This window comes from Palaemon carinicauda, chromosome 33, assembly GCF_036898095.1.
Source record: "Palaemon carinicauda isolate YSFRI2023 chromosome 33, ASM3689809v2, whole genome shotgun sequence".
Lineage (NCBI taxonomy): Eukaryota > Metazoa > Arthropoda > Malacostraca > Decapoda > Palaemonidae > Palaemon > Palaemon carinicauda.
In genome coordinates this window covers 12461833-12606011 of record NC_090757.1, presented here as the reverse complement: position 1 = coordinate 12606011, position 144179 = coordinate 12461833, and the positions used below count along the sequence as shown (strand labels likewise).

At 43.3% G+C, this 144179-nt stretch overlaps 1 protein-coding gene across 1 annotated transcript; it reads right to left on the bottom strand.

Annotated features, from left to right (window-relative positions):
* Positions 1-38968: 38968 nt before the first annotated feature.
* Sras (Ras converting CAAX endopeptidase Sras) lies at positions 38969-135620 on the bottom strand. The gene is made up of 7 exons (XM_068356753.1): positions 135487-135620; positions 105843-105948; positions 100017-100167; positions 97541-97708; positions 77830-77898; positions 77607-77669; positions 38969-53779 (listed from the first exon to the last, which is right to left on the bottom strand). Exons 1-7 carry the CDS (start codon positions 135579-135581, stop codon positions 53580-53582), a joined length of 852 nt encoding a protein of 283 aa, XP_068212854.1. The 5' UTR covers positions 135582-135620; the 3' UTR covers positions 38969-53579.
* Positions 135621-144179: the final 8559 nt, after the last annotated feature.

The following is a 144179-nucleotide window of genomic DNA, read 5'->3' as shown; positions in this document are numbered from 1 at the left end:
AGAATTATTTATTGTTAATTTGTTCTCATGATTTGTTTATTTCCTTATTTCCTTTCCTCACTGGGATATTTTTCCCTATTGGAACCCTTTGGCTCTAGAATCTTGCTTTTCCAACTAGGGTTGTAGCTTGGCTAATAATAATAATAATAATAATAATAATATGGCTACTGATGATTCATTAGCCTAGATAGATATAGGCTCCCCAAAACCCACCATCCTTAGCTCACAAGGATGGTAAGGTTGCAGACACTACAAGAAAGTACCGAACTTGAGCGGGACTCGAACTCCGGTCCGGCAAATCGCCACAGGGATGTTTCCCATAGGCCAACACGCTTTACATCCCACCTAATATAGTAGTGGCAATATATGAAGGATTAGAGTTTGCTTGCTTGAGGGTACACTCGGGCACACTATTCTATCTTCTTTCTCTTCCTCTTGTTATTTTGAAGTTTTTATAGTTTAGATATGAAAGATTTAATTTAATATTGTTATTGTTCTTAAACTTCTCTTCTAGTTTGTTTCCTTATTTCCTTTCCTCACTGAGCTATTTACCCTGTTGGGGCCCGTGGGCTTATAACATCCTGTTTTTCCAACTAGGGTTGTAACTTGACAAATAATAATAATAATAATAATAATGATAATAATAATAATAGTGATAATAATAATAATGATAATAATAATAGACCTAATCTGTCTTTTAGAATTTTTCCAGTATGATTTTCTCTCTCTCTCTCTCTCTCTCTCTCTCTCTCTCTCTCTCTCTCTCTCTCTCTCTCTCTCTCTCTCTCTCTCTCTCTCAAAAAGTTTCAAAGCGCATGTTGAGAAACTCAGGGCAGAAAATACTTTCTTATGTTTCAATTTTCATATTGATGTTTTCAAGATGTAGGTATTGTAAACCGATTTAGAGAGTATACAGAGCATCATATATATATATATATATATATATATATATATATATATATATATATATATATATATTTATATATATATATATATATATATATATATATATATATATATATATATATATATATATATATAATCATCAGCCATTGTTAGTCCACTGCAGAACAAAGGCCTCAGACACGTCCTTCCACTCGTTTATGTGTTTACGGTCTTTCAATGCCAGTATATAGGCTACCCACAAATTGTCTTAGCTCTTCATTCCATTTGTCTTCCATTGCAATCTCTAAGGGCCCATTCTGTTCTTAATGTTCATCTATCTGTCATTCTCATTCTATGTCTTGCCCATGTCCATTTCTTTTCCTTACATGTTGTTAGAATATCCTCTACTTCAGTGTGCTCTCGTGTCCATGTTATTCATTTTACATCTCTTAGTATTATCACCATCATCATTCTTCCACAGTTCTGCAAGTTGTAACTATTGTAACTTGTGTTCTAATGCTTTAGTAAAGCTCCAAGTTTCTGGTACTCAAGTTAATGGTAGGACCATCTGATTAAGTATTTTACTTTTTAGAGAAATGGGCCTTTTAGTTTTCATATATGTATATATATATATATATATATATATATATATATATATATATATATATATATATATATATATGTTATATTTTTTCTCTGCAACATGGTAAAATCCTTAGAACTTATCTTTTAAGACAGGTCCATTCTTTATTTTTTTAGGGAAATTATTTATGAATGGTATAGAGGAATTAAGCTCTATCAGTGTGGTGAAATGGTTGTTATTTATTCATAGAATAACTATTATAGGCCTAGTTTTACCGGATGAGGTAACTTTAAAAAATACGTGAATGGAAGATGTGGATATATTGCAGAAGTACGAAGCTTCTTTTTTGTTGAAATCATTGCTTTTAAGGCCGATTCACACGACCCGTTTTATTTTCGACAGGCTGGCCGTCGGTTAACCGGCGTCTAGCTTTCTTACGTGTATTCAAATGCAACTGTTCACACGACCTGTCAGGCTGACGGCAGCCCTCGGACGTAAGCCGTCCGAGTCGGCTCGGCTTTCTTTCCAAGAAACCTGGTCTAGTCCAGTTTGACGGCCGTCAGCCACCCGTCCTAAGTCCCAACTCCCAACCAACGGGTGGATGATGTTTTGTGTTAACGAGGACCTGTATCGTACCCGTTCGTTTCGTGGCCTACAACCCTGACTTTTCCTCATAGTACAGTGTTGCCAAACGTAGGGACATTTAACTAATTTTTCTTGCCGTAGGGACGTAGGGACGCCCTTGCAAAATTTCTGAAAACGCAGGGACTTTTAAACATTTTTATGAAAATATATATTTTCGTCTAACTGCCCTTTACCTTCAGTGCTGCACAACTATAAAATCTATATGATAAACTACCATACCCACTTTTTTTTAATCTCATTTTCCGATACTGCAAACGTTCAGAATGAACATGTCTTGCACATGTAAATAATAACCGTTACCAGGTGGTATGTAGTCTCGATGTGTCACTGACAGTGTGGTGGTGGTAGTAGGCTCATGTAAGACCTGCATAAGGTTTTTGTGAAGACGGTTTTCTAGCTTATGACTAATTGACTGACTGGATACTCTTAGATCATGGATAAAGCTGGACCGAGCACACCGAAGAAAGTAAAACAGAGGAGAGGAGAACTCCCGAAAAATGAAAAATCCCCTCCCAGAAAGCAGCGATTTAGACAAGAATGATTTCAGGTATGATTATGAAAGACAGAGTGTTATTATTATTATTATTATTGAATGCTAAGCTACAACCCTAGTTGGAAAAGCAGGATGCTATAAGCCCAGGGGCCCCAACAGGGAAAATAGCCCAGTGAGGAAAGGAAATAAAGAAAAATAACATATTCTAAAAATACGTAGTCTTGGTCACGTTCTCTTGTTCGTATTCCATAAGTTTCTCTTTTAGCTCAACAATTTCTTGACGCATATCAGTGTATTGAGCAGTTATCATATCCATAAAACCAGACATCTGTTGTTGTACATTTGCCTTCATCTCTTCTTCTCTACAATTCAACACAATATTAAAATTGCTAGGTGAGACTGTATAATAGGTTAGATCGAGATAATTTCGAATAGGCCCTTTGGTGTGGCAATAGTCCATTCATTTATGATCATACAAGAAACATGATAAACTAGGCATAAGTTAGGGCAGGTAGGTATACGTAGGCTCTTTGGTTAGGCCTAACTTACAAAGATATATTGATTTCTGTTACTAGGCTATTTGCACTAGGCATTAATTGTTTTCATGGGAAGGGGCACAGTAACCGAATTCAGTTTACTTTCCTTTTGGAAATACACACACACACACACACGATATTTGTAGGCACCCCCCACTCACCCGTGATAAGCCCATAGCTTGTGAAGGAATTAAGCAAAGTCTTACTCATTTATTTAAATTTTTCATTTACTCTTTCTTTTTGTATTTTGTAGGAATATAGAATTGTTCGTTCCGCTGACATATAAATGAGAAATAGCTCTATTTTCCTTGTATAAAAAGCCAATATCGAGTTTACATTATATCATCCATGATTGTATATGGCTCTGGTTTCAGAAAGATGAATTTCGTGGATGGTTAACTGAAGTCAAGGATGACCCTTTTCATACCCTCTGCAAAGCGTGCAATAGTAAACTTGTAGCAGGACAGTGAGTTGGTAAAACACAGTAACAGGGAATCGCACAAGAGATCAGTTAAAGTAATTGCACATCAACCATCTGCAGGTTCATTTTTTCAGAGAGGTAAATCTAGTAAAGGAACTGGAAGTACACAGGAAGCTAGAAATAATACTAAGTGGGGTATTTGCTGAACACAACATATTTATGAACACTATTGATCACTTTATTGATGCTTTAAAATTGGTATACCTAACTGTGATGTCATCCAAGGTGTTTCTATGCACAGAACAAAATGCTCTTACATTATTAAAAATGTTATTGCAAAAGCTGACAAGATAAAATTGATTGAGACTCTAAAAGAGAAATAGTTCTCCATTTTAGTAGATGAAGGTACAGATATATCCAGAGTAAAGATTATTGCAGTGCTAGTTAGATATTTTGATGATGAGGGTAAAGGTCGAGTTGTCACACAGCTGTTAGAAGCAATTTCACACGATGCCAGAAATAGTGATGCCGAGACTCTTAGTAAAGTCATGTTTTGTAGAGAAAGGTATTCCCTTGACCAACATAATCGCCATGGCAGCAGACAATGCAAGTGTATTAGTGGGAAAAAACAACTCCCTTATGACCAAATTACAAAGAGATGCAGATGAAAGCTTCTTTACTTTAAAATGTGTATGTCATTCGCTCCATATAGTGGCTAGCAAAGCAACAAGTAATTAGCCGAGAAATATTGAAGATTTCGTTCGAAATATTGCTTCATATTTTAGTCACAGCTCAAAAAGGCAGGCAGAGCTAGCACAATTGCAGGAATATCTTGCTGCCGAAAGACATAAGATGCTTAGACTTGCTGATACAAGATGGCTTGCAATGCAGCACTGCATTGAACGAAAACTGAATCAGTGGGAAGTTTTAAAACTCTTATTCTTTCAGGCCCAGATAGAAGATAAGGTTATTTCAGCAGAACTTATAATGAAAGAATTTAACAATCCTTATACAAAAGCTTACCTGACATTATTGAAATATGTGCTTGGATATTTTAATCAACTAAATGCTCTTTTTCAAAGTAAAAACAATTTGATTTGTATCCTACAAGATGAGAGCATAAGAATGACAAGACTTATTTGTAAGAACTTTATCAAACCCCAATATCTATTCGATTTGTCCAGAATTGATCCCAATAATGAAGCACAGCTTATTCCGCTTTATGAAATAGAGTTAGGATACGAATGTGAGGCACTGCTAGCTACTACTAAGAATTTGGAAGATAACAAGCATTTCCGACAAAGGTGCCTATCCTTTTATCAAACAGCATTCACGGAACTTGTGAAACGGTTACCTCTCTTTGATCCTCTGTGATCAGAAATGAAATTTGTATTCTCCAAGGTAGCATTAGTAATCGAGGTCAGGAAAAAAATGTCAAATTTGGAGACTTTAGCCAAAAAGCATGAGCATCTTGTAGGCTCTGTTAATGAAATTCGAAAAGAGTGGAATGATTTATCTATATATTTCAATTCAGATGAGTGTGAAATGGTAAAAAAGAAAAAACAATGAAGAATTGTGGGTGTCTCTCTCTCTCAATTAAAGAATTATTCAGATTAATTTGTTTTCAAGAATTTGGCATTTCTGGCTAAACTTGTTTTAACATTGCCTCACTCGAATGCTGAAACAGAACGAATATTTTCGATGATGGGTGATGCTAAAACAAAAAAGAGAAATAAGATGGGACCTGAACTGTTAGACTCCATATTATTTATCAATTCAAACATGAAATCAAAAAAAGTGAAAATTGTTTAAATCTAGCCAAGGGCATTAATGAAGATTACCTCCGTTTTCATAATGTTCAAATGTATGATTCCAAACAGTCTGAGAGTACTTAACCATTGCATACATGTAAAGCTACAAACAATATTTTGAATTATTAGTTTGAATTTGAAATAATAAAAAATTGAAATTATTTTCATTTAGTATAGGTTATTGTAAGCCTACCAGCTTACATCATGATATATTTTTCAGTATGATTCTATGTATATGAATTTTTGTTTATAAAGAAAATAAATTTTGTGTACAGTAATACCCATGTTTTTTTTTTTTTTTTTTTTTTTTTTTTTTTTTTTTTTTGCTGTAGCCTACATAACCTAGTTTATAGTTTGCGGGCCATTGGACTTACTGATAAAATAAGAAATTTATGATCATATCGCAATTGCTCAAAGATTTCATACCACTGTAGAGACATTGAACATTCAATCCCACAGAGAAACATTTGCTGCCGGAGTAGGGACACGTAGGGACTTTTTGCTACAGTTGTAGGGACATGAGTACCTGTAGGGTTGGCAACACAGTCATAGTATAGTCATAGAAATTAGTTTGTTTGTTGTTGACACCATGTATTAGAGGTTAATTGAACTTTTTTCAAGGGTTTGAGGAGATGTTTGACATGGCAAACAAGATGTATAGAAATAAAAGATATGGAAAATGACCGGAGAGGCATTAATAAAACAGGTGAGTTTATCATAATTTTAATATTCTTGGCATGGTGCATAAAGTGTAATGAAGTTGCATAAATTATTTTATCAACACAGTTATCAACCAACATCTTATAGTGTCAAAATTATCGTAAAATCTTGGATGTTATAATGACGGCGACAGAAAAATAAACATATCTCTAACAGGTCTACGCATCGAAGAAACTGACCTCATATGTTGCTTATACTTTGCATTTCAGAGCCGTTTTAACATGAGAACCAGCACCTGAAGACTAGGCAAGCGAATAGTTCTTGAAACAAGGCAGAATATGAGAATTAAAACAATCGATTTAAAAAGAATTTAAAAGACTTTCCCAATAAGCCAATTTTTGTGCAATTGAAGAAGCAACAGGCAGAATGTTTCTCAAAAAACAATTTTTTTTGCAATCAAGAATTACATTAAAATTTTAAGTAGAAATGGTTTAAAGTAAAACTAAAAAATTTCTTTAAGAATGTTCCTTGTTTTTACAGGAAAAGGTTCAATTACAATACTTTATGCCAAAAACTTGGCCAAAGATTCTTTACTGTCTTTGGTATGATATAAGGTAAGAAGTATTCCCTCCTATCTATTAGTGGATAGAGTGACCGCAAACGTGTTTTGCAGTGTCAACAAGTGTCAAATTTAAACGGTCAAGATCCTACTCGTGAATTAGGATTTTCTTTCTGTGATATTAATTGTAAAAATTGATCAGGTAGATACTGCCTCAGGGTTGCCATTCGTACGATAATTATCGTACATGTACATTATTTTAGGTCCAGTACGATGTACGATACATACCTTTAGGTATATACAAATGTGTGTGTTTGATTAAACAATTATACTAAAATACCTTGAAATAAGTTATATATGTTACTGCTTAATAATCATGTTGAAAGTGTGTACGATAATTTTGGTTAAAAAAAACGATAATTTTAAGGTTCATGTACGATAATCCACTGGAAAAAAATCTGGTAACTCTGTAGTAACTGCCTTATGTATTTCGGGTAAATTTGTATTATATTACAGGGTCTGATTTCGAACAGAAAATATATGTTTTCCTAGAGTAAATAACGTGATTTAACCGAATTTGGGATCTTTTCTGTTTGGTGGTAGCCGCTAATTCTTAACCAAATTTTTATCATTAATACAGTTTTTAGTGCTGAATACGAATACGACATTTATTTTCACAAGAAATGGAAGATAGTTTTACAAAAAGAGGATTTATTGTGCACTACTTTTCAACGCGCATTAATCAAGCAATAGTAATTAACGGGCGTAACACTACAGTCAGTCAGGTGTAAATAACAGTGGACGCGATGAATATTAACTACAACTTACAGTGGTTGTTTACCAACATTTTAACTGAAGAACATGCAGTTAAATTTCTTCAGAAATTCAATATAATAGAAAATGAGAAACTGTGTAAAAAGAAACATCAGACGATAATTAAAAAGACAAATGAAAGTGTAGGTGGATTTGTTACAAGAGAGCTTGTCGTGAGAAAGTTTCAGTAATAATAAAACACTTGGCTTGATGGCAGTTCCATTCTATTAAAGAAAATCACCCTCTTCACTTTTTCATGGGCAAAAGAGTATTCCAGCATCAAATTTTCTGAGGACGAATTGAAAATTTTGTGACGCCACTACAGTTGATTTCAACAATTACTTGAGAGAAGTAAGTTAACCTAACGTAACCAAACTAACCTAACCTAACCTCCTAACCAGGGGGTGAACCCCAATTTAAATAAAAAATATTACTTAAACTTGATTAAACTAACCTAACCAACCTAACCTAACCTAAACTAAACTAACTTACCCAACCTAACATAGGCCTAAGAGGTGATTATCTTTATCTGTGTGAATATATGTGGAGAAAGCGAAATATAAATGAAGATTTGTTTATAAAAATATTGGACATACCTCAGTTCCATGGTCAATGAATATTGTATTTGAATATTGTACTTCCTCACATTTAATTTGCCTACTTTGCAACTGTTTTACATTTCCCGAAAAAATTAATGTCATATTCGTATTCAGCACCAAAAACTGTACTAATGATGAAAATTTGGTTAGAAATTGGTGGCGACCACCAAACAGAAAAGACCCCAAATTTGACCTTCATTTCACTCGCAAACAAACAGATCAACCACTTCGGCTAACTTTATGTTGTTGAATTCGTTGATGTTGTTACGGATGAAATGAAGGTGAAAACCGGTTAAATCACGATATTTCCTACAGGAAAACATGTATTTTCTGTTAAAATTGTTAAATATAAACAATGTTGTTATATATGATGGGTTAAAATATTTGGTAAAGTTTTAGATTCAACCAAATTGGGAAATGTATTATATTAATATATTTTCCTAGTAAAGCACGTGATAACAAAAATCTTTCTCTCAATACATTATTGACGCTGATGTCTACTTACAGAGATAAATATTCAGTTATTGTAGGTCTTCATTTTATTTCTAAGTGTTCTGTATACCTTTACTCTGCCACGGGACCTAGCTCTTGTTCGTTTGTATGTCTGTTTTCTCCGCCCCATTGCGTAATGTGACAATATTTTCTTGAATGCGCATTTGCTCCTCCCACTAATGTCGCTCCTCCAATCTAAATACTACTGGGTTCTTTTCAAGGGTTATTATTGGACGATTCATTGGTCTCTCAGTCTTGTTTCAAGGATCTGTTTTTCGTGCAATATAACATTGTAAACGATAGTATTTTGTTTTTTTCCCTATTTCATTATGGGAGAAACCCGTGATTGTCGTTTGTTTTCGGTTTTCAAAAGTTCCGGTTTCTATATTTTCATCACACGTCACTTAACTGTCATGGATCCTCCGGTACGGTTGTGTGAAATATGTCGTTATTCCTATTTTGATGTGATCGGCCCGATTTCATGGGAATTATAATGGAACTCCTGAAGTAGTGAATCGTTTTCTAAGGGAGCTTTCCGTATTACCTTTAAGTGTCCAGTGTGGTAAATGTGATTCACCTTTTAATCAGAGGCTGAACGTATTCCAGTACTTGATGATTCAGAAGAGGGTCAACCACAACCTTCCACATCTTCATCGTCACCTTCCGTTTAAGGTAAGAAGTGATTTAACAAAATATATATATTCAAATTTACCCCTGGTTAAAGGGGGGGTCTCAGGGGGGCGAAGCGCCCCCCCCCCCCCCCCCCCCCCCCCCGGTAGGGGTACAGGGCCCCTAGGTTAGGTTAGGTGGGTTTGTTAGGTTCTGTGGTGCCCTGAAAATTACTGTGGCCTTAAGGGGGGGTCGCAGGGGGGGCAAAGCCCCCCCCCCCCCCCCCCCCCCCCCCCCGGTAGGGGTACAGGGCCCCTAGGTTAGGTTAGGTGGGTTTGTTAGGTTCTGTGGTGCCTTGAAAATTACTGTGGCCATAAGGGGGGGTCGCAGGGGGGCGAAGCCCCCCCCGGTAGGGGTACAGGTCCCCTAGGTTAGGTTAGGTGGGTTTGTTAGGTTCTGTGGTGCCCTGAAAATTACTGTGGCTTTAAGGGGGGGTCGCTGGGGGGGCCCTACCCCCCTCCCCCCGGTAGGCCTAGTTAGGGGTATGGGGGAGGGGTGCTGGAACATTAATTATTCATTTATTGCAAATATCATTCAATGCCCCAACACCCTCCCCCCCCTTCCCCCACCCAAAACCCCGGTTCCCAAAGGGTGTCCCCATAATTGGTGGGATGAACTAGGGTATACATAGTAAATCTCTAAATCGGTTGGTTTGCAGTCAAAATAAACGTTAAATTCATTGAAACCACACTATTTCTGATGCAACAAATATATTTTTATTGCATTTTTCCAAATTTGGCTGAAACTAAAAATTTACCAAATATTTAAATATAAACACTTCTCTTATGGATATGATGCAAACAATAACATTAGCAACGTTACCAATGATAGTGTTACCGACGATAACGAATGGTACACAGAGTTACCAATGGTATGATGTCATTACTAGCAATAGCAAATCACGTTATTTACTACAGGAAAACATATATTTTCTGTTCGAAATCACACCCTGTAATACTATACAAATTTACCAAAAATAATAAAAATAAGGCTATTTAATAGTAGTAACACAAAATATAATCTCTGTAACGGCTCTCCAATTCAATGCGTACGTTTCCTCATGAAAGTCCCTCTATATGATCAGACCCTTATGAATCATCAAGATTATGAGCTCTCACCATTTTATATTAAATGGACTCAGAATCTAGTCTTTCAGAAACGAATTGAAACCCTTATTTCTTAATGTTACATTAATATGTGTTTTTAAATTGATATGGAATATGCCACATAATTACTTGAATTAACCTACCTTATTTATAGATTAATGTATTGAATTTTGGACATAGGATAGAGCACTTGGACAGAAAAGGCAAGGTTCAAAAGCGGTTGAACAGCAAGGCAAAACTTGAGGAAATGGCATTAAAGTAGGCTTTGAATAGCAGGTGTACCGTGTAGCTACCGGCCAAGAAATGATGCTGTAAAACAAACACACACACACACACACACACACACACACACATATATATATATATATATATATATATATATATATATATATATATATATATATATATATTGAAAGAGAGCTGCACGATGTACACCATTATGTATTTGCTGGCATGTACATGACAAGTAATTTATGAGTGGAGATGCAGATTAATCTATTTTTGGGTGAGATGGCCATGACGTCCTATGGAAGGTTCCTTTAGTAGCTTCCCAAGTGTATATATGATTACAGTGATATTCCCAAAGAATTAAACCAAAGGTTTCACAGAATTCTAACTTCTGGCGCGAGTACCTTTAAGATTACTCTCAGGGGTATCGTATATTATCAGGGGATGTATTCTTGACACGCCACATGGCAATCTACACCCCGAATAGCCCTTACACTTCGAGGGGGAATACGTGGCAGAATTAGAAGGGTAGCCGCAATAAAGGTTACCCTAGTTCCCCTACTACAATCGTATCACGACCGCGCCAACTCCCTCTGGCGGCCATTCCTTGTAGCATTGAGCAAGGTGCTACAGATACAGTAGATCAGGAGGGGAACCATGAAGATCTTTACATAGAAAAGAAGGGTGGGTCCATTAGTCATGGCCATCTCACCAAAAAATAGATTTTTCGCTTCGCTCTAAATCGGTTTTTTGGGCTCAAACCATGACGTTCTAATGGAAGCATACCAGAGAATTAATGTATCTGTGGAATTTTTGTCAGTGCCTTAACCTTGGGACGACATTTCTACGGCCAAAAGGGCCAATTGAGACAAATGACTTTACCGTTATCCGTCATCATCACTAAGCATAATAATGTGCCCCCTGCAGGGAAGAGTCATTTTTAGACGTTAGAAATGGGCCTCAAGGTAGCATATATTATATGAATAAACGTAAGTATACACTGAGAATACAAACAGTCTCAAGGATTGTATATATTGCGGAACCAATATCAGTGTCCTTATCCATTGATTGTAAGCATACAATGATATGAGAAATACTTACATGAGTAAGTTAAGGAACTCTGGTATTTTAAACATGCAATTGTTGGGCGAATTAGGACGCAACTGCATTTTAATAGAAATTTATTCCTAATAAATGACTACATGCTAAATGAATGCAGCATTATAAGGAAATTATACAAGAGACATACACAGAAATTAATGTTCCCCTTTTTGAAAGGGGAAAATGATGAGTGCCACTCTCAAACTGAAGAAAAGCTCCTTCAACAAGACTTTTCTTTATAATTTCTGTACATGAAATAGTCTAACAACACTGTGTACCATTTACACATGGCACTAGCGGTATCCGTATAATTTCACACCTGAGATTGTGAACAGATTTAGTGTTACCTTGGCAACACTTATTCAAAGGGAGGTCACATGAAAATTGCTGACCCCTTCTCCTTTTAATTGATAGTCCCAATCAATTTACTGTTCATCGCAGAGCTAGACGACAGGGTCCAAAATAGCACCTGCTGCCACCACATAATGCTTCAATCCATAGATTTGCTTATAGTGTCTGTAAGACATTGTACAACCTCCGATCAGTAAGTGAGCGAAGAGGCTGAAGTCCACACACTGAAAGGTTCAGTGATGAAGCAACTTTCCTCGGATCTTTTATCTGCAGGAGTACTGTCAGGATCCGCTCCGCGAAAAAGGTAGGTGAGCTTCGCCCTCAGTTGTAGGGATAGTTTGATCCAAAGTTTTCTCCTGTAAAGAGCTGTTCCCCCTGAAGTCTGATGTTCTATGAAGATAGACCTTAGACGCTCTAGCAGACCTAGAGAGACATCTTCCTTCAGAGGGCAGATTCTGCAGGAGCCCCACCTCTTAGTGGGTAGGACGTCTTTAATGAGAAAGGTTAGATCAGAAAAGAGATGCAGTTCTCCCACTTAATGTGGCCCTCATCTCCAGATAGGGCCACTATTTCACTAACTCTAGTCCCAGAGGCTATAGCGAACCGAAAAAATAACCTTTTAGGTTAGATGCTTGAGGGAACAATCCTCATTGTTCACCAGGTGAGGCATAATGTAGGACCTTGTCCAAAGACCATGAGATGGGCTTTAGTGGCATTGCAGGCCTAAGCCTGCACATGTTTTCGGAAATTTATTAAAGATTTCAATCGTTTGATCCATTTAAAGGGCATATAGAAGAGGTCTAGTCGGGGCTGACTTGCACAGTGATAATGGTCCATGGATCCAAAGATCCCATCAAGTGACCTCTCTCACAAAGCCAGCCATATCCTTGGTGCTTACTCAAGGGTTTATATGGGGACAAGGCCGAAGAACTAGCGTTCTCATAGTATCCAAGGATACACTGCCTCCTTCTCAAAGGCCATCGTGCTGTTGGCCGCCAGACCTTAAATATAGGGGTGAACAGAGAAGGACAGGCAGAAGATCATGAGATTGCTTTCAGGCCCTTTTCCTTTACAAAACAATTTAGTTTTCCCAGGAAGACTCGTATTGTCTTCTCGTCGACTAGACTTGTTTTCTTCTAGGAATTCTATTTTGCCTTTAAGATCCCAGTCTTTTTCCTAACCGTTAAGGGCAAGGAATTCATAAAATGAAGGGATCAGGTGTACTGTGATAAATCGAAGGCAGGAAACTTCTGAACCTCCTGGATAATCCTAGGTGCATAACTAGGATTAGCCTCAGCCTCAGTTCCTTCATTACAGGGAACAAGGTGTTCTTGGGCTTCCTGGGAGCCAACAGAGCCCCTCTTCCCTAGAAGGGTCTCAGCATGTAGAGGGCCTTCCGGAGGAAATTTGATGGGCTGAACAGGAATTCTAAGTCCATCACTTCTATTGTAGAGACATGATGTTTGTTACCTCCATTAGAGGATCCTCGTATGGGGCTAAATAACGAGATAGTATCTTCATAACGCTCGTGATGAAGAGAACGATCTGCAGCTCGGGGACTTGTCCCCCTCTGGGAGGGAATGGGTCTGCGTCCGTGTACCATTCCAACTCTATTGGGTTGAACTCGAGAAGAGCATCCGCTGTCACCTTGCTGAGCATATATAAAAGAGCTGCTGATAGACGCCATTCCCTTAAGGAAGGGATGGCTAGCATTCCCTAATGAAATGAGTCGTCCCTTATCCTCGATAGTTTCGACGCCTCATTATCGCTTCGATGTCCCAGATCAACCTGAGAAGGTCTGATCCACTCATTACAGGGCTAAAATGGCCTACGGGTCCGTGGCCTTTGGTCATTGTAGGTTAAGCGAAGAGGGAATGACCATCATTGGTCCTATTAGATCTCTTCGAGCGTTTGATGCGTATCTTCTCCAGCCTCTTAATGCATCTTATAGTTTTGCATGTAGCACTGGGTATGTCATCATCGTGAACTGGAGAGAGTTCAAAACTTCTCCCTGTTAGTGTCATGGAATCCTGACTGATTACAATAGTCTCTTGACAGACCTTGCAATCTCCTTTTATATCCCCAGGGGAAAGGAGCGTTATGGTGACTACAGGTTTCAATGGTTTTTTTTTTTTTTTTTTTTTTTTTTTTTTTTTTTTTTTTTAAACATTGAAGCCCCTGAGCGGGAGAGAATCGAGACTTCTTGAAATTATTTGCATCCTCGATGTTCCGGGGCCAGATCATCTCCATGGATGCTCATAGACAGTCATTTCGGGTGCTGCCCACCCCAGCCTGTCGTTCAGGGCCATTGTTGCCTGAACTCTTTCTAGGCTTGGTTTCGCTTGACTGTGTCTGCTAATTCTGTGAAGATCCTAGGACTGAATCTAGTCCGACGAGAATCTTGTCTAGGATATATGTTATCTTCTGTAACTTGGATCCTAGGTAGGAGGGGAGGGGGTGACTGACTGGAAGTTGCTGATAGACATCTTCCAGGTCTGGCTAGATTGTCAATACCCCTTACTGAATAAGGTCCTTATGTTCAGAAGGATTAACATTCTGAACTTGCTGTTTTATTGGAACTTGTTGAGTGGTGCCAAGACCAGAATGACTCAGAGTTTTCTTGAGTCTTTCATGTGAACACTAAACAGCCTTCCTTGGAAACCAATGGACTCAACTTTCCTCACCGTTAGTATGCTCTAGAGCTCTAAGGTATACTCTTCTAGGGGGGATTTGAATATAAGAAGAGTTGAGAAAAGGATGGTGGAGTTATGTCCATTTCCATTCTAGTCTCATCTTGGTTAGACCTGGGACCCCAGGGATCAAAGGTCCGGCGATCCAGGAGGAACTACCCTCCTACCAGAAGCGTATGATCCGAAGATGTATGTATCTGACCATCTGTGGAACAACGGTCATTGTAACTGTGGGATGCTGTTTAACATCCTAAGGAGAACTAAGAAACCCTTCCGTTCTCCTTTCAGGCCATACCTGACCGTTTGCTTATATCAGCTTTTCAGTGTTTCACTGTAATAGAAGATTCCTTTCTATTGTATAAAGCTTAGGATAAGTACGCTGGAAAAGAAGGGAGACACATATGTGTAAATCCTTCCAGCAAACTGCTGCGGCCTTCCTAATTATTGATTCTAGGGCATCCCCTTTCAAGAAGGGGCCGATGGAAGATTCTAGTCCATAAGGATAGAGTAGCGTCCTACATCCGGGAAATTAATAATGAGAATCAAGAGGCTGATGAAGAATCAGCATAAGGAAAAAAGGGGGGGGGGTGGATCTCCCAAATCAGGTAGGTCTCAGCAACGGATTGTGCTTAGAAGCACAACGTACTGGAAAACCATTCTATTGTATGGTTATGTACCAAAGATTTCTGTCTGCGATATGGTCCTATACTGCAGATGTACAGGGTATTGTATACCCCTATACAACTGGCATGTTACTGTCAAGGCTAGTACTTGGGGGTAAGTTAACTGGCACAGTACTTCAGTACCGATATGGTTAGCAGGTTTTCGATATATCAGTGACTTGTCGGCTGTCAGCGGGTCACTGACAGAAGTCACACCATCTTAGCCAGTATTCAATGTGACTGGGTAGTGGTGAAAACTATACGCATACATAGTCAGCGGATCTCTGAACCAGAGGCGACTCCTCGGGTTGTCGGCAGACCGCCGGTAATCGGCGGGCTGTCGATTGAAGGCATACCAACTCAGCTATTGACTGGGTGGTGACCAAGGGCACACACTGCCGGCTCTTGGCGGCGGAGTCAGATGTGACAGTGAAACAATGACTGCTGTTGTTGATTTCACTACAAGGTGTGGCTTGATTGTGGAGTCTGCCCGGTGTTTGTTAGTCGGGGGTCCGAGTCCTGCTCAGACTCACCAGTGCCGATAGTGTCTGCAACCTCATCTTGAGAGGCAGGGTGGGGGGGGGGCAGGTTTAGACCTTAAAAACCTTTAAAAGGAACACTAAATTGGCAGTTCCCGTAGAGTTTTCGCATTTTTGCGAGTTCGCAACTGAACTACATTTAAGAGATAACTTCTGAAACCAAACCAACCACAGTTCGACAGCTCTAGACTGCCGTCTTGTAGGTTTGGGATTTGGAAATAATATTGCGGGGGGGGGGGGGGGGGGGGGGGGGGGTTGAACCTGCATATATTATGTCCGTGAAAATACTCACCTTTATAACTGCAGAAGACTGCAATGCATCATCTAGTGTCCCTCCTGTAAGGAAGGGAGAACAGAAATGAGTATTCAATTGATTATCGCACCGATAAACAATTTGCAAAATCGTCTTTGTTCCGTAACTGAAATACAAACCACGCTATTTACATGGGGTAATTACTTCGGCGTAGCTGAATGACAAGCCATAAAGTTTTACACGAGGGTTTCCTACCCCACCGCTAGTTAGCGGGGGGGGGGGGGGGGTAGCTAGCTACCCCTCCCCCCTCACACACACCGGTGAATAGCTCACTTTACCTTTGGTTCGGAGAGACGACAGACCTGTCAGCGCTCTCCTCTTTGTTGACTGCCATAATCTTGTTTGCTTTTTCTTTTCAGTGTGTGTGTGAAGTTGGCCTCTATTACTCATCATGCGTACGTGCCCTGGACTTCCTGGCCGCCCTTGTGGGACCTTTATGTCGGCCGTGGACACGGATCCTCACTCCTTATGCCCTCAGTGTAGGGGTCAACGGTGTGATAGGTCTAACGTGTGTATGGAGTGTAGGGAGTGGTCTACCTCCCAGTAGGAGAGGTTTGCCCGGCGATGTAAGAAGAAGGCTAAAAGGGATCTTTCTCCTTCGGAGGCTTCTCGGAAGAGAGAAAATCCCAGGTCGTCTTCTTCCGCCGCCCTTTCCTCCTCCGAAGCTTCCGCTCGAGCGGCCTCTTCCGAGAGGCCGGCGAGTGGTAGCGTAGACCGTAATGTTGTTAATGTTATTAACCGATCCCGGGGTGAGGGAGAGGTTGTTGCCTCCCATAGCGAGGCGGCTGCCCCTCCCCCCTCGGAGGACTAGTTGTATCTAATAATGATCTTTTTCAGCTTTGGGCATCCTTTGGGGCTGCAGGGTTCGCCCTCCAAGGAAGCTGTTTGACATGATCAAATGGGGTGCGGCCGCCGAACAATCGTCAACGTCAGTGGAGATAGATCCTCTGTCTGTGGTTGACGTTGTTGTGTCGGAAAAATCCCGTGGGTCTGGCCAAACGCCCGTTCCTGTGGCTGCGGTAGCGGAAGGCTCTGACTCCCCCTCTGAACATCCTTAGAGGGAGGAGCTTAGTCCCACGGTCTCTCCTGCCGGTGATACTCCCTCTCGGGGGAGTTCACTTATGAAGACTCCTCTTCGGAGGCCCATCGATGGTCAGCCTGCTGATCCCATGTCCCCTCGTGGGCGTATAAAGCGGAAGGCTCGTCCTCCCCTTCGCCGTAGAGGCCTTCCTTCCCCCTTCAAAGGGATTAAGAGGCGCCTCTTCGGCTCGTCGTCACCACAGTCCTCTGCGGAGGAAACGACTCGCCGTTCTCCTGTCCTGCCAGCTACCAACCTAGACCTCTGGGGATCGTTCGCGATCCCTTTCGGAGGATGGTCGTCCTTCGGGACATTGTGACCTGTCGCCCAGACCATCTACGTCTAAAGCTCCTGATGCGCTTTACACGCCACCTGATACTGCCTCTGCACAGTCTCCAGGCCCTTTGGGGCTGCAGGGACTTGAGCGCGAAACTGCGCCTCTCGCCCCTAAGCACCAGGAACCGCCTGCGCGCCCGCCTGCTGTTGCTCCTGCTGATCCTGACATAGCGCATCGGCGCTCACCCTTAGGCGTTCGCACCAGGGTTTGCCTGCGCGCCCACGCTCTTCGGCGCCCCGTCGCCCTCCAGCAGTTCCTGAAGTAGCGCGCAAGTGCCCAACTGCGCATACGCGCCCTGTTCCTGATATAGCGCCACCGCGCTCACCTGCGCATACACAGCCAGTTCCTGATACGGCGCCTACGTGTTCACAGGTGCCCCAGCGGCCACCTGCGTCCACGCGCCCTCCAGCGCCTCGGCGCCCCCCAGTTACTGTTTCATCGCGCGTGGTCCAGGAAGTTCCTGAGTTGGCGCACAGGCGCCCACAGGTTCCTGCGGACTCGTCGCGCCCCTCGGGGGAAAATCGCGACACGCGCGGTTCCAGTTCCAGCACTCATGCGCACACCAACCCGCGCGTTGCTTTGAACCCATCTCGCCCACCTAGGGAGATGCGCGATACGCATCCGCACGCAGTTCCTGCACCAGCGCCCACGCGCTCACCAACGCGACCACGCGTCGCCCAAGAGGCTCCCAAGTTAGCGCACGGACGCTCACGGCCGCCTCTGGGCTCTCCCTCTAGACCGCACGAGCTTGCTACTGATACGATCGCGCACGGCGCTCCAGTATCGCGCCCTATTCCTGCTACGCGCGCCGTTCCTGTATTTCAGACAACTAAGATTGCCGAACGAACTCCAGAGCGCACTCACGCGGCTCGTCCCGCGCGGCCACAGGCGAGTGTGCCGGTCTTACCAGACCAGCGCCAACCCTCTCGCCCCAGGTCGCTCGCGATCCTGCTCCAGCGCTAACGCGCCCTCAGCCAGTTCTTCCAGACACGCGCTCAGACGCCCCCGTTATCTCGCGCCCTTCGGGGCCGCGCCAAATCGCTGCATGCCCACGCGTTCAGCCTCCTCCTGCTCCAGCTCCTGATCGCCGCACGCCTACGCCATCGCCTACGCGCTTTCGCGGCCAAGTTCCCGCTCCAGCTGGTGCGCCACCGTGCCATCGCTCCTGAACACCCACCTGCGCGCCATCGCGCCCGCAAGTTTCCAGTATTGCGCCATCCATCCACACGCGACCCTGATCTGGGCCCGATGCACGAGCCCCAGCACGATCGCCGCCAGGCGGACCCTTCCTTGTCACGCTCCCCTCCCCGCAAGTGCAGACCAGCGCGCTCCCCGGACAGGTCTAGGGATTCTTCTCTTTCAGCCCTGCAGGCGAACCCTCATTTGTCGACTCCTCCTAGGGATCCCTCGATCCCCTTCCCTCAAGAGGGAGTGTCCGACAGCGCGGCTGTCAGGCAGCAGCCCTGGTTCGGCACCCTACTCAGAGCTCTTGTGCAGGCTATTAAGCCAGCCCTCTCTGGCTTCCTACCCCCTGAAGAGGAAGAGAGGAGTCTTTCCCGTGGATCCTCTACCGAGGCCTATTCTGTCCCTGCGCAGATCCTTACGCAAGGCTCCTACTCCCCCTCAGACCTTCTCGCCCTCCCCTGCGGAGGAGGATTACCCCTCCTCAGGAGAGTCGGACGAGCAGGAATACTCCCCCATCGCACCAATGGGGGAGGTTCCTCCTCTTCCCGAGAGGTCTTCTCGTCCAGAGGTGGAGAAGGACCTACCTCCTTCGCTTCTCGAGTCCTATACCCCGCCCAGGAGGGAGCCTAAGGACTCTAAGACGATTTCTAAATCGTCCGCTAGGATCAGGCAGGAACCGTCTAGAGCCGTCGAGGATGTCCACGTGTCCCCCCAGGAAGAGCCCCTGGGGACTGGAGACTTCATTGCAAGTCCTTCAGGAGGAGAGCACCAGGAGTCAGAACATGCGTTCTGGCAAGTCCTGACCCTCATGAGGAACCTTAATGAGATCCCAGACCCTGAGGTCCCACCTCGTGAAGGGAAGGACACGGTCCTGGACTACGTTTACGGTACTCAGAAACCCTCTGGGCCAGTGCAGCTTTGCCCTGGTCCCAAGGGAGGAAGAGTGCCAGAGACAAGGTCGAGTGCCAGCTCGCTGAGCTTGCCTCCTCCAGCAGATCGAGTGCCGGTAATAAGCTCCTCCCTCCTCCTCTAGAGTCCATCAGAGGAGGTACTTCGAGATCCTCGAGGAGTCTTCTCTGAGTCTTCCCTTGCATCACTCCATGGAAGAACTCACAGGGGGAGTCCCTCTTGAGAGACTCTCCAACCGGCACGTGTCCTTCTCAGCCACTGAGATCCTGAGCCAGGAGAAGGTCATCAAGTGCGCCATGCAGGTCACTTCATGGCTCGACACCTGGCTGGGGTCTCTGGGCATCCTGGTGCGGTCCGAGGACCTCTCCAAAGAAAGCGCTGGAAACCTTTCTTCTCTCGGGCACATGGACCATTGAGTTTCTGTCCCACCAAGTCTCGAGCTTGTGGGCCAACACGATCCTCAAGCGCCGGGACGCTGTGGCTGAGAGGTTCCACCATAAGGTACCCAGTGCGGAGTCTAGCAGGCTCAGACACTCTTCTGTTCTCGGTAAGAGCCTGTTTGAGCCTAAGGACGTGGAGCTCACTGCCGAGAGGTGGAGGAAATCCAACCAGGATTCTCTCATCCGTAGGGCCCTGACATCGAGGCCCTACAAGCCTCCAGCAGCCCAGCAGCCCTGTCCTGCTAAGGACACAAAGAAGATGACCACCGCAGTGAAGCCCAAGGTGTCTAAGCCCTTTCCTGCCAAGAGCAGGAGGGGCAAGAAGTCCTCCAGGGGAGGCAAAAACCCTAGAGGTACCAGCCAAGGGCGGAAGCGCTAGGGTTGGCAATCCCCCTGCATGTCCACCAGTGGGGGGATGCCTTCAGAGTTGCGCAGCAAGGTGGCAGCAACTCGGGGCGGATGCCTGGACGATTTAGGGTGTCGCGTCCCGATCATAGCCTCTCTACCTCCCCTGACAGCGAACCCAGTGTCATTGAGCTCTTTTGCCATGGGATTGGCGAAAGGGTAGGCCCTCTGGGCCGAAGTCCAGACCATGTTGGAGAAGGACACTCTCCAGGAGGTCGTAGACGGGTCCCCAGGCTTCTACAGTCGACTCTTTCTTGTGAGAAAGGCGTCTGGAGGCTGGAGACCAGTCATCGACCTCTCGACCCTGAACGGGTTTGTCAAGCAGACTCCGTTCAGCATGGAGACGGCAGACACGGTCAGGCTTGCAGTGAGACCGCGAGACTTTATGGGCACACTGGACCTGAAGGACGCATACTTCCAGATCCCAATCCATCCATCTTCAAGGAAGTACCTGAGATTTTGCCTAGACAACAAGATCTACCAGTTCAAGGTGCTGTGTTTTGGTCTCTCTACAGCTCCTCAGGTGTTCACCAGAGTCTTCACCATCATCTCTTCTTGGGCTCACAGGATCGGTATCCGTCTCCTTCGTTATCTGGACGACTGGCTGATCCTGGCAGACTCGGAGGAGACCCTTCTTCGCCACCGAGACAGGCTCCTCGAAGTTTGCCAAGATCTGGGGATTATGGTAAATCTCAAGAAGTCCTCACTGCAGCCCCCTCAGAAACTGGTATATCCAGGCATGGTCATAGACACCAATCTCCACAAAGCCTTTCCATCAGACGAAAGGATAGCAAAGCTGAAGACGGTTGCGAAACCTTTCCTCAATCGAGAGGACCAACAGCCCAATCGTGGCTTCGTCTCCTCGGTCACCTCTCCTCCCTGACCCGTTTCGTTCCCAACAGCCGCCTCAGAATAAGATCCCTCCAGTGGCGACTCAAGTCTCGATGAAGTCAAGGACTCGATTCCCCGGACATCCTGATCCCCATGGGATCTGCGGAACGAGCGGACCTCAGTTGATGGGTGGCAGACGAGAACCTGCGAAAGGGAGTGGATCTTCTCGTCCCTTCCCCGGATTTGATGCTGTTTTCGGACGCATCAAACAAAGGGTGGGGGGCCCACGTTCTGAACCACAGGACCTCAGGCCTGTGGTCAGAATCCGAAAAGTACCTTCACATAAACCTGCTAGAGATGAAGGCCGTATTCCTGGCTCTTCAGAAGTTCCACCAAGTCTTGGCGGGCCACTCGGTGGTGGTGATGAGCGACAATACCACGGTCGTGGCTTATATCAACAAGCAGGGAGGTACCTTTTCAGAACGGCTATCCCATCTTGCAGTAGAGATCCTGAAATGGTCCTTAGTCCACTCGATTTCACTAGCGGCTCGCTTCATTCCAGGCAAGAGGAATGTGCTCGCCGACAGTCTAAGCAGAGCGACGCAGATAGTGAGTACCGAGTGGTCTTTGGATCCTTAGATAGCCAGCAAAGTTCTGACTTTGTGGGGTTCCCTGACAGCGGACCTGTTCGCTGCGGCGTTGAACACCAAGCTTCCGCTGTACTGCTCCCCAGTCCCGGACCCCAAGGCTCTCTGGCAAGATGCCTTCCAACAACGGTGGGACAACATCGATGTGTACGCCTTTCCCCTGTTCTGTCTGATGAGGAGGGTACCCAACAAGACCAGAACATCTGTCAATCTTTTGATGACCTTGATAGCTCCGCTATGGCATCATGCAGAGTGGTTCCCGGACCTTCTGCAGCTCCTCACGGAGATCCCGAGGGAGCTCCCTCCACGTCGCGAGCTACTTGAACAACCACACTCCAACATCTACCACAAAGCCGTAGCTTCGCTTCGGCTTCACGCCTGGAGAGACTAGTATCTCCTCACACAGAGAGGATTTTCGCAACAAGTTGCGGAAAAGATGTCTGGCCACCTGCGCAGGTCATCCGCAGGAGTCTACCAGGCGAAGTGGCGAGTTTTCTGTGGTTGGTGCCGTGGAAGGGGTATCTCTCCCCTCGATGCCACTTTACCAGCAATAGCAGAGTTCCTCGTTTATCTGCGGGAAGAAATGCGCCTTTCAGTCTCGGCAGTGAAAGGCTATCTCTCAGCCTTAAGTCTTGCCTTCAGGCTCAAAGGAATGGACATCTCCTCCTCGCTGGAACTGTCTCTTCTCATACAGAGTTACGAACTTACCTGCCCTCAGTTGGAAGTGAGACCTCCTCCTTGGAACGTGGTTCAAGTTCTCAGGTCTCTTAAGAGACCTCCCTACGAACCATTATGCCAGGCTTCTGATCGCCACCTTACCTGGACGACGGTGTTCCTGCTAGCTTTGGCCTCGGCCAAGCGAGTCAGCGAACTTCATGGTCTCTCCTACGACGTCGCCCATTCAAGGGGATGGGGGAGGTAATGTTCAACTTCGTCCCTGATTTTGTGGCTAAGACTCAGAACCCGGGAGTGCTAGAGCCAAGGTTCGACTCTTTCCAGGTTTCGAGTCTCCATTCTGTAACAGATGACCTAGACCATCTCCTACTGTGCCCAGTCAGGAGTCTGAGGTTGTATCTTATAAGAACAGCTGCAGTCCGCCCCCAGGTGCGAGCTTTGTTCGTGAGCACTGGGGAAACGAAGAGGAGGGTCACTAGGAATTCCATCTCAGCCTGGATTCGCAAGGTAATCCATCTGGCCTTGAATCCTGACCCTCCTCCGTCACGTCGCCCTAGGGCGCATGACGTCAGGGGCGTGGCTACATCCCTGGCCTTCAAGAAGAACTTTTCAGTGACGCAGGTCCTGCAAGCTGGGGTGTGGAAGCGTCAGACCACCTTCACGGCCCGCTACCTGCAAGACGTGACACACAGGAGGCTCGATACGTTCTCTATCGGCCCTGTGGTGGCTGCACAACAGCTGGTCTAACTTCAGGCTCCTTATTGGACAGGTAGCAGAAAGTTGAGGGCATTGTTTCCCGGTTTTAGTCCGTGCGAATGAAAAGATCTGTCTGGCCCTTTTCTTTTCTTCATCCTCTCCTCCCTTGGAGAGAAACAGCATCCTGGGTCCTTTGCACAGGTGACCCAAACCTCTACAGGTAAGCCATGCTCCCTCTTGTTCCTAGTACAGTATTAAGTTGTAATACTGTCATGTCCCAATACCCTGACGAGGTGGTATTGGGAGAGTCCTAGCCTAGATTTCCATCTGAAGAACTCCAGGTCAACTTCCTAGGACGAGTCACTGCTCACCTTCACACACAGCTTACGTAGGCCGCAGCAGTCTCACAACTGCCTGCGAGGTGCAGAGGCCCCTCGACCCTTGAGTTATTTTAATAAACTCGGGTTCGGGGCCCCCGGGCAAGCCAAAACCAGTATGGCAGGGGACTTATCTCCCTTCCTAAGGGTTAAGTCACTCCATGTAAATAGCACGGTTTGTATTTGTTACGGAACAAATGACAAATTCGTAGATAATTTGTATTTTTCCTAACTATACAAACCTTAGCTATTTACAGTTATGTGACTGCCAGCCCTGTCCCCCAAGATAAGTCCTACCTCTAAGTAAAGTGAGCTATTCACCGGTGTGTGTGAGGGGGAGGGGGGTTTAGCTAGCTACCCCTCCCTACCCTCCCGCTAACTAGCGGTGGGGTAGGAAACCCTCCTTAAAACTTTATGGCTCGTCATTCAGCTACGCCGAAGTAATTACCCCATGTAAATAGCTAAGGTTTGTATAGTTACGAAAAATACAAATTATCTACGAATTTGTCATTTTGACAAAAATAGTCCTAAAGCTAAAAGAGATAGTGGGAGACACATACCCGTGTATTCCCTGTGAGCCAATGCTGTTACTTCTCCTCAGTATTAAGATAAGGAAATTCCTCCAACCAGGGAATTCCCTGAAGAAAAAGGGGTTCGAACACCTAGGTGTAAGGAAGTGTACAAGCACTGTCCCCCTCTATACTTAATGCTGTGAGGTAAGGAGGATTGATTCACAATCAGAGTATCGAAGGAATGTCATTCTTTTGAAATAGGAGCGGTAACAGCAGAAGCTCGCATCCAAGATATGTTGATTAGAAATTAAAAGACATATTTGTTCCGTAACCGAAATACAAACCACGCTATTTACAAAGGGTTATTACTTTTAGCGTAGCTGAAATGGCGAGCCATTAGAATTTAACGAGGGTGTATTACCCCCGCGCTAGTTAGCGGGGGGGTAGGGGAGTGGTAGCTAGCTACCCCTCCTCCCCCTCACACACACGTGAATACTCACTTTAACTTTTGGCTCGGACTGTGACAGACGTCTCTGTCTTGGTCCTCGCTTGGCAGCCATTGTCTGTTTTGTCTTTACTTAATCGCTTACTTTTCTTTTACTCAATATATATGTAAACATGTTTTCATGTTTGTATATATATTTGAGTATAGAAATAAGTAAGTTTCCTTTTCAGATGTGTGTGTGTAGTGTACGATATCTACGTGGAGGCCTCGGCAGTTAGGCCACCACGGCGTATTTTATGGGTGGCGATCGAGTTTGACTTATGTCTTTCTCTCTCTCTCTTGAGGTCGTTCACCCTTTTACTACGTGTTACTACGCCCTTGTAGCCTAGCTTCCTTTCCGTGTGGGGGGTTGCTACGTCGTACGTTTGTATCAATTAGTTATGAATCTAATTGTAGTTGTTTTTTTGTTTTTTTTCAGCTTGTAGAACGATTCCTTTCGGGGTTTTCGTTCTTTCTTTAGTGTTCATTCATTTTTAAATTACATAATTACATAGTTACATAATTATAATTGTTATAATTCTGTTTTGGTTACAGCTCTCCTTCCGCGAGTGTAAGTAGTTGTAAGGGCACGTGCCTGTTGTGTAATTCTTGTTCCTTTCCCTCGGGATTCCTCTTCGTAGCCTTCCCGGGGGAATGAATGTGTACTAATATTATTTGTTTTATTTTTTTACAGTTACCGATCTAGTTCGTTTCTGTAATATAGCAACGGTGTGAGCTGTCTGGTTGAGTCCTGGGGATTCGGCTGTTGCTGCCTCCCCCCTTGTATTTTCGTCAGGGGCGTGTCTCCTTCTACTGGTAGTACTCCCGTGTCGACGGACAGCTCTCCAGTTCATTTTAGAACAGTCAGGAGGCTTGCCTCCTTGGGCGGATAACTTTCCTTCCGAGGGAAGTTTTTCCTGTCCAGGCTTGAGTTTTTCCCCTTTTGGGGGGTTCTTCTCTTGCCTTTTTTTCGTGCGACTATGCTCTTGGTGCTGAGCAGTCGCACCTGCAGTTTCGCTCAAGGGGCTGGGCAACTGCAGGAGCTCCTCTTCGGAGGATTGCTCCTTTTAGGTCACTGGCTGACCAGTCTCTTCCTCGAAGTGTTTCTCTTTCGTTCGCGAGAGAGTACACTCATAGAGACTCCTCTTCGGAGGTTTCTTCTGTTGCTGTTGCTGTTGGCCTCCCTCGCCGTAAGGCCCTCCGTCCGCCTCGTCGTAAGGGCCTCTCATCTCCCTATAAGGGTGCTTGAGGCGCCCTTTTGGATCTCCGTTTGCAGCCTACAACTCCTTTTTTCTCGATCTTCCGCCTTGGTGCAGATGGACAGCAGTCTGATCTCGTCTTCCGACGGGCAACGGTCTTCCCGACGGACAACAGTCTGCCCGACGGACAGCGGTCTTCCGACGGACATCAGTCTCCCGGCGGCCAACGATCCCTTCGGGGCAAAGGGTTGCCCCCACGGGGGTTCTTCCCTTGCGTGTCAGGGTTTCCCTGCGCGCCCTTCTGCTGATCAGCGCTTTCAAGATGATCTTCCCTGCGGTTCCTGTTACGTGCCCTGTGCGCCCACGTTCGCCCTCGCGATCTAGAACTTCGGTTCAGGTCGGGGTCAAGGACTCTTCTTCTTTGCGCAGGCTTCCACGCGTAGCCTTCTGCTCGTCAGCGATCATCAGCTCCTCAGCGATCATCAGCTCGCCAGCGATCATCAGCTCGTCAGCGATCATCAGCTCGCCAGCGATCATCAGCTCGTCAGCGATCATCAGCTCGCCAGCGATCTCCGGATCGCCCACGTGTGTTACAGCCGGCACGCCAACGTTCTCCAACACTTCTGAAGGAACATGGTTCGCCAGCTACTACCTCACCTGCGCATGCTGATCGCCATCGCGCGACCCTCAACTGCGGATGCTGATCGCCATCGCGCGACCCTCAACTGCGGATGCTGATCGCCATCGCGCGACCCTCAACTGCGGATGCTGATCGCCATCGCGCGACCCTCAACTGCGGATGCTGATCGCCATCGCGCGACCCTCAACTGCGGATGCTGATCGCCATCGCGCGACCCTCAACTGCGGATGCTGATCGCCATCGCGCGACCCTCAACTGCGGATGCTGATCGCCGTCGCGCGACCCTCAACTGCGGATGCTGATCGCCATCGCGCGACCCTCAACTGCGGATGCTGATCGCACGACCCTGCATGATCGCCCGCTTACGCATGCTGCTCCTCATCGCACAACCCTGCACGATCGCCCGCTTACGCATGCTGCTCCTCATCGCACAACCCTGAACGATCGCCCTCCTGCGGATGCTGATCACCATCGCACCCTTTCACGCGATCATTCACCTGCGCATGCTGCTCGCCATCGCACAACCCTGCACGATCGCCCGCTTACGCATGCTGCTCCTCATCGCACAACCCTGAACGATCGCCCTCCTGCGGATGCTGATCACCATCGCACCCTTTCACGCGATCTTTCACCTGCGCATGCTGCTCGCCATCGCACAACCCTGCACGATCGCCCGCTTACGCATGCTGCTGCTCATCGCACAACCCTGAACGATCGCCCTCCTGCGGATGCTGATCACCATCGCACCCTTTCACGCGATCATTCACCTGCGCATGCTGCTCGCCATCGCACAACCCTGCACGATTGCCCGCTTACGCATGCTGCTCCTCATCGCACAACCCTGAACGCTCGCCCTCTTGCGGATGCTGATCACCATCGCACCCTATCACGCGATCATTCACCTACACATGCTGCTCGCCATCGCTTACCATCACGCGGTCATTATCGCCAGCGATCTTCTTCACCTACGCGGCAGCACGATCCCTCGCCGTCACGCCATCGCTTGCGTTCGTCGCCTCGGACACGTGTTCATTTACCTGCCCACCCTCACGCCCACTCGCCTGCGCGCCCGCGCGACCGCTCGCCTGCGCGCCCGCGCGACCGCTCGCCTGCGCGACCGCTCGCCTGCGCGACCGCTCGCCTGCGCGACCGCTCGCCTGCGCGACCGCTCGCCTGCGCGACCGCTCGCCTGCGCGACCGCTCGCCTGCGCGACCGCTCGCCTGCGCGACCGCTCGTCCGCGCGACCGCTCGCCCGCGCGACCGCTCGCCCGCGCGACCGCTCGCCTGCGCGCCCGCGCGACCGCTCGCCTGCACGCCCGCGCGACTGCTCGCCTGCGCGCCCGCGCGACCGCTCGCCTGCACGCCCGCGCGACCGCTCGCCTGCGCGCCCGCGCGACTGCGCGACCATTCGCCTTTGCGCGACCGTTCGCCCTCGCGCGACCATAGTTCGCGGCGAATTCCACAGCCGGTGGTAGCAGCAGGGACGCGTGCTCCTAGACGGCACTCGGGATCACCTCCATCCAAGCACAGGTTGGTAGTGCAGGACGAAGACAGGTCAGTACAGCATTCTTCCCCACCTTCTTTTCAGGCAGGTACCGTCGGGTCCACTCCAAAGGATCGCCCGATCCCTTTCACCTTAGCGAGGATTTCGGACTCTGTGTCCTTGGAGCAGCAGACATGGTTTGGTCCGCTGGCACGGGCGTTAATGAGGGTTATGAAACCAGCACTCGCCGGCCAGGGTAACAAACCAGCGGCTGTCTCTCCTACGCTGAAGAGAAAGAGAGGAGTGGACTTCGTGGTGACTTCCCCCAGGGCGAAGTTGGTTCCCAAGAGGTCGGTCTCGAGGGTCCCCTCTCCTGCACGAGTACTCTCTCCTTCTCCCGCCCTGGAAGGATTTTTGGCGGGGGGGCTTTCCGTTCAAGATTTCTCCATCGGACAAGGGGTGACTGCTTACCTCTTCCTCTGGGAGCTTACCAGGTTCTTTCCCTCCTCGGTTACGGCCCGAGGTTTGGTTCAAGGAAGCTACAGGAAGATCAAGGGTACTTTCCTCCTCTCGAGCTCAGACACCTTGGCCTTTCGTCGTTAAGTATCTACTTGCGGACAAGCTCGATGTTGTACCATCTGGACGCGCTGACTGAAGGCTTCCTTCGGGTGTCTCATCTGTGGAGGTCGACGACCTCAGACACCCTTCCATCCTTGAGAAGAGTTTTGTCTGTGCCCAAGGACAGAGACTTAGACAGCTGCTGTGCGGAGTAAATCGACTTCCGGTTTCACTCCTCCAAGGCGCTTTCTTCCAGACTCTGCAGGGCTCCAGCGCCCTTTTCTTTCAACCACGTCGGCCTAAGTTATCGGCTACGACAACTGGGACAAGGTGTCCAATTGCAGTTTCCTCCTGTCAGGAACAGATGGCACGGGAGACTCCCCCGGGGGGGCATAGTCCTAAAAGGAGTTCACGAACTCTAGGATTGCAGGTTTTTTCGCTGGGAGGATGCTTAAGGTTACTCATCCGAATGACAGCTTCCCGATGCCCATTCCCGCACAATCTCTGTGAGTAGCCAAGGATATCGCGCCTGCCGTCTCTGTCAGCGAATTCAGTGTCTCTGAACCTCTATGCCATAGTGTCAGCAGAGTTGCCCGGTTGGGCAGAATGATCCATACCTTAGGCGAAGGTCTTCCTTAGGATCATCGACGGCTTCACCCCCGGCCCCCTCAGTCGATCCTTTCTTGTAAGGAAGGATCTGAGAGGGGATGTCCATAGTCGACCTCTCAGCCCTGATCAAGTTTGTCGAACAAACTTCGGCCAGCGTAGACCAGCAGAATCGATCAAACTGGTAACGAGGCGACAGGACTCCTTTAACCCTGGATCGGAAGGACGGGTACTTTCAGTTTCCATTCCATCCATCTTCCAGGGTGCTCGTCGAATTCAGCCTAGACTGCAAGTATTCCTGCTTATGATGCAGTGTGGCTATCCCGCCGTGGCATAGCAGGTTTGTTTCCCCAGAGAACTCTCCCTGCCTTCCTCTTGGCCGCTCAGGTGCAGGCTTCCGCCTCCTCTGCTGTTTGGAGGGCTGGTCAACTCCGGTAGGCTCGGGTTTCGACCTTCTTCAGCGCCGGGACAAGCTTCTGGATGCTGACCATGAGTGTGGGCTCATGGTATTTTGCTTGGAGCCTTCTCTTCCTCTGCCTCAACATCTGGAGTATCTGGCCATGATATTGAGTCAACCGCCTTACCACATTGGAAACCCCGCTTCTCGTCCGTCCAGCGAGGTTAAGCAACGTCGGTACTTGGATGGGTGACCACCTGGGGACGCCAGATTCTGTTACCACATCCTCCGAGCCTTCCTTTCGGTTGACTGTGGCAAGACTGAGGAGAGTCGTAGTACCTGTTCTCAGTCAAGCAGAGCTTTCAGCCCTACCTTGGAACGTTTCCTAGTTCTTCTTTCCTCATTGACCCGTCTATAGTCCGAACGGTCGCCTCAGGATAAGTTCCATGTGGGGCGATCCAAGTTCCGGTGGCTTCAGGCAATGTTTAACCGGACTCCCTGGCCCTATGGGACCAGCGGAACTATTAAACCTGCAATGGGTGTTGACCTATGGAGCCTCTTGATGGTAGTGGATATTCTCGTCCTTTCCCCACATTCTTGATGCGGTTCTCGGACTCGTCAAAGGAAAGGTGGGGGGGGGGGCATGTTCCGGTCCAGGCCTATGGTCAAGACCTGAAGGATACCTCTCCATCATTCAGGCAGGCTTAAGGGCCTTAGTCTGGCCCCTCTTCAGATCCTACAGCTCCTGCCAAGTCGCCCCGTTGCGCGTCGACTTCATTCTAACCAGCAGGGGACGCATTTTCACACCTTCACATCTTGCAGTAGAGATACCGGGATGATTGAGATTCTCTCAATTCCACCATCGGCTCTCTCATTCCAGGCAGGGGAATGTTTCTCTCAGACTATCCGAGCAGAGCCTCATAGAGAGAGTGTACCTAGGGGTCTTTGACCTTGGGTAACCAGCAAGTGCTGGTCTGGGGGACCTGATCGCGACACCTTGGAACCTCAAGCTTCCACTAGTCTTCCCCCCAGTCTCAGACCCCGAGACTCTGGCAAGATGCATTCCGGTGATGGTGGGACAAATTCGACGCCTGCGTCTTCCCTCCTTTTTGTCTGCGGACAATGGGTCTCAACAAAACCAGGTTGTCTGTCAACCTTTCAATGGGAGAGCTCCACTGGGACTATGCGCAGAACGGGTTCTGGACCCTCTGCTTCCCCTGACGGAACTCCCGGGAGAGCTTCTCCCACGGCGCAGACTACTCAAGCAACCACACTGCGACATCTCTCCCGAACCGGGGCGTCGCTTCGGCTTCATGCCTGGAGACACTACGCTTCCTCCTCTAGAAGAGACAACCCGCTACAGTCGCTGTACGGAGGTCGCGTCATCTGCGATAGTCATCCACAGGGGTCTCCCAGGCAAAGTGAAGAGTCTAAGGTGGTGGGTGCCGTGGGAGATATACCTCTTCCCTTGTGGCCTCTTCTCCAGCAATAACGGTCTTATTGCCTTTCGGCGGGAGGAAACTCCTTTCCGCTCTCGGCAATGAAGCCTGTCGCTCAGCCTTTCCCTGACCTTCAGGCTTAAAGGAATAACTTTTTCCTGCCCGCTGGATCTATCCTCGCTCATGCGAAGCTACGATCGTCCCTGCCCTAGTCGGAGGAAGACCTCCAACTTGGAGCATGGCTCGGACTTTTAGTCCTTTAAGAGATCTTCTCAAGACCCTTTTACGACAGGCCTCGGATTGTATTCCGCCTTGGGTCTTCTGCTCACTCTGTCCACGGCCAGTGTGTAAGCAATCTTCTTGGTCTCTTACTACTCCCCCCTTTCTAAGGAAAAGGGGAAGGCAACATTCAGGCTCGCTCCTGAGTTGGCTAGACTCAGAATCTGAGGGTCCCGACCCTTCGGTTCGATTCATTCAAGATTTCGAGTCTCCATTCTGTGTGTGATGTCCCAAGACCTTCTCTTTCTTGCCAGTAAGGAATCGAGAGGTTAGCGCTAGGAACAGCTGCAGTTTGGCCTCAGTTGCAGCCGATTTGGGAACACAAGGAAGACATGGGGGGAGAGTCACCAGTATACCTCTTCAGCCCGGACTCGAGTACATTCATCTCGACCTGTCTTCAGACCCTCCCCCGTCACGTCGCCCTACAGCACGATGTTGGATACATCGCAACGTCCTCGCCTTCGAGTAATACTACTCTGTGACGCAGGTGCTACAAGCTGGAGTCTGGAAGCGTCTGATGACCTTTGTAGCCCGCTTCCTGCAGGGCGTGACCCACAGGAGTCTCGATACGTTTTCTATCGCTCTGTGGTGGCTACACAACAGCTGGTCTAACCTCAGGCTCCTTTTTGGACAGGTAGCAGAAGGTTGAGGGCATTGTTATCAGGTTTTAGTCTGCATGAACGAAAGAAGTATGTCTGGCCCTTACTTCTTTCTTCATCATCCCCTCTACGGGGAAGCAGCATCCTGGTCTCTGCATAGCTGACCTCGAACCTCTGCAGGTAAACCATGCTTCCTTGTGTTCCGAGTATTGAGTCAATACTGTCGCGTCCCCCATACCCTGACGAGGTGGTATTGGGAACGTCCTAACCCAGAGTTCCTTCTGGAACTCCAGGTCAACTGCCTAATACGGGTCACACTTCTTCCTTCACACACAAGCTTACGTAGGCCACATGGTTCCTTGCGGAGCAAGGAACTTGTGAGGTGCAGGGACTCCTTTTCTCGAGTGCGACTCACTCGGATTCTGAGTCCCCGGGTAAAGCCAAAGCCAGTATGGCTGGCGACTTTCCACCCTTCCTAAGGGATAAGTCACCCTTTGTAAATAGCGTGGTTTGTATTTCGGTTACGGAACAAATGACAAATTCGAAGATAATTTGTATTTTTCCTAACCATACAAACCTTAGCTATTTACACATATTTGCCCTCCAGCCCTGTCCCCCAAGACAAGTCCTACCTCTAAGTGAAAGTGAGTATTCACGTGTGTGTGAGGGGGAGGAGGGGTAGCTAGCTACCACTCCCCTACCCCCCCGCTAACTAGCGCGGGGGTAATACACCCTCGTTAAATTCTAATGGCTCGCCATTTCAGCTACGCTAAAAGTAATAACCCTTTGTAAATAGCTAAGGTTTGTATGGTTAGGAAAAATACAAATTATCTTCGAATTTGTCATATTTATGTATCCCGACCCATCTATTTGCTGTAACCTCCCTTACAATATTAAATCAGGAAACTCAGGGATAAGGGCTCTCCCCTTTAGGGGTTAGAGGCATCACACCACCGGACCTTTACGAAATTTAATATTGCAGGGTAAATGGAAACTGATTTCAAATCAGAATATTAATGAAATATTCTATCAATATAGAATTGGGTTCAGCAAATATCTGGACAGGGATACCCAAGATATATTGAAAATAACTACTAGTATAATATATACGTTAGTTATCCATCTGCCCTCTTTACTATACTGCAAATATACTGACTACCTGTATAGACCTATACCGTAGTTCAGCCGGCAAAAAATTTAAGATATACTTATGCATCCCAACCAATCTATTTGCTGTGACCTCCCTTACAATATTAAATCAGGGAGTTTCCTGATCAGGGAAACAAAGGGATAAGGGCTCTCCCCTATAGGGGTTAGAGGTGTCACACCACCAGCCCTTTACAAAATTCAATATTGCAGGGTAAATGGAAACTGATTTCAAATCAGAATATTGATGAAATATTATTCCATCAATATAGAATTGGGTTCAGCAAATATCTGGGCAGGGATACCCAAGATATATTGGAAATAACTACTAGTATAATATATACGTTAGTTATTCATCTGCCGTATATACTATACTGTAAATATACTGACTACCTGTATAGACATATACTGTAGTTCAGCCGGCATGTTGCCGGATAATCTAGCTATTGCCGGAGCATCTACCTAGATAAGAGAGAGAGAGAGAGAGAGAGAGAGAGAGAGAGAGAGAGAGAGAGAGAGAGAGAGAGAGAGAGAGAGGCTATCTATTAATGTATATGTATACAGTAATAAAACATGTAAAAGTCTAATTTTACTGCCTTTCTCCGAAAAGAAGGTTCACTTCCATTTAGCCACAGTACTATTGCCGGCTTACTACGGTAGGCCAGCCTCCGTCAGCACGAGTACAGTTGGCATGCTACCTACTGAGTCAGTACCTATCTGTGCTGGTCTACTGCCGGCCAGAACAATACGCCGACAACAGAAACTGTGGCCAGCAGTTCAAGGGAGAACTGGAAAACCTTGGTGACAAAAGGGACCTCCCATCCACAGCCGCCAAGGCCGCTGGAAGCCGGCAGTCGCCGACAGCCGTCATGGCCACCGGCAGCCGGCGACAGCAGACGGCTGAGGAGGGGGTGTCTGGACGGCTCCGGCAACCCACCAGCAATGGTAAGGTTACAGGACTCCAGCACAGGAAAGACCATGGCTTGGCCATCGTAAAAGAACAGAGAGGGGAGGGGAAAGGGTCCTATATGAGGTATAGAAGGGACCGGCAATGTTGCCGGACCTACACACCTTTAAGAAACTCTGTTTCAGTACCGGCACGACCACAAGCGGCAGGAGAATCATTTATTCTCCAGCTTAGGAGGTGCTAATACAGTTAAGAGGACGGGAGCTCATGTTGTTCCTCTCAACAAGGGAGAAACAGAGTTCCAATGCCGGCGCCATCCTAGGCCACAAGAGTATATGACTCTATAGCCTAGGGTCAGCGAGCATAGGACTAGTCAACTAGACCACAGGTAGAAGGTGGCGGCAACATTCGACCACTTCAGGTGTAATCTAGGGAGGGCTAGCCTCCTATGTCGGCAGTTCCGCCGGCAGGGGAATGCAATCACCCCGCCGACCGACTGCCGACAAAGACTAAATACTCTGAGGTTCTGATCAAATCCCAAAACTTGCCGTCTGCCGTTAAGGGATAAGACAGAAAACTCTAGGCTAGTCATGCCTGAATTCGAAATTCAAGGCCGACGCAGAGAGTTGTAGCCTAAGGCTACTGTCAGAGGGAAGAGAGATTACCTATAAATCTCTAGAGAGATTAGTAATGGTATAATTCCAGGAGATATCGATCTCCAGGAATGATAACCGATACACAAGAGTAACCAGGGAAATGACGAAAGTATATGTTGTCTAGGTTATGTTACTTAGACAAGACGAGATCTCGGTTACCTAAATCACCAAAACTCTGACATTTACGATCGTCACGGAAAAGGGAAAATTATGCTTATTAATATCTTTACAATATATAATGCCTAAATAGCTTTCATAATAACAATTAAGTTATTTAATCGGAATGTCATTCTGCTAACTAAATAGCACATGTTCAAGAAACGACAGCGCCTATGGCGACACCGGCGATTGGCGAAGATCCACACACAATAAATACAAAATTCATTGTGAGGCTGGAACTAAATTACATATTGTAAAGAATAAATACTCAACTTTCTGGATGGAGAAAGAAGCCATAGAAAGCACAAAGATTCCCAGAAATCGATCGAAAATGTCAGATCGACAGGGAACACCACCGTAGCGAGTCGCTACAGATAAAGGAATGGCCGCCAGAGGGAGTTGGCGCGGTCGTGATACGATTGTAGTAGGAGAACTAGGGTAACCTTTATTGCGGCTACCCTTCTAATTCTGCCACGTATTCCCCCTCGAAGCGTAAGGGCTATTCAGGGTGTAGATTGCCATGTGGCGTGTCAAGAATACGTCCCCTGATGATATACGATACCCTTGAGAGTATTCTTAAAGGTACTCGCGCCAGAAGTTAGAATTCTGTGAAACCTTTGGTTTAATTCTCTGGGAATATCACTGTAGTCATATATACCCTTGGGAAGCTACTAAAGGAACCTTCCATTAGGATGTCATGGCTTGAGCCCAGAAAATATTTTTGCCAAGTTCTCAGTCATTTTTAGTGAATTACATATTTTTTTTTAATGAAATTAGTTTTGTTACTACAGTACATGGGAAAATTGTAGAAAATTAAAGTGGGATCATTAAGCACTACAGTTATTGTTATTATTATTATTTTTTTTTAAAAATTGAAGCTATGAAGAATTGAATAAAATCATCACTACAGTATTTTCCATAATTGATGGTAGTGGTTTGTAACGATGCTGCTTAGCGTTGATTTATTCATGTTAAACATGCAAAACTTATTTTGGCAGACAACACATTTATCATGACAAAACAAAAGAGTGAAGTACTATATCTTATTTTCTTTTTATTTGCATTCCTTTTAGTCCTTTTTTCATATTCATAAGCCTGTGAGTCAATATCAACAGTAGCCTTTTCATTTTTTATAATTTTTTTCTCATTCATACTGTATATAAGTAAAGCATAATCAAGTAACTTGGAATGGAGAAGTTTCAAAGAAAAAATAATTGGCTTGGCTTAATAAGTTTTGTCTGTACTACTTATGGATAAATGTTAGTGATTCTGTGATTGGGATAGTTTCAGCTGGTTGAACATTTGCATGTCCTATGCATTCAGACAGTTAGGGGAGAGATGCATTGAACTTCTAGTCCTAACCGAACTTGTGTTCTTTAAGGGTTAGCCATTAATCTTTTGATACCATAACTAGGGAAGCAAGAAATATGTGCACAAGAGGGAAATTCTATCTAAATGCAAATGGCCTACTGTAGTTTTAAGTTATAAACCAGAAAAAGAATTTTAATGTTTAAAGATGGACTTTAAACTTTCAACTGGGCTCCACAAGGCACTAGAAGAGTTGGAAGGCCCAGCCCTTGATGACTGAGGACTATGAAGCGTGAAGTAGACATGATGAATGGAGAACTATTGATTTAAAAGCTCAAGATAGAAGCAACTGTTGAAATCTAGTACTTCCATCCTTCAGAATGTCCAGTTGTGTATAAAATGCAAAGTAGTTCCCCAACTTTTTTCAGGGTTGCTAAGAATAGCAAAAACACAATCTTTAGAGTTACATCTCTATCTGGTAGCCTTTTCAATGCTCATATGGGATACATATATGAGACCTGAGAACACAGGTCACAACCAACTCCGGGGCATGAGGTATCGTGGAAGACAAGCCTGTTCAAAGGTTCTCATGAGCACAGGCCATTCTCACTAGGAGAAGTCTATACATTTCAGTCTGAAAACTTGGCTCAAGGCTGAGCAGACAGCTTTTAACTGCTGAGAAAGAGGCATTTCTCTGGGCAAAGAAAGACGAGGAAGTCTGCAATTAACTGAAAAGTGGCTCAAACTGGAGAGCCCCTTCTACTAGGGCAAATTAATTTGTTAAAAAATAAGTTACCAGTATATCTATAATAAAGAACCAAATTTCCTTTGTACAGTACTTCACTTGCTTAGTCTGTAGGGGAGAAGAGCGGGTACATAAAAAATAACAACAGGGGCTATAAGTAAGTTGATAAAATATAGTGGGAAATACTGAATAAAATGGAATAAGAATAATATGAAATAAGGTTGGGGAGAAGGGTCATGTACTGTACTCTATAAGTAATAAGACATTGACTGAAATTGACAATAAAAAGGAATGAATAATTAAAATGAAAAGGAGATAGAAAGGATGGTACAAAGGGAGAAACCTTTTAGTCTTTAGCCCAAAATTTCCTTTACAGTACTTGGAATTAGATTTACATAGTCCATGCTTTCAGTTTAGCTACCACAACAAATGGATTTCAAGCATATATTTCTTTTACAACGGTATGAATAACTCGACTGTGTACCGTTGAATCGGCTGTTGGGGTATCTATGGATAAGGATGTTTCACTGTGCAGTACTTTCTCAGCAGCTACATGACCAAGAAAAAATTACTCATAGTATTTAAATAAGGCATCCCTAACACAAAAAACTGACTGGTATCTAGAACTCACCCCATGTTTTAAATATACAAGTATTTCAAACTCACCCCATGTTCAGTCTAAAAATTGCTTGGAAAATATGAGCAGCAATTGCACAAACCTCATAACCTTTGACTTTGGGAATAAAAAGTGAAAAGTAGCTTTCTAAGGTAGACGCATTCCACCTAATTTTCTGATTACGTTTCAAGCGCAGACTATACCCGAGTTCATGGCATTGGATGCTGTAGGGGAAATGGAAATGTGAAGAGGAAACAGTTATGTGGAGAAATGTAAAACATTGTCACTATAATTAGATTCTAAAAGATTTACCTTGACAGATGGCTGAAAAGAAGAGACTCTCGTCTCTATGTCTAGATGAACTGTTAACCTGAAGGTTAAAAAACACCAGAGTAATTTTCCATTTTATAAAATTCTAGTACAAAAACCTCATACAGTATGTACTCATATTTTAGTTCAATCTTAAGACTAATTTTTTTTCCCACAAAATAACAACTACTAAATCTCTCACAATGCAAAACTGTACACAATAATTAATTCTAATACAGCAAAAGCTTCAGCAAAACCTTACATCTAGACATGTATATTAACACTACTAAATTCCAGCAAATGGGTTCAATATAAAAGTTTACTAAATACCTTATTTAATTTACTACCCAATGAAGAGAAAGTCTTAAAAGTATTAATGAAACTTATGTACAAGTTCTTTCATACTTCAAACTACCGTATCTAACAAACATTACTACACAATCATACAAACCAATTCTTATATTTTGCATTACACCCAGTATGGCTAACAAAATGTCTTAACAGGTGGTAATATCTTTAAAGTTCTACTTTCAAATGTGATGGGAACTAACCCGTAATCTTAAAAATGGCAAGATCTCCAGTTTCTGTGCTTTCTGATTGCTAACTTTGCTAGTTACATACTAGTCAGTATCTATCTATTGGCAGTTCTATGGCTTAAATCAAAACCCATCAACTTTCAAGCAAGATCTTTTTTTTAGCAGCAGACAAAAGTTAAAAACTGAGAAAGTAACAACAAATATAGCAAGGGAATAAACAATGAAAATCATAATTACAGAACAAAAATACCTAAGGCTATAAAGATCTGTACTATATAACACAACCGGAAGGGCAGACGGGTGCTAGAAAAAATGAGAATAATTATTGTTTACATGTATAGACAAGAGCTGAAGACATTAAAAACTTTCAGTGATATCACAAATGATTCATGGCTAAGAGACAATGGCATCCAAGACTAGAGTACTAAAATGTTTGTTCTCCCGAGACCCATTTTAGCAGCAGATAGGATATCTCTATCACAGTGTTGAATACAACTTTGCATAGTGACTGCCAGTTACACGAACTTGAGTCAATAAAAGTGAACTTGTACTTTACTGGAATATTTTTTTACCTCACTTCCATATCTATACTGTAGTGACAACTTCATGACATGAGTAGAAAGCAATTATTTCTTTGGGTATGAAACAGGGACTACTTTTCAAAGACTTTATTCAACACCAATACCTTAGTAATAGGAAAAAAATGAAAAATTAACAACCAAAACTTATATAATTCTTTCATAAAAAAAAAACTGGCTTCAATTACAAGCCTACATATTTATTCGTTTTAGTAATTGGCTTTAGAAAATATTGCAAAAATTCTTTAATGTACTTTTTAAGATTCCAGAGTTTCGTGTGTAGTTCCCCTGGCATATGATTTTTTCTATGAGCACTATACCATTAAAATTAACCATGCCCCAAGAAGATCGCCATGTCAGACAGAGGCTTTACATAAAATACACAAAACAGGAATTACCGTTTGCTGTATTTCAAGTGATATAAATTTTTGCTTCACTACAAAACTGTTTTCAGTTTTTCTCTCTGTGCTTTGGATGTTGATGTCTGTGAGGAGCAGAGATGCATTTCTAACTTGAAGTGTTGATTGTGTTTCTCAAGTTATTTTATTTACCTTCAGCTACTTATTGCTTTGCTCATTTATCTATGATTGAACATTTGAGATGCTGATGATATTGCATGACGTCATCAAATCACCAACTGTTGCAATTGTAATAGCAACATCTGTTAGATTTTTGCCCTTTTCCATTTTTTAGCATACAACAACAAAGTACAATAAAACTTCTAATATGAAACTAGATTCACCATTATAACATAATAAAAAAATTTACCTGAAGCAATACAAAAACAAAATTGCTACACATAAAAGCACTCAAGAGTGTTTTCTGTTTTCTAAACTGGTATTAAGTTTTGCTTAATAAGAACCAACAAACATAATAATAATGTAAACTACAATAAAGGCACAATATTTTAAGTTACAAGAAATGGAAATGATAAACATTTCACACAAAAGACTAAAAATCCCTGAAAGTTGAAAACATAATAAAAAGTTGCTCGTTGAGATTCATTAGGCCACAGCTTTCCAATTTTCACATTTCTTTTTATCTCTTTTCATCCAACTTTAACTTTAGAATAATGGAAAGAATTCTAAACTCTCAATACAGAATAATAACCTTAAAAATACTGTACTGGAAAAATTTAAGGCTTAATGTAAAGTTTTGGCAGCTCAATTACACAAAGGAAAGACGGTACTCTACTGGAGAAAAGTGTCTGAAGAACTTCCTGTAGGAGCTTACACAACAAAAAAGTTATAGTAGTTAAGCTAAGGCAAAACGATACATATTTCTTTCCTTTAATAGAAGGGCCACCTTCATGCTATATACTTGGAATGGGGATAAACACCTATGACTTCTATCTTTGGAGATTAACATGAGGAGCAAAGGAGACCTAGTAACAAGACAGTCTGGTATGTTGTTGTGATGGCAGTACGGGAGAAATCTTCTGCCAGGGGACCTATGTAATTACTTCCTTGTAAAATTGAGACCTCTTAAGAGTCTTCATAAAGCCTTCCCTCAATATCAATAAATCTAAATCAAAGACAAGATATATTGAACAAGCTAATTCATATTTATAAATTTCAAATTTCACTCGATAGACAAGACTGAGAAACAACTACATGATCTGACTAAAAATAGAATAACTTACATAATACGACAATGAAAAGCATGTTAAATAGAAAAATATTGTCAGTAATATGAAGTCTAAATCAAAGGCCCAAGTAAAGAAGCTACATAGCTAGAAGATGACCCAAATTCTCTTCACAAAGTTCTTAAAAGAACTACAAAAATCCTGTCCATTCTCAACCACTATTAACAACCAAATAAAGAGAAAAACAAAGAAAAGTGTCGGTTTACCAAACTATATGAAAAAACCCTAGTGTGCACATCAATAGGAAGTGATCAAATAAGCAATACACATTAACACTCTAATTAGTTACCGGTACTTACTATCCAGATCACATACATCGGTAGAAATCAAATTGCCTTTCACCATTAATATGACATGAACATCATTTCTGCTCTATTTAATATTGATCATAACGCAAATGAGAAGCAACACTTGCTATCTATAGAAAAAAACTGTTTTCCTGGAGTAAGAAGTTTAAAAAATTTTTATTTTTATAGTACAATTCATTACTTGAACACCTATTTTCTAGTCATTGTGCTACAACATCAAAGCAATTGCTTCCCGACCTTTAATAAAAAGAAAAAAAAAATTTTAAGATCTCTCTCTCTCTCTTTCTCCATCTATCTGAAATAATTTCCCAGAACTTCCAAGAACATGTCATTGTAGGCGTTTACATAACGGTAACTAGAAAACTCTAGACCACTGAAAGAACGAAGGAGGAAGTGAAATTGATGACTAAATGGCAAGAATTGAAAAAAAAAATTATTAAAATTTCACTTCTAAATCAACCTCACCTTTTAGCTATCATGGTAATTACCACACTCTTTAGGAGGTGGGTATGTGCGATGGAGAAACACCAAATATAAATTAATTTATGATTTTAATCACACTCAAACCATATGTGATGGAAAAAAACAAATACAGTATATCTCGCCTTATATACATGAACATTCCATGTTTGTCCTGTTTATGTAATGTTCAGTGACTTTCTTTGCTTTGTTCCTAAAAGCTAACTTCCTTTCTTTGGTATTGCATTAAAACTTACCACCAAACCACCATGAATTTCTCACAATGAGAGAAAACTGTGACAGACCAGACAAAAATTTATCAGAGAAAACTTACAGGCCATACAAAAATACACCAGGGATAAAATACTTGATACATCCCTTGACATTTTCCTAAAGCCCAATAATCTTCAGAAGTAAACAAGACTTAATTAAAATAATTTTTTGCAAAACTTGATCTTGTACTCACGAACGCTATGCCTACATCTTTAATCACTGCGTATAAAGGCTGACAACTGCAATTGGGCCAAAGATGGAGTTAAGGAGTTGATAATGCATCAGAGATTCAAATACGTTATACTATCTCTGCTTCCAGTATGTTAATCGAAAGCCTTTTAAATCGATGAATTGAGACCCCATGAACGATCCTTTTATTCCTAAAGCATGTAGAGTAAATAAGCTTCAAGGGGAATAATACAATTCTCTATTACAATGAGAAGTATCTTTTCTAAGGGCTAAAATAACTCTAAAAACAGCTTTATTCCAAAAATAATAAGTTCTAATTTTCCAAGATGGAAATATTCTGCACCAGCTATTTCAAAGTTTATTCATTAAGCCTCAAATAGGACCAAATTTAATATTCTTAACTCTGCATCCAGAGAAAAAAAGGGGAAACCACATTGGGCTGGATTAGTATTAATTACCGCTTGTAAAGGTCAATGGTAATCACATAATTAAGGGACTTTATTCACAGAAGTTAGTTATGTATCTGCTATCCTGACCGGTTCTGCTTTCTCAGATATTCTGACTGCATTTGACATGAGTCTGAATCTATACTTAGTTTTAACATCACCTAGTTTCTGTAACTTGACCCTATACCTGCTAAAATAAAAAATTTCTTATCATAAAATGATAAAAAAAACAAATACAGTTTATATATCAATATTTCAAAGCTATTTGATTTCCTAAACTATCCTTCAATTGGACAAACCACAATAGTATACCACTGGTACTAGCATTCATACCTTGACTATATATATCAACTTAACATTATTAAAGGAATAAGAAATATTCAATTTCATAAAACTTGAAAACTATTCAATAAAAATGGTAGACTGAGATCAATCTCATACCTAACAGCTCACTTGCTATCTGAATTTCTCTTACGATTTTCTCCATCATCAACTCGAGCAGATATCAACAAATTCGGACAGAAGATTTTCACACAAATTTCACATTTCCCACACCGTTGTTGACAGCAACAATACATGTGACATAAGGGGAATATGGCTCGTAAAGCCTATTAACTAAAATAATTACAATATAAACACATTCTAAAACCCTGAGGATGACAATGAGTTTTCTAAAAGAAAATTCAACAAAAATACAAATATTTGTTAAAAATATTAAAATAAATAAGCTGAGATGAAGAGGACAATTTTAACAGTGCTGGTAACGAGTGTTGAATGAAGTTATGGGTGCTCCCTCTATTAGAGGTTTTGTTTCTCCAGACAGATGGTGCTTTGGAACAGGAGGGCACCCACCCTCCAGTTGAAAGTGGAGATTTTTTGAATTTTATTTAGAGGTAGGACACAGTCACTTTGATGTTGTTAGCACGATGACTACAAGGTAAGATTCATACAAATTAATCCTCTTTAACCAATAACCTTTGGCCTGTAGGAAGTGCTAATATTGCAATACACTATATGAAGTTTCCCTGTATAGTAACTGAAAAAAAAAAAATAGGAAGAGAGGTATTACTCTCATAACAATAAATTCACCATCATTCTACAAAAAGGCATTACAATTTTGAAAAAAAAAAAAAATCAGGAATTACTACTGCTAAAAACACAAAAAACTTTCACAGCATTCAGTATACTTTTGTTGTTAATAGATGAAAAGTACAACCTGGAATTGAATGAATGCTTATTCATCCAGAAACTTCTATAAAACATTAACACAAAATACATATAAACAACAACTTACAACTTAATGAGGATTTCAACCATGGAAGTAGAAGCACGACTGCTCTTCAAGCAATGCATCGAGATATCCTAGGACCCATTAGACCTATCAAAGAACTTAAAAGGGATTAACAACATCCAAAAGGTCTAGATTCTTTAAAGGAACTATGTCAAGATGGCTCAGATGGTAAATCCTCTAAAAATTATGCTTCCGTTATAACTTCACAAACTACCTTTATTCCTTTTCCAATTTTGTAACGAAGAAAAGCTAACACGAAGCAAATAGAAAATATCTGAATGATGGTCCACTTGTAGACATAAAAATATAAGCTGAAGATTGTCCTAACTTTCTAAAAAAAAAAAATTCAAGTATGTACTGATCAACATAACAGTAAATATTGTGTTTGCCAGTCATTTTAACATATAATATAGCACAATCATTATTTCTAAATACTGTAATAAAAAGCACAGTATAACAACTTCAGATAAGAAATTGGCTAAAATTGTTATTAGAACTAAAGTAACAAATAATAACTTATATGTGTAAGCAATTATCAAACGTACAAAGTTTTCATGAAAAGAATATCTCTCTAATGGTAATTCTAAATCAACCTTGATAATGGCACTTTATATTACAATTGTAGAAATTACAAAATTACATAATAGATAGTGTACGAGTCATCATTCCTGCTCCCAGCACATTTGTAATAAAAAGTAAGAGAGACATTTTAAATATTTATGATGAACACCTTAATATAGTACAGTACTGCATTTGAAAATTAAATAGCTCCCACCAATTCTTTGTGTTTTGTTTAAATATTACCTTGGCAAAGCACAAAATACTCTCCATTTGTTTCATATGAGCAGGCAAGCAATCATACATTTCAATATCATGCAGTTAAATAATATATTTTATTGAAAATGACTTAATGGTTTAATCAACAGAATAATTGCTATTACAAGAAAGTAATTAGACTTCTCACCCAGTGATGATAAACATGTTCTTTAAAGGTCCTTGTCTTTTGTTTAATTCTTTACTTATACTATATACCAAAGTGTATATAAAACCATTTGAAAGCATACACTGTATGCAAACATATAAACAAGGATAGACTTCCACTGACAGAAACTCCTATGAATTCTGACTATAGATATAACCATAAAAAAATTACTGAAAGATGTAACTATATAAGATTACTGAAATTATTATTGGCAAAGAAATTAAAAACATCTTTAATTTTAAACTATTGGCAAAAAAATGAAAAACATCCTTGAAATTAAAGATTTGGGGAGAAAATAAAATTAATTTTAACACCCTTTGCTTTTCAAGAAATATAAAAAAAAAACAGTTATCGACACTGTTCTTGCACACAATAGTTGGTGATAGCCTGTACTGAACTGAAATTTAAATCAAATCATATATATGGTGTTGGGAAAGAATGGGCAATCATAGAGTACAGTAACTGCGAATCCCTTGCCCTACTGTAACATTAATCTGAATTGGCAAAAGAAGGGATCTTCAGAACCCAAAAGTGGTTTGCATGTAATGAAAATATGATTATTCTTTATACACTCCACAATCATATGTAGGTATAAGACTATAAGCTGTAGTACAAAATATGTAAAGTAGCATATGGAGACTAAGTTTGCAACTGTTTTGTTGGCCATTTCTTGACATACAGTATGATAAATGTAGCAGACTGACGATGATAAAAGGGTAATCTATACAAAATTCACTGGCTATTTACTAACAGAGTTACATCTGATTATTAGACCAGATTACCCTTCCACCTTCAACAGAAAGTCATACCTACATCAAATTACTTTCCAATCTCGAGTGAAAATAGAATTATAAAATCACAGTAGGCCTGCAACTACATATATAAATAATTTAAAAATTCATATATTTCATATTAGCAATATGGAACCCAGTTGCCCCAAAGATTCAAGAAAAACAACACTCTAAGTGTATGCAGTTCACATAGATTATATATGAAGGAAGATTTTAATTGATGTTTTTGAAGAACTATCTCTTGTAAGATAAAACATGCAGAATTTCTATTTATAATAAATACAACAATGAGGGAAATATTGACAGATTATAGAGATCATTCTAAAGTCAATATTAACAATAATTTAAGAGCATTAGAATATGACTCCTGGAAGCACGCTAAATCAAGGAATTAATAATGACTCAAAGCATTCTCATCTTTTTTAAACATCCAAGAGATTCCCTAGAATAATACTAGTAGCCTGAGAGTTCACTGTATTTCAAGTTTAAGTACCTCCACATGGTAAGACCTATATTTTTATAATGCAAATACTATTCTAATACTGCCCTTATGATTATATACAGAAATGTTTCCAAGATAACCAGCAAGTAATATGGATCACATAAGAGAACTCATATGATTATATGTTTTATAAAAAAAACTTTTTGCTTCATAAATACAATATGTCCTTAAAAACAACCAAATAACCATATGCTGTTTAAAAATTATTCTTTATTTTGGAAGGGAGCAAAGATGTTGAATGTATCAAGGCTTGTGTGCCTGTAGGATCCAATAGAGAACTTGAGGACTTTATGAATGAAAAATCAAATCTTTCATTGATCACAATATAGGCTTGTAAGTTGCATGGTGTAGCAAAAGTTTATGAATAAAGCAAGGTACTTGCATCAGGTGAGAGACGAGATGTAGGAACCCATAACCAGAAAGTGTACATCTTGTAACAATGCTAAGATATGAAAGGAGGATTAGCTTATACTGCTTCCATGGGTAGGCTAAAACCAGCAAAAATAACTAGTTTGAATGAATAAAGGTTTAACACTTTTCATGAAACATCTTACAAAAAATTAGCAAAGACTGACATAAAATAAAATATAATTTCAGACTGTCTTTAAAAGCAACAAAAGCAGAGTACACTTCAACTCTTGTTTAGCTCCCACACCCATTTCAATACCATAAGGCTCTAAAAAGTAAATGCTGCAGCCTAAAAGTTCATTCTTCATATAACTTCTTCCCTTAGATCGCAGATACAAACAGTAATGACTGTAGGCCGTCTCAAGGAGGGGGTGTCTCCGAAGTTTATGGTTCTTTGCAGCTACTGATAGTTCTCACTGGACACAGCAAAAGCGACATTTCATTGTTAAAGATGGAATGCAAAGAAGAGGTGATAAGGGGTGCTTTGATTCAGTCTTGGATAATAGCCATTTGGATATTTGCTAAAAAATCAGAAACAAAGGACTAACTCATCGTATGACCAACCTTTAGCTTGAGAGGTTTCTCAGAGAAAGATTGAAATTTGTTGATCCATTTCAAAGAACTGGCTTCAATACAAGATCCAACAAAGACTCTTTCTAGATTGGTTTATAGGGAGGATTCATACAAATCTTCAAAACAAGTGGGAGATCCCAAGACAAGCTAATGGGTAACCCTACTTAAAGCTGATCCCCAGTACCTCTCATAAAATTTTTCAGTTCCACCCAAAGATTTTAACAGAAGATTTAAATTGTGGATCACAGGCCATAGGAACCATACAATAATGCATATTTCTAATACAAAGTATGCATAAAGAAAAGAAAGTTGTTACGAGTGCTGACTTTAGCTGGAGGGATATTAGGATCTAGACTGCCAGCACAGTCTTCTGTCTAGGAATCCTGTCAGAATATAAAGCTAACTGGATCACAATAATGCGAGGGCTTTCCCATAGAATGGCCTCAAGTAATTGGAAAGCACAATGCTAGATGAGAGGCAATCAACTCCGTGATGTGCTGTGTCCCAATAGAACTTCTATAGTCTGGTACACCCGAACAAATAGGCCTAAGGGTACCTTGGTTGCTTGTCATAACTGATTGTCCGAACAGTACCAATGCATTTGATTTTATGAATGTTGTAAGGTGTGGTAAAAATTATCTGACATCAAAATAAAATACCAAATAAAATACCAGTCTGCATGGCTCTCAGGTAGTCTTTTTGTTTTAATTGAGAATTGTGGACATACTTGGCACTATCAAACAGTAATTATAATTATCTTGTACTGTAATTCAGACAGAATCAAATGCAGGCATTCATTAAGTTAACATGATCAGAAGCCATTGAATCACCATTACATAGTTTTAGTATTCCTATCTTCAATCATTTCTAGGCATTTTTATATCATCTTATTTTCCAAGATAAAATGTTTCCTCTGGCTAATAATCAAAACTTTATTTTAACTTGCTAAAACAACTATAGCATAACGTGTTACAGAAAAGGTAAACTTTGCAAATCCGTTGCCAGTAAATCAGCTTCAGGTGATGGTCATGATATTGTGCAGCACTAGTACTAAAAAGCTCCATGATTTTGACCACTGTATAATGTAATAAGCATATTATTATTCCTTGAAATAGATGCTGAGAGATCTAATATAACATGGATGATCATTCTCATCAAAACCCATTTCATTCCAGGCCTAGAATATAAAGTTTTAGTGTTCTACAACTTGAAAATCTATGGAAGACTTTGATCCTTCTCTAAACCAAATAAATATCTATAAACACCATTTACTACTCATTCCATGTAGTCTCTAGCGATAAAATGAAGAAAAGACTTCTCATTTACCGGGAATTTCAAAAAATATCAAGCAAAGAAATCATGTTATAATAACATGGATTTCTACACATGATTTTCATTAATCATAACAAAATGAAGCCTTTACTAATCTGATTTGTACAGTACAGTACATACATTACCCAATTCTTAAAGGCAAAATGAAAGGTAAATCTGGTAACACACTGTACATTTTGTGCAACGCTGACTCTGAAAAGTGTAACCTATATCAATGAAAAGTGAAGAATGTGCCAAAATCTAAAATCTCTGGAGACACAGGGTCAAAGATAGCTTTGGTGCTGGTGTAAAAAAAAAAAAAAAAAAAATATCCCCACAAGAAAAGTGCGATGAGTTGAGGCTACCCACCATATGCAGAAATGTTACCTGAAGCCATTTACTAACTGTATTCTCCAAATTCTATTCATTATAAAAACCAGTTACAGTTTGTTAATATTTCAAATAATTCTGTATTGCAGGTCTTTATTATTTTCTGTAGACACAAACTAACAGGACTGACTTTGGGGAACTCAAAAATCAACCTAATACAATGTCATAAAATTGTTCTCATATTACTTTTCACTTAAGCTCAACTAACTTTAACTCTAATTTGCACTCCCATTCTTCCCTAAATGGAAATAACATTTTCTATGATAAAATACATCAGCATAGAACCTATAAATCTCCTCAACGGGACAATACACTGACTGAAATAAGTACTGCACACTTGAAGCAATATAAATTAACCTTGGTTTAGTTATGAAACTTTGAGCTGACTTGTCATAACATATCAAAATCTTTTCAAATATACTGCACATCTGTACATATCAACTTATATAAATCACAAATAAACAAACTGTATTGGATACTGTCATTATACACTGCATCAATGAAAATTTCATTCTATCAATTGAATTAGCAAACAATCAAAACTAGTTCCCCAACTCAAACATTCTCCTTTTCAATATCCTCTAATCTTCAATGGGAAGCAAAACAGACCACCTTAATCTGAAGTAATTGCATAAGAGATCTCAGTGGTGGTTACTGGAATGTGTGAGAACCAATCCACGTGACTACTGCACAGGTAAACAACAAAGAAATTATTTTCACACATCAAGGCCCGCCTGAACAGACTGTTAGTATCTGATGGAGGGCGAGAAATAAACCCGTAAAAGTAAGTAAAGTAATAGTTAACACCATTATTTCAGTTAAATGAAAATGATAGCCGATATAGGACAAAGATTAGTATGGTGTAGTCAAGAAATACAGGACACTGATATACCAGTCACTCCTACAATTTACTGCAATATAACAATAGGGAAATGTATTCAGCAGAACTTTAAGGCCATTAAATTTGTTATTGCGTTAGTAAACAACAGGTGGTGAATGCTGGCAAGTAGCTCTGCTTCTCATCCTCTCGGATGCACATCACTTTTGACCTTCAGCTCAGGAATGGGAGGAGCGAACAAGGGGGATGTTTAACATTTGCTATTTGTTCCTAAACATGCACAAACCTTTCATCCTTTAAAATAAGGAGGTACTACTTGGTGCATCAAAAGTCCCCTTAGTATTGAACTAGTTGGTTCTTATTCTTCCCTTACAGTGTAAATCTTCCTGGTAAAGTACAGGAGTGGAGATAACTTCAGGAACCCCCCTATCTACCCATCATATGCTGATAGGGCCTGGCCTGTACAGAAAAAAAATTGACAAGTGGTCAAAGGAAGAATCCCTTCTTCTTAAGGGCAGAGCATTCCAGAATGATATACCTGGCAAAAGATGATCAATGGTTGGTCTATGTTCTGCCATCCTCATAAGAGTAGCTTACCAGCATCAAGTTAGATCCAGTGAGTAAAAGGTACAACTGCTTCATCTCCAGAAAACGAAAAGGATAGATGAAGGAGAAGGGCCAGTCATTCTACCTTCCTTTCCAGACTTATATCTACACATTACCATAGACAGGATGCTTTCGGTCCCATAGAGGAGTGGGCCTATCTACTAAATGACCACAACAAAACCAAGGAAAATAACTGTCCGAGGACTCCCTTAGGTAAAAAGCTATGAAGGATGTTTGGCATTTCCTATATCCCTGGATGGTACCTTTACCATCTCAGCTGTTGAGGTGTATACCCTACAGATCATTTCATGAGGTCGGAAAGAGACCATTTTCCTTGACACTTCTTTCTTAGTTCTGCCAGTGCTAAGAAAGAGGAACCGACACTCAGGCCTGAGGTTTTGGGTCCTCCTCCGATAGCACCACAGAGCCGCCATGGCACACAAAAGCATCTCCTCTCGATTGCTGCTTTTAGAGATGGGATGGAGAAGATCTAGAACCTAAAGTCATGAACTGCAAGATTCTGGATTTGGCCACGAATTCTGGCACAAACTCAATAGATCCTTGCTTTCAACTTTAAGTGTGAACAACTAAAAGAGAGACCGTACAACTCACTTGCTCTTTTCGCTGATGCTAAGACTTAGCAAAATGACAGTCTTGAGGGTTAGATCTCTGTATGAAGACTTTTTCAATGGATCAAGAATGGTCAACGCTCCTCATGAGTACATACAACTCTACGGGAAGGAGAGGTCTAAATCGATCAGTCGAATGACCATAATCAAGGTTGAGTAGTAGCATTGACAGCCAAGACTGAGACTCTTACATTGGTGAAGGAAGACTAGGAAATCCATGATCTATACTAAAGATGCTTCGACTAGAGAATTACCCTTTCTATCAACCATATCAAAGATGGCTCACTTCCCTGGTAGACAGCAGCAGAGGACCGTCACAGTTCATGATTAACACAAAGCCAAAAAAACATTCAAACTAAAAAGTATGAGAAAAAGATTAAACTGACTAGTATAGGATGCAATAGTAAGATTGCAATTACTGCAATCAAGACAAAAGAAAAGTGTCTTTGACAGGAGAGTGGGCAGGGCCCCTCAATCATGCTCACCGCCTACCCTAGCATTAATTACCTTGTTAAAAATTTCAAAGGCCGTTTGAGCTCTGCTAAAAATTTTCCATATTTTGAAGGACGAATGGTTTGTATACGTTAGGAAGAAACTATAAACTAAAGCATAGATTTCTTGGTAGATAAGGAAAGCATCAACAGGACAAAAATGTAATTCCTACTCAAGCTCATCCAATAATTTGAACATTTCTAGAACTGTGATGAACACAACTACATAGCTTCATCCTAATGCATCCACATAATGTGTACTACAATAAAGGACATGTCTACTAATTACTGTCCTTTATGAATGATGGATGGATGGAGTGAAGAAAGCTCTGGGTGATAGGAGGATAGATGTGAAAGAGGCAAAAGAGCATGCTAGAAATAGAAATTAATGGCGAGCAATTGTGATGCAATTCCAAAAGGCCCTGCTGCTTCCTCCAATAGCTTTGGTGACCGTTGAGGTAGCAGCAGTTGGGGATTCAGCATATGAAGCTTCATTGTGGTGGATTACATGGGAAGATAGGCTGTGACACCCTAGCAGTACCACTCAAAGTAGGCTGAATCCCTCGTCAGGCCAGAATGAATGATGAGAAGAAAAATCTCCTTTTCTTTTTTTTTTTTTTTTACATCAGCTATCCCTCAAAATTGGGAGAAGTGCAATGGTAGATAGATAGATGAATGGCACTTTCGAACAGCAGGGTATAACGTCGGTAATTCTTCTTTTCATTGAAAGGCTATCACAAATGCAATCTTCAACATCATCACTCCACCTCAAAATTAAAACTGTGGGCACAAAAGATGAATGCTTGGGTTTCCTGTGAAATGAAAGATTCCACTCAAATAGATTAATTCCAGAAGCAGTGGATTTTTCTCAAAGATCTGAAAGAAAGAAGTGACAAGTCAGTTTCTCCTGGTGGCTACCAAAGGACAACAGTTCCTCCAGGTAGCTACCAAAGGACAAAGCCAATCACCAGGCTTAAATCGTGACACAAGCATATATTTCTACCAAAAAATCTCAAAAGATCTGCAACTGCTATTACAAAAAGGGAAAGGTGTTTTAGTAATTGGTAGATATTACAACTATACTAAAGCTTCCCTGAAACTTTCATACAGTAAACGCTTTTACAACTTGCATTGATTTGACTACAGTTACATGAGAATGCATTATGGATCAATCTCCTGAATGGGCTAAAAAAAGATGGAAAAAATTAATGTCACGTTTGACAGAAAATATATGTATATTTGAATTCTATCAGAGTTCAAATATCCATCCAGCACAGTCACAGATACAGGAATTCCTAGTTGTCAACCTGAGAGGTTTCCATGAATGGAAAATATCCTGAAAAGAAAAGAAATATCCTAATGCAAGAAGTGATTCCTGATATAAGAATCATGTGCAAGGTCTATCCTAAACTGAAATCTAGTGACATATGCACAAGTAAAAGAAGGAAACTGAGCACTTGAATAGAAAAATAATAGGCATGGAAGTACTTCACTTTACTTTACAGCTGTTTTTCTGGTCTTACTCTCTATAGGACCTCCACGGTAATCATAAGCAGGAATCAGGCAGTTGTTTACCATATATGAAAACTTAGCATGACACTATTTGCTGGTTGTTTCCTTTACTTCTTCTTTTAATATTATTCAGAAAATTCTCCATGAAACCAAATTTTTAGTAAATTTTTCTAGAGGGATTAAAAAACTAACTCACTCTCTACCTCTCTCTCTCTCTCCCTTTCTTTCTGTATAATGTACAAAAACATATTCTACAGTATAATGCAAAATTGCACATGATGCTGATAAATGAAAGTGTTTTGAATAGCTTACATTTTCTTATTCATTAAACTTAATACTGTCATTTACTAAAGAATATAAAGAGAAATACTTCAAAATGTTCATGAAAAAAATCCACAAATTACAGAGACTGACTGTACTTTACAGATGCATTGCTCATGCAACATATTCATGACTTTTCATACATATGTAATAAACATGCATAAAGTATATGCATACAATTTATGAAAATAGGGGCTAATGCACATACCTGTATGTACATTATATCACAGAAACTTTCCTTAAAACCATCAAAACACAAATGACATTAAAACTTATAATATAAACCATTACTGAGACAAAAAATGCAAATAAATCTTTCTTTACATAATGAGTTCCTCCTCATTTAAGAATTGCCAACACTATTTGCAATTAAAATAAACTCTTAAAACCAGTAGTAACCGTTGCATACAGGAAAAAAATTGATTAACTTATGGGCTACAAGGTAGGCTGAGATTGTATCTTACCTCTGATAAGTAAGATGGAAAATAAATGCAGTAACGAATATCAAAAAATCAATCCTTCCAAATTCAACTTCCTTATTTCATACATACATTATAAGGATATATAAACATCTATCCTTTAACAAAACAAAAGAAATGAAAATGCAAGTGACTCAAGAATGGAAAAAGAGGAAGAAAATCAGCTTCCTATTGAACACAGTTTTGAGCACAGCCCAGCAAAATGAAAGAATTACCTTATTTCACCAAAGTAAAATTTATGTTCACAAATTATAGAGGGTATTTCCAAAATACGATGGATCAGTGAGAGGATTAAGTAAGAAATACCAAGCTACAAGTCCTACCACATGGCAAGCCATCAGCTTATTACGAAGGGGCGTTGGCTTGTTCCACATGTCTTTCAACTCGGGAAGTCCCATGTGGTTGCAAAAGGCATGGACGGCAAACAGAGGGAGAAAGTGTCCTGAAACAAGATGGTTGAGTATTGATATTTCCTGAACATCAAAATACATAGCATGAGAATAAAAAAAAGGACAAAATATAATACAAAATTTGAAATAAACAAAATTACAAGGGTAATATAAACTACATAAATTACTATCACACATCAGGAAAGACCACAAAACCTTAATATGGAAGTCCAAGATATTACCAGCTAAGCTAATAAGTAATAAATGCTTTCAAAGTACATTTACAGTCAGCGCGGGTCGGTCTGTCTGGGCAGCATCCGCCGTGCATTAATTTGGTCCCCCCCCCATATCTACACTAATACACAATATAAATCAATAAAAATTTAATTGAACACTCACCAATATCCCTACTACTAGTCTATAGGGTAGCCTTTCCTCTTCTTGACCTCCAAAAGTCGTCGAGGAACACTATCGGCGAGGTTTTGGAGTATTTCAGCAGGTATTTCCGCCCACACCTTATGGAGCGCCGCCTCGAGAAGTGTCACGTTTGTCGTCACTTCTTTACGAAGGCGGGCTTTAACTATCGCCCAAAGGTTCTCAATGGGCGAAATATCAGGACTTTGACCTGGCCAATCAGGAATATAGTTCACTTCGCTATTTTCCAGCCATTTTTTCACTTTTTTAGCCGTATGGCAAGGGGCACCGTCCTGCTGAAAAATTTCAGCTCCTGTAGCCGCAAAACAATCCGCTAAAGTGTCTTTTAGAATGTTCAAATAGCGGTCAGCATTAACCGTTATGCCTTTAGGCAAAACAACAAGGCTTGGGGCACCACCGTAGGCAAACGAACCCCAGACCATAAGCGATGCTGGGTGCTTAAATGTCTTGGCCGTGAGATTAGGCTTAAGAGGATCTGACCCCTTTCGCCGCCACACTTTTTTCCCGGTCGTTTCACTCACACAAAAGGTCGCTTCGTCACTCCACAAGACACTACGCCACTGCTCCAAGGTCCAATCCTTGTATGTCTTGGCAAAAGCAACCCTCCTCTGCCTTTGTTTCAAAGTTAAAGCGGGCTTCTTTCGCGCGATCACTTTCTCGAAGTCGAGGCGCTTCGACAGGTTTTCCTGAATCGTACGAACACTGACGTCGCTCAACAATTTAGGGTTCTGTTCTTTCAGTTGCTTAGCCGTTAATGTTGGATTTTCTTTTAGGGTTCGCTTTAATATATGTAAAGTACGATCAGGAATCTTCCGGGGAGGGGAACCAGCCTGGGAGTGAGAAGGGACCTAGGCGCTACCTCCTGCCTTGTACTTCGCCACCAAGCGCCTCACTGTCCTCTCGTTCACGCCAGTATTCTTCACGATTTCCTTCGTTTGCAGACCTAAATTATGACAGGTTATCACTCTAACAATGTCATCGTGACTTGTACGGGGTCTAGACATCACGGGGGGGGGGGGGGGGTTGATACACAAAAATGCCACGCGAACTCACAAAAGAACGATTGCAACTCGGCCCTCTCAACCTGACACAACCTCACTCCACGACTACAGGAAACACACTGGCTAGCTTCCACCTATGCAGATATGTAGATGCCAACTTGTATAAAAAGATGTCAATTTGTCCCAGTCGATTTTTTCCCCGATAAACCCCATGCCTCCGATTTGCGCGGAACGCTGTGTCCGGCCCACTACCCGGACACAGCGATCCGCGCTGACTGTAGAGTTATCTTGTAAGAAAGGCTACATGCCTAGTACAGAAGTGAGCCTTGAAGTTTGGGAAAACTCTCCGGAATGGTAAGGTGTGCAGCCTACATGTACTTTCTCAGTTTGATTCAGATATGAAATCTGAATTCAATAAGGCAATCTCAAGTCACTTTACTTTTTCTTTGCATAATTTATTGGTTAAGTCATTTTTTTCAGTCTTGTGCTAAACTAGTGATTACAAAATACACTGCTGTATACACAATACTGAAAGAATTTTGATCTATATGAAAATAGAAATGGAAAATAAATCTTATTCTACTTTATGAATAAAAGCTCTTTATTACAATAACATTTTGTTATTCCCGGATGAAAGACCAAGTTTCAAATCTGGATGATTTCTATTTTTTCTAGAGTACAAACCAATCATTTCCATGGGTATCTTTGAAACTGTCAACAAGGAGATTAACTAGCAGATGGTTTGTGAGGAGGAAGGTGACACAAGTGCAAGATAGTAGGGTTCATTTGAGGTCTGATTTCTAAACAACATGCAGACCACCTTCCCAATTTATGACTTAATTCTACAAGGTTACAAATCCTTGTCATTTATATGGAGACCCCTCCTTTGAAAGCAGATATTGTCAATGAACAGACAGATATGTTTATCTATACCAAAAAATATTATTTCAATACTTATATTGTAGTAACCATGCTAACACCATCAAAGCCACTAGCTTCCAGACCTCTAACAAATATTGAAAAAAAAATTTCAAGTAATTTGTATTTTTCAATATTTAACTTAGCCGGTGATTATATAAGCTGCAACTCTGTTGCCCGACAGACAACTCTACAGTAAAAACTCGCCAGCGATCGCTACACAGGTTGCGGGTGTGCCCAACAGCGCCATCTGTCGTCCAGATACCCAGTACTCAATGTAAACAAAAGACTCAATTTTCTCTCTGTCGAGCTATCGACAAGACGTACTTACTCGCCGTTGCTAAACTGGAGTTTTTTCACAACTAATTGGTGAAGTACTTTATTCTAGTTTTGAGCTTTCGCTATGCAGGTGTTTTATCTTCATCTTAAATCTTGAACTCGTTTTGGATAGATTTAATTATGGTGACAAAGAGAGTATGGACTTTCTTTCACTTTTAAATGGCCGACCCTTCCCTTAGACGGAAGTGTGTTTAGGCTTTTAGTAATTATATCACGTTATAGATTTTCCTCTAGTATATATTTTATATCTCTCCGCCTTTATTAGGCCTCTTCGATTAACTTTCCATTTATTATAAACATATAAAAATAATTTTAATGTTTTGTTTATATAGACCTTTCCTGAGAGTAGGCGGTCCTAACTTGGAAACCGAAGTTAATCAACGTTGAACCCTTTATATCGTAATTAGCTTTTAAAGAGCTAAGGATTTAAAACTTTTTAAATGTAATATTTTATGAAAGAAGTTCTTTGATAGTCTTCGTACTGTTTTCAAAGATGAACTAACGTTTAGTTTATTTATGCTACGCAGTTGTTGACGTTCAGGACGTTCAACATGCGCTCTATCGTTACGATAGAGAGAGAGTGTATCACGGTTTCACTTTGCAGTAAGAGTAAATCGATTCTGACGTTTTGTTCATTCTTTCTTAGCTTAAATGTTTTAAATTCTATTTTAAAGGAACTTTTTAATTGAAAAACCTTTCAGTTAGTCAAATAACAACGGATTTTGAGCGAAGCGAAAAATCTATTTTTGGGTGAGATAGCCATGGCGTCCTGATGGAAGGTTCCTTTTTGGTAGCTTCCTTGGGTATAAGACTACTAAGATATTCCCAGAGAATTTAACCACAGGTTATCACAGAATTCTAACTTCTGGAGCGAGTATCTCAAAGGTTTCCCTTTTAAGACATCGCACATCAACAGGGGACGCATGTCTGAACGCGCCACATAGCTATCTTCACCCCGAACAGAGTTAATGCTTCGGTGTGTAAGGGCTGAGAATAGCTGGGAGCCGCTCCACAGCCAATCTCACTCGTGGCTACTACTGATACTCGAGACGTAAACAAACGGACGCCATTGCTCAAATGACGTCACGCCCGTCTTCATCCTGAAGCCAGTTGCTGCCCATCACCATGATACAGTAGCACAGGGTGGGAACAAAACTGGACGAAGTAGTAGGGAGGGTCCATCAGGACGCCATGGCTATCTCACCCAAAAATAGATTTTTCGCTTCGCTCAAAATCCGTTTTTTGGGCTCAAGCCATGGCGTCCTGATGGAAGAGTACCAGAGAATCAATGTATCGTGGTAGATTTTCCCCTAGTATTAAGTGCCAAGGCATTGACAAAACAGCATAGTAATCTTTGATCAAGAACCATAGGGAAGAAGTATCCTGCCCCCCTTGGCAGTGAAGTTCCCATGGGCTATGCCGACGTCAAAGTGGTATTGAAGGGCTATTCATCCTGATAGAAGAACTTGAAGAACTTAGAGATGAAGCTGAATGTTTGGTATTTGTATAGGAACATTCTGAAATTAGACCAGTGGTGGTTGGGCACTGTGTATTGAGTTCATCTCCCGGGTATCAAAAGTAAGTATTCGTGTAGGAACCTTACTTAATCAGAGTGAATATAATTTAAGATTAAGCATCTTAATTTCTTCATAACCATAAGGAAAGGGGGAATAAATAAAACTATGACAGGTATGTATTTCATAGTAAGTAGGAGCTGATTGAGACGCACAAGTAATAAAATAGAAATTTTATTTCACAAATGCAGAAATTGATTAATTTACAGCAATAAGTAAAGTTCATTTACAGTAATTATAATGTACATAGAAATAAAGGCTTGCTCTTGAATCTGAAAAGGAATTTCAAGATTATTAGTAGGTACTCGTTCTCGAGGAACGCAAGTCTTTGATTAAAAACACATCATGCTCAGGGCATGCGGCACTTGTGTGACACTATGACATTTCACCTGGGATAAGAACAGTTATAAAAGCACTAAGTGTTTTTCGACATCACTATGAATCGCTCGAGGGTCAACATAGGCACTCGAAGAGTTAGAGTCCCAAGTAACTCACTGTTCTGCGCAGAGTTAGGTGCAGGTTTCATAACACTACCTGCGGCTACCACAAAATGTTTGACTTCGTGCACTTGTTTCGCATAATGTTTAAAGAAAACTCGCGAGGACTTCCAGCCCGTGAAGTTTTTAAGGCTTTCAAAGTCCATGCTCTGAAAGAAATTCAGAGATGATGCCACTTTTCTAGGATCATGACCAGCGGGTGTACTGTTCGGATCCGCTCTGCGAATGAAGTAGGTGATTTTCGCTCTTAATTGTTTCAGTGACAGGTCGCTGCCCGATGTTTCTCCTTTGAAGAGTTGGCCTCCACCAAAGTTTGAAGTTCTGCGAAGATAGACCTTGAGGCTCTCTACTGGACATAGAGAGGCATCCTCCTTCAGGGGGCATATTCTCCAAGGGCCCCATCTTTTGGTGGGTAATTCATTTTTGGCGAGAAACGTCGGATCAGGGGAGAGGGTAACTTCTCCTGTATCGGTAAACAGGATGTGTCCTTCTTCTCTTGATAATGCCACTATTTCGCTGACTCGAGCTCCTGAAGCGAGAGCAAATAAAAATATAACTTTCTGAGTCAGATCCTTGAGAGGGCATGAATCATTGTCCAAGTTGGAGGCGAAATGGAGTATCTTGTCTAGTGACCAGGAGATCGGTTTCGGTGGGGGTGCTGGGCGTAGGCGAGCACATGCTTTCGGTAGTTTGTTGAAGATGTCGTTGGACAGATCAATTTGGAAAGCATATAGAATTGGTCTAGTCAAGGCTGATTTGCAGGTTGATATCGTATTGGCTGCTAATCCCTGTCCATGAAGGTGAATAAAGAAGGACATGCAGAAATCAATCGTGATTTCTTTAGGATTTTTTGTCTTGACAAAGGAGACCCATTTCCTCCAGGATGATTCATATTGCCGTCTCGTGGATTCGGTCTTGTATTCCTCTAGGAAGTCCAGACTTTTCTTCGAGATCCCAAACCTCTTCTTTGCGGCTAGGGAGAGAAAATCATGAGATGAAGGTCCTTGATTTTCGATGATGAAGCGAAGACAGTCGACTTCTGTACTTGTTGAGAGAGAACTGGGCCCGGGAGAGGGATCAGCTTGGGCTGCAGCTCCAGGACCAGGGGGTACCAGTTGCTCCGGGGCCACTTGGGAGCCACTAGGGCCGCTGTCCCTTTGAAGGTTCTCAGTTTGGAGAGGACTTTCAACAGAAGGTTGGTGGGGGGGAACAGGTAGATCTTGGACCATCTGTTCCAGTCCAGTGACATGGCATCCACTGCTTCTGCTTTGGGGTCCTCGTACGGGGCTACATACAGAGGAAGTTGATTGTTGTCGCTCGTTGCAAAGAGATCTATCTGAAGTTCTGGGACTTGGTGAGAGATGAAGGAGAACGATCTTGCGTCTAGAGACCATTCCGACTCTATCGGGTTTGTCCGAGATAGAGCATCCGCTGTCACGTTGCGGAATCCTTGTAGGTGAACTGCAGACAGGTGCCACTTCTTCTTCTCTGCCAGACGGAAGATTGGGAGAAGCACCTGATTTATCTGGGGCGATCTTGAGCCTTGGCGATTGAGACAACGAACTACCACCGAGTTGTCTAGGGTTAGACGGATGTGGATCGAGGGCGGCGGGGATAACTTCTTCAGTGTTAGAAGGACCGCCATGGCCTCCAAGATGTTTATGTGGAACGTCTTGAACAGGGGAGACCAGGTGCCTTGAGCCTGTTTCTGGTGGGAGTGACCTCCCCAACCTTCCAGTGAGGCATCCGTGTGGATGTTGAGTGATGGAGGAGGGTGTTGGAGAGGAATGGACCTTTTCAGGGCCTTTTCTTCCGACCACGGCTTTAGGAGACGTCGCAGTCTGTTTGGAAGCCGTCTCTTGAGGTCTCTTCGAGCGATGGATGCCGAACGTCTCCAGACTCCCGCGGCATCCTTTAGCTGTGCGCGAAGCACTGGGTTTGTCACTGAGGCGAACTGTAGAGAGCCTAGAACTTGTTCCTGCTGTCATCTTGAAATGCGTTTGGATTTCAGTAGTCGCTTGACAGACCCTGCTATTTCCTTCCTTTTCTTCTGGGGGATGGAAAGGCGGTGTGACTGAAGGTTCCAGTGGATTCCCAACCACTGAAACTTCTGAGCTGGAGAGAGGCGAGATTTTTTCTCGTTGATCTTGAATCCCAGGTGTTCTAGGTACTGGGTAACTTCGTTGCAAGATTTTGCACAATCTTCGGGCGATGGAGCCCAGACTAGCCAGTCGTCGAGGTAGGCCATCACCTGGACGTTTCTTAGGCGGAGTTGTTGTACTATGGCATCCGCCAGTTTTGTGAAGATCCGAGGGGCCACGTTGAGGCCGAAGGGCATGGCCCGGAAGGCGTAGCTTTTCCTTTGGAGTCAAAATCCTAGGTAGGAGGAAGCGTGATGGTTCATTGGAACATGCCAGTAGGCATCCGCCAGGTCTATGGAGACCGTGTAGGAACCTCGAGGCAGAAGGGTCCTTATTTGTTGAAGCGTCAGCATCTTGAATTTGTCGTTCGCTATGAACTTGTTGAGGGGGGATAAGTCCAGAATGACTCTGAGTTTGTCTGAGTCCTTCTTGGGGACACAAAACAGTCTCCCTTGGAACCTGGTGGACTTTACCTTCCTTATCACCTTCTTGTTCAAGAGGTCTAGAACATATTCTTCCAGAAGGGGGGTTGATTGTTGGAAGAATTGCTGGAAGATTGGGGGTGGTTGAGTCCAACTCCAGCCTAGACCCTTCTTGACGATGCTGTGCGCCCAGGGATCGAAGGTCCAACGATCCTGGAATTGGCGGAGTCTTCCTCCCACCGGAAGCACTTCATTGCTTCTGGTGTCCCGAGGGCTTGCTGCCTCGGCCGCTAGCTCCCTTTCCTCCTCTACCTCTGGAGGGACGGCGAGAGGCGTCTTTGCTTGCACCCCTGAATGAGCCTCTACCTTTGGCACGAAAGGTAGTTGACTGTTGCTCAAAGGCAGGGGTGAAGACCGGTGACTGTGACAACACCGGTTGGGGGACCAATTGAAAGGTCTGTTGTGGTTGGGCAACCACTTGGGAGGTAGCGGGTCCCGGAAACTGACGTCTTTGCTGACGTTGCTGGGGTTTTGGCTTTTGGGATTTCCTCTTAGGTTGAGGTCCGTCGTCCTGAGAGGGTTTCCTTTTTCTGGACATGCCCCACTTGTGGAGAAGGTTCCTATTCTCCGTGGCGGCTCTGTCAGTGATTTCCTTCACAAGGTCAGAAGGAAAGAGGTGTTTTCCCCAGATGTTGGAGGAAATCAGCCTCCGGGGTTCGTGTTTCACGGTGGCACCAGCAAACACGAATTCACGACAGGCTCTTCGAGCCTTTATGAAGTGGTACAAGTCCTTCATTACAGTCAATAAGTGGGATTTGGAGAGTACCATGTAGTGGTCTGGTACTCTGGTGTCACAGGCCATAACTTCGAGTTGGACTTGATGAGATAGGGATGCTGCAAGCCTCTCCTTCGTATCTTGTTCCCGACGAAGGAGGTGATCGTTGAGCTTAGGGAGGTCTTCATTAAACTGACGTCCGGCGACGTCAGGATCGAGCCTTCCCACGACGAAAGTATGTTGGACATCTTTCCAGTGTCGAGCGTCAGGGGGGGTCACTATGGAGAAGGGTCTGCACTCCTCCAATGCAGGGCAGGGTTTCCCTTTATCCGCAGCTTTAAGGCATGCAGCTAAGGCCTTTTCCAAGAATGGAAGAACCGCAGTTTCAGGTGCAACATAAGTAGGGTGCTTCTTGCTCAGGGCCGGAAGCTTAGAGCAGGTAAAGCCTCTACTCTTGAATGCGGCGGCTAGCATAGCCTGGGCCTTTGCGAGATCGAACACTATCTCTTCCTTAGGTTCGGTCTCTTCCTTCGAGGCAGGTTCGGAACGAAGCCGGACGTAACAGTCCGGGTAGGCCTCAAAGTTTGGGAAGAACTCCACGTCTTCCAAAGGGACCGTGCCGATCTTATCACTGACGAAGATCCTGCCGGTCGCGATAACCATAAGCTCAGCATACCTCCACGGGTTGGCATGTGAGCAAGCGGGGAGATCCTTGACCGAAATCCTCTTCGGTTCTCTGGATCCTATCATAGACCTGATGGACTCCTGGTTCTCCTTCAGCCTGTCATCCATGACGGCTCTAATCAGTCGGATCAATTCTTGAGTGGAAGAAGAAGGATCCGGGGTCGAGGAGGTAGACGGAATAGACACTTCCGTCGGTGTAGGAGTAGGAGGGGGGATGGACGGAGGAGCGACCTCTTGCTCCGACTCGGCGTATTCCACCTTGTCTTCGTCATCTTCGGCTCCTTGAGCCATAAGCGTTTTCTCCGTGTCTTCCGAGACATCCGAAATCTGTTCGTCATCTTCGGAATCCAAACGGCACTCGTGCATGGACTGAGCCATGACTACATCAGGTTCCACCGTAATTTGGACAGTGGGGATCACGTCTTTGGGTACCACTGAATCAGGGGAGGCCTTAGGGAACAAAAGTGACCTCAGTTCTTCGGTGGCCAGGTAAGGTCCGGTAGCATTTTTCTGGAAGCCACGCACCCACTTGCGCAGCTTTTCACGAGAAATGTCTCTGATCTCCGCTGAGGGAGGGTTATGGAAGGCTTCAACTAGGTGAGCCTGACAGACCGTACAGTTCAGTGGATTCCAAAACTTCAAATCCCCTTTCTTGTCTGCACAAGGGGCGTGAGTCCTGCAAGCCGTATGCCCGTAAAACTGCGGGCGTTTCACAGCGCAGAAGGCGAAATCACACTTCATCTGCTCCTCCTGTGGAAGAAAGAGAAAATGAGTATGGGGGAGTCATAAGAATGGCTCTTAAACTAAGTTAATATTAATTATTAATTTTAACTTAATGAAGGGTGTGATGCATAGAGATTGAAATAGTAAAGGAGAACATACTCCATGCATCTCGCCCGGCTGGTTACCATAAGCTTGGTCCTTGGATAATCCGAGTGACCGAAGGCACCGGATATAATTCCTTAGAGTTCCATAGTATATTGGAATTCCGTGGAAAAAACCCAAGGGCAAGATTGGGACCGAGATCATTCGGTCCCAAGTTAGGGGCTAGAAGGCCTCTTTTTAAGGTAACTGCTTCTGGCAACCAGCCGTGCTAAGATGCACGCAGCATGCTGGAATTTAGAAGAATGCAAAGAGACAGCATGATCACTAACAGAACAGTACCAAGGTACTGATCTTAATAGTAGAAACAGTCTATCTGTTTGCGATATAGGGCTATCATTGTCATATGATAGCTATAAGAAGGGGGTGCAAGTATTCTTGACGCCTCCGGGGGTATCCGGCAAGCCGCCGGCATGCCGGAGTTCGCTCCAGCAGAGATTCTGGCATTAGGACAGACAATGTTTAAAGTCATTCATAAACCAGGTTGGCGGCTGCCGGCACAACGGCGGCACGCCGGCAGGGAGCGGCGGCTCCGGCAGTCGGAGGATGCCGGATTGGTGACTGGGATAAGGATGGTTAAAGCTGTACCGGGTTGCCGGCACTCCGGCGGCCGACCGGCGAGCGGACGACAAGCTAGGAGGAGGAGAGCCACCGGTAGTAGCCGGCGGCAGCCGGCAGTCCCTCGGTACACGGGGGGCTGGCGGCAAGGTTAGGGAGAGTCACCAAGGTAGGAGGCAGGTATTGCCGACAATAGAGGCGGCAAGAGACCGGCACCCGGATAGGGAGAGAGACAGGGGGGAGGGAAGGAATGCAGGAGGTACCGTCATGGACTCCGGACATCCCCCCCTCCCCTGAGAGGGTGTACCCATGATAGAGGCAGGCTCTAACATCCAGGAGCAGGGGTCACTGAGGACCGGGAGCAAGGTAGCCCAAGGGAGGGCTAGGGGACACCCAAAGGGGGGGGGAGACTCCCATATGCAGAACTATTCTAGCAACTAACCCCATAGGACACTATGAAGGTATATGTACCAGAGCGGACAGCACATGGAAGCTCGGGTAGCCCTACTATTCCACCCTAGGGAGGAGTTGTAGGACAGGGGACAGATGGGTATAGACTAACCTAAGCATAGGCTAGGCTATACAAGAGATAGGTGGGGTGGGAGAAGAGAGAAGTCTTCCAAGGAAGGGTTTCTGTACCAGAGCGGCCACTAGGGAAAGGGAGGACACTCCCTAACCTAAGATCAGGCAGATCGGCTAAAACGGTGCATGAGTACAGTTTCAGCATGGAACAGAGAAATCTTCCTAACCCAACCTAGAGCAGGGCTAAAAGTCCTGAACTAGGAAAGGAAGAAGACATATCGCTATCGCAGGAAAGTCATAGACGATCCTAGCCATAGAGGTAGGGCTAGCCTAACCTCACTCTCGGACGCAACCCTAAGGGAGGTTCATTCCCTTAGGGAGGACAGAGAGGCGATATATACTCTATTAGACAATTGATCCCTTTACTCAGAAAAGGAATCAAGGCTAATTAGAGGGAATGCCAAGGCAGGGGATGAAGGAAGCATATAGGGGTCCTACCAGTAGGTTAGGCTAGAAAGAGTCACTGACTAGCCTATCCCCTATATGGTCCCTGAAGGCGAAAACATTTGCATCACTGTCAAAAGTATTGTAAAATAATGCCACTATCTTCATAACTTAGCCTAGGATCACTAATAAATCATGCATGAACACTTGTATGTAGGCTCCTGGCCTGGGGGCTATAGTAGCCGACTGGTATGAGGTCAATCGATGACCGATAAAAAGCGTCTAAACACGATATAAAAGTTCCTAGCTATGAAGACTAAATAAACTAATGTAATCGATTAGTAAATAAGGCCGGAAAACGTTGTTGTGGCTAACTAAATAAGGCATACATAACAACAACGACGCCATAAAATGGCGGGTCCGGTAGAGGCACAGCTCTGCCACAAAACAGCAATTATCTCGGAAAGTAATATTTACTTTACGGCCAGAGCTTAATTAAACAATACTGGAACCTTGTACTCAACTTTCCAGAAGAAGGCGAGGCTGAAGGTAACGACATAACGAAGATGCCAAACGATAAAGTTAACACAGGGAAAATCCGTCTAAGTAGGGCAGCTACTAAACAAAGGATGAAGACGGGCGTGACGTCATTTGAGCAATGGCGTCCGTTTGTTTACGTCTCGAGTATCAGTAGTAGCCACGAGTGAGATTGGCTGTGGAGCGGCTCCCAGCTATTCTCAGCCCTTACACACCGAAGCATTAACTCTGTTCGGGGTGAAGATAGCTATGTGGCGCGTTCAGACATGCGTCCCCTGTTGATGTGCGATGTCTTAAAAGGGAAACCTTTGAGATACTCGCTCCAGAAGTTAGAATTCTGTGATAACCTGTGGTTAAATTCTCTGGGAATATCTTAGTAGTCTTATACCCAAGGAAGCTACCAAAAAGGAACCTTCCATCAGGACGCCATGGCTTGAGCCCAAAAATGTTTTTTTGACAAAATATAATTGGGCTCTTCTCTTAGGTGCGAAATCAAGAGAGAGAGAGAGAGATAGAGACGGAGGGAGAGAGAGGAGAGAAAACGTTCCGTTCAAGCGGTTAACGTTGTTCTCGAGTTACTCTCGTCCCTAGTCGCTGTACGGGGAGGAAGGATAAAACGTTTTAGTTTTTTATTCTCGTCCCCAGGCTATGTGCGGTGAGAGATTGAAAACGTAGTTATATGAACTAGTGTTTAGTCTCTTTCCCAGCCACTGATTTTTTTTCTTATCTTAAAATATGTTTTCTGTTTTTTGCTGGTATTAATGAGCTTGCATTATACGACTGATTTCGCAATTACTACCTTTTTAATGAAGGGTAGAATTGCGTGTTTCAGGTAGAAATCAGTAAAAGTTTCGATTTCAGTGAAATAAGTGCAAAACAGAAAATCGAAGTGATAAAGTGATATGCGCAAAGTGTTACAGTGTTGCGTCCGAGGGTTCGTCTGTTCGTGCCTGTCGTTCACCTAGTCCGGGACCTCTTACATGCTCCCAAGCCCAGGGGAGAAGTAATGTCAAACGACTTATGGGTTCGAGAGGCCTTGACCAACGAACAGACGTTTTCCCTCTATGGTATCGGGTGTATCTTACCAAGATCTCCCCTACCATAAGACGAGAGAGACGTTGTTTCTCCTCGTCATCCGAAGACTTTTCGCATAAGAAACCTGTCACAAGGTTTCGAAGCCCTTAAGCGAAAGTCAGTCCTTTCAAGACAGGTCCAGCGTCCTGGTTACAACCATTAGGACAGCTCTGACCCTATGCAGTCATCGGATAACTGCTCGCCGCCTAACAAAAGCGTAACACAGACTCCGAGTGTCTTTTTTTGTAGGCAAAGTGTTGCGGTCACAGACGTTACCCTCGTCTCTTACCACAACCATTTCCGTTGATCCTTAATGGGTTGTATGGCAAGACATGCAGTATATGCTTGCCTCCCTTACGGAAGACTATTCTGCCGATTAGTCCGTTGAGTCTAGCCGTTTATCTCATCGATATCCTGGCTTTCAGCCAACCTAACGTTCCTTTGTGCTTACTGTTGACGTTGGCGTAGCTTAGTCACGTCAGTCAGGTTGTTTAGAACCACACTCGATGCGGTCTCGTGTGGTTTTTCAGCCGCATTTGGACGTTAGGCCACTTGCTGATGCTCCTGTTGACGTTCATAGACGTTCACTAACAATCGGAGTTGACTTGTTTTGACGCTGTGCGTCAACCTCCGCATTCTAGAGTTGTTTTGACTGCTCAGTCTAGGCAGTCAAAGCAGTCTCGAGTGGACGCTGTGCGTCCTCACGCACCTGTTGTGGTTGACAGTTCAGTTGTTGACAGTTCACAGACTGTCAAGCAGTTACATGACGTTGCGTTCTGGTCCGCTACTAATGCACCAGTGAGTGTGGACTCTGCTTGTAAAGCAATGCCACCACGGTAGGTCTCTCCCTTGCTTGAGACTCAGCTTTTATCGGACAAGGTTCCTGTAGATGAGGAAGTTGCTGTTCTCCCTACTACTGATATTCCCTTGAGGACTCTTGTCAGATGGAGTGGAGCCTAAAGCTGCTTAGCCTCCTATGGACTTTAATTAAATCATGATGATTTTTTTAAGGATCTTTGTCCGGATCTTTTTGTAACTGCTGCTCCTCGTTCGCCTAAACGTCAGAGCTTACACTAGGCCTAGCTACTTCGAAGCCGTTGTTTTTAAGCTAGTGCTCTCTCGCTCTCCTAGAGAGCTTTACGTTGGCTAGGCGACTGGTTTTTCACCAGGAGGAGTTTGGGGGATACAGCCTTTGCTTTCCCTTCTTTTAAACTGGTTTATAGAGCGAGAGTCTGATATGACACGAGAGAAGTTCTCGGCTTGGGAGTTCATGCCTCTGCCCAGATAGACTTCTCAATTCTCGTAGACTCTCCCTGGCGCCTGGCCAGGAGATGCTCCAAGTTGTTTACAGGTCAACTTCACAGCTGTTTTCGAGCCTTTGAAGTTTTGCTGTACAATTATGTCACGCATAACAAGGCTTTCAGGGATGGTAAACGGTACCGCCTCAGTCGCTAACCCCGTCTGTTGCCACACCTGCTCCCGTAGACCCTAAATGGGCTTTGCTGCAAGACATGCAGTCCAAGCTTGCGTCCTTGATAGAGGACTTTAATGCGGAGAAGGTTGCTACCGAACCTTCTGGCCAACAACCTTCCAACCGGTCGGTTGTGCGCCCTGTTGACGCTGAGGTAACCTACTCGCGTCAGCCAGTTGAGGTGGTTCCTCCACCGATGCGACCCAGTGTGGGTTGCCAGCCGCACGTTGACGTTAAGCGACGCTCGGAGGTGGTTGTTGACGTTCAGGACGTTCAACAACCAGCAGAGGTGACTTGTTTTGACGCAGTGCGTCAACCTCAGCAACCCGGTAGGGTGTTGACTGCACAACCCAGACGGTCTAGACAGTCTCAGGTTGACGCTGTGCTTCCTCGCGCAACCATGGTTGTTGACAGTTCACAGACTGTGCAGCAGTTCCATGATATTGCGTCCGGCTCCGTCACGCATCCACCAGTGCGACCGGACTCAGCGAGCCAGACGTTGCCCACTCCGTTGCCATTTCCTCATCAGTTTTCGAATGAGGAACCCTCTGATGAGGACGTTGCTGAACAACAAGACGATCAGCCCCCAGAATAGATCAAGCCCTGCTATCCATCCTGAAGATGCTGAAGAAGGAACGCTGCTCAGTCAGGCTGTGGATGAGTCTGGTAGGGACGCTGTCATCCGTGGAACAATTTGTGTCACTAGGAAGACTACACCTCCGTCCTCTTCAATACCATCTAGCTTTTCACTGGAAAAAGGACAAGACGCTAGAAGCGGTCTCGATCCCGGTTTCCGAAAAGATAAAGTCTTGTCTGACTTGGTGGAAGGACAATATCAACCTAAGAGAGGGTCTTCCCCTGGCTGTTCAGACTCCCAACCACGTTCTCTTCTCGGACGCATCGGACGTGGGCTGGGGCGCGACACTAGACGGTCGGGAATGCTCAGGACTGTGGAACTCGAGTCAGAGGAGCATGCATATCAACTGCAAGGAGCTGTTGGCAGTACATCTGGCCTTGAAAAGCTTCAAGTCTCTCCTTTGAGGCAAAGTGGTGGAAGTTAACTCTGACATCACCACGGCCTTGGCGTACATCTCCAAACAAGGAGGTACCCACTCACTGACGTTGTACGAGATCACAAGGGACCTGCTCATCTGGTCAAAAGGTCAAGACATCTCCCTAGTAACGAGGTTCATCCAAGGCGACTTGAACGTCATAGCAGATTGTCTCAGTCGGAAAGGGCAAGTAATTCCAACCGAATGGACCCTCCACAAGGATGTGTGCAAGAGACTTTGGGCCACTTGGGGTAAACCATCCATAGATCTCTTTGCAACCTCGCTGACCAAGAGGCTTCCAATCTATTGCTCTCCAGTCCCGGACCCAGCAGCAATACATATAGATGCTTTCCTCCTAGATTGGTCACATCTGGATCTCTACGCATTCCCACCGTTCAAGATTGTCAACAAGGTACTGCAGAAGTTCGCCTCTCACGAAGGGACAAGGTTGACGTTAGTTGCTTCCCTCTGGCCCGCGAGAGAATGGTTCACCGAGATACTTCGATGGTTAGTAGACGTTCCCAGTAGTCTTCCTCTAAGGGTAGACCTTCTACGTCAGCCACACGTAAAGAAGGTACTCCAAAGCCTCCACGCTCTGCGTCTGACTGCCTTCAGACTATCGAAAGACTCTCGAGAGCTAGAGGCTTTTCGAAGGAAGCAGCCAGTGCGTTTGCTAGAGCAAGGAGAGCTTCTTCCATTAGAGTCTACCAATCGAAGTGGGAAGTCTTCCGAGACTGGTGCAAGTCAGTTTCTGTATCCTCGACCAGTAACTCTGTAGCTCAAATAGCTGTTCTTCTCTTATACCTGAGAAAAGGACGATCCCTTTCAGCTCCCACTATCAAGGGCTACAGAAGCATGTTGGCATCGGTCTTCCGGCATAGAGGCTTAGATCTTTCCAAACATAAAGATCTACAAGACCTCCTTAAGTCTTTTGAGACCACCAAGGAGCGTCGTTTGGCTACCCCTGGATGGAATTTAGACGTGGTACTAAGATTCTTCATATCAGACAGGTTGGAGCCGTTACAATCAGCCTCCCTGAAAGATCTCACTCTTAAGACTCTTTTCCTGGTATGCTTAGCCTCGGCTAAAAGAGTCAGTGAGATTCATGCCTTCAGCAAGAACATAGGATTTTCGTCAGAAAAAGCCACTTGTTCGCTACAACTTGGTTTTCTAGCCAAAAATGAGCTGCCTTCTCCGCCTTGGCCTAAATCTTTCGATATCCCCAGCTTATCGGAGATCGTAGGCAATGAACTAGAAAGAGTCTTATGCCCTGTTAGAGCTCTTAAGTTCTATTTAAAGCGTACTAAACCTTTACAAGGCCAATCTGAAGCTTTATGGTGTTCAGTTAAGAAACCATCCTTGCCTTTGTCAAAGAATGCTTGGTCAGACTTTATCAGATTGTTATACGAGAAGCTCATTCACATCTGAGTGAGGAAGACCGAACTTTGCTTAAGGTGAAGACGCACGAAGTTAGAGCTGTAACAACTTCCGTGGCCTTTAAGCAAAATATATCTCTGCAAAGTATAATGGACGCAACCTATTGGAGAAGCAAGTCAGTGTTCGCGTCATTTTACTTGAAAGATGTCCTGTCTCTTTACAAGAACTGCTACACACTGGGACCATTCGTAGCAGCGAGTGCAGTAGTGGGTGAGGGCTCAACCACTACAATTCCCTAATTCCATACCCTTTTAATCTTTCTCTTGAAATGTTTTTATGGTTGTTTTTTGGGTTGTCCGGAAGGCTAAGAAGCCTTTCGCATCCTGGTTGATTTGGCGGGTGGTCAAAGTCATTTCTTGAGAGCGCCTAGATTAGGGGTTTTGATGAGGTCCTGTTGTATGGGTTGCAACCCTTGATACTTCAGATCCTAGGGGTCGATCAGCATCCTAAGAGGATCGCGAGGCTCCGTAAGGAAGACGTACTTAAAAAGGCAGAGTAATTGTTCAAGTCGACTTCCTTACCAGGTACCTATTTATTTTGTTTTTGTTATTTTGATAACTTCTAAAATGAAATAAAAACTCTTAGCTCATAATAATGTAAACATATATTGCTGGTCTCTACCCACCCCCCTGGGTGTGAATCAGCTATTATAATCACCGGCTAAGTTAAATATTGAAAAATGTTATTTTGATAATAAAATAAATTTTTGAATATACTTACCCGGTGATTATAAATTAAAGGACCCTCCCTTCCTCCCCAATAGAGACGCAGTGGGACGAGGAGAAAATTGAGTCTTTTGTTTACATTGAGTACTGGGTATCTGGACGACAGATGGCGCTGTTGGGCACACCCGCAACCTGTGTAGCGATCGCTGGCGAGTTTTTACCGTAGAGTTGTCTGTCGGGCAACAGAGTTGCAGCTATTATAATCACCGGGTAAGTATATTCAAAAATTTATTTTATTATCAAAATAACATTTTTCCAAGTTATTTCTTCAGAGGAAGCTGGAATCGATTGTTGAAGTTGGATGACGAGTAGTTATCAAACTGGTGAGGGTGTGGGGCAAGAAGCTAGGCACCCCTTAACCCTTTTACCGCCAAAGGACATACTGGTACGTTTCACAAAAGCCATCCCTTTACCCCCATAGACGTACCGGTACGTCCTTGCAAAAAAAATGCCAAAAAAAAAATTTTTCTTCATATTTTTGATAATTTTTTGAAAAAATTCAGGTAATTTCCAAGAGAATGAGACCAACCTGACCTCTCTATGACAAAAATTAAGGCTGTTTAAGCAATTTTTAAAAAATATACTGCAAAATGTGCTGGAAAAAAAATAACCCCCTGGGGGTTAAGGGTTGGAAATTTCCAAATAGCCTGGGGGTAAAATGGTTAAGTTGGAGAAGACTCACTTTTGATCCTTCGACCCAGGAATTAGAGGGGTGGTTAAGCAAGGAAGTTAAATTAAAGGACTCAGGTTTGCATGGCTAAGAAAAATACAAATCACTTTGAAAATCTTTTTATTTACTGCTTTGAGGGTTGGAAGTCCCATGGAACCAAAACTGGAAGGTTCTAATTCTTCCCTGAAAGTGTTTAACGCTTGATCTGTGGAGAAGCGAAGCATGGGCCACTGACACACCCTATCTGTTTTCCATAAGGATGAAAAACTTTTAAGACCTATGAAAATTGTACTAGATAAGCCAAGAGGAACTATTACCCAAATGGGACGTACATTAGAATCAAATACTAAGTACATGATTAATAGGTTGGCATATGATTCACAATCCCCCTTCTCATAAGGGGGATGGGGAGATATACTTCTTTGGATATAAAGAATGGTGCTCTGAAGTGAAACTTACCAACATCTGGTCCGACCGCTTGGGAGAGGGGGTAGAACAATGAAGGAACCAATTATACTACCTTATCTTACATTTCAAATTCATGTCTAAACGTTATCATATACAAGATCCTTCCTTGATCCATGTGGGAGCTGGGATAGTTCCACAACAGCTTGAGCTGCCACCACATGTCCAAGCATAAGAGTTCTGTGAGACTTGCGGGTATATTCTCACAAGTATAACGGCATGAAGGTTCTCTGTCTTTTCCAGGTGCTGGCCTTCAACACTTGGCCTAATGACAGGTTTCTTCAAAGTGAGTGTGGGGCCACAGGACATGGAAAATTTCTCTGGAACTATTTTATTTAATAAAAGATCATTTTCTACATGCACACTTAATCTTATTCCTGAATAATTTTAATAATTTCTGTATGGGGTATTCAGCTAAGATATGTACTCCAATGAAAATTGAATGATGACAATGAATACCTACTGCAAAGCCAATCTTAGGTGTCATCATGGGGTTTGATTGAAATTAAAACAAAAATCTTAACAAAAGTATCACAAAATACACAAGAACGAAATACAGTAATACTCGTAGATATACAGCGCTTTGAGGGCCAATCAACCCCCAGAATACAGACCCAAATGGTATTTTTCCCCTGTTTTTTATAAAGACAGCAGATTTCTTAGCTTCAAAGTTTTCTGTTATTTTGCACAAGTTAGCAAGAAGAGGAGCTTTTAGCACTTGTTGGAGAATTGGTAATGTTACTCCACTGTAAATGTGTTTGTGGTAGCTCAAGTCCAACTGATTACTGCCCAATTTCCATAACTCCCATACTATCTAAAGTTTTTGACATCTTTTGGCGAAACTTCTTAACAGGTTTGCTGAAGGTAACCATCTGTTCCCTAGTTTGCAATTTGGTTTTTGTAAAGGCCTTGAAGCATGTGATGCCCTTCTTACAATCTCCAATGCTGTACAGAAAGCCCTTGCTTGTGGTCAGGAAGTTCGTATGATTGGCCTTGATTTTAGTGCTGCCTCTGACCGTGTTAATCATGAGGCCCTTGTTTTCAAACTCAAACAGTTGGGGGAGGGTGGGTCGTTTCTTAGCATCATTATTGAATTTTAAAGTAATAGATCACATAAGAGTTGTTGTGGATGGGTACTATAGTGAGTATAAAAATGTGATATCTGGTGTTCCTCAAAGTAGTGTGCTTGCCCCATCACTTTTCATACTATATACACATGACATATGGTTTGGTGTGGAAAACAAGCTTGTTGCATATGCAGAGGATGCTACTCTCTTTGCATCACTTCCATCTCCTGAATGTAGATCTGGGGTTGGTGAATCCCTTGATAGAGATCTAGCTAAGATTAGTGCATGGTGCAAATTATGGGGCATGAAGTTGAATCCTAACAAAACTCAAAGTATGAATGTAAGGTCAAGGATTGTGACTCCTCAACATCCTGATCTCAGCATTGATAATGTTTCTTTAACTTTGTATGACTTTTGAAATTTTAAGTGTGATTCTCAACAGAAAATTTACTTTTGAGAAACACATTAGGTCAGTGTCTTCTTCAATTGTACAAAAAATTGGCTTATTGAGAAAGTCTCAAGATTTTTGTTGATCAATCTATTCTGAAGAAGTGTTTTAAATTTTTCATTTTACCTTGTTTCGAGTATTGTTCTCCCGTCTGCTCTTCAGCTGCTGATTCTCATCTTATTTTGTTGGACAGGAACTTACAGTTTATTAAATTTCTTATTCCTGATCTAGATATTTATCTCTGGCAACATCATTCAATTAGTTCATTATGCATGTTGCATAAGATTTTTTATAATTCTGACCATCCTTTACATTCAGATCTTCCCAGACAGTTCCATCCTGTTCATAATACTAGGTATGCAGTTAATTTTAGTAGTCAGGCCTTCTCCATCATGAGGCTCAATACTACACAGTACTCTAGAAGTTTTATTCCAGCTGTGACCAAGTTGTGGAATGATCTTCCTAATCGGGTAGTTAAATCAGTAGAACCTCAAGAGTTCAAACTCACAGCAAATGTTTTTATGTTAAACAGGCTTACGTAAGTCCTTTTATAGTGTATATATCAAATATCTGTTTTAATGTCAATGTTTTTAAAATATTTTATTTTAATTTTTCATTACTTATATCGTTTATTTATTTCCTTATTTCCTTTCCAAACTGGGCTATTTTTCCCTGTTGGAGCCCTTGGGCTTATAGCATTTTGCTTTTCCAGCTATGGTTGTAGCTTAACTAATGATAACAATAATAATATTAGGTCCTGATTGGTCGACTCATATATTAGCCAATAGCATGGTGTACGATCTAACGTAAGCAACGCAAATGATATATGCAGTCTCATCTTAGCGTCAGCAGACATAGCCCTAGTATTTTACGTCACACTCTTGTTCAACCATGTTTTCTCTGTGATATTTTCTACAGTGTGTTTAAATCTAGCTTTCAATACAATTTTACAGTTCTTTAATTTGCTGACGTAAAAAATGGTAATGCGTTTGCCTAGCATTCGCGTGGCAAGAGATTGATCCCCGCCCAGGACCGTGAGTTTAAGCTGTTTACTGGGGAGTCTACCGCTGTGGTTGGGCCCCACAGTGGGGGGTTGGGCTTGCCCGGCTGACGTTCTGGCGAGCATCTGTTCTGATGGAACTGAAACCAGACACCTTTAACCTTTTAAAATGATGAATTTTTTTTAAAATTTGATTTTCCGCAAAAATCAGCGCATTAAGAAAATGGCCATGGAATTAGGGACCAGGGCTCGGAAAAAAACTCAGCACAAAGTAAATTCACATCTCCCTAAGGGCAAAATGTTTAACATGAGGAATGGAGGAGAAAGAAGAGACTGGTAGAGGAGGAAGGGAGGGTGAAGTCTCCTCCCCTTGCCAACCAATCTTCCTTCACAGAGGAGTCATGGTCTGGGCAATTGATGATGACTACACTCCCTCTGAGGAGGAAGCCACAATTCTGCTTCCTCTGCTGCAACACAAACCACAGCACTTGGGATTTTGTTACAAGGGGAACACTGGGAACACTTACTGACACTGTAATACCGAGATCCCCATCTGGGAAGCACTGTAAGCACCAAATGAGCCCGTCAGACAAAAAATTTTCACTATTGGGCATGCAAGTAGGGCGAAACTCAGTCAGAACCAAGGTAAAGAACCTACCACTAAACAAGCAGAGTTACACTCTGAGTTCATCATCTTCCTAATTGAAAGAGCGAGAACACTATCCAAAGGATGGGCACAAAGGTACACAGTACATGGGGTTCCATAGGCTTGTCTTCTTATCAGCATCATTATCATCATTGTCTCCTCCTACGCCTATTGACGCAAAAGGCCTCGGTTAGATTTTGCCAGTCATCTCTATCTTGAACTTTTAAATCAATAATTCTCCATTGGTCATCTTTCATTTCACACTTCATAATCCTCAGCCATGTAGGTCTGAGTCTTCCAACTCTTCTAGTGCCTTGTGGAGCCCAGTTGAAAGTTTGGTGAGCTAATCTCTCTCAAAGGAACAAAATTAACTCTACTACATGCTTACCTTTTCGTGCACTTCAGCTTATAGGTAAGAGTACTCACAAAAAAATTAAATAAAAAAAAAAATCGACTCTTATCACAAACAAACCTAAGAAAAGATCCAGCAGTAGAGAGAGAAATGCAGGGGCATGTCTGTGTGTGACACAGCCAAAGACAGAAGTGGCTAGCTACTTGTGACAGGTGGGTGGGAAGAGCTTCCCTCTTGCACCAACTATCATTAATGATTTATGCCCTTTCTTCACTAAAGAAAAGACATCCTTATTTTCATGGATGAAATGTTTGTATACACATAGTAACAAATAGAAGACATTTGTAAACTAACTTTTTGTTCCTCAATGCAACAACAACAAATGCAGTCATTTAAAGGTTTTAAAGGTTGCTCATGAATGGCAGAGGCAAGGGACAGTGACATTACCCTAGCAATCAGGACAATGCCCTAGAGACTGACCATATATTATATGATCAGTGCCCAAGCCTCCTCTCCACCCAAGCTAGGACCAGGGAGGGCCAGGCAGTGGCTGCTGAGACTCAGCAGATAGACCTATAGGCTCCCCCCCCCCCCCCCTTAGCTCACATGGATGGTAAGGCTGCAGACACTAATGGCACTAACGAGTCTGAGCAGGACTCGAACCCCCGACTGGGAAATACCAGGCAGAGACGATACCAATCAGGCCACAGCAGGACAAAACCCTCAGACATGTGTTTATCCATGTCTGGGGTTTAGTCCGTTTTCAACATCATTCTGACATTGGTGATGATGGGAGACTTTTCTCTGATCACCCACAGCAAACCAACCTAGTATGGGTGGCCCCCAAATAGTACAGCTTTATTGATCATGGCAATACACACACTCTTTCAATATTTTAAGGTATCTTCACTCAGATTGATTGATTGATTTGGAGTTTTCTTGCATCCTGACATTGTCTAGGGTTTAGCCAGTTTTCATCCCCACTCTGGCCACTAAAGATTGGTGATGGTGGGAGACTTATGTCTGACTACTCACAGCAAACCATAGAGTGGCCCTAACTATTACAGCTTTACTGATCATAGCATTACACAAACCCTTTCCCCATGTTAAGGTATCCTCACTCAGATTGATAGATTTGGAGTTTTCTGGCACCCTGACATCTAAAGTCATTGACGCCAATCCTCACTTAGAAAGGGTTCCTCAATACAGTAGTATAACTAGAGGGGCACTCAGTAGAGTGTAGAACTCCACCGCGGCAGCTTATTTCTCAAGCTTTTGCTTGACCTTGACCTTGACATGCATTAATTGTGGATTTTCATACACTCAAATATGAACCAAGTTTAAAATCTCTGTGACAATGATGTCCAAACTTATAGCAGATCACGTGAATTGGACATTTTGCTTAACCTTGACCTTGACCTTCGAAAATTTAATTATTATCAGTTTACATAACAGTTAACCCCTGAAAATTTAATTACTTTACGATTAAAATTGTGGCCAGGAAGCTGTTCACAAACCACAAACAGGGGGGAAAAACATAACCTTCTTCCAACTTTGTTGGCAGAGGTGAAAATCCAAGTTTGTATTCTTATAGAAACACTGAATATCTATAAAACTAAGAAGAATTCAAGTATCTAATTATCATCATTATATAACATAACGGGACCACGAGTCATATGTAAAAAATATACAATAAACCATTACACTACTGTAGTCAACAAAAACAATGCAACAAATACAGTACCTGTTCTGATAAAGAGGAAAGATGAATAAAAGCCAAAAACGGATGTGTACAGAAACTGGAAGCCTGTAAAAAAATGAATTATTATGTACCATTATTTACCTCAAAATCATACTGGGGGGGATTAAAATCCCAAAAGCAACCATGGCAGTCAAAAGCTAGTATTTTATAACTCAAAATGCAATTTCAAGCCACTACAGTATAACATAACTATCTTATAACTTACAGGATATGAGAATAACTGCCGGTAATTCTATACCAACACGAAACCGGTCAACTGCATGATGTAAATGAGCTGGAAAAAAAATTGGCATCATAAAAAATGATTGTCTAATACAAGACAGCAATCGAGACTGCTAAGAAAAATCTAAAATAGAGTGCAGTTTACCAGTTGGCTATTGTATCTAGAGCAGTGGTTCTCAAACTATGGGTCGCGAGATCAATTTTGATGGGTCGCAGGGACACAGGAACATTATCATGCTTTCAGTGTTTCAGTGTATTTCAGTTGCTTAATTGAATTATTCTCTGGGTCGCGAAGGAATGAAATGTTTCAAATAGGGTCGCTCATGAAAAAGTTTGAGAACCACTGATCTAGAGTCTAGACCATCTGAAATGGATAATATCTTATGGGGGGTATTCTATTATGACTAATGTCAATTGAGGGTGAATTCATCATATTAGAGCCTCTCTTAATCATTCCTATTGGTAAATCTTTCTACAGTATGGGTATAATATGACATGAAGCCCTTAGGGTTAAAGAGTTTGCAGGAATTGGCAAAGAAACTATTGTGTATTATGTTTGTTTTTAACTCATCATCATTATTATTGTTATTATCATAATGGAATATACCATATTATTACAGCAATATGCAATATATATCATCATCATCATCTCCCCCTATGCCTATTGATGCTAAGGGCTTCGGCTAGATTTTACCAGTTATCTTTATCGTGACCTTTTAAATCAATACTCCTCCATTCATTATCTCCTACTTCATGCTTCATAGTCCTCAGTTACATAGGCTTGGGTCTTCCAACTTTTCTATGTACAAAGAGAGAGAGAGAGAGAGAGAGAGAGAGAGAGAGAGAGAGAGAGAGAGGAGAGAGAGAGAGAGGAGAGAGAGAGAGAGAGATATTCCAAGAGAATTTACCTTTAGGTCTCCGGAATTCTAAATCCTGGCGCGAATAACCTTAATTTTCTCTTAAGGATATCTCATAATCAGGGGACGTATGCTTGCTACGACACATAGCGATCTTCACCCCGAATAGCGTTTTCGCCTCAAGGGGGAAGAGTGGCAAATTTGGAAGGGGAGCCGTTATCAAGGTTACCCTATTTCCCATACTACTATTGAGTATCAAGATGGCGGTTATTCCTATTTTTATAGCGATTTTGCTTGGTGATGTTCCCTGTTGATCAACGTTTTTGATCGATTTTGCGAGGATTATTATGCAATCTCCAGCTTCTTTCGCCTCTGGAAAGTTGGGTATTGATTCTTTACAGTGTATATATTTTTAGCTCCTGTTTCACAGTGAAATTAGAGTAATTTATTGTGCTTAGGAGCTATGCCTGTTACCGGAGGTGCCATTGGCGCTGTCGTTCGTTATGCATGTGTTATTTAGTTAGCAGAATGACTTTCCCGGTTGAAATAGCATTAATAAATTATGAAAGCTATTTAAACATAATTATACTTGTAAAGATATTTCTGGTAAGCATAATTTTCCTCTTTCTTAGTCGATTGTATACGTTAGAGTTTCGGTGATTTAGGTAACCGAGATCTCGTCTTGCCTAGGCTACCTAGCCTAGATGATGGGTAGCCTAGGCAATGTAGTATACTTTCAGACATTTTCCCGTTTACTCTCGTGTATCGTTTTATTGATTCTAAGGGAGATAGTACATCTCCTAGAATTATATAACTCGATACTTGTCTCCTTTGGAGGGTTAAGGGTAATCCCTCTTTCTCTCTGAGTGCCCTTTCCGGTCTTGCCATAGAGTAGTTCACTCCGGCTTGACTAGGCTAGGGTTTTTTCTGTCTCACCTTTGCCGGCGAGTGTACGGCTTTGGTTTTTGACAGAATCTCAGAGTATTCAGTCTTTCTGCCGGCGGCAGAGCAGCAGGGTGAGTAGTCACTCCCCTGCCAGCTTATAGCCGCCAGCATAGGAGGCTAAACCTCCCTAAACCACACCTGAGGTGGTGGTATGATGCCGCCACCTTCTCCCTGCAGTTTAGAAGACTAGTCCTGTGCTGGCAAACCCTAGGCTGAAGAATAGACATTCTTCTGCCGCCTAGAATGGCACCGGCACTGAAACAATGTTTCTCCCTGTTGAGAGGGGGTGGCAAACCTGCCGGCCCCTCGTAACACTATTTCGGCAGACCCTAGGTTGAAGAATAGACATTCTTCTGCCACCTAGGACGGCGCCGATACTGAAACAGAGTGTCTCCCTTGTGTAGTGGGGGTGGCAGCATTGCCGCCACCTTCTACACTTTATACAGGACCCTTTTCCCTGCCCCTCTCTGTCCTTTTAACTATGGCCGTCGTCCTTCAATCCCACTGCTTGCCGACAGGTTGCGGGGCTGGCCGGGCTCCTACAGAGCAGCTGTTTAGTCACTCAGCTTTCCCTCATGGACAAGGATCCGGGAAGGTTGTGCCAGCCATGATGGCTGCCAGTGGGAAACCCTTCTTTTACCATGGCCGTCGTCCTGCAACCTCACCGCTTGCCAGCGGGTTGCGGGGCCAGCCGGGCTCCTACATAGCAGCTGTTTAGTCACTCAGCTTTCCCTTATGGACAAGGATCCGGGAAGGTGGTGCCAGCCATGACGGCTGCTGGTGGGAGACCCTTCTGTCACCAAGGTTCTTCAGTCCTCCCTTGGACTGCCGTCCACAAATTCTGTAATCCGGGGTAAGCTGTCGGGCCGGCGGCGACAGGTACTTACTCACACTGTATCAGTGCCGCCAGGTACTAACCAGCCGGCCATATGCCGGCAACGGTCCTTGTGGTTGGATGGAAGCCTGAATGATGCATTCTCCCCTTCCATTTGAACCTTCTTTCTGGAGGAAGGCAGTAAGTTATATACTTACATCCTTATTTAGTGTAAACATACATAGTAATAAGGCAGTCCTTGCCCAGTCTTTTGCTGAGACCAATCCTATATTGAAAGAATAGAATTCCTCCAATACTCTGATTAGAAATCAGTTTTAAAAATTTACCCTACAATACTAAATTATTTACAAGGGCCAGTGGTAGTACACTTTCTATCCTTAAAGGTTAGAACCCTTATCTTTGAGCTTCCCTCATCAGGAAACTCTATGGTTAATATTGGAAGGGAAGGTCACATCAATTGGCTGATCCACAGGTATGTGTCTTTTTTATTACTAGTCCAGTCAGCGACATGCCGCCTGGACCAGGCCGCCAAATGCTAGCTAGGTCGGCAACACACCGGCTGTACTACAGTATATAATTATACAGTAGCCAGTATATTTGCAATATAGTATATAATGCAAACAGAAACCTATAGTATTATTATACAGCAGTTAATTTCTAACACATCTTGTGTACCTTTATACAGACTTTTGCTGAGACCGAACCTATATTGAAATAGAATTCCTTCAATACTCTGGTTAGTAATCAGTTAATTCTTACCCCACCATATTAAATAATTTGAAGGGTCAGTGACAGCGTACACTTCTTCTATCCCTAGAGGTTAGAACCCTTTTCTTTTGAGTTGTCCTGGTAAAGGAAACTCTTTTATTTTAATATTGGGGGGAGGTTACAGCAATTGGCTGGGGGGATACACAAGTATGTGGCTTTCCCTATCTCTTTGTAGCTTACTATTCTAAGCTATACTAATTAAAATATTTTTAATTGCATATTTGTTTATCATGTGACATAAACAATCGTATACTCATTTTGTTTTCCTTTCTTTACAGGAGGAACCCCAGATGAAATGCGATGCAGTCTTCTGCAATCTTAGGAGTAAGTACTTTTACGATAAAAAAGCATGCAGGTCTCATGCCCCCAGCAATATTATTACCGAATCCCTGCAATATTGGGACCCCCAAGTCTGCAATATCTGCCAGACCTTAGTGACCGAAGGTTTTGATGACCCAAAGTCAATGGAGTCTAGGGATGCGGCACGTAAGAAACTACGCAAATGGGTAAGAGGGTTCCAGAAGAACTCTCCGGGACCATACTTACCTAACGATAGGATGCGTAGATTACTGTTCCCAAAACCGAGTAGTGAAATGGTGGTGCCCCAAGCACAACTCACACCTCCCTGCGTCCATATTGCCTTCGAGACGGAGGGCAGGAAGGCACCTCTGGAGGAAGATGACGATGCCGTGTCGGAATTCCTTCCGTCTGTGTCGGCCCTGGAGCCGTTATCCTCGACGTCTTCACCTTCTACCCCACTGTTAGACAAAATGAGCCAGACACTGGCCCATCTTACGGGTCTAATAAAGAGCATTCGCAAACGAGGCGAAACAAAGGAAGCCATATTAAAGAGAGAGCTCCGTGAAGCTTTACGCATCGCCTCCCGAGGGTCATTCAAACGACCCAGAGACCAAGACCTCCCGTCATGCTCCAAAACCAATCCCTGGAGGTATGCGGAGCTTATGCCGATTTAGGACGGCAAACTCTATATCTCAGAGAAGATGGGAGCAGTCCCTTTAGACGAAATCCAGTTTTGGCCAAGCTTTAAACGCTTTCCCTGATTGCTTCATTCGACTGAAGCATGAACCAACATCAGAAATAGCGACGGAACCGAAGGAAGTCATGATTTACGACCACGATAAGGCACAGGCTCTTTTGCCAAGTAGCCTGAGAAAGGCGGGTTACTCGGTGTCAAAAGTGTCTGCCTTGAGCAAGAAACACCCTACCTTTCTTGCTCCTGCTTCAATAGAATTCCCCTTTACGTGGAAGGCATTTAACTCTGTTGCCAAGGCAGTGGAGGCAGGCAAACCATGCCCTGCACTTGAGGAGTGCAGGCCTCTGTCACTAGCCTTGCCCATGCAGGAGAAGGAATGGAAGGAAGTCCACCTAACCATCTCAGTAGGGAAACTGGACGCAGCCATCGCTGGACGACAGTTTAGCGAGAATCTCCCTAAACTTTCTGAGTTTCTCTTGTGCAAGGAACAAGAGACAAAGGAAAGACTTGCGGCCTCTTTATCCCTACAAAACTGCAGTGAGATGTGTGCAGCCCAACGAAGTACCCCAGACATGCTCATGGTCCTGTCCAAAATGCATATAGCCACCTTAGGAAAAGACCTATATGCCTTTATGAAGGCTAGGAGAGTCTGTAGAGAGTTCATGTTCGCTGCTGCAACAGTGGAACATGAACCCAGGAAGCTGATATTTTCCAACATCTGGGGTAAAGACCTCTTTCCAAACGAAGTAGTTAAAGAGGTTGTCAAGAAAGCCACCACAGAGAATAGGAACCTTCTCCAGAAGAGGAAGTCTTCCCCGGATGTGGGTCCCCAACCTAAAAGGAAGACGAAGAAGTCTAGACTTTTTCCTCGGTCTGCTCAACATCCCACAGTTTCTATGACCGCAGTGCCCCAGGTAGGCGGTCGAGGAGGTAAACCCTCCAATCAATCAAAGCAAGGAGACGCTTCCGGTAGGAGGGAGGCTCCAACAATTTCAGGATCGTTGGACCTTCGATCGTTGGGCCCAAGGCCTAATCAAGATTGGACTAGGATGGAAACTAGACATGTCTCCACTATTATTTCCTCAACGCTTCCAACACTCCAACCCCGTATTAGAAGAGTATACCCTATAGCTCCTGAGCATACAGGTTATAAGGAAAGAGAAGTCCATCAAATTCCAGGGAAGGCTGTTTTGTGTTCCCAAGAAGGACTTGTCGCCACTCAAACAAGTTCTACACATAAGGACCCTATTAAAAAAAAAGAGGCATTCACAGTCTCGATAGACCTGACAAATGCCTATTGCCATCTTCTAGTCAGTCGCCCCCTCTCCTCTTACCTAGGATTCAAATTACAGAAGATAAAGTATGTTCTAAGAGCCATACTCTTTGGACTAAACATAGTCCCAAATATCTCCAAGAAATTGGCAGACGCAGTCGTGCAACAACCACGCCTAGAAACTGTTCAGGTAACAAAGTACCTGGACGACTGGCTGGTGCGGGCAGCACCCGAAGCGGCTGGTCTGCAAGCATCCAAAGAAGTAACCCAGTTCCTGGAACATCTGGGATGCAAAATCAACTTCAAGAAGTCACGACTCTCTCCAGCTCAAAGGTTTCAATGGCTAGAAAACCATTGGAACCTGAGGTCACGTTGTGTTTCCTTTCTCTTAGGGAAGAAGGAGATCAAAGGGTCGGTCAAGAGACTACGGGAATACAACAAGATTTCAAGACGCTAACAGGGAAGAGTACTGAACTCTCTCCAGTTCGCAGCAGTGACAGACCCAATGCTAAGAGCACAGCTGAAAGATGCGTCAGGAGTCTGGAGAAGATACGCATCAAACGCTCGAAGATAAAAAATGACCGATATCGGCCTTACTTTGATCACTTCTCAACCCATGGTTGAAGGCCAAGAGCCTAATGAGGACTATGCTCTTACAACCGCCTCTACCATCAATGATCATCCACATAGATGCCTCAATGGAAAAATGGGGATTTCACTCCCAGCAAAGGAAAGTCTAAGGGACTCAGTCATCTCTATTCAAGGCCCTTCTCATCAACATTTTGGAAGCCATGGCAGTCCTTTTGATGTAGGGAAAACTCTACCCACGCATATCAGCACTCATCAGGCTGATCTTGGACAGCGAAGTGATAGCGAGTGTCACCATTGGTGACACTAAGACTGTTCAAAATCTCAGGTGTGGAATTATACAGATAGCTCTTGTGCCGTGTGTACATAGTACACAGTGTTGATAGTATACAACACTTACAGAATTTATATTGGGAAAATTTATCAAAATTTTCAGTTTAGAGTAGCATTCATCATTTCTTCCCTTTCACGGAGGAAAAAGATATTTTCTATATATGTTGCGCATATAATTCCTTTAACACGTTACATTCCTTACACTCGTTTTCCATTCAGCCATTTATTTGAAATAAATGTCTATTAGAATGTAATTGCGTCCTATTTCGCCTTGCAATTTGCACATTAAATATGCCAGAGTTCTTGTACTTATTTATTTAAGTAAACCTCATATCATTGTATGCTTACAAACAATAGATATAGTTGATACTTATATTGTTCCGACAATATATAAAAAACGTGAGACCGTTTGTATATCTGGCGGATACATATGTTTGTTCATACAATATATGCTAACCTTTAGGCCCCTTTTCTACTGTCTAGTATGATTCTTCCCTGCAGGGGGCAGGAAGTACTAACATTGTCTATGATTAGTGGTATTGACGGATAACGGTAACATCATTTGTTTCAATGGTCCAGATGACCATAGAAAATTGTCCCAAGGTTAAGGCACCTATGAAAATCCACAGATACAGTACTTTCTAGTAATTCTCTGGTAAACTTCCATCAGGACGACATGGCTCGAGCCCCAAAAACGGATTTTGAGCTAAGCGAAAAATCTATTTTTGGTTGAGATAGCCATGTCCTCCTGATGGACCCACCCTCCTTTTCTATAGAAAAGGCCTTGGCAGGATCCCTCCCGAAACTACTATATCTGTAGCACCATGCTCAATGCTACAAGGAATAACCGCCATCTTGATGGGAAATAGGGTAACCTTGATAACAGCTCCCCTTCCAAATTTGCCACTCTTCTCCCTCGAGGCGAAAACGCTGTTCGGGGTGAAGACTGATATGTGTCGTATCAAGCATACGTCCCCTGATTATGCGATATCTTTAAGAGAAAATTTAAGGATATTCGCGCCAGGAGTTAGAATTCTGGAGACCTACAGGTAAATTCTCTGGGAACATCACTGAAGTTCAAATATCCCTTGGAAGCTACTTATAGGAACCTTCCATCAGGACGACATGGCTATCTCACCCAAAAATAGATTTTTCGCTTCGCTCAAAATCCGTTTTTTATTACAGAACAGTACATTCACTGATGAGATGTAATGTAATATGCAGCATTGCAACATATCAAAAGGCCTACACTTGAGAGAGAGAGAGAGAGAGAGAGAGAGAGAGAGAGAGAGAGAGAGAGAGAGAGAGAGAGAGCATAGTTTTATTTTTTATTATAGAACAGTACATTCACTGACATGATGTAATATATCATCTGATACTTACAGTAAAATTACCATACTGAAGTGAATATTTAAAGACACTAAAATAAAATAAACATATTCTTACTTTAGAGTTTCCTATAACCTGCAGAATTTCTTACACGTAAGGAGAGCTCGAAAGCATTACCCGCAAATAAGGAGGACCAACTGTATACACTTACATAGCTTACTCTTTAACAAGGAGGGGGGGGGCACAAATACATACTAAAAATTATTACATCCTACGCAAAAAATTTTTCTTATAAACCCCTACAAGATATAAAAAACGATTTTAGGTAAATTTCTCAAATGCAATTTCTCGAAAATCAAATTCTCAAATTCAATTGCTCGAAAAATAATTTCTCGAACTATCCTTTTCTCAAATCCCATATTTCTCGAAAACTGATATCTATTTTGTCAAGAAAATTAAATGGAAAAATTTTCATGTATTTCAAGGAACAATATATCCTTTTGGGTTGACAAACACAAATGTTAAAAATTTATTGTAAATGAAGGAAAGGCATAGACGTCCTCCCTCTGGGGGGACCTAGAATTTACTCCCAGGTACTAGAATTCCCGTTCAACGGATTCGTTCGATTGAAAGAGATTGCCTTGGTTAGGTTAGACAAGGTACCGAAGGTAACAGTATTATTTCCTAAAGGGCAGGCCCGATCTGTCTGGACCAGGATGTTGTCAGTCTGGGGGGTACGATAATTCCAAGATCTGCCCTTCCAATTCGACCTACACGTTTGATGGTCTGATCGGGTTAGTTGTGGGAAATACGTTCTGTCTGAGGCCTCTATCAGACAGGAATCGATAGTCGGTTACCCACTCGTCATCACAGCCTCCCTCTGATTCGACGTCTATGCATCCAAATCCCCCTCATCAGGTGGTCTACCTCACTGATTCACCAGGTACACAGCCCAACCCCGTTGGGATGTTTTACCTGCATACAGCCCTAGATCCGAACCCTCAGGCTCCTCTCGTGGACACCAGAGAGGAAGCTACAGGAGTAGAAGACAGTCTCGCCATCGAGACGGACCTAGAAAAAAGGGGGCTCGGAGAAGGAAAGTACCTAGATTCACCCCCTCACAACGCGGTGGTCCCGGTAGGGGGTAGACTTTACCACTTTTGAGACCATTGGACCTTCGGTCTGTGGGCTCATAGCATAATCTCTAAAGGTTTGAGGTGAAAATGGCCACAAGGTCCTCCTCCTCCACCAGTGACCTTCTCCCAGAAATCCACTCCCATCCTGGAAGAGTACACCACAGGGTTACTCAAGAAGAAGCAATCAAACGGGATCGATCACTGAAGTTCCAAAGCCACCTGTTCACAATTCCGAAAAGGCTTGGCGGCATTGAGAGTGGACCTGGACTTGTCAAGCTAAACTCTTACATTCTCTGCGACAAGTTCCGGATGTTGACTCTCTCTCAGGTACGGACCTTACTTCCCCGTAGGACCGTCACCACCTCTGTCGATCTTACCGATGACTATTATCTTGCGCCTTTAGCTCGAAACTTCTCTTCTTATCTGGGTTTCCGCCTAAGCAGGAAAGCCTTTGTGTTCAAGACATGCCCTTTGGCCTCAACATTGATCCCAGGATATTCACGAAACAGGGAGAGAGAGTGTTAGAACAACTCAGGAACCAAGAGATACAGATCATTGCTTATCTGGCCGGTTGGCTCATTTGGACCCGGCCGGTCATAGAAGGCAACAGAGCTACGAAGGAATTATTTCAATTTCTCGACAACCTGTGATTTCGGATCAATCTCCAAAAAATCTCGCCTGCAACTATCAGTCCGCTTAGAATGGTTAGCCATTCAGTGGGACCTTTCGAAGCACACGTTGTCTCTCCCTTCCAAAAGGTAAGAGGAATAGTTTCCAAGATCAAAAAATTTTCTCAAACACAAACAGGTGTCTGAAGAGCCTTAGAAAGTATCCTCGGACTTTTCCAATTCACTTCAGTAACAGATCTAATAAAAGCCAAACTCAAAGACATCAATCGAGTTTGGAGAAAGAGAGCTACAGTACCTATAAGAGACATGGTCTCGAAGGTCCCCTCTGTCTTGAAAATGAGACTACGCCCATGGTCCGAACCGAAGGACCTCTCCAAATCGGTTCCTCTACAATTCCCACCTCCACAAGTGACATTCCATACAGCCGCGTCTCTAAGTGGATGGGGGGGATTACTCCGAACATCAGATGTTTCAGGTTCTTGGTCACTCTCCATGAAACAGTCCCATATCATTGTTCTCAAAGCCATGGCAGTGTTCTTGACCCTGAAGAGAGAGACTCCTCCGAGGTCGACCCACATCAGAGTAGTGTCAGACAGCACAGACGCAGTACACTACGTCAACAGGGGAGGATCCAAGTCACCCAACCTGAATCAGATCCTGGTCACTATCTTCGACTGGGCAACAGAAGAGAACTGGTTCCTGTCAGCACCTCACCTAGCGGGAGGCCAGAATGTGAGAGCGGACTCACTATCCAGGACGGATCCACTGGAGTCAGAATGGTCTCTAGACATAATTTCATTCCGGTGGATACTCAGGCTCGTTCCAGGCCTCCAGGTAGATCTATTCGCAACTCAGATGAATCACTAACTTCCTTGTTATGTGACCCCAACCCTGGACCCTCGGGCTTATGCCATGGACGCATTACCCCGGGATTGGAACCATTAGAAGAAGATTTCCCTATCTCCCCCAGGGAATCTTCTAAAAACTTTTACACAAACTACGCTCCTTCCGGGGCGCAGTGGCTTTAGTACCACCTCACTGGCCAAGAACAGTTGGTTTCCTCTCCTCCTCGAGTTGAAACTCAGTCCCATCCGGATCCCGTTCCTCAAACTGACCCGAGTATCCAAACTCACTGTGTCAGATTACTCAAGGATAGCCAAAACTCTAACTTTGTGGACTACAGGAAGTTGGCAGCTCGTAGAGATGCGAACATTGAACCGGAAACGATCTCTTCATCGAATGGGACAAAAAAGGGACTCGACAATTCGCCAATATGATTCAGCCGTTAACAACTAGTAGGTCCCCTAAGAGTGCAGACCATACTCGTATGTCCCCGCATTTAGCCATCTCTTTCTTGAGGTTCCTATTTGACAAAGGCCTAACAGTTAGCACTTTAACCACCATCAAGTCAGCTTTGAAGAAGATCTACCTTGTTGGGTTCAACATTAACCTAGCTGATTCCTATTTCTCATCAACCCCAAAAACATGTGCTAGGCTTCGACCTTCGGTTCGGCCACAAAAGGACTCTTGGTCTCTGAACGGTGTTCTCAAACTTGCGATGGACACGGACAATGAATCCTGCTCTTATATCACTCTTCTTAGGAAGACTTTATTTCTAACGGCTATGGCCTCAGGTGATGGAACATCAGAACTAGCAGCTCTCACGAAACCCGGAAAACATAGATTTCCTCCCTTCAGCCGAAGTACTCCTTTTCCAGACAAAGCTTCCCTAGCTAAAAAATGAGGATCCGCAAAATAGGTGCTCCTCTCGGAAGATTATTCTTCATCCCCAGGATTTTTCTCCGTGTACAGTCACACTCTCAAGCCCCTTTTTAGCTAGAACTGCCACCCGCTCGTCTGGCCCCTTGGTTATCAGGGAACAAGGAGGTACTATTTCCATTCACGGTATCAGGCAACAAATCCTCTACTTCATTAAACATACTAATCCGGAATCATTTCCCCAGGCTCATGATATACGGACAGTAAATGCCTCCAACAATGACTTCCAGAACAGGGACTTTGATGATTTTAAAAAATATACGGGTTGGAAATCCCCTATGGTTGTCAAACGCCAATATCTAAAGATCTTACAGGCCCTTAAATACCCGACGATGGCAGAGGGGAGCCTTATCTCTCCCCATTAATCTCCTCTTCTTCCTTTCTTCCATCTCTTCTCTTCTCCCTCCTACCCGCCACTCACACCACGTCGCCGCTCTCCTTGGTAGTTCGTTAGCCCTATGATATTTGCCATGTTTATTTCCTATGGTTTAACTGTTATTGTAGTTACCGTTCCTTTAATGTTTAGATATACTTAGACATGTAAGGTTTGATGACTTTTGCGATTCGACACTCAGTTGGTTCCTTGTCGTCATTATTATTTAACCTTACGTTCCCTATGTCATTTGGCTGGTTGGTAATTGGACGATTACTTTATTATATCATAGTATTGTCGTACATGGTGATTGTATTCTCCTCATTATGTTTTTATTTTATTGGGCTTGGAAGGCATTCTCTGGTACCTTTTCGCCGGACGTCACAGGTCGACCCAGAAAAGGGATTTTGACGAAGGAAAAATCTATTTCTGGGGAGAGACCTGTGACGCCCGGCGAAACCCTTCCCGATTATTTTTGTACGGACCCACCCTTTTCCTTGCCAAGCCATATGTTCTTGCAGAAGGGTGACCTGGTGAGCGCGAGTGGTAGGTGTCGGTAGGGTATCCCAACTGTATTCTCTAGGGCCTGTCACGGCCCTCCCCCTTTGATGAAGGGATTATCTAAATGGAAGACAGCCTGTGAATAGTGTTTTACAAACGCCCTTTTTAGATATACGACACCAACAAGGTGCTCGCGCGAGGGTTGTAGCCTCTGCATTCCATGCTTTTAATTTTCTCTGGTATATTTGGAAGATTTATATCAGAAAAAGTACAAAGAAGGACTTTTTCGCCGGGCGTCACAGGTCTCTCCCCAGAAATAGATTTTTCCTTCGTCAAAATCCCTTTATCATTTAGAATGAAATACAGTATTAAAATTTAATCAATCAAAATGAAATGTTGTATGCTACACTTCGTAGATATTCTTCGACAGGCCTCTCTTCGTCTCTTTTTATTTTCTGATTTTCACTTGCTTTAGTCTCACTCATTTTCTTTCTACTTTGCTTTTCCATACTGTATTATTTTATCTAAAAAATGTTATTTTGATAATAAAATAAATTTTTGAATATACTTACCCGGTGATTATAATAGCTGTAACTCTGTTGCTCGACAGAAAACTCTAAGGTAAAACTCGCCAGCGATCGCTACACAGGTTGCGGGTGTGCCCAACAGCGCCATCTGTCGTCCAGATACCCAGTACTCAATGTAAACAAAGACTCAATTTTCTCCTTGTTCCACTGCGTCTCTATTGGGGAGGAAGGGAGGGTCCTTTAATTTATAATCACCGGGTAAGTATATTCAAAAATTTATTTTATTATCAAAATAACATTTTTCAATATTTAACTTAGCCGGTGATTATAATAGCTGATTCACACCCAGGGGGGTGGGTAGAGACCAGCAATATATGTTTACATTATTATGAGCTAAGAGTTTTTATTTCATTTTAGAAGTTATCAAAATAACAAAAATAAAATAAATAGGTACCTGGTAAGGAAGTCGACTTGAACAATTACTCTGCCTTTTTAAGTACGTCTTCCTTACGGAGCCTCGCGATCCTCTTAGGATGCTGATCGACCCCTAGGATCTGAAGTATCAAGGGTTGCAACCCATACAACAGGACCTCATCAAAACCCCTAATCTAGACGCTTCTCAAGAAATGACTTTGACCACCCGCCAAATCAACCAGGATGAGAAAGGCTTCTTAGCCTTCCGGACAACCCAAAAACAACAATAAAAAACATTTCAAGAGAAAGATTAAAAAGGTTATGGAATTAGGGAATTGTAGTGGTTGAGCCCTCACCCACTACTGCACTCGCTGCTACGAATGGTCCCAGAGTGTAGCAGTTCTCGTAAAGAGACTGGACATCCTTAAGATAAAAAGACGCCAACACTGACTTGCTTCTCCAATAGGTTGCGTCCATTATACTTCGCAGAGATCTATTTTGTTTAAAGGCCACGGAAGTTGCGACAGCTCTAACTTCGTGTGTCCTTACATTCAGCAAAGCTTGGTCTTCCCCACTCAGATGGGAATGAGCTTCTCGTATTAACAGTCTGATAAAATAGGATAAAGCATTCTTTGACATAGGCAAAGATGGTTTCTTAACTGAACACCATAAAGCTTTAGACAGGCCTCGTAAATGTTTAGTTCGTTTTAAATAGAACTTAAGAGCTCTCACAGGGCATAAGACTCTTTCTAGTTCATTTCCAACCATATTCGATAAGCTTGGAATATCGAACGATTTCGGCCAAGGTCGAGAAGGCTGCTCGTTTTTGGCTAGAAAACCAAGTTGTAGAGAACATGTAGCCGTTTCAGATGAAAATCCGATGTTCTTGCTGAAGGCATGAATCTCACTGACTCTTTTAGCTGTGGCTAAGCATACCAGGAAAAGTGTCTTTAAGGTGAGATCTTTCAGGGAGGCTGATTGTAGCGGCTCGAACCTGTCTGACATGAGGAATCTTAGTACCACGTCTAAATTCCATCCAGGTGTAACCAAACGACGCTCCTTCGTGGTCTCAAAAGACTTAAGGAGGTCCTGTAGATCTTTATTGTTGGAAAGATCTAAGCCTCTGTGACGGAAGACTGATGCCAACATGCTTCTGTAACCCTTGATAGTGGGAGCTGAAAGAGATCGTTCTTTCCTCAGGTATAAGAGGAAGTCAGCTATTTGAGTTACAGAGGTACTGGTCGAGGATACAGATACTGACTTGCACCAGTTTCGGAAGACTTCCCACTTCGATTGGTAGACTCTAAGGGTGGATGTTCTCCTTGCTCTAGCAATCGCTCTGGCTGCCTCCTTCGAAAAGCCTCTAGCTCTCGAGAGTCTTTCGATAGTCTGAAGGCAGTCAGACGAAGAGTGTGGAGGCCTTGGTGTACCTTCTTTACGTGTGGCTGACGTAGAAGGTCCACCCTTAGAGGAAGAGTTCTGGGAACGTCTACTAGCCATCGAAGTACCTCGGTGAACCATTCTCTCGCGGGCCAGAGGGGAGCAACTAGCGTCAACCTTGTCCCTTCGTGAGAGGCGAACTTCTGCAGTACTTTGTTGACAATCTTGAACGGAGGGAATGCATATAGATCTAGATGTGACCAATCTAGGAGAAAGGCATCTATATGAACTGCTGCTGGGTCCGGGATCGGTGAGCAATATATTGGGAGCCTCTTGGTCATCGAGGTTGCGAAGAGATCTATGGTTGGCTGGCCCCAGGTGGCCCAAAGTCTCTTGCATACATCCTTGTGGAGGGTCCATTCTGTTGGAATTATTTGTCCCTTCCGACTGAGACAATCTGCCATGACATTCAAGTTGCCTTGGATGAACCTCGTTACTAGCGATATGTTTAGACCTTTTGACCAGGTGAGAAGGTCCCTTGCGATCCCGTACAACGTCAGTGAGTGGGTCCCTCCTTGCTTGGAGATGTACGCCAAAGCAGTGGTGTTGTCCGAGTTCACCTCCACCACTTTGCCTTGAAGGAGAGACCTGAAGCTTTTCAAGGCCAGATGTACTGCCAGTAGCTCCTTGCAGTTGATATGCATTGTCCTTTGACTCGAGTTCCATATTCCCGAGCATTCCCGACCGAGAAGAGAACGTGGTTGGGAGTCTGAACAGCCAGGGGCAGACCCTCTCTGAGGCTGATACTGTCCTTCCACCATGTCAGGCAAGACTTCATCTTCTCGGAAATGGGGATCGAGACCGCTTCTAGCGTCTTGTCCTTTTTCCAGTGAAATGCTAGGTGATATTGAAGAGGATGGAGGTGTAGTCTTCCTAATGACACGAACTGTTCCAGGGATGATAGCGTCCCTATCAGACTCATCCACTTTCTGACTGAACATCGTTCCTTCTTCAGCATGTTCTGGATGCATAACTGGGCTTGGCTTGTTCTGGGGGCCGACGGAAAAGCCCGAAAAGCTAGACTGTGAATCTCCATCCCTAAATACACAATAGTTTGGGATGGGACCACTTGAGACTTTTCCATATTGACAAGGAGACCCAATTCCTTGGTCAGATCTAGAGTCCACTTTAGATCCTTCAGACAGCGACGACTGGAAGAAGCTCTGAGAAGCCAGTCGTCCAAATAGAGGGAGGCTCGGATGTCCGCTAAATGAAGGAATTTGGCTACATTCCTCATCAGCCTCGTAAACACAAGAGGAGCTGTGCTTAGGCCAAAGCACAGGGCTTGAAACTGGTAGACAACCTTTTCGAAAACGAATCTCAGAAAAGGTTGGGAGTCCGGGTGGATGGGGACGTGGAAGTAGGCGTCCCTTAGGTCTAATGAGACCATCCAGTCTTCCCTTCTGACCGCTGCTAGAACCGACTTTGTGGTCTCCATGGAGAACGTCTGTTTTGTGACAAAGACATTCAGCGCACTGACGTCTAGCACCGGCCTCCACCCTCCTGTCTTCTTTGACACCAAGAAGAGACGGTTGTAGAATCCCGGGGTTTGATGGTCCAGGACTTTGACTACCGCTCCCTTCTCTAGTAAGAGAGACACTTCCTGTTTCAATGCTCGTCTCTTGTCTTCCTCTCTGTACCTGGGAGAGAGATCGATGGGAGACGTTGCTAGAGGGGGTTTTCGTACAAACGGGATCTTGTACCCCTCTCTGAGCAACTTCACAGATTGTGCATCTGCGCCTCTCTTTTCTCAGGTCTGCCAGAAGTTCTTGAGTCTGGCTCCCACTGCTGTCTGAAGAAGGTGGCAGTCAGACTCTGCCCTTAAAGGACTTGGTTCCTTTCTTCTTTCCACGTCTCCCTTCGGCACGAGCACCTCCTCTGCTGGAGGCTCTGCCACGAAAGGGCAGAATAAAACGGGACGCTGGAGTGTCCATCCTTGGTCTAGCCGACAAGGTAGGCAAAGGGGTGGCTTTGCGAGCAGAGGACGCAACAAGATCGTGAGTATCCTTCTGTATCAAAGAAGCGGCAATCTCCTTAATCAGGTCCTCTGGAAAAAGGCACTTGGAAAGAGGAGCAAACAGAAGTTCGGATCTCTGGCATGGTGTAACTCCAGCTGAAAGGAATGAGCATAGGTTTTCACGCTTCTTAAGGACTCCGGACACAAAAGATGCAGCAAGCTCATTAGACCCATCACGTACGGCCTTGTCCATGCAGGACATAATGAGCAAGGAAGTCTCCTTCTCCGTCGGAGAGATCTTTCTGCTTAGAGCTCCTAGACACCAGTCTAGGAAGTTAAAAACCTCGAAGGCTCTAAAGATACCTTCCAAAAGGTGGTCCAGGTCCGAAGATGACCAACATATCTTTGAGCGTCTCATGGCTAGGCGGCGGGGAGAGTCTACAAGACTTGAGAAGTCGCCCTGGGCAGAGGCAGGAACTCCCAAGCCGAGAACTTCTCCCGTGGCATACCAGACGCTCGATCTAGAAGAGAGTCTAGCAGGGGGAAACGTAAAAGCTGTCTTCCCTAAACTCTTTTTGGACTGCAGCCATTCTCCTATCACCCGCAAAGCTCTCTTGGACGAGCGTGCGAGGACGAGTCTAGTAAAGGCAGGAGAGATTGACGGCATGCCTAACACAAACTCTGACGGAGGAGAACGCGGAGCCACAGACACAAACTGGTCCGGAAACATCTCTTTGAACAGGGCCAAAACTTTCCTAAAGTCCAAAGAGGGTTGCGTAGACTTAGGCTCGTCCAGTTCTGAATGCGGTTCATCTACGTGTGCAGCACCATCATCATCAGAAAGTCCCTCATCCGAGAACTGATGAGGGAACGGCAACGGAGTGGGTAACGGCTGGTTAGCTGAGTCCGGTCGCACGGGTGCATGCGTGACTGAGCCGGACGCAACGTCATGGAACTGCTGCCCAGTCTGTGAGCTGGCAACAACCATAGCAGCGCGGGGACGCACAGCGTCTACTCCAGACTGTCTAGACTGATGTGGGTGAGCAGTGGCAACCACACTGGGTTGCGGAGGTTGACGCACCGCGTCAAAACAAAACAACTCTGACGGTTGTTGAACCTCACGAACGTCAACGGATACCTCCGTGCGTCGCTGAACGTCAACATGCGGCTGGCAGATCACACTGGAACGCATGGGTGGCGGAACTCTCTCCACTGGAGTGCGTGAGAAGGTTACCTCAGCGTCCCCAGGACGCACAACCGATCGTGTGGGTGGTTGTAGGCAAGGAGCTGCACTAGCTGGTGCGGCAGCAACCTTCTCCGCACGAAAGTCCTGCATAAGCGACGTTAGTTGAGACTGCATGTCTTGCAGTAAAGACCATTTAGGGTCTACAGGAGCAGGTGCGGCGACAGACGGTGTAACTGTCTGAAGCGGTACCGCTTTGCCTCTCTTAGGAGGTGAGCAGTCATCGGATGACTGCAGCGAGTCCGAACTGACCCAGTGGCTACAGCTGGGCCGTTGGACTTGCGCGGAAGGGACCGACTTGCGCTTTAACGGTCGTGAGACCTTGGTCCATGGTTTCTTGCGAGAAACACCTTCCGAAGACGAGGTATAAATGGGCTCTCTCGTCTTTGTTAGGCAGGGGCGATCTTGGGTAGATACGCCCGATACCACGGAGGGAACGTCTGTTCGCTGATTAAAGCCTCTCGAACCCATTTGTCGTACGACATTGCTTCTCCCCTGGACTTGGGAGCTTGCAAGAGGTCCCGGACTAGGAGGACGACAGGCACGAACAGACGAACCCTCAAGCGCAACACTATCCACAACACTATCACTCACTTTAACACTTCCCACTGCACTTTTACACTTCAGCTCCTTCACATCCGCCATGAGCTGATTACGGTCACTAGCCAGGGACTCAACTCTCTCACCCAGAGCTTGGATGGCACGCATCATATCAGCCATCGAAGGTTCCTGAGTGCCAGAAGGGGGATTAGGAGCAACCACTACAGGGGAAGGAATAGGTTGTGGGGCATGAGGAGAGGAAATGTCAATAGAACGAGAGGAACTTCTCCTAACTCTATCTCTCTCTAGCCTACGTGTATACTTTTGGAATTCGATAAAATCGAATTCCGAAAGCCCAACGCACTCCTCACATCGATCTTCCAATTGACAGGTTTTATCCCGACAATTGGAACAAACAGTGTGAGGGTCGATAGAGGCCTTCGGAAGACGCCTTGAACAGTCCCTAGCATTGCACTTCCTAAATTTTGGGACTTGTGAAGGGTCAGCCATTTTGAATTGGTCAAAGGGGAATTCAAAAACTATCAAAAAGTCATCAACAAAGAATCCGTAATCAAAAAGAGTTCAAGGATTTGTGAAGAGAAAGCCTGCACAGCGAAAGCTCAAAACTAGAATAATGTACTTCACCAATTAGTTGTGAAAACAAATCCAGTTTAGCAACAGCGAGTAAGTACGTCTTGTCGGTAGCACGACAGAGAGAAAATTGAGTCTTTGTTTACATTGAGTACTGGGTATCTGGACGACAGATGGCGCTGTTGGGCACACCCGCAACCTGTGTAGCGATCGCTGGCAAGTTTTACCTTAGAGTTTTCTGTTGAGCAACAGAGTTGCAGCTATTATAATCACCGGCTAAGTTAAATATTGAAAAAATAAAGTTAACATCTTTAATGACGCAAAAGTGTGATTACAAATAGGTACGCAGTGTATCGTGCATTATATGTACGCCCATACATACAGGACATCACGGAATGCTAATAACCTCTTTATAAATTGGTCTTTGGCGCTTATGGGATACTTTCGATAGTGTTCGAGAAATATACTTGTTTGTTTTTGAGTAATTGACATTCAAGAAAATGATAGTTCGAGAAATTATTTTTCGGTCAATTGAATTCGAGAAATTTACCTTCGCGCAATTGATTTCGAAAAAATTGTCTGACACCATAAAAAAACAAACAAAAATATGATTAAAATGTACATTATAAAATTGAAACTCACCAACACCAAAAAACAATGGAGCAATAAAAATGGCTTTCCCTGAAGGAAAGCATTGTAAAAGAATTGGCAGCATACAAGCTCGAAACGTGAATTCTTCAGAGAATGGAGCAACCACTTGGTTTCTCCACCAAATTGGATTTTGTGCTGTGTTGTACCAGTAGAGAGGATCTGGGGAAGAAAATAACAGCAATGCATAAACAATACCACAATGGAAAAAATAAAAAACCTATTTTGATCAAAGTTTATCATTATTAGATAGCTTTACCAGGGTAAACTTTCTTAAGTCTTGCATGGATGGCCATTAAATCAATGAAAAGATTAAAATTAAAGCAGATGATTGAAATAATGTCTTAAAAACAACAAACTAATAAGATTATCTACGTATTTATCCATACAAAAAAAGCTTTATAATTCTTATCAAGGCTCAATCAATAATGCAATCACAATGAAACATACATCTCTGGTATTAAACAGCAACAAACAATTAACCCAAAGAAAGGTGCCTCTGCACTGACGTAGAGATGCCTTCTATAAAGGATATTTTATAGCTAAAATCCTCCTAACTATATATTACATTAAATGTTTCAAGACCTGCACCCATCATGATGATAGAAATAATAAAAAAAAAAAAATCATGTATCAAAAAATTGGAAAAGAAGGTCGATTTGAGTTAGGCTTTGAGTTTCCGAAAAGACTACAAAGATTTCTGGGTTATTACATACATATACCAAAGGCACTTCCCCCAATTTTGGGGGGTAGCCGACATCAACAAATGAAACAAAACAAAAGAGGGGACCTCTACTCTCTACGTTCCTCCAGCCTAACAAGGGACTCAACCGAGTTCAGCTGGTACTGCTAGGGTGCCACAGCCCAACCTCCCACATTATCCACCACAGATGAAGCTTCATAATGCTGAATCCCCTACTGCTGCTACCGCCGCGGTCATCTAAGGCATCGGAGGCAGCAGCAGGGCCTACCGGAACTGCGTCACAATCGCTCGCCATTCATTCCTATTTCTAGCACGCTCTCTTGCCTCTCTCACATCTACCCTCCTATCACCCAGAGCTTTCTTAGTGTCAATTAAATTGTGAGAGGAAAAGAAACCTTATCAACATTCACATCAAGTTGCTTAATGAAATAATACAATGAGTCTTGCATACCAATCAGTACTGTACTGTATACCTAAGCAGACTAAATTGTTCCAGATGCTCCACACGGAGGGATATCATCCAAAAATGACTGAACAAGATTGGCTCTCATCAACAGTAAGTTCAAATGCAATTAGAATAAGAGTTATGAAATTTACAATGACAACCAAACAGTAAGTTCTTCAGATGTACACGACATGAAAGTATTGCGAAATATCTAGTATAACCGACTGAAAGGGACAAAGATTTTCAAATTCAGTTTTGTTGAACATTTAATGTTTCATAGAAACCTACGATGGTACCACTTGAAGAACTCCTTCAATGAACTTATGCATTCAAGCAAATGAAGAATGTCTAATCCGTTACTAGAGGCTTTCGGGAGTAATTTATATTGTGCTGTATTAGAAATAAAAAAAAGTAAATGGATATAAATCTGACGCTAGGCAGTAGAAAAGTCAAGTTACTAAAACAGCAAACTTTATAGTATTGTGTAACAAATGGTACCACAGAAGATACTCAGGACAGTGGAATACATCACATATAAAATATGAAGAACTGATGGTGATGATGAGGAGGAGGAGAAACAGATTGTAAGGTAAGGGCAGGCCTTGTCATCAATTCTAAGTAATAAATAGAAAACAAATAAAACAAACTGGATGAACCATGAAAAAGAATGTGAACAATTTAAAATGACCAACAAATTGTACCACACAACTGACAGAGAAAGGCTCTACTAACACTCAATGTTGGACATACAAACTCTGTAATGTAGAATTAGGTCTTGATTTGACAAACCAATGTTGTAAGCCTTTTGTGAAAGTATCTTGTAATTATCTACAATATATCAGTCACATACATAATTAAGTATTAACTCTTTCCTACATAGGCTATCAAATGAGCTCTACTTTTAATTAATTCTAACAATACTTATTAGAAGTTACTTCAGTTGAAAAGTGCTAGATATAGCAGTAATGGTCAATTTATAATGCTTAGTATTTTACTTATAACATTGAGCATTCAATGACTCTTTCAGGATTGGCCGGTGATAACCTGTCCTCGACACTGCTCCAAGCTTTTCCAACTGACTCCTCCAGGGAGGAAGCAGCAACCGAGGCTTTATTGACCACCCTTGTAGGGTTAACCTGGCACAGTTGGATCCTGTACCACTTATAAGTATCCAAAGCACTGAAGAGGGCAAACATTTCATTGTACCTGACATAAAAAGATATGGCTTCTCTTTCATCTTTTACTTAATATTCTTAATAACCCAAGTTCAAAATTTCATTAGGATCAAAATATATGGTTGAAAAAAATCTAAAGTTACTTACCAGTATACATTTTTAACGTAAATGTAATAGGCACTGAAAGGTGTGACTGAACCAATGGGCCAAGGAACAGTATAAACGTTAGGATCAATGGTAATATCAGCGCAGGGACGATACCTTCAAGCCTTAAACCCATCCGTAACCATAGATTTGCCTGATGGAAAAGGTATGGAATATAAGAATAAATTACAGAATACTACTAATTAACAATAAATTATAAAGTCTATGTTAGGTTAATAATGAATTCTGATTCTACATACCTCGTAGCTCAAAATCGCAATCACATTCATCAAGTACTGTACCCTGAATACTATCCTGACAGCGATTTTATCACAGCCACAATAACAAAGGGATTATGCAAACAACTAAAGGACAATTATGAGTAATCAGATCTTTCTGATGCCTTATTCCTCACTGGTAGCCAATTTGATTCACACATTAAATTCCTACAAACTACCGTGTAATATATTTTTAAAATTCTCTCTTTCCAAATTACTAGACATGAGCTATCCAAGGCAGACAGGAATAAATCACATACTTCACACACTATATTGGCTATGCTGAGACCTAAATAGAAAAAAACCTGAAAATTTTAAATTAGATTAATATAAAAAATTAAGTTTATTCTACAAGTTTAATGTAGTTCATATTATTCAAGTAAATACAAATAATACTACTTGGACTGTATTATATTTATGAATTTAGGCCCTATGGACCAGCGATGGGGCTGGAGAGACCACTCGGCACTGAATTGCAACTTGGGAAAATCCCCACAGCTGCATTAAAAAGTAAAAGTTGAATGGCTGGACAGCAAGGTGGAGGTAAGGAGACTGAAATGACAAATCTTAAGTAATTTGTATTTTTTCTAACGATACAAACCTTGAATTCCTTATCGGAAAATATACTTTAGACAAGCTGGAAGACTACCCATAAGACTTTTAGAAAGGTGTAACTAACCCACTGCTAGTTAGCGGTGGGTGGGGGGGCTTGGGGGTAGCACCAGCTACCCTGCTCACACACTCACTTGCACTGCACCATCTGCTAACTGATCTTCAAGGAGCCTAAGGTGTTTATATTATTTGTTGTATAGCCACCACAAGGCCAATGGAGAAAGTCTCCATGTTCTTGCAAGTAGTGGGCTGTGAAGATAGTTTGACACTTCCCCATATCAGCTTATAGGACCTGCGTCATAGAGTAGTTCTTCTTGCACGCTAGGGACGTACTGTACTTATGCCCCTAATGTCATGAACTCTAGGTGTCCTCGTCTGAGGATAAGGCTAAGGATTCAATGCCCTCTGTGTGACCTTGTGAATTCATGCAGTGATCGTGATCTCTTTGATACTTCTCTTGACCTTCCCCGTGCTGACGAAGATTGCTACCTCTCAGGGCGAGCTACTGCAGTTTTTTTGAGGTAACACCTTAAGCTCCTCACTGGACGAAGACTCCCAATCTGGAAGGGCTCAAATCTGGGGTCTGTTGCTGCCAGATTTTGGGACTGGAAACACACTCAGGAACGAAGTTAAGTATTACCTGTTCCCAAACATGGAATGGGAGACGTTGATGTCATAAGAAAGGTTGTATCGTTTATTAGTTCTTCTGACCGGGATCAGGGCGAGCAGGAAGGTCATCCCAGGTGTCAGGTGAAGAACTGCTGTCTGACACAGCGGCACCTAGGGAGCTCCTTCCAAGATTGCAATATGCTGACCATGTTCCATGAAGGCGGTCTAACTTCCAGCTGAGGGCAGGTACATTGGAGACACAGTATGAGGGTAGACAAATTCAACGAAGAGGAAATCCCCTTCCCGTCAAAGGCTACGCTCAAAGCTGAGCGGTAGCCTTCGACCATCATGACTGAGAGGAGTCTCCTCCCCAAAGAGTTGAACGGACTCTGTTATCACTGGGGTAGACGCATCGAAGGAGGCGATACCCTTCTGTTACCTGCACCACAGAAGGCTGCCTGCTTTGCCTGGTAGACTTCGGTTGATGATTCCAGCTGATGATTTCTGGGGGTAACCAGACCTTTTTTTTGCAATAGGTTGCGCAAAAGATTCCCTCTTCTTCTCATGTGGTTGTCTTCGAAGATCGTGCTGTGGAGAGAGGTTGCTTGGCACCTTTGAGGAAAGATGCAGAAAGTTCAGAAACCATTATGCCTGGTGACACCATGGAGCTAAGAGGGTCATCGATGGGCCTGGATGCCCTTATTTGTTGAACAATATTCTACTAGGTCAACCAGAGGGGAAAGGGAAAACGTGTAGACATCTATGCTGCCCCTGTTGTCGGAAGGGCCCTAGTCGAGTGTTTGGGGAAAAAGGTGCTAACAAGCAGTACATAGGAAGCTTGTTGATCAGAGACGTGGCGGAGAGGTATCCTGTCTGTGAAATCCACAAAGTCGAGAATCTGCTTGGTACTTGAAGATCCATCGACCACTCAGAGCCAGCTACCAAAGTCAATACAGTCCTCAAATTGTCCGCCAGAACATCCCCCTTGTCTGGTTAGAACAGGGTTGAAAGGGTGCTGAGTAGTATTTGTCCACCTTAGCATTCCCCAACTAGTTGGAATAGATGCTGTGAAGTGGAACTTTCCTGATTTTCTGGATATAGGCCACTGAAGGAACTGTTGGAGCTGCTGGTGTGAAGGAACTGTTGGAAGGTCAGAAAAATTACCTCATTCCAGGAGATTCATGTGGCAATGATGTTAGGAATCAGACCAAAGTCTGAAGGCCGTGTGATGCCACACGTGTGCCCATTCCCTTTTCTGGATGGTTCTTAAAAGGGCATCGAATCTGGGGGAGGGGGGGGGGGGGTAGTAGGTGTAACCCCTTGAGGAGGTTGGGATTTAACACTCCCCGTTGGACAAACGACTGACGCTTCAAACTTTGCATTCCCTCCTCTGGCTGAACTAACTCAGGTTGAGGGAAAGTATTGTTATCAGCGAGCTGACAACCATGACCAAGGTCAAGCTCTGGGTTGGCCATATTTAGGCTTCCCGAAGGTGAACCATGAGATGGAGGGTCGAAGTTGCTTTGCATAAGTCCCGAGGGAACCTGGGCTAATGATGATATGGTGACAAGGTGCAAAGGGGAGAGGATCCTTCGAATCTATGTTTGCTATAGTTTGAAAACATACACATGAGCAGACATAATCCTCTAAAAAAAAATTGGGGATGAAAAAGAATACCCACAAGGAATTATGTTTACGAGACTGTCATTCTATGCAGGCATGACGGAGCAAAGAGAAGATTACAATACATGGAATTAGAAACCAAAACCATGTAAGCAATTCGACGAGGTCTTTCACTCATGGAGAGAAGGAGAATATACTGTAATCCTGAAGGATTATGTTTCTCGAGACTCTTTCTGAATCACAGGGGAAGGCGGCAGGAGCAAGTGATCGGACGACTTCTATTGCGGTAATCACTGTGTAAACCTATTCTCCACCTTCCTGGTGAGGCCAGGTGGCGTATAGGCGAGGGCACATGAGCGACTAATATATACTTTGTCATGCAAGTATAAGAAGAAATTGCCTTGGAAGGTAGCCCTATACCAAAACAAGTGATCCTAAAAGGTTAGACAGGGAGAAGATGACTGATCGCTAACTAATATTAATAGTAGTAGTAGTAGTGATCAGATGAATGTTCATGAATACCGTGTCAAGAGCTGAAGCTCATATGAAGTAGTTCTAATAAGATGTATGCATCGGGAATCTGTTCCCACTGAACTTGTGTGAAACAGTGAGGAAAGGAAATAAGGAAATAAATAAACTATATGAGAAGTAATGAACAATTAAAATTAAATATTTAAGTACAGTAACAACAACAAATTAGATCTTTCATATATAAACTATAAAAAGAAACTTATGTTAGCCTGTTCAGCATAAACATATTTGCTGCAAGTTTGAACTTTTGAAGTTCTACCGATTCACCTACCCAATTAGGAAGATCATTCCACAACTTGGTCACACCTGGAATAAAACTTCTAGTATACTGTGTAGCCTAGTATTATGTCTCATGATAGAGAAAGCATGACTATTATAATCAACTGCATACCTAGTATTACAAACAGGAGGGTACTGCCCAGAAAGATCTGAATGTAAAGGAATTTAGTTCCCCACATCGAGGTATTCGGCCATTCATAGCAAATTTCAGAAATTATTTAACCCTCTTGTTTACACACTTCAATAGCCCCTTTTCAACTTGCCCAGGGAATGCTTCTACATACTAGAGGGGCTACTCAGTAGAGTGCAGATCTCTGCCAGGCCAGCTTGCTTCCCAATCTTCAGGACTGATTTTGGAAGTTTTGCTCGTCCGCGACCTTGACCTTTGACCTTCCAAAATTTAATCATTTCCAGCTCTTTAAATAAATTTGAAATCCCTGCAAGTTTCACTACTTTACGATTAAAATCGTGGCCGTATGGTTGATGACCAGAATTTGACCTTTGCTTGACCTTGACCTTTGACCTTAACATGTATTAATTGGCATGAATTTTCATATACTAAAAATTAATCACGTTTGAAGTCACTGTGACAACGATGTCCAAATTTATAGCTGATTACGTGAATTGGACATTTTGCTTGACTGTGACCTTGACCTTCCAAAATCTAATACTGTACTGTAATTTCCGGCTTTTTCAATAAAAGTTAATCCCTGCAAGTTTCATTACTCTACGATTAAAACTGTGGCCAGGAAGGTGTTCACAAACAAATAAACAAACATACAAACGGGGGTAAAACATAACTTTCTTCGTTCTTCATTGGCAGAGGTAATAAAATCTGATGGCCTGTATTCTTGTAAGAACAAAGATTACTATATACGTAATGTTAATGTTATTAACCCTTTTACCCCCAGGGTCTTTGGAAATTTCCAACCCTTAACCCCCAGGGGGTTATTTTTTTCCCAGCGCATTTTGCAGTATATTTTTTCTAAATTGCTCTAACTGCCTTAATTTTTGTCATAGAGAGGTCAGGTTGGTCTCATTCTCTTGGAAAATGCCTGAATTTTTTCAAAAAATTATCAAAAAAATGAAAAAAAAAACTTATATAGCATTTTTTTGCAAGGACGTACCGGTACGTCCATGGGGGTAAAGGGATGGGTTTTGAGAAACGTACCAGTATGTCCTTTGGGGGTAAAAGGGTTAACTATTTTCTGGATAACACCCATGATGAGGAAACCTTGTAAATTATAACTAGGCAAATCAAAATTAAGGGATTGTACCACTTTGAAATAAAAGTTAATAAGTTTCACATTCTTGCATTTCCTGGGGCATTTGTCTATGCTTTACTAATCAGGTAATAAAATTACTTTTGCACGCAGTAGTCGCTGGTACAAATGAACTATTGGGACTAACACTTCTTCATATATTATAACTTAATTTTCAAGGGTTCTAGTGCAAATATGCAGAACAGTACAGTACTCTACATATATTCAAGGAAAAATATGGTACTGTACAATATTGTTGAAATTTTAATACTTAACCCTTTTACCCCCAAAGGACGTGCTGGTACGTTTCACAAAACCCATCCCTTTACCCCCATGGACGTACCAGTACGTCCTTGCAAAAAAATGCTATAAAATTTTTTTTTTTCATATTTTTGATAATTTTTTGAAAAAATTCAGGCATTTTCCAAGAGAATGAGACCAACCTGACCTCTCTATGACAAAAATGAAGGCTGTTAGAGCAATTTAAAAAATATATACTGCAAAATGTTCTGGGAAAAAAATAACCCCTTGGGGGTTAAGGGTTGGAAATTTCCAAAGAGCCTGGGGGTAAAAGGGTTAAAATATACAAATGCAATCAAGAAAAAATATTGAATAAGGATTAAAATTTGACTTACTTGTCCTACAGATTCTCCATTCCCGAACCAAATGATGAAAAATGGTGATACAATTGTCATGAAGAATACACTGATGCAACGTTTCTTTATGGTGGATGGATGGTCTCTGTAAATAAAAATATAATTTAAAACACAATAGATGATTTTATCACTTAATCCCCCATCTTCAAAGGAAGAATTTTTCTAAAAATAAAGGTACGATATTTAGAGAATAACAATTCACCACCAATAAAATGTACAGTATTTGAAAGAATGAACACATTAAAAATAATTTGAGAGCGAGCTTAATCTAGTGTCATTGGCCAAGCAACACAGAAAATGTAGCCGCCAGTTGTTGAATATCCTCAGTTCTAGGTAACCTAGAATGACTCTCAGTTCTTGGTGATAATTCTTGACGTTTGTTAAAGTTGCTCCTGCTTTCTATGGACTCTCTTTATGCCAAGTTCTTCCTGGTCCAGAATTTCAACGAGATCCTTAAAATGTGCCATACTTTGCCAGAAATGACAAATTTCTAAAAATCATTATTTTCATCATCTTTAATGATAAAATCATCCTGTTTTCTTGTACCTCAAATTAAAAAAAAAAAAACAATTAAAATATGATAAAGACAAATTCGTAGATAATTTGTATTTTTCCTAACTATACAAAACCTTAGCTATTCAATCGGGGTATTACTTTTGGCGTAGCTGAAATGACGAGTTATTAAATTTTAACAAGGGTTAACTACCCATACCGCTAGTTAGAGGGGGTAGGGGAGGGTAGCTTGCTACCGGCCCCCTCCACACACCTGTGATTGAGCTCACTTTGCTTAAAGGTAGGACTTCAAGGGGGATAGGGCTGGCAAGTAAGTTTGCTTAAATAGCTAAGGTTTGTATAGTTAGGAAAAATACAAATTATCTATGAATTTGACATTTGTTCCGTAACTGGAATACAAACAACGATATTTAATAGGGGTGACTCACCCATTAGGTAGGGTGGACATCCCAGCCAATCTCACTTTTGGCTTTACCCAGGGGCTCCTTATCTGAGTATGTCCGTACTCAATAATAAAGACCCCCTGCACCTTGCTAAAACCTTGCTATGCAAAGTCCGCAGCCTACGCATGATGTGTGTTGAGGTATATAGAAGTGTGACTGTCCAGGTAAAGTTATTCCGAGTTCTTTAGAAGGAAAAACTGTGTAACTAGGACTTTCCCAATACCACCTCTTCAGGGTATGGGGACGCAACAGTATTAGTCTGAATACTAGGTACACAAGGGAGCATGATTTACCTGCAGTGGTTTGAGGTCAGCTGTGCAGAGAACCCAGGATGCTGCTTTCCCCAAGAAAGGGGAGAAAGAAGAAAAGAATAAGGGCCAGTCAAATCTTTTCATTCACGCAGACTAAAACAGAGTAACAATGCCCTCACCCTTCTGCTACTTATCCAATAAGGAGCTTGAGGTTTTAAACCAGCTGTTGTGCAGCCACCAAAGAACCGATAGAGAACGCATCGAGTCTCCTGTGGATCAAGTTTTGCATGTGGTGGGAGGGGAATGTGGTCTGACGATTCCACACCCCAGCTTGAAGAACCTGCGTCACTGAGAAGTTTCTCTTGAATGCCAGGGACATAGCTACGCCCCTGACATCATGAGCTCTAGGACGATGTGAAGGAGGAGGGTCTGGATTCAATGCATGGTTTATGACCTTGTGAACCCATGCAGAGATGGTATTCTCAGTGACCCTCCTCATGGTCTGGTCCTTCCTGTGCTGACGAATAGTGCAGGCACACGGGGACGGGCTGCGGCTGTTCTCTTAAGATACAGCCTCAAACTCCTCACCGGGCATAGTAAGAGATGGTCTGTTACAGTACGGAGACTAGAAATCCGGAAGGAGTCGAATCATGGATCCGCTACTCCCGGGTTCTGAATCTTAGCAATAAACTCAGGGACGAAGCTGAACATTAACTCTCCCCATCCCCTTGAATGGGCGATGTCGTATGAGAGAACATGAAGTTCGTTGACTCGTTTGGTCGAAGCCAAAGCTAGCAGGAACACCGTCTTCCAAGTCAGGTGGCGATCGGTTGCCTGGCGTAATGGTTCACAGGGAGATCTCTTAAGAGACCTGAGAACTCGAACCACATTCCATGGGGGAGGTCTCACTTCTGACTGAGGACAGGTAAGTTCATGACTCCGTATGAGTAAGGAAAGTTCTAGCGATGAAGAAATGTCCATTCCTTTCAGTCTGAAGGCAAGGTTAAGGCTGAGCAATAGCCTTTCACTGCCGAGACTGACAGGCGCATTTCTTCATGCAAATAAACGAGGAATTCCGCTATTGCTGGAATAGTGGCATCGAAAGGAGAGATACCCCTTCCATGACACCAACCACAGAAGACTTTCCACTTCGCCTGGTAGACTGCTGCTGATGACTTACGCAGGTATCCAGACATCCTAGTAGCAACTTGATGTGAAAATCCTCTCTGAGAAAGGAGATGCTCGATAGTCTCCAGGCATGAAGTCGTAGTGAAGCTACGGCTTTGTGGAATATGTTGGCATGTGATTGTTTGAGTAGATTGTGTTGTGGAGGGAATTTTCTTGGGGGCTCCGTTAGGAGCTGCAGAAGGTCCGGAAACCATTCTGCATGATGCCATAGCGGAGCTATGAGGGTCATTGAAAGATTGACCGATGTTCTGGTCTTGTTGAGTACCCTCCTCATCAGACAGAATGGGGGAAAGGCGTAAACGTCGATGTTATCCCACCGTTGTTGGAATGCATCTTGCCAGAGAGCCTTGGGGTCTGGGACTGGGGAACAATACAGCTGGGGCCTGAAGTTGCAAAGAGATCCACAGTCCACAGTCGGAGAACCCCACAAAGTTAGAACTTTGTTGGCTACTAGATGATCCAAAGACCAGTCAGTACTCCCTATCTGAGATGCTCTGCTCAGGTTGACGGCGAGCACATTCCTTTTGCCCGGAATGAAGCGTGCCGATAGTGGTATCTTTACTGCTGGATGGGATGGCTGCTGCAAAAAAGTACCTTCTTGCTTGTTGATGTAAGCCACTACTATGGTGTTGTCGGTCATCACCACCACTGAGTGGCCCTCCAGGAACTGTTGGAACTGTTCCGTAACTGAAATACAAACTACGCTATTTACATGGGGTGACTTAACCCTTAGGAAGGGTGGTAAGTCCCGGCCATACTGGCTTTGGCTTGCCCAGGGATTCCATATTCGAGCGATCAAGTACTCGGACAATAGGGAATCCCTGCTCCTCGCTGGCGGTTGTGAAACTGCCGCGACCTACGTAAGGTGTGTGCGAAGGTGAAAAGTGACTTGTCCCAGGCAGTTGCCCTGGAGTCCCTCAGAAGGAAATCCAGGCTAGGACTCTCCCAATACCACCTCGTCAGTGTATGGGGACATGACAGTATTACACCTAATACTAGGAACACAAGGAAGCATGGTCTACCTGCAGTGGTTTGAGGTCAGCTGTGCAGGGAATCCAGGATGCTGCTTTCTCCGTGGGAGGAGAGGATGAAGAAAAGAATAAGGGCCTGACAGATCTTTTCATTCATGCAGACTAACACCAGGTAACAATGCCCTCAACCTTCTGCTACTTGTCCATCTAGGAGCCCGAGTTTAGACCGGCTGTTGTGAAGCCACCACAGGGTCGATAGAAACGTATCGAGCCTCCTGTGGGTCATGTCTTGCAGGTAAGGGGCTGAGAAGGTCTGATGCTTCAACAGCCCCGCTTGTAGGACCTGTGTCACTGAATGATGCTCCATGAAGGGCAGGGACATATCTAAGCCCCTGACATCATGGGCTCTAGGGCGATGCGACGGAGAAGGGTCAGGATTCAAGGCAGGGTGTAGCACCCTGCAAATCCGGGCCAAGATGGTACTCCTGGAGACCCTTCTCTTCGTTACCCAGGATCCACGAACGAGGTTTGAGCCTGGAGACGAACTGCAGCCGTTCTCTGAAGACGCCAGCTCAGACTCCCTACCGGCAAGGTAGGAGATGGTCTGAGTTATCTGCTACAGGATGGAGACTCGAACACTGGAAGGAATCGAACAGCAGGTCCGGCGCTCCAGGATTCTGAGTCTCGACAACAAACCTCAGAGACGAACCTGAATGTTAACTCCCCCTAACCCCCTGAATGGGCGAAGTCGTATGAGAGACCATGTGACTCGCTTGGCTGAAGATAGGCTAGCAGGAACACTGTCTACCCAGAAAGGAGGAGATCTGGGGACTTACGTAGTGGTTCGTCAGGGGTCTCTTTAGAAACTCGAGGACTCGAACCACATCCCAAGGAGGATGTCACACCTTCGACTGAGGGCAGGAGAGGACAAGGCTTCACATGCGAAGGAAGAGTTCCAGCGGGGGAGAAATGTTTATCCCTAGAGCCTGGAGGCAAGATTTAAGGCTGAGGGATAGCCTTTCACAGTCGAAACTGAAAGGCACGTTTATCCCGCAATCCCACAGGGGGCTTCGCTATTGCTTGAAGCGGCATCGTGTGGAGGGATGCCCTCTCCCCGACACCGGCCACAGGAACTCGCTCTTTCGCCTGGGAGACTACTGCGGAAGACTTGCGCAGGTGTCCAGGCCTCTTTTTCGCGACTTGTTGCGAAAATCCTCTCTCTTTGAGGAGATGCTGGATAGACTCCCGGCAGGAAGTTGGAGCAAGCTACGGAGGCAACACATCGATGGTGTCCCACCGTTGCTGGAAGGCATCCTACCAGAGGGCCTTGGGATCCGTGACCGGGGGAGCAGTACAGCGGGAGCTTGCAGCTCAGTACCGTAGCAAACCGGTCCACAGAGGGAGCTCCACCGAGTCAGGACTTGTAGGCTACTTGAGGATCCGAAGACCACTCGGAATGCGGTGTCCGTGTCACACTGCTCAGACTGTCAGCGAGCCCATTCCTTTGCCTGGAATCAAGCGAGCTGCTAAGGAGACCGAGGGGGATTCGGACCATCCAGGTATCTCTACCGCAGGATGGGATGGTTGTACTGAAAAGTACCTCCTTGTCTGGGCCAGAAAACCACCACTGTGGTGTTGTTGATCCTCATAACCACAGAGTAGTCCGCCAGGCTAGGTGGAGCTACTGAAGTGCCAGAAACACAGTTTCCATCTCTAGTAGGTCTAGAGAAGGTTCTTCCTGGTTCTGACCACCGGCCTGAGGACCCATGGATCAGAACGTGGGCCCCCCTTTCTTTGACGCGTCCGAAGACAGCATCAAGTTTGGGGGAAGGACGAGAAGGACCACTCCCTATTGTAGACCCTCGTCTGCTTCCCACCCCTATGGGTCCATCTGTACCGGTTGTCCCCTAGGGGTCTCGGCTTCTGGGGAGACGTGCCCCCGACTCCCCCGTGCCCCGAGTCGCCACTGGAGAGAACTCAACCTGAGGTGAGTGTGGAAACCAGACAGGCCAGGGAGGAGAGACGTAACAACCGTGGGTTGGAGGGTCTTCTCGTGTGAGGAAAGGTCTCGCGACCTTCCTCTGCCTTGGTACCCTGTTGTCTGAAGGGAAGGCTTCAGGCGATAGGAGCCTAAGACCAGGCTCGGTATACCAGACTCTGAGAGGGCTGCGGGGAGGACTCCTCGAGGACCACCATGATCTTTAGAACTTGGCAAAGTCCGAGGAGCTTGTCCCGATGACGAAGAAGGGATGCCTTCGAGTCTGCCAGGATCGGCCAGTCACCCAGGAAACGGAGAGGCCGGATGCCGATCCTGAGAGCCCATGAAGAGATCCGAGTGGAAGTATCGGAGAACTGTTGAGGTGCTGTGGAGAGGCCGAAGCACAGCCCTTGAACTGGTATATTCGCCTTCCAGGCAAACTCCAAAGCACTTCCTTGAAGATGGGTAAACCAGGACCGGAAGTACGAGTCCTACCGGACCAGTGTACACATGAAGTCTTGTGGTCTCACCGCAAAGCTGACCGCGTCTGCTGTCGCTATGCTGAACGGAGACTGTTTGACAACCCTGTACAGAGTCGAGAAGGGAAGGAGATGATTAAGGAGGCCTCGGAACCCGTTGGCCACCTCTTGGAGGGAGCGTATCTCCGACATGGACTGGACTTCCGCACCGATCCCTACCCAGGGAGGAGGGAGGGGCTCGATACCAACCGGGACTGTTGAAGGAGACAAGCTCGGAGAGCTGGCCCTCGGCCTAGCCTCTGGAGCTCTCCATTCCCTGAGACCAGGGCAAGCTGCACTGGCGTAGGGGAGTCCTTGGGTGAGTAGACTCAGTCCAGGACCGTATTCTTCCCTTACCGAAGAGGAATCCCTGAATCTGGGATCCCCTTGAGGTTTCTCCTGAGGGCCAGAACCTGCCAGAATGCAAGTTCCAACCCCTGGAGCTCCTCCTCCTGATGGACTGGCAGCGAGGTCTCCCATCCCCAGAGGCTCTTCTTGGAGAGACTCGTAGACATGCCCCAAGGGTCCAACTGGATCCTGACAGATCCTTGCGGAAGGCTGGGCCTTAGGATCCCTCGTAGGAGGGAAACAGGACCCCAGCGATGAAGGATGTAAGGCTTTTGCTCCCTACGCACAATAGGACCCTCAGGAAGAGGCGGGGATTCTTCCTATGGAGTGAAGGGGGAGAGGACCGGGTCTTCCGACCTTCCTGGTGATGGGTAGTGCTCATCTGCAGGGGAGGGAAGATGAAGTCTGAGGAGGGCTCATCGCCTGTGTAAGCACTCGCGAAGGGACAGGATAGTCCTTGGGGGAGATATCATGCCAGGGATTCCTCTCACCCCCTTCAGAGGGAGAGGAAACTGCTACGTCTTAGTGACCCCAGTCAAAGGCTCATCGCCTGCTTGAGCCCTCTGACGACGGCATCCCACCAGCGATGCCGACCAACCCTCGCGCTGACAGGGAGTCCCTCTGGAGGGAAGAGGATCGTTCGATCCTCTGGGGGAGATGACACATGAGGGTTCGCCCGTAAAGAATCTGCAATGAAGGGAGAAGAGACCTTTGATCTGTCCGGAAACCTCTCCCCCTCCGGAGAGGGCGCTGCTCTGCGCTGCGGGGGATGGAAACGTGGAGGTGGCCTGACCGCCATAAGCCCTGATGTAAACAGGGCACGGTCGCGTCGGAGAACGGTGCGCCGATCACGCTGACGATCGCGCGAAAAGCACAGATCTGGGTAGTGCGTGAATAAGGCAAGCATAGCAGTATAACCGCGCCCGCATGCCCGCGTACTTGCGTGAGCGTATCGGCGTCCGCATGAACGATCCCCGCGCTTCCGCGCATATGAAGATCGCTGGCGCTCGCGCGTGAAAGATCGTGGGCGATAGCGAGGGAAACCATCCCACGTGCGAACGATCTCAGTGACAAAAGATCGCAGGTGCTAGCGCTGTCGGCGATTGCGTATGGGAAACCATCCCACGTGCAGAAGAAATAACGCTGAAGATCTTCGGCGCTTACGCGAGTACGAAGATCGTCGGCGCTAGCGCAAGAGAAGACCGTAGGAGGCAGTGAGCGGGAAACCATGTTGCCTGCGTGCAATTCGCGCGAGCACGCACGATCTTCGACGCTCACGCGTGTGCGAAGATTGTCGGCGCTCGCGCACGAGAGAAGATAGTCGGCGATCACGAGCGGGAAAACCTCGGTGCCCGCGCACGGACGATCTACGACGATCGCGAGCGGAAAACCGCGCGCGGATGATCCGTGTGATGATTGCGTGAGCCTCAATGGTCACACGCTGGAAACCACCCCGCGAACGGAATGATCTTCGGCGCTTACGCGTACTGTGAAGATCGTCGGCACTCGCACGCCTAGCGCCGAATCCGAAGATCGGGGGTTAACGGCCGTTGACGATTGCGTGCGGAGAACCGCGCGCGGACAGTTCGTTGGTGCGCGCGGGAAACCATCCCGCGCACAGACCGATCCTCGGCACTTACGCGCACTAAGAAGATAATCAGCGCTTACGCGCACTATGAAGATCATCAGCGCTTACGCGCACTAAGAAAATCATCAGCGCTTGGGCGCACTATGAAAATCATCAGCGCTTACGCGCACTAAGAAGATCATCAGCGCTTACGCGCACTATGAAGATCATCAGCGCTTACGCGCACTAAGAAGATCATCAGCGCTTACGCGCACTATGAAAATCATCAGCGCTTACGCGCACTAAGAAGATCATCAGCGCTTACGCGCACTATGAAGATCATCAGCGCTTACGCACACTATGAAGATCATCAGCGCTTGCGCGCCTAGCGCTGGATCCGAAGATCGCCGGCTAACGGCCGTCGATGATCGCGCGCGGACGGCTCGTTGTCGTGCGGGAAACAATCCCGCGCACAGACCGATCCTCGGCACTTACGCGAGATCATCAGCGCTTACGCGCACTATGAAGATCATCAGCGCTTACGCGCACTAAGAAAATCATCAGCGCTTACGCGCACTATGAAGATCATCAGCGCTTGCGCGCCTAGCGCTGGATCCGCAGATCGCCGGCTAACAGCCGTCGATGATCGCGTGCGGAGAACCGCGTGCGGACGGCTTGTTGTCGCGCGCGGGAAACCATCCCGCGCACAGACCAATCCTCGGAGCTTATGCATACTAAGAAGATCGTCGGCGCTTGCGCGCTTAGCGCCGGATCCGAGGATCGCCGGCTAACGGCCGTCGATGATCGCGTGCGGAGAACCGCGCGCGGACGGCTCGTTGTCGCGCGCGGGAAACCATCCCGCGCACAGACCGATCCTCGGCGCTTACGCGCAATAAGAACAACATCAGCGCTTGCACGCACTATGAAGATCATCAGCGCTTACCCGCACTATGAAGATCATCAGCGCTTACGCGCACTAAGAAGGTCATCAGCGCTTGCACGCACTATGAAGATCATCAGCGCTTACGCGCACTAAGAAGGTCATCAGCGCTTACGCGCACTATGAAGATCATCAGCGCTTACGCGCACTAAGAAGATCATCAGCGCTTACGCGCACTATGAAGATCATCAGCGCTTACGCGCACTATGAAGATCATCAGCGCTTACGCGCACTAAGAAAATCATCAGCGCTTACGCGCACTATGAAGATCATCAGCGCTTACGCACACTATGAAGATCATCAGTGCTTGCGCGCCTAGCGCTGGATCCGAGGATCGCCGGCTAACGGCCGTCGATTATCGCGTGCGGAGAACCGCGCGCGGACGGCTCGTTGTCGCGCGCGGGAAACCATCCCGCGCACAGACCGATCCTCGGCGCTTACGCGCAATAAGAACAACATCAGCGCTTGCACGCACTATGAAGATCATCAGCGCTTACGCGCACTATGAAGATCATCAGCGCTTACGCGCACTAAGAAGGTCATCAGCGCTTACGCGCACTATAAAGATCATCAGCGCTTACGCGCACTAAGAAGATCATCAGCGCTTACGCGCACTATGAAGATCATCAGCGCTTACGCGCACTATGAAGATCATCAGCGCTTACGCGCACTAAGAAAATCATCAGCGCTTACGCGCACTATGAAGATCATCAGCGCTTACGCACACTATGAAGATTATCAGTGGTTGCGCGCCTAGCGCTGGATCCGAAGATCGCCGGCTAACGGCCGTCGATGATCGCGTGCGGAGAACCGCGCGCGGACGGCTTGTTGTCGCGCGCAGGAAACCATCCCGCGCACAGACCGATCCTCGGCGCTTACGCGCACTAAGATAGTCATCAGCGCTTACGCGCACTATGAAGATCACCAGCGCTTGCGCGCCTAGCGTTGGATCCGAAGATCGCCGGCTAACGACCGTTGCCGGGTTAACAATCTTTGACCATCGCGCGCGGAAAAACTGCGAACGGAAGGGCCTTGAAGATCCCGCGCGCGGGAGATCTACTATACAGCACTTACGCGTTAGCGGGTATCAGAAGATCGTCGGCAAACGATCCTCGACGATCGCAAGATCGCGCGCGGGCAATCTTCAGCGCTTACGCGTAGGCGCGTATCAGAAGATCATCGGCTAACGATCCTCGACGATCGCGGGAGATCTTCAGCGCTTATGTGTTAGCGCGTAACAGAGGATCGTCCGACGATCATGAGATCACGCGCGGGAAACCATCCCCCGCGCGGGAGATCTTCAGCGCTTACGCGTTGGCGCGTATCAGAAGATCGTCGGCTAACGATCCTCGACGATCGTGCGCTGCTGGGATGTGTCCCTAAAAGGGAGGGTATCCCCTGAAGAGGACCAGGAGATCTACTTCAGTGCCGACGATCAACTGAGGGATTGCTGAATACTCTGAGGAGTGGTCTCTGTGAGGTACCTTTCCCGCGAACGGGAGAGGTGTCCCTCGTAGAAGACACTTCAGAGACACCGTAGGCTGAACCGCTGGGGAGCGCCTGTGCACTATCTCAGGAACCCCAACGATGTGCGCAAATGCGCAGGGAACGTTGGTAGCAGCCTAACTGAATACTGGAACAGGGTGTCTCTAAAGGCAGTCTCAGGAACAGCAGGAACAGCAGTCGAGCGCTAGCACGTAAGGGAATGTTGGCTCGCAGGGGATACCTGGCACTTAAGGGACTTACTCAAGGTGTGAGGAAGTCTCTCCTACCCCGAAGGGAGAAGCCCGTTAGATAACGGGGGCGTGGGCACCCGAGGCGCGTCAGCAGTCAGGAACGGATGCAGCAGGCAGCAGGTACACTGAGGGACGAGAGACCAAGGGTCTAATGTAGCCCGAGTAGCGAGGCCCTGAGGGGATTAGATGCAAGACCCCGAAGAGTCAGCGCAACGAGAAATGTTATTTTTATAATAAAATAAATTTTTGAATATACTTACCCGGTGATTATATAAGCTGCAGCTCTGCTGCTTGACAGAAAACTCTACATTCAAAATCCGCCAGCGATCGCTAAGCAGGTAGGGGGTGCACATCAACAGCGCCATCTGTCGTGCAGGTACTCAGTACTCAATGTAAACACAGAACTCAATTTTCTCCTCGGTCCACTGGGTCTCTATTGGGGAGGAAGGGAGGGTCCTTTAATATATAATCACCGGGTAAGTATATTCAAAAATTTATTTTATTATAAAAATGTTATTTTCATTAGTAAAATAAATTTTTGAATATACTTACCCGATAATCATGTAGCTGTCAACTCCGTTGCCCGACAGAATTCTACGGGAGGGATACGCCAGCTATCACTATACTAGAAGGGGGTGTACTCACAAGCGCCACCTGTGGCCAGGTACTACAGTACTTGTTGTTGACGCCACCTCACTTTTTCCTCGGTCCACTGGTTCTCTATGGGGAGGAAGGGTGGGTCAATTAAATCATGATTATCGGGTAAGTATATTCAAAAATTTATTTTACTAATGAAAATAACATTTTTCAATATTAAACTTACCCGATAATCATGTAGCTGATTCACACCCAGGGGGGTGGGTGAAAAACCAGTGTACAAGACTAAAGGATAGCTAAGTATCCCGTATTTCATATAATCAGTTATCCACAATAACAATGAAATAATAAGTGCCTGGTAAGGAAGTCGACTTGAACCGTTACTCTGCCTTTAATAAGATCGTCTTCCTTACTGAGCGCAGCGTTCCTCTTGGAAGGCTGAATCAACTCAAAGGTGCTAAAGTATACAGGGCTGCAACCCATACTAAAGGACCTCATCACAACCTTTAACCTCGGCGCTTCTCAAGAAAGAATTGACCACCCGCCAAATCAACAAGGATGTGGAAGGCTTCTTAGCCGACCGTACAACCCATAAAAAGTATTCAAGAGAAAGGTTAAAAGGTTATGGGATTATGGGAATGTAGTGGCTGAGCCCTCGCCTACTACTGCATTCGTTGCTACGAATGGTCCCAGGGTGTAGCAGTACTCGTAAAGAGACTGGACATCTTTGAGATAGAATGATGCGAACACTGACTTGCTTCTCCAATAGGTTGCATCCATAACACTCTGCAGAGAATGGCTCTGTTTGAAGGCCACTGAAGTAGCCACAGCTCCCACTTCATGTGTCCTTACCTTCAGCAAAGCAAGGTCTTCTTCCTTCAGATGAGAATGTGTTTCTCTAATCAGAAGCCTGAATAGTAAGAAACTGAGTTCTTAGAACTTGGAAAAGAAGGTTTCTTGATAGCACACTATAAGGCTTCTGATTGTCCTTGTAAAGGTTAAGACCTTTTTAGATAGTACCTAAGAGCTCTAACTGGGCAAAGTACTCTCTCCAGTTCATTCCCCACCAAGTTGGACAGGCTTGGGATCTCGAACGACTTAGGCCAAGGACGTGAAGGAAGCTTGTTTAGCAAAAACCGAGCTGCAAGGAACATGTAGCCGTTTCAGATGTGAAAACAATGATCCTGCTGAAGGCGTGGATCTCACTTACTCCTTTAGCTGTTGTCAAGCACACGAGGAAAAGAGTTTTTAATGTGAGGTCCTAAAAAGAGGCTGATTGGAGAGGTTCAAATCTTGATGACATAAGGAACCTTAGGACAACGTCTAGATTCCAGCCTGGAGTGGACAACCGACGTTCCTTTGAGGTCTCAAAAGACCTAGGGAGGTCCTGTAGATCTTTGTTGGTGGAAAGATCCAAGCCTCTGTGGCGGAAAACCGCTGCCAACATACTTCTGTAACCCTTGATCGTAGGAGCTGAAAGGGATCTTACTTTCCTTAGATATAACAGGAAGTCAGCAATCTGGGTTACAGTGGTACTGGTTGAGGAAACTGCATTGGTCTTGTACCAGCTACGGAAGACTTCCCCTTGAGACTGATAGATTCTGAGAGTGGATGTTCTCCTTGCTTTGGCAATCGCTCTGGCTGCCTCCTTCGAAAAGCCCCTAGCTCTTGAGAGTCTTTCGAAAGTCTGAAGGCAGTCAGACGAAGAGCGTGGAGGTTCGGGTGTACCTTCTTTACGTGAGGTAGACGTAGAAGGTTCACTCCTAGAGGAAGAGTCCTGGAAATGTCGACCAGCCATTGCAGTACCTCTAAGAACGATTCTCTCGCGGGCCAGAGCGGAGCCAACCAACGTCAGCCGTGTCCCTTTGCGAGAGGAGAACTTCTGCAGTACCCTGTTGACAATCTTGAACGGCGGGAATGCATACAGGTCGAGATGGAACCAATCCAGAAGAAAAGCATCCACGTGAACTGCTGCTGAGTCTGGAATCGGAGAACAATACAATAGGAGTCTCTAGGTTATCGAGGTAGCGAACAGATCTATGGTTGGCTGACCCCACAGGGCCCAAAGTCTGCTGCAAACATTCTTGTGAAGGGTCCACTCTGTGGGGATGACCTGACCCTTCCGGCTGAGGTGATCTGCCATGACATTCATACCGCCCTGAATGAACCTCGTTACCAGCGTGAGCTTTCGATCTTTAGACCAGATGAGGAGGTCCCTTGCGATCTAGAACAACTTCACGAAAGAGTCCCTCCCTGCTTGAAGGTGTAAGCCAGGGCTGTGGTGTTGTCAGAGTCCACCTCCACCACTTTGTTAAGCTGGAGGGACTTGAAGTTTATCAAGGCCAGAAGAACCGCCAACAACTCCTGCAATTGATGTGAAGTGTCCTTTGCTCCTGATTCCATGTTCTCGATCATTCCTGTCCGTCCAAAGTCGCACCCCAGCCCGTGTCTGATGTGTCCGAGAGGAGACGGCGGTCGGGTTTCTGAACAGCCAAAGGTAGACTTCCTTGAGAAGAAAGCTGTTCTTACACCACGCGAGAGAAGACCTCCTCTCTTCGGAAACAGGAACTGAGACCGTCTCTAGCGTCATGTCCTTTATCCAGTGAGCAGCTAGATGATACTGAAGGGGGGGAGGTGGATTCTCCCTAACACGATGAACAGGGCCAGCGATGAAAGTGTCCCTGTTAGACTCATCCACTACCTGACTGAGCATCGGTTCCTTCTCAGCATGCTCTGGATGCATTCTAGGGCTTGGAAGATCCTTGGGGCCGACGGAAAAGCCCGAAAAGCTCGACTCTGAAGATCCATACCCAGGGAGACAATGGTCTGGGATGGGATGAGCTGAGACTCCTCAAAATTGACCAGGAGGCCCAGTTCCTTGGTCAGATCCATAGTCCATCTGAGAATCTCCAGACAGCGACGACTTGTGGGAGCTCTTAAAAGCCAGTCGTCTGACGGAGCCGGACACAAGATCATGGTACTGCTGCACAGTCTGTGAACTGTCAACCATGGGGAAGCGAGGAAGTACAGTGACAACCCGAAGCTGTCTAGACTGTCTGGGTCGTACAGACAACACCTTATCGGGTTGCTGAGGTTGCCGCACTGCGTCACAACAAGTCACTTCTGCTGGTGAACGTCTTCCCAGTGACACACTGACTCCGTAAACAAAAAAATCCTTTAACAAGGACTAAGCTTGGACTGCATGTCTTGCAACACAGCTCAAGGTCTATGGGAGCAGGTGTGGTAACAGACGGGGTTAGTGACTGAAGTGGAACCATTACCTTCCCTGGAAGCATGTTATGCTTAAATAAAAGTCCAAAGGAGGCTACGCAGCTAAAGGCTCCTCTCCAAATGACAGAGTCCTCAAGGGAATATCAGAAGGAGGGAGAAAAGCACTTTCTCATCTACAGGGACCATATCCGAGAAAAGTTAAGTTCTCTCAGTGAGGGTTTCAATGGTGCAAAAGCAGCAGACTAGAAGGCAACATTATGAAACTGCTTGACAGTCTAGTGAGTTGGCAACAACCAAAGATGTATGACTGAGAAGCATGCGGTAAGGTATGCAGAGCATGTTGTATGCTGAGCATGCTGTATGCAGAGCATGCTGTATGTAGAGCATGTTGTATGCAGAGCATGCTGTATGCAGAGCATGTTGTATGCAGAGCATGCTGAATGCAGAGCATGCTGTATGCAGAGCATGTTGTATGCAGAGCATGCTGTATGTAGAGCATGTTGTATGCAGAGCATGCTGAATGCAGAGCATGCTGTATGCAGAGCATGTTGTATGCAGAGCATGCTGTATGCAGAGCATGCTGTATGCAGAGCATGCTGTATGTAGAGCATGCTGTATGTAGAGCATGCTGTAAGGTAAGCAGAGCGTGTTGCATGGCGTTAAACATTTCTCAGAAATTCCATGACCAGTGCTAGAGTGCTTCATGCATGCTTGCATGGGGTTTTAATATCAACATAATATTTACCTCACATTCATAACTCATGATTCATTTTTGTTTTGAAGATATTTTTGCCATATTCTGCGATATTGTTAAAAATATATTGCAAGGAATACATATATATTTTTATATAAGTAAGACAAATAACCTCCATTATCATAATGTTTGTGTAGGCATACTGCAAGTTATGAAAGTAAAGAGGTGTTATTATTGTCATTTGTTATTTCTCAAGTTGAGGAGAAAGTAGCAGATGCATGCGTTGAGGTGGCTGACTCATAGCATGAGGTTGCTGCCTCAACAGTTGCGCTTGCTGTAAGGTTGATGGATGCGCAGTAGCAGGTTCCTGAGGAACGAGTTGAGGTTCCTGAGGTGTGAGCTGCGAGCGTTCAGGAAGTGGTTGCGCAGAACGCAGTAATTGTCTCGCGAGTTGAGGCTCCTGAGGCGCAAGGCTAAGGTGTTGAGGTGCTTGCCTTGAGGAGGGTTGAGCTCGCTGCAGCGAGAGCTGAGGAGACTGACTCATGGATGGGAGAGGTGTTGTACCTCAAGAGAGTGTTGCCTCACTGGTGGAACTGCAAGAAGTGGAAGCGGAGGAAGTAAGGTACAGTATAAGCTTCCTGTTCCCATGCTGAGGTTGCCTTAAGGAAGGCGGAGGGAGCTGCACACCACTGGAAACAGTAAACTCAGAACGTGGTAAGGTATCCTGAGGAGCCTCAACATCGTACGCCTGGCAGACAGGACTGCGGTCAGGCGGAGCGATCGCAGGAGGAGGTGTAACCTTCTCAGCCTGACACTCACGCATCAGGACCGCAAGTTGTGACTGCATGGACTGCAGTAGAGTCAACTTGGGGTCGGCAGACACTAAGGTCTGCTGAGGCGAAGCCTTAACAGAAGAGATCTGTTGCGGCAGCACCTTACTCCTTTTAGGAGGTGTGCAGTCACCTGATGACTGAGGAGAGTCAGAGCTAACCCAATGACTGCATCCGGGTTGTTGAACTCTAACTTCGTACGTCTGGCATAGGTCTGGACTTTACGTTTAAGAGGTCTTGAGACCTGAGACCAGCGTTTTCTCCCCGAAATTTCTTCTGCAGACGAGCAAAATAAGGGCTCAATCGTCTGCGGGTGGGAGTGACGGTCTCTGAAAGACACGCCCGCAACCACCGAGGATACTTCTGTGCGCCGATCAAGGCCTGCCGAACCCTTTTGCCCTTCGACATTGCTTCTCCCCTGGGCTTGGGAGCTTGCAAGAGGTCCCGGACTGGGAGGACGACTGGCACGCACAGAAGTACCCTCACGCACAACACTGACACACTTTGCGCTAATCACTTATCACTTTTGATTTTCTGTTTGCACTTATTTCACTGAACTCGAAACTTTAAGTGGTTTGTACCTGAAACACGCAATTCTATCTTTTCTCAAAAGTTAGTAATTGCGAAAACAGAATTACAATGTAACAGAAAAATCTAATGAAAGATAAATAATTCAGTGGCTGGAAAGAGACTAAACACTAGATCAAATAAACTACGTTTAAAATCTCTCACCGCATAAAGCTTGAGAACAAGAAAAAACTCTAGAAACGTTTACCTTCTTCCCCTAAAGAGACTAGGGAGAAGAGCAAAAACGATAACAACGTTACTCGCTTGAACGAAACGTTTATCCTCCTCTTTCTCCCTCCATCTCTATCTCTCTCTCTCTCTCTCTCTCTCTCTCTCTCTCTCTCTCTCTCTCTCTCTCTCTCTCTCTCTCTCTCTCTCTCTTGACTTAGAACCTGAGAGAAGAGCCCAATCATATATATCGTTAAAACAGTGATACCTCGGTACTCGACCATAATCCGTTCGAGATCCGTGTTCGACCTCCGATTTGTTCGAGTACCGAATTTTTTTTCCCCATAAGAAATAATGGTATATATTCTATTCCGTTCCCAAGCACTCGAACAGGCCCAAAATATTAATAAAACGTGTACCTAAACAACAATAATTATCTAAATGTGTATGAAATTGGTCAGAAAATCCTATAAAACAATTTTAAACCATTTACTGTACTAAAATAAAACAATTTTAAACCATTTTCTGTACTGTAGTGAACATACCTTTGAGCAGCGGTTCGATGGCATACAGGGATGGATGTGGAGAGGATGGAAGGGGGAGGTTACTGCTTGGAAGGAGAGTCCCCTTCCATGATGTGGCGGGGTAGTTCTCCTTCAGGAGTTGTTTCTCTCTCCAATGAAAGGGTGGGCAGATCTATTTCAGGGGTTTCTTCTCTTCTTTGTCTCTTCTTTGGAGGAGAAACAGGCTTTGATGTAGCAGCTTTCTTTTCTTTTGTGAAAAACTGGTCTATTGTTAATTGTTTCTTCCTCCTCTGCAGTATTCTTCGAAAATGATGAATACCTGTTCTATTACGAATACCTGTTCTATTACGAAACTTTTCAAACCAACCCCTGCTCGCTTTAAATGTAAATGAATCACTTTCACTGGTACTCGGACTTTTCTTCACTAATTCTTCATAGATATGCAACGCTTTTTCACAAATGAACGCTTCACTAACACTTTCCCCGGCCAACTGTTTTTCTTTAATAAATATTAAAAGCAACTTTTCCATCTCCTCAATCACTTGTGGCCTTTGCTTAGTTACCGCCGTAACTCCCGTTGCAACATTCGCCTTCTTAATCATTTCTTTATGCTTTAAAAACGTAGAAATGGTCGACTTCGCCATTCCGTATTCTACCGCTAAATCGGACACTCGTACACCATTCTCATATTTCGCTATAATTTCCTTCTTCAACTCGATCGTTGTTCGCACTGTTTTCCTCTTCTCCTTCCCCTTAACACTCATTACTTTCTTGGGACTCATTATGAAAGCTAAAAAAGCAATTAAAAGCACTGAAAATCACTAAATCACAACGAATGCTGATCGCGCGTTGTCTGAGTGACGCTCTCGAGAGAACTGATGCTTCCCGAACAAGCGAGAGTGGCCGAGATGGCGCGATCATCACAAAGCCCATGCGGTCGTCACGTGTTCGGCTGGTCGAGTACCGAATTTTTGGTCGAGCACCGCAGCAAAAATTTCTCGAAAATTTTGGTCGAACTCCGAATTGTTCGAGTATAGAGTCGTTCGACTACCGAGGTATCACTGTATTATGTTAAAGGAAAAAACTGAAATATTTCCCAATTTATTAGAATTAAAACCATTAAGTTAAGAAAGAATGAACAAAACGCTAGACACGGTTACTCTTACTGCAACGTGACACCGTGAAAATTCTCTCTCTATCGTGACGATAGAGCGCAAGTTGAACGTTCTGAACGTCAACAACTGCAGAGACAAAACAAAACGTTAGTTCAACTTTGAAAACAGTACGAGACTATCAAAGAAATTCTTTCAAAAACATTAAAATAGCAAAATATGTTAACAGGTAAAACCGAAATGACGGGCTCAATGTTAATTAACTTCGGTACCACGAAAAGACCGCCTACTATTAGGAAAGGTCGAATATAAACAAATATAAAAATTAATTTTAATAAGTTTATAATAAAAGGAAGTTAATCGAAGAGGCCTATAAAAGGCGGAGAGATATAAAATAATCTATAACTTTTGTTAAGCAAAATTAAGAAAGAGTCTATACTCTCTTAGACACCAACACTTCCGTCTAAGGGAAGGGTCGGCCATTTAAAGGTGAAAGAGAGTTCATACTCTCTTCGTCACCATAATTAAATTAATTCCAAAAGCTAACTAAGCTAATATAGAAGTTTCTAGTATAGCGAATAGCTGCAAATTTTAGAGAAATACTTCACCAAACCGTGAACAATACTCCAAAATCATAAGCGTATCCAAGAACGTCTTGCCGGAAGCACGACAGAGGAAAAAGTGAGGTGGCGTCAACAACAAGTACTGTAGTACCTGGCCACAGGTGGCGCTTGTGAGTACACCCCCTTCTAGTATAGTGATAGCTGGCGTATCCCTCCCGTAGAATTCTGTCGGGCAACGGAGTTGACAGCTACATGATTATCGGGTAAGTTTAATATTGAAAAATAACATTTTTCAATATTAAACTTAGCCGGTGATTATATAAGCTGATTCACACCCAGGGGGGTGGGTAGAGACCAGCAATAATTGTTTACATTATTATGAGCTAAGGATTTTTTATTTCATTTTAGCAGTTATTCAAAATAACAAACATAAAATAAATAAGTACCTGGTAAGGAAGTCGACTTGAACAATTACTCTGCCTTTTTAAGTACGTCTTCCTTACAGAGCCTCGCGATCCTCTTAGGATGCTGAGCGACCCCTAGGAGCTGAAGTATCAAGGGTAGCAACCCATACAACAGGACCTCATCAAAACCTCTAATCTAGGCGCTTCTCAAGAAATGACTTTGACCATTCTTAGCCTTCCGGACAACCCAAAAAAATAATAAAACATTTCAAGAGAAAGATTAAAAAGGTTATGGAATTAGGGAATTGTAGTGGTTGAGCCCTCACCCACTACTGCACTCGTTGCTACGAATGGTCACAGAGTGTAGCAGTTCTCGTAAAGAGACTGGACATTCTTAAGATAAAAAGACGCGAACACTGACTTGCTTTTCCAATAGGTTGCGTCGATTATACTTTGCAGAGATCTATTTTGTTTAAAGGCCACGGAAGTTGCGACAGCTCTAACTTCGTGTGTCCTTACCTTCAGCAAAGCTTGGTCTTCCTCATTCAGATGGGAATGAGCTTCTCGTATTAACAGTCTGATAAAAAAGGATAAAGCATTCTTTGACATAGGCAAAGATGGTTTCTTAACTGAACACCATAAAGCTTCAGACGGGCCTCGTAAAGGTTTAGTTCATTTTAAATAGAACTTAAGAGCTCTTACAGGGCATAAGACTCTTTCTAGTTCATTTCCAACCATACGATAAGTTTGGAATATCGAACGATATTGGCCAAGGCCGAGAAGGCAGCTCGTTTTTGGCTAGAAAACCAAGACTTAAGGAGGTCCTGTAGATCTTTATTGTTGGAAAGATCTAAGCCTCTGTGATGGAAGACTGATGCCAACATGCTTCTGTAACCCTTGATAGTGGGAGCTGAAAGAGATCGTTCTTTCCTCAGATATAAGAGGAAGTCAGCTATTTGAGTTACAGAGGTACTGGTCGAGGATACGGATACTGACTTGCACCAGTTTCGGAAGACTTCCCACTTCGATTGGTAGACTCTAAGGGTGGATGTTCTCCTTGCTCTAGCAATCGCTCTGGCTGCCTCCTTCGAAAAGCCTCTAGCTCTCGAGAGTCTTTCGATAGTCTGAAGGCAGTCAGACGAAGAGCGTGGAGGCCTTGGTGTACCTTCTTTATGTGTGGCTGACGTAGAAGGTCCACCCTTAGGGGAAGTGTTCTGGGAACGTCTACTAGTCATCGAAGTACCTCGGTGAACCATTCTCTCGCGGGCCAGAGGGAAGCAACTAGCGTCAACCTTGTCCCTTCGTGAGAGGCGAACTTCTGCAGTACCTTGTTGACAATCTTGAACGGAGGGAATGCATATAGATCTAGATGTGACCAATCTAGGAGAAAGGCATCTATATGAACTGCTGCTGGGTCCAGGATTGGTGAGCAAAATATTGGGAGCCTCTTGGTCATCGAGGTTGCGAAGAGATCTATGGTTGGCTGGCCCCAGGTGGCCCAAAGTCTCTTGCATACATCCTTGTGGAGGGTCCATTCTGTTGGAATTATTTGTCCCTTCCGACTGAGACACTCTGCCATGGCATTCAAGTTGCCTTGGATGAACCTCGTTACTAGTGATATGTCTAGACCTTTTGACCAGGTGAGGAGGTCCCTTGCGATCTCGTACAACGTCAGAGAGTAGGTCCCTCCTTGCTTGGAGATGTACGCCAAAGCCGTGGTGTTGTCCGAGTTCACCTCCACCACTTTGCCTTGAAGGAGAGACCTGAAGCTTTTCCAGGCCAGACGTACTGCCAGTAGCTCCTTGCAGTTGAAATGCATTGTCCTTTGACTCGAGTTCCATATTCCCGAGCATTCCCGACCGTCTAATATCGCACCCCAGCCTACGTCCGATGCGTCCGAGAAGAGAACGTGGTTGGGAGTCTGAACAGTCAGGGGAAGACCCTCTCTTAGGTTGATATAGTCCTTTCACCAAGTCAGACAAGACTTTATCTTTTCGGAAACCGGGATCGAGACCGCTTCTAGCGTCTTGTCCTTTTTCCAGTGAAAAGCTAGATGGTATATTATTATTATTATTATTATTACTTACTAAGCTACAACCCTAGTTGGAAAAGCAGTATGCTATAAGCCCAGGGGCTCCAACAGGGAAAATAGCTCAGTGCGGAAAGGAAAAAAGGAAAATAAAATATTCTAAGAAGAGTAACAACAATAAATATCTCCTATATAAACTATAAAAACTTTAACAAAACAAGAGGAAGAGAAATAAGATAGGAGAGTGTGCTCGAGTGTACCCTCAAGCAAGAGAACTCTAACCCAAGACAGTGAAAGGCCATGGTACAGAGGCTATGGCACTACCCAAGACTAGAGAACAGTGGTTTGATTTTGGAGTGTCCTTCTCCTAGAAGAGCTGCTTACCATAGCTAAAGAGTCTCTTCTACCCTTACCAAGAGGAAAGTGGCACTGAACAATTACAGTGCAGTAACCCCTTGGGTGATGAAGAATTGTTTGGTAATCTGTGTTGTCAGGTGTATGAGGATAGAGGAGAATATGTAAAGAATATGCCAGACTATTCAGTGTGTATGTAGGCAAAGGGAAAATGAACCGTAACCAGAGAGGAGGATCCAATGTAGTACTGTCTGGCCAGTCAAAAGACCCCATAACTCTCTAGCGGTAGTATCTCAACGGGTGGCTGGTGCCCTGGCCAACCTACTACCTAGGATAGAAGAGGACGGAGGTGTAGTCTTCCTAGTGACACAAATTGATCCACGGATGACAGCGTCCCTACCAGACTCATCCACAGCCTGACTGAGCAGCGTTCCTTCTTGTTCAGCAACGTCCTCATCAGATGGTTCCTCATACGAAACTGATGAGGAAACGGCAACGGAGTGGGCAACGTCTGACTCGCTGAATCCGGTCGCACTGGTGGATGCGTGACGGAGCCGGACGCAATATCATGGAACTGCTGCACAGTCTGTGAACTGTCAACAACCATGGGTGCGCGAGGAAGCACAGCGTCAACCCGAAACTGTCTAGACCGTCTGGGTTGTGCAGTCAACACCCTACCGGGTTGCTGAGGTTGACGCACTGCGTCACAACAAGTCACCTCTGCTGGTTGTTGAACGTCCTGAACGTCAACAACCACCTCCGAGCGTCGCTTAACGTCAACGTGCGGCTGGCAACCCACACTGGGTCGCATCGGTGGAGGAACCACCTCAACTGGCAGACGCGAGTAGGTTACCTCAGCGTCAACAGGGCGCACAACCGACCGGTTGGAAGGTTGTTGGCCAGAAGGTTCTTTTCCGCATTTAAGTCCTCTATCAAGGACGCAAGCTTGGACTGCATGTCTTGCAGCAAAGACCACTTAGGGTCTACAGGAGCAGGTGCGGCAACAGACGGTGTGACTGCCTGATGAACCGACCGGTTGGAAGGTTGTTGGCCAGAAGGTTCTTCTCCGCATTTAAGTCCTCTATCAAGGACGCAAGCTTGGACTGCATGTCTTGCAGCAAAGCCCATTTAGGGTCTACGGGAGCAGGTGTGGCAACAGACGGGGTTAGCGACTGAGGCGGAACCGTTTACCATCCCTGAAAGCCTTGTTATGCGTGACATAATAGTACAGCAAAACTTCAAAGGCTCGACAAAAGCTGAGAAGTTGACCTGTAAACAGCTTGGAGCGTCTCCTGGCTAGGCGCCAGGGAGAGTCTACCAGAATTGAGAAGTCTATCTGGGCAGAGGCATGAACTCCCAAGTCGAGAACTTCTCTCGTGTCATATCAGACTCTCGCTCTATAAACCAGTTTAAAAGAAGGGAAATCAAAGGCTGTATCCCCCAAACTCCTCCTGGTGAAAAAACCAGTCGCCTAGCCAACGTAACGCTCTCTAGGAGAGCGAGAGAGCACTAGCTTAAAGACAACGGCTTCGAAGTAGCTAGGCCTAGTGTAAGTTCTGACGTTTAGGCGAACGAGGAGCAGCAGTTACAAGATCCGGACGAAGATCCTTAAAAAAAATCATCATGATTTAATTAAAGTCCATAGGAGGCTAAGTAGCTTAAGGCTCCTCTCCATCTGACAGAGTCCTCAAGGGAATATCAGTAGGAGGGAGAACAGCAACTTCCTCATCTACAGGAACCTTGTCCGATAAAAGCAGAGTCTCTCACTGGTGCATTAGTAGCGGACCAGAACGCAACGTCATGTAACTGCTTGACAGTCTGTGAACTGTCAACAACTGAACTGTCAACCACAACAGGTGCGTGAGGACGTACAGCGTCCACTCGAGACTGCTTTGACTGTCTAGACTGAGCAGTCAAAACAACTCTAGAATGCGGAGGTTGACGCACCGCGTCAAAACAAAACAACTTAGACTGTTGTTGTACCTCGCGAACGTCAACGGAAGGTTCCGTGCGTTGCTGAACGTCAACATGCGGCTGGCAGGGTACACTGGAACGCATGGGTGGCGGGACTCTCTCAGCTGGAGTGCGGCAGAAGGTCGCCTCAGCGTCCACAGGACGCACAACCGTGGTTGGTTGTAGGCTAGAGGTTGGTGCAGTGTCAACCTTCTCCGCACGAAAGTCCTGCATCAATGACGTTAACTGAGGCTGCATGGTCTGCAGCAAAGACCACTTAGGGTCTACAAGAGCAGGTGCGGCAACAGACGGTGTGACTGCCTGATGCGGTACCGCTTTGCCTCTCTTAGGAGGTGAGCAGTCGTCGGAAGACTGCAGCGAGTCTGAACTGACCCAGTGGCTACAACTGGGTCGTTGGACTTGCGCGGAAGGGACCGACTTGCGCTTAATAAGCCGCGAGACCTTGGTCCATGGTTTCTTACGAGAAACCTCTTCCGCAGACGAGGAAAAAATGGGCTCTCTCGTCTTTGTGTGGGTGGGGCGATCTTGGGTAGATACGCCCGAAACCACGGAGGGAAACGTCTGTTCGTTGATCAAGGCCTCTCGAACCCATAAGTCGTTCGACATTACTTCTCCCCTGGGCTTGGGAGCTTGCAAGAGGTCCCGGACTAGGTGAACGACAGGCACGAACAGACGAACCCTCGGACGCAACACTGTAACACTTTGCGCATATCACTTTATCACTTCGATTTTCTGTTTTGCACTTATTTCACTGAAATCGAAACTTTTACTGATTTCTACCTGAAACACGCAATTCTACCCTTCATTAAAAGGTAGTAATTGCGAAATCAGTCGTATAATGCAGCTCATTAATACCAGCAAAAAACAGAAAACATAAATTAAGATAAAAAATTCAGTGGCTGGGAAAGAGACTAAACACTAGTTCATATAAACTACGTTTTCAATCTCTCACCGCACATAGCCTGGGGACGAGAATAAAAACCTAAAAACGTTTAATCCTTCCTCCCCGTACAGAGACTAGGGACGAGAGTAACACGAGAACAACGTTACCCGCTTGAACGGAACGTTTTCTCTCCTCTCTCTCCCTCCGTCTCTATCTCTCTCTCTCTCTTTCTCTTGATTTCGCACCTAAGAGAAGAGCCCAATTATATTTCGTCAAAAAAAAAAAAAAACATGTTATTTGACTAAAGGAAAAAAACTGAAAGGTTTTTCAAATAAAAAGTTCCTTTAAATTAGAATTTAAAACATTTAAGTTAAGAAAGAATGAACAAAACGTTAGAATCGATTTACTCTTACTGCAAAGTGAAACCGTGATACACTCTCTCTCTATCGTAACGATAGAGCGCATGTTGAACGTCCTGAACGTCAACAACTGCGTAGCATAAAAAACTAAACGTTAGTTCATCTTTGAAAACAGTACGAAGACTATCAAAGAAATTCTTTCATAAAATATTACCATTAAAAAGTTTTAAATTCTTTAAAAGCTAATTACGATATAAAGGGCTCAACGTTGATTAACTTCGGTTCCAAGTTAGGACCGCCTACTATCAGGAAAGGTCGCATATAAACAAAACATTAGAATTTATTTTTATATGTTTATAATGAATGGAAAGTTAATCGAAGAGGCCTAATAAAGGCGGAGAGGTATAAAATATATACTGTAGATCTATAACGTGATAAGATAATTACTAAAAACCTAAACACACTTCCGTCTAAGGGGAAGGGTCGGCCATTTAAAAGTGAAAGAAAGTCCATACTCTCTTTGTCACCATAATTAAATCTATCCAAAACGAGTTCTCTCCTCTCTCTCCCTCTCAAGTTTTGAGATGAAGATAAAACACCTGCATAGCGAAAGCTCAAAACTAGAATAGTGTACTTCACCAAATAGTTGTGAAAACAAATCCAGTTAGCAACAGCGAATTAGTAGGTCTTGCCGGTAGCCCGACAGAGAGAAAATTGAGTTCTGTGTTTACATTGAGTACTGAGTACCTGCACGACAGATGGCGCTGTTGATGTGCACCCCCTACCTGCTTAGCGATCGCTGGCGGATTTTGAACGTAGAGTTTTCTGTCGAGCAGCAGAGCTGCAGCTTATATAATCACCGGCTAAGTTTAATATTGAAAAACCGAAGTTTCTCTGTCACTAAACACCGAAGCGTAGAAGAGACTAAAGTTACGAGAGCCCGAAGGAACTGCGTAACTAAAGCTCCGGGACCCCGTAGGGTCAGGGAAATAGAGAAACCGAAGTTCCCCTGTCACTAAACACCGAAATGCTAGTGACTGAACAGCAAGCTGTTGTCAACAGGAACAATCCTCCGAAGAGGAGTCTATGAGTGGCCTCTCTCGCGAACGAGAGAGGTGAGCACTTCGTAGAAGAGAATGGTGGCAGAGCCCCGAAAGGCCGTGAGATCAGCTGACGTAAACAGGAACAATCCTCCGAAGAGGAGTCTCTGTGAGTGTCCTCTCACACGAATGGGAGGAGACACTTCGTAGAAGAGACAAGGGAGCAATCCTCCGAAGAGGAGCCCTTAGTGCGGCCTCACTCGTGAACGAGAGAGGGCCAGACTGACTTGTAACTGCTCAGCCCCTTGAGCGTAGCTACAGAAGCGACTGCTCAGCCCCGAGAGCATAATTGCTAGTACCATGGTCCAGCCTTGCAACCGCTCAGCTCCTTGAGCAAGTCACAAAGGCGGCCGCTCGGCCCCAAGAGCATAACCGCCTAAGGACCAGGGAAAAGTAAAAAGGGGAGTTAACTAACTACCCTGGAGGCGAACCTCCTTATCGTTCTAGGATGTACTGAAGAGCTGGCAGTAGTCACGGGGGAACTTCTAAGAGAAGGGAAAGCCCCTGACGATGGCCTAGAGAGATGGCGGCGATAGCCGACTCCTCAGGCATAAACAGGACAGCTCTGCTTCGAAGGCACACACCAGGCACGGAGAAACAGCATCGTAAACTGGAAAATAAAAAAGAATAATTATTTAACAGGAATTTCCCCAGGTGAAACTCCGAAGAGAAACCCAGAGGGAAGGAAAACATAAGAACGAAAGAAGGTATGCCCCCCCCCCCCCCGTCATGCCCTGGGGAGGGGGGGGGGGGGCAAAAACTTAACAAAATCAAATTATAACATTATAATTATGCAACTGACTTTGAATGTTCCAAAGATCACCGATCCTCGAGGAGACGTGAGCCCCGAGCTAAATAGTAAAAACAAAACACAATTATATTGATAAAAATAATTGAGACAATTAAACGAAATAGCGACTCGGTCCTGAGAAGCTATCGTAGGCGTAGTATGGAGCAAGAGGTGAACGACCTCAAGAGAAGGGCCAGTCTCTACGAAGGCAACCATGGTGACCTAAGAGTGAAAGGCCGTGATCAAGAAGAGATCGTGGTGGCCTGCAAGCCAGGGATCACTCTCGTAGACGTACACAACACACACCGAAAGCAAAGGAAACTCACTTTTTTCTATACACAAAAATATATATAAACATTAATAATGTTTAAATATATTAAGCATAAGAAAAGGTAAGATAAAAGACAAAACAATAATGGCCGTCAAGTGAGGATAGGAGCGGAGACTTCCGATCGCTATCCGAGCCAAAAGTAAAGAGAGCTATTCACCGGTGTGTGAGGGGGGAGGGGTAGCTAGCTACCTCTCCCTAAACCCCCGCTAACTAGCGGTGGGGTAGGAAACACTCGTTAAAACTTTATGGCTCGTCATTCAGCTACGCCGAAGTAATTACCCCATGTAAATAGCGTGGTTTGTATTTCAGTTACGGAACAATGGTTGTGTGTCCCAATTGACTACAAATTTGACCGGGCGGTAAGAATGCATATGGATGGAACTGCATAAATAGTAAAAATGAATGCTTCATAATCTAGGATGACAGGGACTCTAACTACTAAGAAATTTGTAAACAAAGCAGGAGCTACCCATAACTACTATGCGGACCGTCCTGAACTTGGAAAATATTGCTGTGGTAGAAGCAAATCATAATATTATGTAAATCGTAAAAATAGCTTCTTTTTATCATATCAGAACAATACAAAATTATATTTTCCCTATAAAGAAAATTGTTTTGACAAGATAATAAGAAAGATATGGCCTGTCCCAATGAACTACATTCACTCTGACCGTTATATCCTTAGCTTGCCCTACTACTATGTTTCGACCTTGTGTTTGCTTCACTCCTGGCAAGGTAACACTAAATCATATTTCTTAAATTATAAAAATAGTTTCGTACTATTGTATATCCGACAAAGTTATAGAACATTTCCCTAATAAATAAAATCAATTTGATAAGTACTGTAATAAGAAAGCTTATGGCTGTCCAAAACAACTATGTAACCCCAAGAGCTCTGTCCGGCTTATAACATTTTATGGATGGTTTAAAGATTTTAAAAAGGCAATTCTATACAATAGCTCCGCCACTGATAATTTTGATAATTTTTTTTTCCTGATGAATTATTTAGTGCTTTATCTAAAGCTGACCTTTTTTTGTGGAGGAGGAACAGTATTCTTACCATATTTGTTAACCTTTCCAATCTTGGGGTACCTCCAGTAGGAAACCGGGGTTTTTGGGTGTGGAATGAATTAAAGAAACAGTCTTGACATATGATTAATGGCACATTTGGAATTAGCAATAAATAAAGTCACCAGCTAACCTAAACAAACCACCTAACCTAACATAGTAGCTGTATCCTTAATTATCCTGGGGGGGGGGGCCTCTGCCCACCCTGCAACCTCACCCTAACACATCCATTTTAAATATAAGACCTGCACCTTTCCGACTCAATACCAAATGCACAATAACCTCATGAATGAATAAGCATCAATCATTTACAGTTCTATGAGAAATTATTAATTAATTTTCAACAAATTTATAACTAAATTTAACACTAATATAATTATAAACAAGTAACAAATTAGATTCAAAATCTAAATGTGACTTTTCAAACCAAGTTCCTTTAAAAATGGATACTTAAAAACTACACCTTTATTTCACTTTCTTCTTGTGTTTCAATACAACATGCCTTCTGTCACACCAGAATGCTTTTTTGTTAATATCAAGTCGGCACTTAGAACCACAGGTGGGGCACATAAGAGTCACTTTCACTTTTAATAACACCGTAATCTTGGCAGTACTTTATTATTCTTTCGATGTTACCACAATAATACAAAACAAAATCTTTATAATTTAAATAATTGAGACAAGAAATTGGGAGAAAATCCACAGAAATTGTTGTCAAAGTACAGTATATGGTAAAATTATGAGAAAACGCACTAGCAGTTGAAGGTTCACACGCCTCCATGGCTCTCAAAAAACTGAAAAATTAGTGGTGGAAATTGTGTGAAAAGTTTTAGTTTCCTAGTAAAACTCACCTGTTAAAATGGTAGTCCCAAGTTAAATGTGGATAATCTAGTTAAAAAATATGACGTTTGGGTGACGTCTCGCTACGTAGAATACAGTCAATGATGTAATAATGACAATCTATGTTTTTATCGTACATACGAACAAACGAGGGCTCAGTCTTAAGAGCAATTTGGGAGAGTTATGACGTTGTGGGACTTTGGTGGGTCAAATTTAATTTTCATTTTTAAACCACTTATAGACCTAGCGCCGTATAGATTTTTATATCAAACAAAACTGTGGACTTCCCTCTTTTTCATGAAAGCACTTACATTTGCTAACTTGCTGGCAGAGCTATTGTATAGAATTACCTAAAAAATCCCAATCATTCAAGCAATGGCATTTATGGAAGTTTTAAAACATACTGAACAGTTTTTATTAAATACATGATTGCGATAGGATTGAAAATAAGGAAACTATGTTGGTCCACCGAACTACAAACCACCCAAATATACCCACATATGGCGAGAAATGCTTAAAACATGACTTCCTGTCAAAAAACGTATATGGTTCACATACTTGGCTCTGGATTAGCATAATAAGTGAGAGTATTACCCTAAATATGTATATCTAATAATGATACACTCATATTTACAAATAACATTCTAAGTTTTTTACATGGTTTCAAGAGAGTACCGGTAAGCAAAGCATTGACCAGACTTCCATTATACAGAATTAAATACGGTTAGTGACATGTAAAATTGACAACTTACCTTCCCTGAGCTGCATTCCATATATACAAGCTTCCTACATATAATATAGACAGCAATAAACAGGCAAATACTTCATTGAAACACATGCTATTCATTATATGTAACGTAGGCAAAAGAGACAATACGGGTTTGTTTACAAATACTGATCGGTTATTCAAGTAAAAGTAACATGTTCATCTCTTCTTCTTCTTCTTCATTATTATTATTATTATTATTATTATTATTATTATTATTATTATTATTATTATTATTATTATTATTATTATTATTATTATTATTATTATTATTATTATTATTATGAGCTAAGCTACATACCTGATTAGAAAAACTGGATGCTAAAAGCCAAAGGGCTCCAACAGGGAAACATAACCCAGTGAGGAAATGAAATAAATGTAATAAATGAACTATTAATGAACAATGCAAATAAGATATATTATTAGTAGTAACAATGTTAAAATAAATATGTCACATATAAACTATACAGTGTTGGACAATGAAAGAGATTCCAATATGCTTGATAAGGTTTAAGAAAAAATAATAATATCAATTAAAGGAAAAGTGGGATTTACGTCTGTAATGATATTTTATGAGAATTAAGCGACAAGATATTAGGGCTTTCTTGTTGTCTAAGTGCTTCGATATTGGATATTTGACAATTATCACGCAATACGATGTGTAATACTCTAAATACCTAAGAATATATACAATAAACAAATCTTGTAGGTCCTGTAGGACGCAGAATTTTCTTGTGAGGTAGGACAAGGGAAAATCCTTTAAAGTAAATAAGTAATGCATATGGTTTCCTTGTATAATAGTACCAGGAAAACAGCCCTTAAAGTAAAATAGTAATGGATAGGATTTCCTTGTGTAATAAGACCAGTAAAACAACCCTTAAAGTAAGCAAGCAATGCATAGGGTTCCCTCGTATGATAGGACTAGGAATTAGCCCTTAAAGTAAATAAGTAATGCATAGGGTTTCCTTGCATGATAGGACTAGGAAAACATCCCCTAAAGTAAGGAAGTAATGCGTAGGGTTTCCTTGTATAATAGGACTAGAAAAACAGCTCTTAAAGTTAATAAGTGATGCGTAGGGTTTCTTTGGATGATAGGACTAGAAAAAAACAGCCCTTAAAGTAAGGAAGTAATGCGTAATTTCCTTGTATGATAGGACTAGAAAAACAGCCCTTAACTAGACTAACAGCCCTGAAAGTAAATAAGTAACACATAGGCTTTCCTTGTATAATAGGGCTAGAAAAACAGCTCTTAAAGTTAATAAGTAATGCATAGGGTTTCCTTGTATGATAGGACTAGAAAAACAGTTCTTTAAGTAAATAAGTAATGCATATGGTTTCATTGCACGATAGGACTTGAAAAACAGCCTTTAAAGTAAATAAGTAATGCATAGGGTTTTCTTGTAAAATAGGACCAGGAAAACAGCCCTTAAAGGAAATAAGTAATGCATAGGGGTTCCTTGTATAATGGGACCAGGAAAAACGCTCTTAAAGGTAATAAGTAAAACATGCACAGGGTTTCCTTGTGTGATAGCACTAGAAAAACAGCTTTTAAAGTAAAGTAAAGGGTCTGTACCAGCCTATTTTTTACGATTTTATACTTTCCCAGCTACAGTCAATACACGGGTAGTAAGAAATTCCTTCTGATTCATATAAAATCAATGTCTAGATTGTGTTCTTCACGTTATGGCCAACAAAAGAGGTTGGTGGATATATTTCTTCCTTAGGCGGTGCTGTAGATCATTAAATTAGGAGCAAGCATTTATAGATATTCTGTTACAGCCTACGATGTTCTTTTGTTTCTTAACTCTGATCACGTATTTTGTTGCTCGAATTCCCTACAATAGATCTTCTAATATATTATAGCATAATGAGATATATCTATATAGAAAGTTGAAATAATCACAAGGTAAGATAGTCAATGTTATCTTTATCATAACAACAACAACAACAACAACAACAACAATAATAATAATAATAATAATAATAATAATAATAATAATAATAATAATAATAATAATAATAATAATAATAATAATAATAATAATATCATTGAACAAAATATTACGATGGTACGTTTGTTGACAGTTTTTCATATCAACTGCTGAGATAATTTAGTTTACAAAATTTGCTCATAACATTTAAAGTCAGAATTTCCGAAATATTTCTTAGAGTACGTGACCATTATGCTATGAACTTCCTTCAAGCTCTCATCCAATGCATGATGCTTATATGCGATAGAATGAAGTTTTATGGTAAATTAAATAAGCTCAATGTAACCTAGAAGTTTAAATGTATGCACCTGGGAATATATCCACATTTAAGAAATTCAGTTGCTGCTTTTCTCGTATCAGGGAAATTGAAAGTAATGTACTTCAAGGAAATGATAGATAAAATAGTAATTATTTTATTCATATTAGAATATCTATTATGCAATATTTGATCAAACTCACTTCTAAAGAATCGCAAAGCTTTCTTCTTATCTGGGAGAATTTAAAAAAGATAAGTGAAATTGAAAGAATTGTGCTTCACAGAAATGAAAAAACGAAATAGTAGTTATTCTATTTATATTTGAATATTTATTATGCAATATTTGATTGAACCAACTTCCCAAGAAACGCAAAGGCCTCTTTTTTCATCTGGGAGAATGTAAAAAAAAAAAAAAAGAAAAAAAAAAGAGGTAAAATTGAAAGAATTGTACTTCAAAGAAATGAAAAACTAAATAGTAATTATTTTGTTTATATTTGAATATTCATTATGTAGTATTTGATCAAACCAACTTCTCAAGAAACGCAAAGCTTTTTCTCATCTGGGAGAATGTAAACACAATCATTCCAGTTCCATTCACAATAGACGACAGAATTTATTGATTTAGTATCTACGGCCGTAACTGGTAGGTGGCGCGCGCATCTGAAAAAGAGGCTTCGACTCTCCTCTGCGAGGGTGTAAATTAGGGTCACGTTATTTATAAAGAGTTAAACCCTTTATAAACACTTTTCACGTTTCTCTTTGAGGGATCCTGTTCAGACAGACCCCAAGTTTGACAGGTGTTTAGATCTCTGTAAATACCTTATTCAGTTTGCCATACGTGACGAATAGCAGTAGACGTGTAAGTGAACGTTCCCGAACGAATTCCCAGGAATCGGACTGTCTAAAAATACTATGAGTGTATTAACTGCTGATGTGACTAAAAAGAAAGGAGTCATGAGGACGGCTAAATCAAGGAAGGACGTACCAAGCTATGATTCACGTAAGTGCTATTACTACGGCAAAATACTTTAGGGTAAATTACAAATTATCTATTATTGTTCGATTGTATCGATCCCTAGGAATTTGTCAAGGTGGCTATATATATAGAAATAACAACATTTGCGACAAGTCTTTATTTTGTTTGATAAGGAAAGTGTGAATGTTTTATTTAGATTTTAACTTGAGACTTTGTACTTGACCGAGAGTTTCGTAGAATGATTGATTTTAAGGGATACATTCTAGATTTTTTTTTCGTGGTTTAAACTGTCCCTAGTTTTCGTGGGTAATATATATATATATATATATATATATATATATATATATATATATATATATATATATATATATATATATAATATAAATATATTTATCTATATATTCATATGTATATATATATATATATATATATATATATATATATATATATATATATATATATATATATATATATATATATATATTTATATATATATATATAATATATATTTATATATATATATATATATATATATATATATATATATATATATATATATATATATATATATATATATATATATATATATATATTTATATATATATATATATATATATACATATATATTTATATATTTATATAGAGAGAGTTTATACATGCATATATGTATGTGTATGTAGTGTATTTATAAATATATGTGTAAGTATAGCCCATATATGTATATATTATAGTATGTATATGTATAATTATATATATATATATATATATATATATATATATATATATATATATATATATATACACATACTATAATATATAGCGTATTTGTTGGTCTAATTGCATATGAATCACGGAAGTTTAATAATTTTTATCAATATTGTATAAAATTTAACTCCATAGTTCAAGTGATCAATTATACTGGCTACAACCGGCTCCAGGGTATCCTTGAAATACTAGACATAACATCACTATCGATTACTTATTGTTCCACGTCTGTGTGTATTACAAAGTGTGACAACCATGCCACTCGGGATATTTTTGGTAATTAGCATTACTATGAGACTTATTTTAATTCCATCTGTGGTTGATAATCGAATTTGTATGTATGGATGTTTAAGAATTTTTTTTTTTCAAAATACCAGCAACGAAAATTCAAATAAGAGGAATGTGTTGTGTTAAAAGGTATTTTTAATACATTAATAACGTCAACATTTTAAAGCATTTATTTTATATTGTTTCCATGTAGGCTCTCATGCATTCCCTCAAAATATTGGAGTACTTATTCTAAGGGCTGTTCTTCTGGACCTATCATACAGGGTAACCCCGTGTTCTCTAGGATCTACAAGTTCAGTTTGTTGTAAACATTATCGATTGTTTTGTTTTTTCTCCTATGATACTCATATACCTTAATAGTCCTTATATAGATGATTACTTCGAAAATTTAAGTGAAAAAGTTTTAAGTGGGAAATAAAGTAACAAAATTAGAAAGGAATCCTTGCTTACAACGCCCGTGTTTATTGACGTTTGTCTGGTTCATGCCCCCCCCTTCAAAAAAAAAAAAAAGAAAAAAGAAACTATAAATCCTGTATACGCATAATCCATATCAGTTGTTAGGCCTTGTCATGCGTGAATCACGTCACGCCATCTTTGTGCGGTTCGTGTTGTACATAAGACACAGTCGACTAGTTTATAATTCTTTCAGTATATTCTTTTCCAGTATTCTTAATGTAGTTTATTTCCTTATTCCTTTCCTCACTGGGTTATTTTCCCCTGTGGGAGCCCTCACGCTTGTAGTATCCTGCTTTTCCGACTACGGTTTTAGCTTGGTTAGTTATAATAGTATTGGTTAGATTATTACATTACCTGCCACATACCGACATTTCTGATTTCTTGAAAATTGAGTTGAAGTCTTTATCATCATCTCCACCTGCGCCTATTGATGGAAAGGGCCTCGGTTAGATTTCGCCAGTCGTCTCCATCTTGAGCTTGTGTGTCAATACTTCTCCATTCATCATCATCTACTAAAAGTAGGAGCTAGTAATTGAGTAAAATTGTGACCAATGATTAAAGGTTTTATGATAATGTCTGCCTAAACACAACCAGACACATCGTTCAGACATGACTGCATAGACGCAACCAGACATATCGCCCATACATGACTTAATAAACACAACCAGACATATCGCTCAGACATGACAGCATAGACACAGCCAGACATATCTCTCAGATATGACTGCATAAACACAACCAGGCACATCGCACAGACACGACTGCAGACACAACCAGACATTATTGCACATACATTGACTGCTTAGACAAAACCAGACAATATCACACATACATTGAGTGCTTAGACACTACCAGACATATCGCTCAGACATGACTGCATAGACACAACCAGACATATAGCGCAGACATGACTGCATAGACACAACCAGATATATCGCTGACATGACTGCATAGACACAACCAGTCATATCCCGCAGACATGACTGCATAGACACAACCAGTCATATCCCGCAGACATGACTGCATAGACAACCAGATATATCCAGCAGACATGACTGCATCCGGGTATCGGATGGCGTGGCACCAGTCACGGATAATAACTGCAGCAAGAGGCCTTCTTAAAGTGGCTACGGGCCTTAAATTGCACGAGCCAGATACGACAAAGCGCCTTCCACCGTAGCCAACCCTCACACACGTATCCTCTCTTCCTTCCCCCACATCATGTCCAACGTCAATCGTTTTCCCAGAGTTCATGAAGGTTAAAGGTTACGTCAAGTTTAAAGGAAATATTCGAATGTTGCCTGTTGTTATTATGATTTTTTTTCTTTTAATTTTGGCAAAGTTAATTCCATTTGAGTGTGCCCACTCTGTAGTTCCCCTGGTCTACAGAGATGTTTAATGTTTACTGATCGGATAAATATTAAAATTGCTCCAATTAACAAATCTATGAAATGTTATCAGATCTCCTGTCATCAGGGAACATTCAAATTTTATTTGAGGAATGCATAAAAAGACGCCATTTTAAGTTACGGCTGTAATTTATACACGGCTGCTATTGTTCATGACAGAGAGAGAGAGAGAGAGAGAGAGAGAGAGAGAGAGAGAGAGAGAGAGAGAGAGAGAGAGAGAGAGAGAGAGATGTAATTTTATATCAGACATTGAAAACATGCTTTATAACTTGATTAGCTTGGGCTTTTGTATTAGTTGTGAGGATCTATGGAAAACTAGTCAGACACCACGTGTCCTTTTTCTTCCAGGACTACCAAGGATTGTACGATGAGTTAAAAGTGTCTGCTTAATAGAATTGAAAGGTTATAGGCCTATAGTTCCATCATTATTGCTTAAAGCAATATGGAGAGCAAAGCTTAGTGTGTTATTTGGAATATAACCTTAAAATAAAGTGCCGCATCTGTCTTGTAAATTGTTTAAATACTTTTGTGTTGACCATCCCTCCTGAAAGTGGTATGCAGACAGAGTAACACCACAAGCATGGATTTTTTTTTTTTTTTTTTTTTTTTTTTTTTTTTTTTTTTTTACACCAGATGTTGATATCTGATCCCAAATCTGAGGGTTGAGTCTGCCAGCCTGATAGGGTTACAATTCGGGGTTGATTGGTTATCTTAAGTATCAGTGGAGTAAACTAGTATTTCACTAGTATTTCTTTCCCTTGGCTCCTAGATTTTAAATGTTGATTTTGCTTAAGCTTTCCTAACAAGCTGTCTGCGTCATAGAGAAAATATGTAGCTTTGGTAAGCACCAGACACATTTCTCACATGCCCTACAGTGTCAATTTTAAACCTGGATTGAAAAATGAGTAGTGTTACCCTACCAATTAACTCAGTCTACAGACTTGGGTAATCTTACTAAAATTTTCAACATAGTATGTATATTTTTGGGGGGCTACTGGGGAGGAGGCTGAGTTTTGGAGAAGTTTACTCAACAATTCATGGGACAACCAATGAAAACCGGTGATTATACTGAATTAGATATGATTTTATTTGATTTTATTTCAATTTTGTTTTCAAGAACAATGCAATTAATACATAGACTACTCAACCGTAATCGATATCCCATTATATATCAGCCTGCTAATAACGACCTCGATCGTGTCATAATTAACCGATGACATTCTAAGAGTTAAAGATGGGAATTATTGAATGTAATATGCCGTATGATGAAGGATTACGGAACACAGTAGCTGATTGTCTTTGGGTTTACGTAATCATTTGTTGGTGGTTGTTATTAATATTGTTAGTATTACTAGCTAAGTTACAGTCCTTGTTAGGAAAAGCAGAGTACTACAAGCCCAAGGGCTCCAACAAGGAAAATAGCAGAGTGCTATAAGCCCAAGGGCTCCAACAAGGAAAATAGCAGAGTGCTATAATCCCAAGGGCTCCAACAAGGAAAATAGTCCAGTGAGGGAAGGAAATAATTAAGTAAATAAGTTTACTTACTTTAAGGTGTGTTTTCCCGGTCCCATCACACAGGGGAACCCTGTGCTTAACAGGACATACGAAATCAAATTGTCGTATCCATTCTTAGGTATTCAGTGTGTTTAAGATCAGTAACAACCTCAAAATAGACTTGTCATATGTAAACTATGAAAAGAGACTTATGTCATCCTCAGTAATAGTGACAATTGCTGGGTAGTTAGTAAAGTGGACTGTTAAAGTAAACACGATGTTTGTCAATCATTGGTTGATTGAGTGTGAAGATGCAATTATATATTGTTAATTACTCATTCAAGGGTAAATCGAGATGTGTTATGTAATCTGTATAGGAACGTACGCTGTCATGAGAGAGATGGACAATTATAGAACAATTAATGGATTAGGATAGATTGTCATAGGGAGGACAGACATGATTGGGCTGCCGATCGTCTGGACGTGCGAGATACATCACTGCCAATTAGATTGGCTGATTTGTCTTCGGAAAACAACGGGAATTACTTGAATAAATAAATATGTTTACTTACTAAAAGTAAACACTTTAAGATTCTTAGGTTGACTTTGTAAATAACCTGAATTTGTTGACTTGGTAGAGGTAATCATTGTTATATTATTTAGATTCTTAGTTCAACTTTGTAAATAATTTTAGCAGTTACTTTATGAAAAAGGAAAAGTTGTTTAATTTCTTAGCTTGACTTTGTAAATAATTTCAAGTTGTTGACTTAGTAAAAGTAAACACGGTTACATTGTGTATTTTTATTTTTTACTTTGTAAACAATTTTAATGTTTTTAGACCTAATCAGATTGAAAATTAGTAAAAAAAAAAATAAAGTAAGTTCTTAATTTAGTTTCACTTATTACTTAATTTCATTTTGTTGACTTAGTAAAAGTAAACTGCTGCATTATTCAAGTTCTTAGTTTGACTTTACTTTTACTTTGATGGCTGCTCTTCTGCTCCCATACATCAGGGGAACCCCACTCTCCACTGTCGTTTTACCT

Bases quoted from the DNA above. Each gene is read 5' to 3' on its own strand.
- Sras (XM_068356753.1), bottom strand. From the start codon at position 135,581: ATGAATAGCATGTGTTTCAATGAAGTATTTGCCTGTTTATTGCTGTCT. The intron at 97,709-100,016 runs GTAAGTAACTTT...TTTCTTCCCCAG, and splicing joins TACGTTAAAAATGTATACTG to ATCCTCTCTACTGGTACAAC. The intron at 77,899-97,540 runs GTGAGTTTCAAT...TTTTTTTTCCAG, and splicing joins TCCATTGTTTTTTGGTGTTG to CTCATTTACATCATGCAGTT.